The sequence below is a fragment of the Sarcophilus harrisii genome, chromosome 1 (assembly GCF_902635505.1).
Source record: "Sarcophilus harrisii chromosome 1, mSarHar1.11, whole genome shotgun sequence".
NCBI classification, from domain to species: Eukaryota; Metazoa; Chordata; class Mammalia; order Dasyuromorphia; family Dasyuridae; genus Sarcophilus; species Sarcophilus harrisii.
In genome coordinates, this window is record NC_045426.1 from 83,264,465 (window position 1) to 83,386,360 (window position 121,896).

General features: G+C 48.1%; 10 protein-coding genes across 22 annotated transcripts in view; 8 read left to right on the plus strand and 2 right to left on the minus strand.

Moving 5' to 3' along the window:
* The window catches only part of RASSF1 (Ras association domain family member 1), a 39,649-nt gene extending 28,147 nt beyond the window's left edge, over positions 1-11,502 (plus strand). The window contains exons 1-5 of one of the 3 annotated variants that reach the window (XM_031958736.1): positions 2,168-2,750; positions 8,700-8,804; positions 9,141-9,438; positions 9,647-9,762; positions 10,271-11,502. In XM_031958736.1, coding sequence (XP_031814596.1) covers positions 2,598-2,750; positions 8,700-8,804; positions 9,141-9,438; positions 9,647-9,762; positions 10,271-10,417 — 819 coding nt within the window. In that variant the 5' untranslated portion in view covers positions 2,168-2,597 and the 3' untranslated portion in view covers positions 10,418-11,502. Of the gene's footprint in view, positions 1-2,167; positions 2,751-2,865; positions 3,426-8,699; positions 8,805-9,140; positions 9,439-9,646; positions 9,763-10,270 lie in introns of those variants that run through there. The other 2 variants (XM_031958749.1, XM_003762311.4) reach the window with 2 other exon arrangements.
* A 4,846-nt stretch (positions 11,503-16,348) lies between these two features.
* Positions 16,349-25,260, plus strand: TUSC2 (tumor suppressor 2, mitochondrial calcium regulator). Its single transcript, XM_031958796.1, has 3 exons — positions 16,349-16,650; positions 22,464-22,584; positions 23,538-25,260. Exons 1-3 carry the CDS (start codon positions 16,481-16,483, stop codon positions 23,601-23,603), a joined length of 357 nt encoding a protein of 118 aa, XP_031814656.1. The 5' UTR covers positions 16,349-16,480; the 3' UTR covers positions 23,604-25,260.
* Positions 25,261-28,684: 3,424 nt separating this feature from the next.
* HYAL2 (hyaluronidase 2) lies at positions 28,685-38,299 on the plus strand. 4 transcript variants are annotated; one of them, XM_031958805.1, is made up of 4 exons: positions 28,685-28,981; positions 31,493-32,470; positions 33,208-33,297; positions 35,360-38,299. In XM_031958805.1, exons 2-4 carry the CDS (start codon positions 31,535-31,537, stop codon positions 35,762-35,764), a joined length of 1,431 nt encoding a protein of 476 aa, XP_031814665.1. In that variant the 5' UTR covers positions 28,685-28,981; positions 31,493-31,534; the 3' UTR covers positions 35,765-38,299. The 4 variants fall into 4 exon arrangements, with proteins under 4 accessions (XP_031814665.1, XP_031814662.1, XP_031814673.1 ...); XM_031958802.1 differs by having other exon boundaries at positions 31,496-32,470; XM_031958813.1 differs by lacking the exon at positions 28,685-28,981 and adding an exon at positions 30,455-30,750.
* A 21,132-nt stretch (positions 38,300-59,431) lies between these two features.
* On the plus strand, positions 59,432-62,468 carry LOC100916272 (hyaluronidase-1). Its single transcript, XM_003762308.4, has 3 exons — positions 59,432-60,651; positions 60,943-61,032; positions 61,758-62,468. The coding sequence occupies exons 1-3, from the start codon at positions 59,740-59,742 to the stop codon at positions 62,082-62,084; spliced, it is 1,329 nt and encodes a 442-aa protein (XP_003762356.1). The 5' UTR covers positions 59,432-59,739; the 3' UTR covers positions 62,085-62,468.
* Positions 62,469-63,407: 939 nt separating this feature from the next.
* On the plus strand, positions 63,408-69,197 carry LOC100916007 (hyaluronidase-1). Its single transcript, XM_012543481.3, has 4 exons — positions 63,408-63,936; positions 66,102-67,036; positions 67,696-67,785; positions 68,540-69,197. The coding sequence occupies exons 2-4, from the start codon at positions 66,131-66,133 to the stop codon at positions 68,852-68,854; spliced, it is 1,311 nt and encodes a 436-aa protein (XP_012398935.1). The 5' UTR covers positions 63,408-63,936; positions 66,102-66,130; the 3' UTR covers positions 68,855-69,197.
* A 2,370-nt stretch (positions 69,198-71,567) lies between these two features.
* On the plus strand, positions 71,568-76,150 carry NAA80 (N-alpha-acetyltransferase 80, NatH catalytic subunit). 2 transcript variants are annotated; one of them, XM_031958880.1, is made up of 2 exons: positions 71,568-71,651; positions 74,634-76,150. In XM_031958880.1, exon 2 carries the CDS (start codon positions 74,700-74,702, stop codon positions 75,456-75,458), a length of 759 nt encoding a protein of 252 aa, XP_031814740.1. In that variant the 5' UTR covers positions 71,568-71,651; positions 74,634-74,699; the 3' UTR covers positions 75,459-76,150. The 2 variants fall into 2 exon arrangements, with proteins under 2 accessions (XP_031814740.1, XP_003762354.2); XM_003762306.4 differs by lacking the exon at positions 71,568-71,651 and adding an exon at positions 72,474-72,554.
* Positions 71,581-81,606, plus strand: HYAL3 (hyaluronidase 3). 3 transcript variants are annotated; one of them, XM_031958872.1, is made up of 4 exons: positions 71,581-71,651; positions 76,441-77,348; positions 77,499-77,588; positions 80,505-81,606. In XM_031958872.1, exons 2-4 carry the CDS (start codon positions 76,464-76,466, stop codon positions 80,604-80,606), a joined length of 1,077 nt encoding a protein of 358 aa, XP_031814732.1. In that variant the 5' UTR covers positions 71,581-71,651; positions 76,441-76,463; the 3' UTR covers positions 80,607-81,606. The 3 variants fall into 3 exon arrangements, with proteins under 3 accessions (XP_031814732.1, XP_031814718.1, XP_012398943.1); XM_031958858.1 differs by having other exon boundaries at positions 80,539-81,606; XM_012543489.3 differs by lacking the exon at positions 71,581-71,651 and adding an exon at positions 72,471-72,554 and having other exon boundaries at positions 80,539-81,606.
* A 500-nt stretch (positions 81,607-82,106) lies between these two features.
* Positions 82,107-93,141, plus strand: IFRD2 (interferon related developmental regulator 2). Of its 2 annotated transcripts, none has more exons than XM_012543487.3 (12): positions 82,107-82,356; positions 88,175-88,291; positions 88,458-88,542; positions 88,857-88,981; positions 89,124-89,281; positions 89,884-89,934; positions 90,087-90,256; positions 90,753-90,858; positions 91,041-91,178; positions 91,788-91,916; positions 92,013-92,108; positions 92,349-93,141. In XM_012543487.3, the coding sequence occupies exons 1-12, from the start codon at positions 82,299-82,301 to the stop codon at positions 92,427-92,429; spliced, it is 1,314 nt and encodes a 437-aa protein (XP_012398941.1). In that variant the 5' UTR covers positions 82,107-82,298; the 3' UTR covers positions 92,430-93,141. The 2 variants fall into 2 exon arrangements, with proteins under 2 accessions (XP_012398941.1, XP_031814703.1); XM_031958843.1 differs by having other exon boundaries at positions 82,209-82,350.
* Positions 93,142-93,579: 438 nt separating this feature from the next.
* Positions 93,580-97,117, minus strand: LSMEM2 (leucine rich single-pass membrane protein 2). 2 transcript variants are annotated; one of them, XM_031958900.1, is made up of 4 exons: positions 96,861-97,117; positions 95,225-95,335; positions 94,957-95,148; positions 93,580-94,542 (listed from the first exon to the last, which is right to left on the minus strand). In XM_031958900.1, exons 2-4 carry the CDS (start codon positions 95,316-95,318, stop codon positions 94,409-94,411), a joined length of 420 nt encoding a protein of 139 aa, XP_031814760.1. In that variant the 5' UTR covers positions 95,319-95,335; positions 96,861-97,117; the 3' UTR covers positions 93,580-94,408. The 2 variants fall into 2 exon arrangements, with proteins under 2 accessions (XP_031814760.1, XP_031814757.1); XM_031958897.1 differs by having other exon boundaries at positions 96,866-97,115.
* Positions 97,118-100,926: 3,809 nt separating this feature from the next.
* SEMA3B (semaphorin 3B) lies at positions 100,927-121,073 on the minus strand. 3 transcript variants are annotated; one of them, XM_012543480.3, is made up of 18 exons: positions 120,681-121,073; positions 114,269-114,483; positions 112,849-113,006; positions 111,685-111,747; positions 111,156-111,275; positions 110,896-110,989; positions 110,400-110,519; positions 109,112-109,257; positions 108,720-108,837; positions 108,486-108,555; positions 108,197-108,341; positions 107,613-107,832; positions 105,975-106,066; positions 105,851-105,892; positions 104,983-105,140; positions 104,644-104,699; positions 104,270-104,409; positions 100,927-102,415 (listed from the first exon to the last, which is right to left on the minus strand). In XM_012543480.3, the coding sequence occupies exons 2-18, from the start codon at positions 114,360-114,362 to the stop codon at positions 101,954-101,956; spliced, it is 2,298 nt and encodes a 765-aa protein (XP_012398934.1). In that variant the 5' UTR covers positions 114,363-114,483; positions 120,681-121,073; the 3' UTR covers positions 100,927-101,953. The 3 variants fall into 3 exon arrangements, with proteins under 3 accessions (XP_012398934.1, XP_031814778.1, XP_031814769.1); XM_031958918.1 differs by having other exon boundaries at positions 108,197-108,338; positions 120,681-120,875; XM_031958909.1 differs by lacking the exon at positions 120,681-121,073 and adding an exon at positions 115,742-115,889.
* Between the last annotated feature and the right edge of the window lie 823 nt (positions 121,074-121,896).

Sequence of the window (121,896 nt, forward strand, 5' to 3'; positions counted from 1 at the left end):
AGACCTGGGTTCTGTATGCCCTTAAGAACATATAAAAGTTGAGGAAGTTGAATAATATTAGCCTCTAACATACCTTCCCACTGAAATGTGAAGAAATTTCAGGCAGGAATGGAACAATCAATTAAGAAATTGATCTTCATCTTAGACTCTGTTGTGTGTTTTAAGGAACTGAATGTAGTAGGAGAGAGAGAAGCAACTGGAATTTTCTCAAAGAAAAAAAGTGCAGTTTCAAGATGCTTATAGAAGTAAAATTCATAAGCCTCAGCTACTAGTTGGTGGTGGAAAGAATGGCAGAAAAAGATGACATCAGAAATTTTGGTAATGAGAGAATGCCACAGTGTCATTAACAGAAACCACCCCTGAGTCAGGATAATATTTTTAGAGCTGGAAAAGATCTTAAAGATCATTGATTCCATGCCCTTCCATTTACAGATGAGGAAATTAAGGCCCATTAAAAGAAAATGTCGTCTTGGTTTTAGTCCCAATGGTAGTAAATGGAATGAGATTTTATGAGGAAGGTAAGGAGTTCATTTCTGACCATGTTGGATTTGAAATGCCAGCAGGCCATTGAAATGAATTTGAACTATCAAAATGCAACTGGAATTAAGAAGAGATAGTCTGACAAGGAAAACAATTTAGGTGGTATATAGCTGCCTCCCATCTGGTAATTTATAGGAAGAAGATTCAGTCAAAAGCTAAGTTCGATTCCTTCCTGACACTACTCTCGTGACTTCCCGAGTCTCAGTTTATTCATGTGTATAATGGGGAAAGGAAGGTTTGGACTAAATGGTTTCTGAGGTTCTTTCTAGTCCTAAATCTGTGTATAATCTGGGCATTTCCAGACCAATCCAGGTTAAAATATGAGTGGAAGTCACAAGAGAAAATTCTTCATTCTCTTAACAAACATTAAGTACTTGTGTACAGAGTGTATTGGGTACACAGAAGGAAATATAAAATAAGGCTTTGATCGCTGTCCTTAGGGGGTAGCTAGGTAACACAGTGTATAGAGCACTGGCTTGAGATCAGGAAAATCTGAGTTCAAATATGACCTCAGAAACTTCTTAGCTGTGTGATTCTGAGCAAGTCATTTAACTCTTTTCATTTCCTCATCTGTAAAAATGAGCTGGAAAAGCATAAATGACTCCAAATAGGGTCACAAAGCCAGAGCATGCAACACATACCTAGAAGTTTGATCCAAGAGTTAGGAAATGGACCTATGAGTTCAATAAAGAACTCCCTGTGGGGCAGCTAGTTGGTGCAGTGGTTAGAGCACCAGCCCAGAAGTCAGGAAGACCCGAGTTCAAATTTGACTTCAGACACTGAACACTTTCTAACTATGTGACTCTGGACAAGTCACTTAACCCCAATTGCCTCAACAAAAACAAAACAAAACAAAAAAAACGTCTCAGAATTAGAAAGTAAGCAAGAAGGCACTTTCTCTGCACTTAATAGTCTTAGAGACTGGCCTGGAGGCACTGAGATTGATTTGGCTTCCAAGGTTTGTCTCAGGCAGATCTTCCAGACTGAGGTCAGCTTTCTAGTCACAAAGCCCTGGTCTCTCCTACAAGAAATTCGCAAAAGATGGTGTTGGGCATTGGCAGAGAGGGATCAGTTGAAAATTTAGGACTAAGAGAGTGTGTGAAAGCAGAGATGAAGCTTCCCTCAATCGTGCTGGAGGGGAAAGAACCATCACCTTGAGAGGCAAGAAAGGGTTTTTAATACTGTATCTGGCTTTGTAAACCTGCGTCTTAATTCCCTCGTCTATAGATGGAGATGAAAACACTTTATATATTTCAAAGTTTTATAGAAATGACATCTAGCGTTGGTATTAGGGTCCAGGTTAGCTTTGCTTTAAGACTAGATAGGCTGTTTGGCCCTGGGCATGTCCCTACTCTCTAGGTCTCAGTTTCCCCAAACCATCTGAGCAAGGGCACCGGTGGGTTGGGGGAGGTAAAGCTTCCGATTCTGATTCTGTAATTCTGAGAGCCAATTCTGGGTAGGGGCCTGGGCAAGGAGCCAGCTGGGGCGGGGGGCAGAGGCCAAGAGCCAGTTGCCTGGAGCGCCCCCGGGGTGACTCCGTGGCTAATCGCGCGGGTGCAAGCCGGAGCTCAGCCCCATTCCCAGCCCGCGGGCCTCCAGGAGGCATGCCAGGCCCTCAGACAGAGCGCGGCGCGCTCCGCCCCGATAGGGGAGCTGAGCTGAGCTGCCTGGGCGATGAAGTCAGCGGGAGTGGGGGGACCGGTCGGCAGCCACCGGAAAGGGGAGGGAGGGGGCGGAGCCCGCCTGAAGGGGGGACAGGGCGGAGCCCAGATGTGTCCCCCAATCGCCTTAGCTCTGGCCGTGCATTTCGCCAACGTTTCAATCCTAACGGCCGCCGCGGCTCGCTCTCGCTTGTGCGCACTCACAGACTAGCCCCAAGGCAGCCGGCTCGCCTCGTTGCCCCTCTGGTCCCGAACCCGAAGATCGCCGCCTGCTCACTCCCTCGTCCCTCTCTCCAAACCCGGTCCAGCTCCTGCGCCCCTTCCTCCTGCCGGCCCGGTACCCCCAGACTAGTGTCCGCTCCCTCTGGCTTGGGAGGGGTGAGTGGAAGGCGCGGGATGAGCGACACAGACGCCGGGACCCCAGCCTTCGAGATGACCTGGAGCAGCACCACCAGCAGCGGCTATTGTAGCCAGGAAGACTCGGACTCGGAGCTTGAGCAGTATTTCACGGCGCGCACCTCGCTGGTCCGCAAGCCCCGCCGGGACCAGGTGAAGACGGCTGCAGAGGCAGAACCAGGCGGGGGTGGGGGTGGGGGGGTGGAGCCGGCAGCTGAAGGGTTAAGGCCTGAGCAGCTCAAGGGAAATTCCTGCTGCTACACTTCTTCCCCTCCCCCTATCCTGCCTACCCCTTCCCAATTCCCGGATACTCCGCCCTCTGGAAGGGGAGGCGTCCCCTGTCACCCTCGCTTAGGCCCTGGCTGGGAAGAGAAACTGACCCTTCTCTGGGGCGCTCCGGGAGTGGGATGGAGTGGGGGCGGGCGGCCCAGTGAGCTAGAGAAGTGCCACGCAGGCCGGCCGGCGGGAGCGTCGGCGGCAACCCCGTGATTATTCACGCCGAGGAAATCCCCCCACACCTTCCAACTTCCCGGCCCAGCTGGGCTCTGGAGCCAGGCTGGAGCTCCGATGGATTCTCCTGCCTCCCCCAAAAGCCAGTGGTGGGGTCTCTCCAAATCCACGCAGCTTTCCCCCAGCCAGGGCTGCTGACGTCGCCCCTACCTTGCTGCACCCTTGGATCTTGGAGCACCTACTTTAAGGCCGCGTGGCAAGGACAGGCTGGAAGGGGCGGGTACCGCAGAAGGCAGGGATTGTAATACTTTTCTAGTGTTACTTTTTCTATAAACTCTTTCTACTGCTAGAAAACTCTTTTCTTCGAGTGTGTGACAGGTAGGTTCTTTGTGGTTGGCTCAAAGTCTCCGGTGGGCGGAGAACACCGAAGATGCAGTTTGTAAAACTTGCCAGTGCTTGATAAAGTCTGCCTTCCTGGGGATAAACAACCGATGTCTAATTTATGCATACTTAGCCAGTTCCTTCCCCCAAATCTGGAACTTCCTTGATCCAGTTGATAAAATATTCTTAGCCATAATCCCCATACTTTTCTGGAATTTCTCTCCTATTTGTATGTTTTGTTTAAGGGATTTGTTTATCCTGCTATTATCTGTTACAAACACCTTTCTTCTGTTCCCAGTTTATTGTTCCAGAGTCCTTAGCTCGTTAAGAATTGGATTTAAGGTAATCAGCTTGTGGATGACTCAGGTTAGCTGCTGGCAATGTGCAACCAGCCTCCTGAGGAAGTGGGAGGATCTGGTCCTAGCTACTAGAGAGGGGAGGTGACAGCTGAGGCGCGCTGGAGGATGACAAGGTTATGCATTTTTCTCAAGGTGAAAACCTGATTCCAGAGTTTTGTTGGGTGAGCTAACTTGGGTGATGTTTGGGAGCAGCTGCCCAGCCCTCTCCTGCCTGGACACCTAATGGTAGGTGTGAGAGACATAGATTTAGTGTGTCAGGAAACCTGGGTTCAGATCCTAACTTAACCTCTTACTCTCTGGCCCTCAGTTTTCTCATCAGGAAAAGAGGTTGAACTCCATGATCCCTAAGGTTCTTTTCAGCTTTAAATCTTTACACCTTTCATGGATATATGAAGAGAAGTGTCCATTAAAGAGACATATATGGAAGTAGGGAAAATCATCCTTAAAGATTAAAGGATGTTCTGCTATGATCAAGGCTGACAGCAATGACATTTTTTTTTTATCTTCGGGAAAAGAAGATGAGGGATGGGAGCAAGGAGCTGTGAGAGAGAAGGGAGGAAGAAGACAGAAAACTGAAACAAAAGGAAAGGCATGCTGAAGAGATTCTGAAGAGAATCTTGACTAAAAAAAAAAAAAAAAAAAACAAACTTAAGTTTTAGTTTTAGTGGGGTTTTTTTGTTTTTTGTTTTTTTAAGAAATCAACCAGAGATCAGGATCCACAGTTCTAGGCAGGAACAAATAGAAAAGCAGCCCCATAACCTGGGGGAGAGCTGGGGTGTTTACCACTCCTGAAACACAAGAACTTGAATGCCTTCTCTAGTCTGAGAAGAGTTGTTTGAAAACCAATCAACAAGAACTTTACTTTCTATATCAGCAAGCAGTAAGTGTCAACAGAGAAATAGCAAAGGCTAATAGCAGATAATCCTGGGAGAACATATCTTTAATCATCTAAAGATTTAGAACTGAAAGGAACCATAGGGATCATGGAGTTCAACCTTCTAATTTTACAGTTGGGGAAACTGAGGCCCAGAGAGTAAGTGGCTTAGTTAGGATTTGAACCCAGGTTTTCTGACACATTTTTGATATCATAGAGAAGTACACTTCTCCCAAAATAGCTTTTATAAATGGTTGTCTTGAATCAGGTCATTGTTTTGATCCAGTGTGGCGTTTCTTGACATCTCAAAAAGAGCTCTCTTTTTGATAGCTATTTGGGAAGACCCCAGTGTAAGAATCATAACCCCACTTGGTTATCAAGTAAGGATATCAAGCAAAGAATATCAGGGGAAACGCCCCTCCCTGCAATGTGTCCATGGAAGGCAGAGATGATACTACCTACCTTAGTGAGTTGTGAACTTTGGCAAACTAAGTCTCTTACTCAAAACTAATCTGGTGGATTATTATGGACTTTTATAAACTGAGTCTCTTACCCAAACTAATCTGGGCTTCTTCTGGTAGTCTTTTCTCCTCTAATCTTATCTGAATAGATTGGTATCCAACATTTCACTACCTAGGGAACGTGGGAGGGAATTTGTGAGTCAGAAGTGAGGAGCATAGAGGTGAAATTCAGTGTCAGACCAATAGAGACTATATTAACTGGCAACTCTGTGGATAGAATGCTGGCCCAGAGTCAGGAAGTTGACATCTGGCCTCAGAGCCTTACTAGCATTGTGAACCTGGGCAGGTCACTTGACCTCTGTTTCCTTCAAGTTTCCTAAACTGTAAAATTGATAACAATAATACCTCACAATAATTTACAAGGCTACTGTGATAGAATAAATTAATATATTCATAAATATATATATATAATAATATAATATATTCCTAGCATATAGTAGGATAAACACATCCTTATTCCTATCCTGTGTTCATCTAAAGATCATAAAGTATCTTAAAGTTACCCAGCAGCATTCACGTTTCCTGGAGGGAAAATGACTAAGCCATGGCCCTTTGTTGTTGTGAAGTGGCAGTGGATCCACAGAGTCAAACCTAGAATAAAATGAAGTCCATCTGGAGGGTGTTTGTTGTGGCTGTGGAATATTCCAGACCATAGCAGAGAGTTGGGGAAGTATTCCTAGGGAAGGGCACTATGGAAGACTGGATATGGGTCTCTCCTGAGACTTCCACATCCTTAGGTTAATTTTGTATAATGCTTTGAAAAAAAGGCTGTTGGAAATCTTTACCTTTCAAAACTCATTTAAGATTATCTCTAAACAAAAGGCCGTGTTTCCTATTCCCAGGGGTTAGCTAAATGGGGCAGGAATGGCCAGAATGGCCTGAAGAGTATGGCAGGAAGGTTTCTGCTGACTCTCTGAAGAAAGATAAATTAGTCTTTTCCCATCATGGCCTGGCTGATCTTTCTGTCTAAGAGAATTCTGGAGAAAGTTCCCTTTGTTCTATAAACAGGATGCTGCTGTCCATTGCCTTGTAGTCCTGTGCTCTAGGAAAGTTTGGCATTCTTCTATTGTGTCCTGCCCATCCTGCTTCCTGTCCCCACTTCCTTTGGTTCCACTCTTCCAATTGAGATCTTGGATCATGTGTCTCTCCCCTGGGCATAAGAACTACCCTGCCTGTCTTGCCTTAACTTTTGAAGACTCCAAGCACATGTTTCTCTAGACCTTAGCACAATGCCCTGTACATAGTTAGTGTTTAATAAATATTTATTGAGCTGAAATCTAAACCTCAGAGGAACCTTTCCCAGGTCCAAGAGCATTGAGTCAGCTCTTGATCCTTGGTGTTGCAACTTTCTGCCAACATAACTCTTTGGAGAGCATTGCATCTATCACATGAACTATTTCTTTGCTCCGTCCCTCTTTACCTTTTTTTCTTTAGGAGGGGAGGAGAAAGGGGGAGGAGAGAAGGCAATTGGAATGTTGACTTGCCCAGAGTTACTTCACTTTTCATTCTGTGCAGTCCCCAACCTGGATCACCATTTAGCTTTGCACAGAACGTCATCTCTCAAAGATGAAAAGTAGCCAGCTTTGTTTATGGTAAAAACCTAGCTTCACAAAAGGGCAAAATTTCTCAGTGGGGGTTCCACCTTTGTCCCTTTAACAGTCCTGAGGCCCTGATAAGCATTCTAATTTTCATCATCCCCAAGCTGTGCTGAGCCTTAGGAAAAATAAGAATGGGTATAAGCTGCTTACCCACTAAGTTCAAAGGACCCCTTCTTTCTCCCATCCCACTCCCACCCCAGAAAGATTCCAGCTGGTGCTGACCTAGAATTGTTGCACTGTAGTAGAGCTGTAGCTGTCTGACAGGATGGTTCAGTTTGACTTTTAGGGCTGATCATGAGATGGGAAAGGAAATGGTTTTTAAAATTCTCCCAGGATATAGCACTGGGCAGTGGTGACCTCAGCTTTCATTCCTGATCCCCCCCCATACCAGCCCCCCCACTATTCTCTCCAGTGTCTGATGTCAACAGGAAATAAGACTGATGCAATTGAGTGCAAGACCAAGTCAGTGCACATGCTCCAGCCCAGATCCCACCCTTCCTGCCTTGCAGGCTCCACCCTTCCCTCCTTTTCCCTCACCATGGAGTGGGAGCTTGGCAAAGAAAGTGTCCAGGATTGACTGTAGGGTATGGGGGAAGGGACGAGCTGAGATGGCAGGTGCCCAGGCCAATCTCCAATGTTAGATCGTGGGGGAGGTAGTTATGTCATCCAAGCCCAGGCCAGCCTGAAAACTCTTCCTTCATGTGTCCTGAATTCAAGGATTTGTCTTATTCTCAGAGCATTAGCTATTTGTGAAGTTTTAATGTGAAAAGAATTTGGTGTTGGTATCTTGGGGCATTCGTTGTCACTTCATAGATTTGGGTTTGGTATGTGAGAGTAAAACACTTTTCTTTTCTGGAGTTGGGTGGCGCTCCTGACACTTATGGCAAATTCAGCGGCTGGACTGGCCCGCCATCTCCAAGAACTTGATGCTTTGGGGTGTGGGAGTTGCCCTTCTCCTGCTCACCACAGTTGGTAAACCTTTCATTTTGTACCAACTTCGTCAGAGCCGACCTCACTGGTTTCCAAGGTTAATGATAGGGTAGTAACAACCTGCCACCTCTAAATGTCCTAATGAGTCAGGGCCCCCACCCTACTGCAAGGTTCTTTTCCCAGGAAAAGATGCAGAGTGGGCTCTGAATTTAACTGTGATCTCTTGGGACACACCCTGCCCCATCACTCCCCGGATCTTGCCTAGACGCTCACCACAGAGTCTGAGAAGCTCAGGACTGAACATAGGAGGGTGTGGAAGTGGGGAGTTAGGACACTAGGATTTAGGGAAGTAAGAAGTGGTTTTATTTCAGACCATTGACCCTTACTCCTTGGCTTTATGCCCTACATTATCTTCAGCTGAATTTGAATTTGGTCCAACCATTACAGCTTTCAATTGAGCAGTTGCTGCTCCTGCTGGATTCACTGTGTAATCTTTGTTATGCAGCCGTGTACTTCTGCCTCTCAGTCACACACCTACTTCCACCCTCTGTTTGGGCAAGAAAGGAGAGCCAATGAGGGGTAGGAAATATCTTGGGAAAATTGCACTGTTTCCATTGAAGCTCAGATATGAAGGGTGAGGATGTCGCCATAAATTATTGCTATATTGCTCAGGAAGGCCATAAAACCTGAACAGAGTCATCAAATACTAGCTTGCTTTGTGTATAACATAGTGCTGGATCCTGGGGTGGTATACACAGAACAGGGGAATTGATAAATCTGGCCACAATATTGAAAGTACAAGTTTCAATTCTCATTTTCAAGATTTGCTGTTACCTTTTTAGTAGTCCTAAAGTTAGAGAGTTAGAGCTACTCCAACCCTGTCATTTAACTCCCTGAAACTTAAAGTCAAACAGTGAGCACCAGAGGTAGGCTTCAAACCCAGTTCTTGTTACTTAATATCATGTATATGACAAAGTATTCTTCCCTAGGATGAGCCACTGGAGTGGGAGAAACCAGTCCTGTCTCAAACTGAGATTGAGCAGAAGATCAAGGAGTACAATAGCCAGATCAACAGTAACCTCTTCATGAGCCTGGTAAGCCCTGGAGTGGGGAGGAATTTAGACAAGGGCAGAGAGAGAGGTCTCTTCCTCCAGCCCGAGGTCACAAAACCTCATTTTGTTTTTCTTTTTTTTTTTTTTATTAAAGGCATTCATGCTTAAGTGATTTGCCTAGGGTCACACAGCTAATAAGTATCTGAAGCTGGATTTGAATTCAGGTTTTCTGACTCCTGGCAGGTGCTCTGTCCCCTGCATCATTGACCTGCCCCCATTTTATTTACTGAGTAAACAAGTATTTACTTAGTGCTTAGCTTGAACTCTCCTCTATGCACTCTGCAATATATCCTAGCATCCTATCTCTCCTTTCCCCAGAACAAGGACGGCTCCTATACTGGTTTCATCAAAGTACAGTTGAAACTTGTGCGTCCGGTGTCTGTGCCCGCTACCAAGAAGCCCCCTACCCTGCAGGATGCCAAACGAACCACTGGGAAGAATCAGGCCGTGAAGCGTCGTACCTCCTTTTACCTCCCCAAAGACACAGTCAAACACCTGCATGTGTTGTCACGAACACGGGCCCGAGAGGTCATTGAGGCGCTGCTCCGAAAGTTCCTGGTGGTGGATAACCCCCGGAAATTTGCCTTATTTGAGCGGGCAGAACGTCATGACCAAGGTAGACAACCACCCCAGCTCCCCTTTCTCTTCCCCTGATTCCTTTGCTGTATTTCCATTAACATCCCTTCCCAGAAGTGACTCATTTGCAGTGGGCTCTTCCTCACTGCACAAAAAGGCATGAGGGTGGGCTGGGTTGATGGGGTTTGATCCTTGATCTTTAGAGCCCTGGCTCATTTTAGAGACCCTTCTGTGATTGTGCCCTACAGTGTACCTGCGAAAGCTGTCGGATGACGAGCAGCCCTTGCGCTTAAGGCTGCTTGCAGGGCCCAGTGAAAAAGCTTTGAGTTTTGTCCTAAAGGAAAATGAGACTGGGGATGTCAATGTGAGTATCGATTCTGCTCGGTCACAGGTCTAGGGGTATCTTAGGCCTCATCCTGTGGTCTGTGGTGATGGAACCCAGACCATTTCCACACATCCGGGATCCCAAGGTCCATGATCATCACATTCCCTTGAGCTGAGATTTGGCTGGGGGCGGGGGGAGGAAGCATAGTGGGGGGAATGCCATAAAGTGGGACAAAGTAAGCTACAGCAAAAGCTGGGCTAAAAGGTGCTCCACACCTATCTGTGTGTGAAGACATCCATTTAAAAATGTGTATATTTGTGTGTGTGTATACACATATGTATATTTATTCATACATACACACTTATACACACAAACACATTAAAGTTTATTTTGGGATGGACCTGGCTTTCTGGAAGGATAGGGCTTCTTCTAGCCTTTGATATGAAACTTCCTCATGGCTGCATGAATTGGAAACAATTGGGCCTAGGGAGAAGTGTTAACGGGCTTCGATCATATGAACTCACTCCGTATTTATTGTTACCCTCAGTGGGATGCCTTCAGCATGCCCGAGTTACATAATTTCCTTCGGATCCTTCAACGGGAAGAAGAGGAACACGTGCGACAAATCCTCCAGAAGTATTCTCGTTGCCGCCAGAAGATGCAGGAAGCACTAGGAGCCCGCCCTTTGGGATGACGCCCCTCCCCATCTCCTTCTTGACCCGACTTGAGAGTCGGGTTGCTTAAAGGTTTCGAGAGGTCACCAGGCCGAATGGATGGGGGGTGGCGGGGGGGCAGCACCGAATGGATGTCATATGAATGTGTCGGGCCTGAGGAGTGAGTGTGTGTGGAGGCTTCCCAACTGAGGGGGAGCCAGCTAGGTGTGTGGGACATGGGATGTCCTTGATGTAGCATCGTGGCTGCTACTCTGGAATGACAGAGGCTGAAGAGCCCTCTTGTAAAATAGAGCTAGAACAGAAGAGCCCCTGGGGCTCATTGTGACACATCTGGGAGGGGGGCTGGGACAAGGGCTTAGAAAGGACAATCTTGGATTAGGCATTCTCTGTTCCCTCTGCCCACCACCCCCAGAAAGTCCCCTTAGCCGCGAGAATACCAAGGCGGCAGCTCTCGAGGAGAGCTTCCAGGCGGCCAACATCTGTATAGCTCAAGGTTGAGCTCGAGCATTGCTCTATGTTCTGTTGGCTTGCTTCAGAGACATTGTGCTGATCCACGCTGAACACAGCTGAGACACAGTCTCATTAGGGGTAAAATAGCTTCAGCTAAACACAGTGACTCGATGAGGTCCATTAGTTGTTATGATTTGTGGGACCAGCCCCACTGAAACAGAACAATTAGGAGCTCAAGATGTATAGGGACCCTTGGGTATACAGGAGTAAAATGGATTTGATTTCAGTGATCACCTTTGGAGATCGAATCCAGCAAGCACCTCCATTAGGAGGACAAGACTGCTGGCTGGAGGTGCAGTCATGGTGAATGGGGGGTTCAAAAGGATCCTAGATGGCAAAAAGGGCTTCATTATTGCTGCTAGGCTCTGAGGGAGTGGCCATTCACCCCAGGTGCTAACCAGAGTGAGGGGATTTCCCTCACAAGTATTTGTCATGATCTGTATGTTTCTTGATCTCAGCTGAGTGACTCCCAGGTGGAGATGATAGAATGTGTGGGACCTGTGGATGACTGCTGGGTGTGTCACAAAAAAAGGGCCTGGGGCCCAAGAGGAATCCTGTAATAATAAAGCTTGGGCCAATCATTCTGCCTTCACAATCTCTTTGTACTGGTATTCATTCCGCAAATATTTATGTAGTGCTTACTGTGTGTATGAATATTAGTAGTGCTGCTTCTTGAAATGTTTTATTGATGCTTCCCCTCACCTTTATATATACTGTCCCACTGCCACTGACCTCCACCCAATTTCCTTTGCAATAAAATAAGTATAATAGAGCAAAACTAAACCATATTTGGGCCATGTTGGAAAATGTATGATAATTCCACAGCTATAGTCCATTGCCTCTTCTAAGATTGACCAAAAGCAGTTGAGTGAGTGTCCCAGATACAGAGCTCAGATAAAGTATGGTGCCTTTTTCTTCATGGAACTGAAGTTCCTTTAGGGTTGCCTTGAATACAAATAATTTTATGACATTATATGGATATGTAAATATAGTATTATGTTGTAATCCTATAAGGAATGACTGAAAAAATGTTAGCATTTAAGCACTATGTGCCAAACACTGGAAATATAATAAATTCAAAATCAAGCCATAGTCTACCCTCAAGAAGTTTATTTTCAAATGAGGAAGACCATGAACTTAGGGTAGTAGTAGCCAGAGCAGGGAGATGATAGGGTCTGGGAAGTAGAGCATCCTGGTGTATGGAACAGTAGGGCTGTCAATTTATTTGACCCTTCTAATGATGGTGATGGAGGGGAGAGTCACACAGCAGGAAAGTAGAAAATCACCAGGTTTGGATTTTCTTCCAGGAGCTAGAAAAGACTTAATCGGGGGTGCAGAACTTCTGGCCCACAAAATCATTTGCTAAACCAACCACAAGCTACAATAAGCTGAAAGCTAGCTACAATAACCTACTGCTTGGAAGATCTCTAACACAGCACAGTACCTGGCACATAAAAGTCCTTAATAAAAATGTTAAAATTCATTCAAGTAAAAACAGGGATTCAACAACTGATTGGCTATGTTAAATAAGTATAAATACTTTGAATGTGAAAGATAATGAGTCCCTCTTGGGCTTATTGAGTTTGTGATGCCCCGGAGACTGCTAGTCTGAAATGTTCAGTGTGCAGTAGGTGATGCAGAGCTGGAGCTCAGGACAGACTAGGATTAGATACATAAATTTGGGAGTCATATAAATAGTAATGATAATTAAGCTCTTAGGAATTGATCAGATCATCAAATGAGAGAAGGGAAGTAAATAATAGAGAACTCTGGAACTCCAGGGAGAAGGTAACCAACCAACAGCTGAATTGAAGGCTCTATCCCAGGCAGAAAAACTGATCTTTTTTTCCTGTTGCCATAAGTAGAACTCATCTAAAAAATCCAGTGTGGGACAAGAGTAGGGGAATCCTTAATATTGTAGCTGGCATGTCTAGCATCCAGGAGGGAGCAGAGATTAATACACTCCAGCCAGATGCAGATACTTCAAACAGCTTCCAAGAATCAGACCTCTAGCAGCAAAGAAAACTGCCTATGATGGAGTAGAGAGCTGGCTCTGGCAGTTAAGACAGTTGAGCTAAGGAGAGGTGTATACTCAGGGAAGCCCAGCTGAGCCATCTAGTAGAGATGCTATCCCTTGGGAGATGCTTTATGGGGACCCCAAAAAAGAGATGAAATCAATAACCAACAGCACCAGAGAAGTGAGTCATTTGGACCAAATATGTCCCCCATATGTGTTCCTTAATACCACTGTCTCTTTAGTTTGGGCCCATTCTTCTCATGGGTAAACTCTGTATTTATGGGAAAATGTGCCCCAGGTTTATGGGGTTTCTGTTCTTACTAAACATTTTTTGGTAAATGTCATTGCTTTAAGCTAATCTTATCTATTGATGGGAAGAGGGTGCTCCACAGTCAAAATTCCCTGCTGCTGTGCAGAGTCTACTCCTTGCATGTGGGGGTTGTTACAGCTCCCTGAGGAGTAGCCCAGAGTGGGAGTGAAATAGTTACCCTGGGGGCATAATAGGGGGTTGTGAATAACAATGTGTTTTTGTTTAAACAAATAGAAATATTTCACTAATCCAAGCCTGTCTTCGGTATCTGATCAACTTTGTAAGCTTGTTCAGAGTGCAACAGAATTGTGGCCTTTTGCCTAAATGAACAATTATTCTAACATAATGTGTTATACTAAGAATTGAAACTGAAACTCTATTAATGAAAACCAAAACAACCCTAACAGCTAAGCTTTATAGTCTGAGAAGAAAAAAAAAAAACAACATATAAAATTCTACTCCTAAAAGAGAAAAAATAAAAAGGTCATCATGGCTATCCAGACATTTAAAATGTAAGCTTTTAAAACCCAAAAATTATTTATCTAGAAAATTCTTATTAAATTTGGAGACATAATTTTCTAATCTTTAAAAATCTTCCAAATCTTAGAAGAGTTTCAGTGAGTTTTGAACTTATTTCTTAAAAGTATAAAAATGCAATATTTTCTGATTAGTTTCTGAGAACTACTTAACTCAAGACAGAGATTTCCTTGCCTAATTTCAACAAAAACCTTTCACAATTGGTGAGTGGGATTGAAAAATGACTATCATGATTTACTAAGTGTTGGCAATGATACAAAACTTCCACATCTTATTTAGCTATAACCATCATGAATATCAAGTGTGGAAGTAAATTGGTCATTAAAAAATAGTCTTTTGAATCACTATCAAACAAACTGTTAAATCAAGATTTTCAAAAATAAGGAAACATTTAATCACATTGCTCACTAGAAATTATTATAATTAATGTGTTTTTATAATTATATTGTTCATTTAATCTTTATTTAAAATGTCTCTAAAATGTTTATTTTGAGGGATGTTTTATATATATGTGTGTGTGTGTGTGTATGTATGATGAGGTCCTTGGTAGCTAGGTGGGCACTGACGAGGGCCTGAATTATAACATACAATCTGGAAGTCCTGATCCTCCAAGAAGGGAGGAGCACTGATAGGCTCATTAGTGGATCTTTTGTTCTTAAGTTCCTTGCACTGACAAAATCATCCTAATCCAAGTTTACTATATCCCAGGCCAAGTTATGATGTTAAACCCTGGATGTTAAACCTTTATTTCTCCTATAAAAGAACATATCTGTACCTCGCTAACTAGCTAATTCCTTTTTGGGGTTAGTCTGCTTAAACATCACAATAGCTAATGTCCTTAGTGTTGAGGTTACTGTGTGATATCAGACTATCCCAAAATGATGGGGGGGGGGGATTCCTCCCAAGTATATTGGGGCTACAGGAGGGTGTCATGGATTGTTTCAAAAGAACGTAGCCTTAGACCTCCTTCAAATCAAGGGGTAAAGACTTGATTATTTTGCTAATAATGGGCTGAATCTATAAGTTTTTAGCAAGGAGTCATTTGGACCAAATGTGGTTCCTGTCCGTGTTCCTTAATACCGATTCTAGTTTGGGCCCATTCTTTTCATGGGTAATCTGTGTATTTATGGGAAACTGTGCCCCAGGTTTATAGGCTTTATTTGTTCAAACAACTAGAAATACGTGTGTGGGCCACACACACAGTAATAAATTACACAAGACGCTTTCAAATTCAGGCCCCCTGATTTCAAACCTAGCATCACACCCTACTCTTGTCCAGGCTGGAGTTTCTTTCCAAGTTGCTCTGGATGCTTCCATCAATTCTCTAGCAATTAACAAGGGGCCTAGGATGCCAGGAAGGTGTGACAAGTGAGGGGATCATGGTAGGCACCCCAAGAGAGACCTGCATGTAACTTGTAAATAAGCCATTGACTATTGGAGGGGCGCACTCAAAACCGATCACAAAACCTAATCCAAAAAGCCAGCAGTTCTGGACCTTTACACCATAGTCCCGTGATTAGAACGAGAAGAGAGAAAGCCTTCGTTTTAACATGCGGAAATCTAGGTCCTCACAGTTTAACAGACGTGTCCAAGATGCCAAAGACCAAACTACTCCTAATAACCATTAATTATCGTTACCGTCCTTGTCATCGCCAGACGGTAACAGAAGTAACTACAACTTAGAGCATTTTAAGCCTTGCAAAGGGCGATACAAGGTATCTCGTTTGCGTTACAAGGTATCTCGTTTGCGTTACAAGGTATCTCGTTTGATTGTTACAACTCTGGGGGCCAAGTGCTATTAGTATCTACTAAAACCTAAAGCAGACTCAAGTTACCCGATGTGCCTTGGGCCCCCCACACAGAAGTAAATTACAGAGGGCACTTTCAGATTCAGGCCCCTCCCCCTCCCCCCTCTCCCTCTTCCTTCCCCTCCCCCCGGTTCCAAATCTAGCACCACACTCCTACTCTTGTCCTGGCTGGACGAGTTCCTCTGGATGCTTCAATCAATTCTCTAATTTTAATGCCAACTTCCAAAGCCCAGTCCTGGGCCCTGGAGGGGGTAAGGGGGCGAGTATAGCCTCAAGCATCTTACAGTCTAAGAAGGAGACACAAATAGATGTGATGCACTGCTAAGCCCATTAAAGAAGGGGGACGTTAGGGGCAGCTCAGTGGCGCAGTGGGTAGAACACCCGCCCTGAAGTCGGGAGGACCTGAGTTCAAATCTAACCTCAGAAACTTAACACTTCCTATTTCCGGACACACACACCCCAACCTGGATTCTTAGGGATTGTAGTGCCCCGAAACGCAGACAATCCTGCTTCTGACAGCAGGCGGGCAGGTGAGTATCTCCTGGGCACGCTTGAAGTCGCCCCAGAGCCAAGGCTAGGAATGCTGGGACTTGAAGTTCACCTCGCTCTAACGCGAGCGCAGCATACTGGGACGTGAAGTCTTTCGGAAGCACCGAGGTTTGCAGTCGCAGGGAACGCCGGGATCCTTGCTATCCGAGGACCATCATTGGCCGCGGCTCTCGGCCTGACAGCTATCATTGCCAATAGATGAGCGAGGGCGGAGCAGAGCCGTTTGAGGCGGCACAGGAAGTGGAGCTACTTCCGTTCGGTCCTCTCGGAATCGGTCCGTCAGCGGGAGCTGGGCCGACTGTTGGAGGGCGCTGGGAGGCGCGGGGCTCCGCGATGTTCCGCGGGCCCTAACATGGGCACCAGCGGCTCCAAAGGCCGGGGGCTGTGGCCCTTCTCGGCGCCAGCGGCGGCCACGGGGCCGGGAGGCAGCCCCGAGCTCTCGGACGCGGCCCGAGCCCAGCACGCCCTGGCTCGGGCTCGGGGCTTCCGCACCGCGCCGCCCTTCGTGTTCACCCGTCGAGGGTAAGGGCAGGGGGGGGGGGCGGCGGCCTCCGGACTTAGCTGCAGCTAAGGGAGGCGGGCGGGCAGGGACGGGCACCCCCCGGCGCAGCCGTCGGGCCTCGGTCACGGGGCTTGGTTTTCACATCTTGGCCTAGGGAGGAGAAGGGAAGAATCGCGGGCCTCTGCGTCCGACTGTCGGGAAAAGGCTCTGGCGCCTGGCGGCCGAGTCCCCACCTCGGGCGCTGGTTTCCGCGGCTTGTTTGGGGGAAGAAGGGGGCGGGGAGATCGAACCTTGGGCTCTGGGTAACGGTTTCTTTGAGAACGGAGGCCCGGAGAGGAGTAGTGTGGCCCTTGCTCGGTGGCCGGGGCTTCCCGGGGCGTTCCCAAGAAGGATCCATGGTTGTAAGCTGGAGTCGGGACCCGAGTTCGAATTGTGGCTCGGTTATCTGCCACGTGCGTGGCCTTGGACAAATCACTTTCTCTGAGAGTTCCGGAGACTAGGAGCTGGAACACGTGTGGTCAGGGGGGCATAACCAGAGAACGGCGGCAGAGAAGCACTATGGTTGGAGGGGCGGTTGTATTTTAACCTAAAGTCATGACAGCTATTGAGCGAGGGGGTGACACAGCCAAGCCTATTTTAGGAATATTAATTTGGCAGCGCTGGGTAAGATGAACTGGAGAAGGGAGAGGCCAGAAGCAGAGAGAACATTAAGGGAATGTTCCATTTGTCCGGGCCACCGGTCTGCAAACTTTGTTGATTCCTATTGGTAAATTTTTGAGATGTCTCCCTATATATGTAACATTTTAATTATACGTGTACTACTGATCTAATAATTGTACATTATAAAACTTAAAACAAAAATTGAAGATAACGCGGTGAGAGAAAGATGAAATAGTATGAGATTCTGGAGTTTGGGAGGATGGTATGATCTGACATATCGATAGGATAATCGCTTTGACAGCTCTAGACTTGAGATGAATTGGGAACCTATTGCAGTCCAGGCAGATGAGGAAAGTCGGAACTAGTGTGGTGGCTGCAAGAGAAAGGGACAGGTGAGAAAGGTAAATAGAAATCACAAGATTTGGCAACTATTTTAGATGTATGATGTGAATAGGAGTGAGAAGCTGAATGACAGCAATTTCCAGATCTGCGGGACTAGGAAGTTTGGAGAAAAGGGTTTGAGGAGAAAGATAAGGCCTGTTTTGGACTTTGCATTTCAGATAACTGTGGGCAATTACTGATGTGGTAATGCAATTCGGGAAAGTGATCAGATCTGGATATATCACCAAATGAATGTAGAGGGAGAACCGATAGGGAATTATCTTCAGAGGGCATGACCAAGGAGCAGTTAGACCAGGAAAAGAACCAAGAAAGATCGGTTTCACTCCGCTCCAGAGAAGAGATACTGTCCAAGAAGAGGCGATAGTCAGTGGTGTTAAATGCTGTAGAGGCAGACAGCAAGAAGGATCAAGATTGAGAGATGGCCATTAGACTTGCCATTTGTGAAGTCTTTGATAACTTTGAAGAGAATAGTTTCAGTAGATTGAAGAATCGAGGATAAAAAGGAATTTGAGAATCTGGGAGATTGAAAAGATGGTGATTGCTCATTCTTCCCTATCAGCTAGTGCAAACCATACCAGATTAAAATATAATTGAGAAATGTGTAACAAGATAGAAATACAGTTACAACATAGTGGTTTTGGCCTAGAGTAGTCCATATCTGTTTTTGAGTTTGGCATCACTTCCTTGAACAAAAATAGGGAAATTTGAAAGAGAAAAGGGAATAATATAATGGCCGCTTACCTACTGGCCCAAAATCTAGAGTAGGGAACCAAACGAGAGGCACCTGCCATAGCCTTGAGGTGAATTATTCTAAAGAGTAGAGTATGAGTATGCTAAAAGTTTGGGAAGGGGTGATATTCAGCAGTATCTTTGAAAGTGCTGGGGTCTAAGTAATATAATAAATAATCCCCTTTGAGTTCTTTCCCTCATAGAAGGAAACCAATTGGAAGCTTGTATAGTTTTGGAAAACCAGGGGTCAGCCCACAGAAGGGCAGAGTGGAGAAATGTTAAATCTCTATGGATAGAAATAAGATAGTGTAGTTCAAAGCCCTATAATTTACTATACCGGGAAAGGTAAAATATTAAGGTAATGCTACAATATCTTGGTGTTTGGGGGATCTTCCTTTGGTTTTTGCTTATTTGCTATTTTTAATTAGCATCGTTTATTTTTCTCTTCCCTCCCCTTGGGGGGAAAAAACTAAAGGAAAAAAAAAACTCGTAACAATTAGTGGATACAGTGCAAATAACTAGATTTGTCTTGTGCAAAAAAAAAAAAAGTATTTCTTCTGCATCTTAAGTCTCACTTTTTCTTTTTCTTTTTTTTGCTGAGGCAATTGATTAAGTGACTTGCCCAGGGTCACACAGCTAGGAAGTGTTAAGTATCTGAGAGCAGAGGAGTCTCACTTTTCAATCTGGAAGTGAGTACCATTCTTTAGCAGTCCAGGAAATATGATTGGTCATTGTATTGATCAGAGTTCTTAAGTCTTTCAAAGGTATATGCATCAATAATGTTATTAAATAAAGTATTCTCCTAGTGCCACCTTCTACTTTGGAGACCTGAGCAAGACCAAGATGAAAATAATAAATCTTTGGATGGAAAGAAAGGAATGGTGAAAAGGTGTTGCGGGAGTAAAATAGAAAGAGCTTTACAAATAATTGCATAGGTATAGTAAGGCAGAAGAAAGCAAAAGATGACAACTTGTAAACCTGAGTGACTTGAAAGATGGTAGTGTCTTCATCAGAAAGAGGGGAGTTTGTAGGGGGTAAAATGGGATTAAGAAGATGGATAATGATTTCTGTTTTAACTTTGTGTTGAGTATAAGTTACTGATGAGTCATTAAAGTAGACATAAACATGGAACAGTTGGCTTCTTTGCAGGACTGGAGGTTCTTCTCTCCCCCCCCCCCCCCTATCTTTCTTTCCCCCCCCCCCCCCCCCTTTTGAGCATTCTTTTTTCTTAAAAACAACACCATCCTTCCCATCCCTGTAATCCACAACTTAAGTCATCATTCATTCTTTTTTCCTTCACTCTTCTCCCTTCTACCCTCAAATGCCAAGTCTTCAGTATTCTACCTCATCAACCTGTGTTACATCCATCCCTATCTTTACAATCACAGAGCAGCCACTTCAGTTCAGGCCCTCTTCACCTTTCAACTTAGGGTACGCAAAAACTTCCTGATCTTTCCTGCTTCTGTCTCTTTTCAATTTATATTTCATACTGTTGGTAAAATACTCTTCCTGAAGACACAAGTATGATCATGTCATCCCTCCTCTGTCCACCCCACCCCCCCCAAAAAAAAAAAATCTTCAGTGGTTTTCTATTGCCTCTATGATAAAATTCAGATTCTTCACCCTGGCTTTTAAGGTCTTCCATAGTCTGACCTTCTGCTTCCCCACTTATATAATTCCCCTTAATTTCCTCTACATTCCAGCCAAACTGGCCTGCTAATTTTCCCCCGCCTTCAACATTTCCATCTCCAGCCTCCATGCTTTTGTCCAAGTGGTTTCTGTTTGTCTGTAGTGCTTGTCCTCATTACTTTTACCTCTTGGGATTCCTAATTTCCGCAAGACAAGTTCAGGTGCCACTTCCTTCAAGAGGCCTTTACTGATTTCTTCCAAAGTTGTTTTTGCGCTCCTGCCTTTTTGCATTATTTTGTATTGACTTTGTACTCTTATTTTCATGGTTATCTGTCTCCCCCCTCCTACCCTTTTCTCTCCTTTGTCTCCTAAGATTGCAACTCTTTTGACTTTATAGCTCTAGTTCCTGACACTGCATATTCAACATAGTAGGTACTTAGCTAGTAAATGTTTGTTGAATTGAGATGAAATGTACCTTCATATATTGAAAGAGATAGTGTGTGTTTGAATGTGTGTGAGAGACAGAGACAGAAGCGCTCAGGACAGAGCTTTAGAAGGCACCCACACATTTTAGCCAGTAGTTGGATAAAGATCCAGCAAAGGAAACTGAGAAGAACCAGTCAGATAGGAGAATCCGAACAGAGAGGTATAATAGCCAAAAGGATAGTATTCAGGAAGAGGTGATCAGCAGTATCAAAAACTGCAAAAAGTTAAGGTCAGTGAATACTGAGAAAGGGCCATAGGATTTGGCAGTTGGGTTAGTTGATAACCTTGGAGAAAGTTTCAATTGAGTGTTACATAGGAAAGAAACAGACAAGCACAAAAGGCTTTGGCAGCTGGGAGAACTGAAAAGCCTCCTGAATAGGTGAAGAAAGTAAAAAAATAATCCAAGATTTAGGAGAACAAGTGGCTTGGGGGAGCAGAATCAGATGTGACTTTTTTTTTTTAAAAGACAAAAATCCTGGGTATGCTTATGGACTGTCAAGAACCGGACAAAAGAGAAGAAATTGAAAATAAGGAATGATTCCAGAGACTAGCTAGCTCCTTTTGGAGACTGGGAAGAGGGTGGAAAGTAAAGATTTGGCCTTAGCCAGGAGATGAGAATGGGGTATGATATTTGTTACTGTTGTAGTCATTTCAGTCATATCTTTAATGCTTCATGACCTCACTTGAGGTTTTCTTGGCAAAGACAGCAGAAGTGGGTTCCCATTTTCCCCTAACCCATCTTATTGATGAAGAACTGAGGCAGACAGGTATGACTTGCCCAGAGTCACACAACTAATAAGTGTCTGAGATCAGATTTGAACCCACGAAGATAAATCTTCCTGACTTCAGGGCTGGAGCACAGGGCTGACTCCCCTACCAGACTTCAGTTCCCCTCAAAGCTGGTAGGGCTGTCGATGGTTTGGGGAAATTATGAAGATATCTATCTCTCACCTTCCCATTGCCCAGTTTTCTGAAGATAGATAACATGCTTAAGTCCTTCAAAGAAGGCTAGTTAGGAATTTGGGGGAGTCATGTGACTCTAAGTCTGGTAAGTAGGATTGATCCTTTTTTTCTCCATATGACAGAAAGAGAGTAGTCACTCAGGACTGACACTGTGACTCTGGCACTAAAGAAAAGCTATGATTTGGGTCCTTTTTAGCAGGATATTTTGAGGTCAAGCAATAATGTCAGATATGAGCCTTTCTGGTATCATTTAGGCCTGACCTGGAAAGTTTTTGTGGGTAGAGACTTGCTGTCCTGAGGCCCAGGACTGGAGTCATTTTCATTAGTATCTAATTTAGGGGATAGGATAGGAAATGCCATGGTCCTGAGACCTCTAGGTGCCTGCCAACAAATTCTGTTGGTACAGGCTTCCTGCCATTTTAGACCAGACTTCAAGACACTGGCTATACCAGCTGTTCCTTCTGAGGCAAAATGCAGGAAGCCTGGACTGCTGGCAGCGGCTGCTTGTAGCCCCCCAGGCCTGGGCACAGAACCTGGCAATTCTGTGATCTGGGAGCTCAGAGTGGGAGCCTCAGGCAATTCAGCAGGCATCTCCTCTCCCTAATTGGGGCCCCCAAGGCTTCCACTCACTGGCTTCCCTCCTGCCTCGTGTTCTACCAGAGCCTTCGCCTTTGATCATGAGGACTTCTTATCTCTGTGACCTTAGGTGTCTTTGGGAAACTCTCCAGGCCACACTTTGGGTCAGACAATAAATGTGTTAAACTTTGTGCAGGCCCTGGGCTGAGGGCTGGAAATTTTTTTTAAAAGGCAAAAGACTGTCCTGTCTTTGAGCTCCTAGTCTAATGAAGCGTTCTGTACATGGTTTATACTTATTTGGGGGATGTGGGGCAGGCTATGCTCCCTGAACTTTGGTTCAGTTAGGGGAGCCGCGATCTTGATGGCACTTTGTCCTCTGCCCCTGCAGTTCCATGTATTATGATGAAGATGGTGACCTGGCCCACGAGTTCTATGAGGAAACAATTGTCACCAAGAATGGGCGGAAGCGTGCCAAGCTGAGGAGGGTGCAGAAGAACCTGATCCCTCAGGTGAGGGAGAGCAAGAGAGACAGGGCCCTTCTCCAGCCTCCACTCTCATTCCCTTGGGTCATCATAGTCCACTGGGGATTAGCCCTCCCCCCCTCCCCAAATAAACTGAAGCTCAGGAGAACTCCATTCTCCTGGACCAAATCTGCTTTGATCATTACTTCTGAAAGGCCGACCTGGAAGTGCAGTGCTTCTTGTGATAGTGTCTCCAAGGAGGAGATAAACTGAAAGGGCCTTCATTTGACCTTATTCTACCTCTTTCTTAGCTGAGGCTACCATGAAGTCTGGTAAAGGACTAGAGGGTCCCCATATCTCCACATTAGCAGTCATTCACATAATGCTTATGGACTGAGACGTAGGGACAGGAATAGCAAGGTCAGCCTGGGAAGACTCACTGGAAGCCAGGATAGAATAGAATCAAACTTTAGGCTGGGTCTGTCATTCCCTCCACAAACATTTATGAAAAGCTTTCTATGAGCAATTATAGACTTGGGGATTAGTAAGATCATTGGAGTATCCATCTAAATAATTGTAACCCAAATTAAGTATAAAAAGTAAAAAAAGTATAAAAAGGCATTTAAAAGGAGCTTAAAGCACTTTGGTATTAGATAAAAGAGAAATCAGTTGCAATAACTGACATTTCTATGGACTTTTAAGAATGACCAAAGTACTTTATGTACATTCTCAACTTTGAGTTTTCCAGCAGGCCTGTAAGGTTGTGGCATTTATCCCCCTTTTAAACAGGAGAAAAACAGGGTTTTCCTAAATATTAATTTAGCCACTAAATATTAAAGCTGATCTTTGAACCTGGGTCTTCCTGGCTCTCTGATCAGGATGTTACATGGCTTCAAGAGTGTGGGGAGGAAGGGCTGGCAGGAGACTTCAGGAGAGAACCTTAGGGCCTGAGATAGGAAGACTTCTTGGGCAGGGCCTAACAGTATCAATTTTATTTTCAGGGTATCGTGAGGCTAGATCACCCTCGCCTCCACGTGGATTTCCCGGTGATCATCTGTGAGATGTGAGCCCTGCAGCCCCTTCCTGCTCACACCCCAAATCTGTGGGGTGGTGGGTATGGACATCGGGGTAGGAGGAGGGGCAGCAGGGCCAGAAAGAGGCCTTGGCTGTGAAAAACTCCCTAATTCCTTGGCAGGGCACACCAAGCTGCTGAACCCACAAGTTCAAAGTGTGGGTTCTGATGAGAGGTGCCTGGGTTAACACAGCAGCCCCAGAATGAATTCCACCTGACAGGGCCCTCTTGTGGGCCATATTTTTTCATCTGCAAGCCAAGGGGTGGGAATGCTGGGTGCCCAGTTCTGTTTCTTCCACAGTACTGGGTGATGTCAGTTTGAGGGAGGTTTGGGACAAAGGATGCTTGGCTTGGTTCACTTCAGTAGGTATTTTTTCCAAGATCTGAGTGCCTGGGTAAAGGAAGGGGGTAGGTTACTCAGTTTCTCTTCCTAAACTCCAAAGCCCATTCCACCCTCCAAAATCCAGAGGAGTGTCAGAAAATAAAAGCTGGGTGAAAGCTCAGGCCAGGAATTTCAGGGTACAATTTCCTTCCTTCTGACCTCAACCACCCCCTAACACCTTCCCGCTCCAGTTTCCTTGTAGCATGCACCTCTCCCTCTGCCCAGCTTGGGAGAAGGGGCAGGAGAGGCCTGGGGCTTGATCACTGTCAGGGAGACAAGGGGACACAGCACTTTATGAGCAGGGTCTCCTCTTTTCCTGGTCCTTCCCCTTGTGTCCCCAGGGACTGTGGGGCTCCCCTTGTGTCCCACAGGGAGCTTTGCTATGCACAAGCAGGACCCTCTTTTCTCCTTCCCCTCACATTTCTGAGCATTTCAGCCATTTGCTACCTCGATTCCTTCCACCCCCGAGGGAGGCTGGTCTCAACGAATCTCACAACCCCCCCTGATCCCTGCTCTGCTCCCAGCTCTCAATTAGTTCAGCCTGCTGGAACTGAAGGGGATTGGAAGACCCCCTGTCTAGGGTGAGTGTCACTTCCTACACTGATCCTCTCCCTCCTCCCCACACTTGGTTCCTGAGGGTCTGGTTGAAAAAGGGCAGCAGATATACTTGGAAACCCTAAAATTGGGAGAAAAGCATAAACCCCAAGGCTATGGGGGAGAGCCCTGCTGGGCTGCTAGAAAAGCCTTTTTGGTTCTCACACCAACCCTTAGGAGAAAGGGGGGACTTTCCACACACTATACTTGATGTGCCCATCAGCTCTGGAGTGCACAATTACAACCCCCATTACACACACACACACACAGTTAAAATAAGCAATTCTGCCCACCTGGCAAACTTACCCATATCTTTAGTGCCCTGGCCCCTCTCACCTGGTACTGTGCTGGTCCAATCTCTCCCCCAGGCTGCTCATCTCCTGCTAGTGGGCATGGGCGGGATAGGGAGACCACAGAAGGGAGACTTACAATGTGAAGGTTTGTAAATAGTCTTATCTATGTCCATGATATTGTTGAAGCAGAAATTCAGTCTGTTTACTTTTTAGGGTTACTTTTTAAAATTCCTTTCTGTGCAAAATGTGCTTTTTTGTGTGAATGTGAAGAGAGACAGTCTGGGGCAGAGGTGATAACAGTGGGGGAAGGGCTAGTTGCTCTTTCTCCCAGCCCAGGCTGGTGTGCCCTTTTGTTCAGTTTAAATAAATTTATTTGTAGATGATCCCAATGAGTGAGCCATTTATTGGGAATGGGAATCTTTGAGACTGTCCACTGGGGTAGAGGACATGTTCTATCTTGTATCAACCGCCTTCTCTTCTCCCTCTCTGAGGAGCCAACTTTGTGCACGGGTGCTGTGGAACTTGAGCCTGGGCCCCTAGAACCCCCCCCCCCCCCCCCCCCCCAAAAAAAAAAAAGCCAAGGGTGTCGTCACTGGTTGGTTGGCCCTCCCTCTTATTCCCCTCAGGTAGGGGAGTTGGTGGCAGCTGCTCCCCCAGCTTTCTGGCAGTAGAGGGCAGCATCTCCACGGCCAGAAGAGTTTCCTTTTTGGTCCAGAAAGGGTTGGGGGGGGGGGGGGGGGGGGAGGGGACTGGACCTTCTGGTCATGTTTGAGGACAATTTTTCAGAAGATAGTGCTCTGAAATCCATATTTTTATGTAATAGTTATCAATTCTGTAAAATGAAATGCTTTGGAAAAGTTAGAGCTAATTGTTAATGTGCCTTACAGTATCAAACATTGCTGACTGAAGGGGATTCCCATCCTGCTTCAGAAATCAGCTATGTGGTCCTGGGCACATCATTTCTCTGAGCCTCAGACCAAGGTTAGCAGACAGTGACCTTTGAATCTTGTAATTCGTAAAAAGGAGGCTCTGGATTTTTCTCGCTTTCAGAAATGGACTTTTAAAAATTAAAAACTTGAATTTGGTTTGTCCAGGGAAATGCTTTTTCCAGAATGATCTGTGGGTGAAAACAGGATTTTATTTTTATCAGCGATTGACTCATCTGGTGTCTTGTGCTCCCTATCCCACAAGTATGAGACCTTGGGCCAAACAGAACTGAGTGCCAGACTGGGCAGAACAGAACACGAGAGCTCCTCTTTCTAAAGTGTACCCAGCCCCAGAAACAAACTGAGGTGAGGTGAGCAGAAAGAGGAGCTTGGACAGATCCGCTGTCCTCTGATTTTTACTTTTTCAGCTGGGAATGGAAGTTTCTTCAGGACTCTGCTTAGCAGCCCAGGCCTTTCCCAATCCCAATTACCGTCTCCTACCACTTACCCCACCGAGCTTCAGTCCAGGCTGGAACTGCTCTTTACCTTAATCTAAGAAAGCTATCCTGCAACTGTCTGGGGGGGAGGGGAGGAGGGTGTAGAGCACAGCTCTGCTGTAGATTTGGATGGGGGGGGTGGGGAAGGGAGTCACATGACATCAGTGAATTAGCTGGGGACAGAGAAGGGGTTCATGGTCTTGTGTTGGGGAAATGTGGTGGAATCCGGGACTGATTCTGGTTGTGGAGGGTCAGAAGGTCCCCATAGCTTCTCTCTCTGTTCCTAATTGTAGCCGTGGTACCCCCAGGCTTCTCGGGAATCCAGATACCCTCCTTCCCAGCCCAGAGTCCTCTGGATTCCAGGGGGATTTCTCATGCCGGGCTTAGAAGAAATTATAAAAGATTTGGGGGAGGGGGCTGACTCCTGCCCCTCCTACCAAACCCTCACCTAGGTTACTGCCAGTCATCCATGCCAGCCACTACCCCTCCCCAAGGTTGAACAGGAACTCCCAGCCCTGGGATGGGGCTGCTTCATCTGATCCCCAGAGTTGGGAACAATGAGGGTCGAAGCCAACACTTCCCTCGTTCCCAGTGGCCTGAGCTCACTTCCTTCCTCCTTCAAGCCCTCAGAGGGAGCCTCCCTAGCCTGACCAGGGGCCCCCTGCTTGGCTCAGCTTTTCCCTTTCTCCTCCTCCCATTCCTTGGGGGCTCTTTTTGATCAGGTAGTTGAGGATTCTAGACCTTCCTGGTTCATCTCATTGTTCCGGTTAATTCTCTCCCTCTGCATGCAAGTCCTCAAATCCTGCTCATAGCACTGGGAAAGGATTTCAGGGACATGTCCTCACAGCATTTTAGAATTTAGAAGGAAAGGACCTTAAGAGATTATCTAGTCAGAATCCTGTAGGCCTCCTGTTATTGGAAGAATGGCCAGGGAGCCAAGAATTAAGTATCCCCAGATATCCAGAATCCGGGGAAGAGGATGAGCTCCCTGGATTATTTGGTATGGGGGGAGAAATCCATTAGTCAACAAGTATTGATCATTAGCCACCAACAAACACTGCATTCCTGGATGAACTTCGAGTAGCCTCAAAGCAAGAAAAAAGGCCTCCTTTCCCCAGTGCCCTAATATTTGCAGTTTAGCTAGCTAGCCAGTCAAATAGTTGGCCTCGGTGGCCCCTGCTGCTGCATACCCCTCAGAGCAGAAAGGGGGACAGTGGTTAGGGAGTGTGGAAGATAAAATGGGGCTAGATAAAAGCGGCCATTTCTAATTACCCACCCTACTCCAGACACTGGCTTGTGACAGTAATATGCACATTACACCAGTAACCGATGAACATACATCCACAGATTCCAAGGAATTGAGAGCTGTAAGAAATCTAAGGAAATATTCAGACTAATCCTCTTTTAGAGATGAGGATTTTTAAGAGCCAAAGATGTTGAGATTTGCTGAAATTCACACAAATAAGTGGCAGTGCCAGGATTCAATCCCAAAGTGATTTCCAATACTGCAATCTTGCCACTACAACACATGTAGAAAGAAATATTTGCATTGGATTACTTGCTGTCTAGAGGAGGGAAGGAGAAAAATTTGGAACACAAGGTTTTGCAAGGGTGAATGTTGAAAACTATCTGCATGTATTCTGAAAATAAAAAGCTATCAAATTTTTAAAACAAAATTTATGCACACATGCATATATGAGAATATGAAAATATATATATTCTTGGCTCGGAAGGCTTTGGGTGGAATTTCTCTGCTGTTAGTGGAAAAAACCTGACTCAGCTCGTGGAAGTTCCTTCTCTTGCCCTCCACCTCTTCCCCCCTCCCCCCCCCCACCTTCCTGCCTCTTCCCTCCACACCCTCCACCCTAACAGATAAAGCTTTCTTCCTCAGTGCCCAGCCTAATCCCTCTCAAGCTCGTCTCCCATTTCAACTCCTTCAGTGGCCAGAGCCAGTAGCCTGGCACTGTCCCTGGCATGGGCTTAGTTATTGAGCTGAATGCCGGAACAGTCTTCTCCTTATTCATTTTCACTTTTGACTGGGGTGTCTCATGGTCAAAAGGTCATGGGGGAGATGGAGATGTCTGAAGCAGCTTCTCCCCTATCTTCTGTCCACTTCCTGCCCCAATACCTTCTCCCAGGTGATTCTCCCTTCACAGGTCAAGTCCTCTAATTCCCTGATCCCGTTTGGGATTTTTAGACTCCCAGAGGCTAAGGGTATTTATGGAAAGGGAGGAGGAGGTTCAACCCAAGATGGGCCCCTAGGGAAATGCATGGACTGGGGATGCCGGAGGCAAGTTGGGAGAGATTCTGGCCTCTTCCTGCCCACCCACCCGCCTCTGGTCATAGGTCTTTTCCTCTTGGAGGGGCAGCAGGAAATGAGGAAAGGGAGGGGATGGGACTTCAGCAGGAACACCAGGCACTAAGGACCAAGCACTAGAGAGGCAGGAGGCAGCTAGAGCCAGTGATCCTAGGCATTCGGAGGAGTGCAGGGGGAACAAAAGGTCGATAACGGGCTTTGGCCTTCTGAATGATGTGGAAAAGCAGAAAGAAATTGTTCCTGGGGTCCTGAGAACAGTGAAGGGATCAGGAGTAGGATCAGGCAGAAGAGAACATCCATTTCTTTGTCCTGGCCCCGGTTACCCAAGCCACAAGCATTAACGGAGAACCAGGTCCCAAAACAGGTGAGCCCAGCCCATTATGTTGCTGGGGGTTTGGGTGTGCATGACTCTGGGTGGAGGGAGTGCTGAAAAGTGCAAGTGATGTCGGTGTGGTGGGGGAACCTGGCAGGCTGAACAACTAGGGTCCCCATTTCTACCCAGAGGCGGATGGCTTGAGTCTCCCAGATTTGGGGAGAACACCACAGAGGGAACTGTATTTAATGGGGGGGGGAAGGGAGGGGAGAACCTATTTTGCGATCCTTTGTCTAGGAATAAAGCAACATTTGGGCTTTGGACGCCTTGAACAGAAAGGAAAGTCTCCCTGCCTATGGGTGAATAGTTAGAATGGGGGGGGGGGAAGTTTCTAGCAAGGGTAAGTGGGTGTGATTGACAAGTATTAGAAAGGGGAGTGGGGTTCTGGGGCCCTAGAGCTGGTGAAGCAGCTTTTTGAACAGTTAAGCCAGCCGGAGGTTGGGAGGACTGGAACTTCCTGCGGGATTTCTCTCAGGTTTCCTGCCCCATTTCAGGGAGCTCAGCAAGGTCTGTTGGCCTCCCCTTTGTTTGAAGCCTGGAGGCCCATCCCCAAGCTGACAGTTTAGCCATGTCGGTATCCCCCCACCCCAACAGTAGTCATGAGGGGAGGAACAGGCTCCTAAGAGGAAATGGGGCCTGCCCTCTGGACCTCAGTTTTCTCCTTTGAGCAGGGAATTGGGGATAATACCCTCTACCCCAGTAGCTCCTCTCCCTTTTCCCTTGCTAATCCCACCCTCCCCCAGCTCGGGGACCAGGTGGCCACCAGCCTCCTCCCCCAGCCCAGTCAGGCATTCCCTGGACAGAGGCCTGTTGTCTTAGCAACGAAGGCTTTCAGTCAAAGCCCCAGCCCCCGGGGGGAGTCTGTGGGGCCCTCTGGGAGGAAGGGACCAAGCTGTTACCCACCCTCCCTCCCCTCCATCCCCCAAAGTGCTTTAAGATGCGGTGAGGGCCTGAGGGCATCTAGGCAAAGATCCCACCTGGCACGATCGGATGGGGCCTGGGGTTCAGGGATCAGCCAGGGTTTAAACACCAGGGTCGAGTCCTCTGGGGCATACGGGGGCTAGGGGAGGAGGGACCCGGGCCAGCTGCCGGGACGGGGTTATTGGTGGATCTGTAACCCTGGGGCCCCAGGAGGCCAGGCCAGTGCCCAGCAGCTGAAAACTGCCCTCTTCTCTAGGAAAGGGGGAGATCAGCCCCAGGGCATTGTTCCCGGGGAGGAGAAGAGAGATCACGGAAGGTCCGGGATGCACCGGCTTATCGCCTCTATCTGCGCTCCCACCCCCGCCCTCGCCTCTACTCGCACCCTTTTCCGTGCTTAGTTTCTGCCTGTCTCTTTAAAGCGATAGAAGCGCCTGGGCAGGAGCCGGGCCATACCATTTGCTTCCCGGAGGAGGGGGAGACGGAGTTAAGACTCCCCACTCCGCGGAGGGGCGGTCGGGGGACGCCTTGCCCCACGAAGCATTTTCACGTTCCGAAGTGAGAAGAAGTGCCTTTCCTTCCAGGAAACCGGGGAGGTTCCTCGACAATGGTCTTTTCCCAACTTGGCAGCCCCCAAAATCCTTCCCCACCTGGCTCCCTGCAGACTGCCCTGGGCCCGCCCTCCCTCTGATCTTTTAAAGGGGCCGCGCCGGGCCGAGGGGGTGGGGCCGTGGGAGGAAAAGTTGGATCGTTTGCGAACAACCGAGTGCGGGCTCGGGGGTCCGGGGCTTGAGGCTTTGGGTGCCGGTGACCATGGGGGTGGCTCGGGCCCTCGCTGCGAGGTGAGTAAGTGCCGGGCGAAGGTCCCCAGATTCTCCCGGGGGATCTGCGCCCCCAGCCTTGGCACCGGTGCCGGCCGCCCCTCGCGCCCGCCGCGGGAGCCTGGCCCGCTCCCGGTTCCCAGCCGGGGCCAGGCGGGCGCGGGACCCACGTGCGGCTGGGGGCGGGGGACTAGGGACCAAGCCGCCAACAAAGGGGGCTTGTTCTGCCGCGAGGGGCCCCGGGCGGGGAAGGGGGGAGCCGGAGCACACGGGCCCGAGAGGGGAGCTGGGGCGGCCGTAGCCGTGGCCTTGGCCGTGGCCGAGTCAGCATTCCGGGAGCGCTGGCTGGAAGGGAGCCCTACCCTGCCCTGCCCTGCCCCAGCCCAGCCGGCAGCCGCTCCCCACCGTGGGAGGTCCGGATTGCTCCGGCCGGGACTCTCTCCTGGCCGGTCTCGGAGCTGCCTTTGTTCTTCCCTGGAGCAGCTGAGGCTGAGCGGTTTGCAAAGAAAGAGTTGGTAGATTGGGGTTGCAAGGGACCCGAGCCTCGTGAAACAGAGGCCCGTCCAATCTCTCCATCGTACACGGACGGAAAGTGATTCGAGGTACCCTAACCAGAGAGTTGAGGGACTTCGTAATAGACAAAATTGGAACGGGCTTTAAAAGTCCTGTATAACTAACTCGGGGTGGGAAGGAATGGAAACTGCCTTGGGACACTTCAGAGCTTCCCCGGAGACCGCTAATCCCCTCCTCTCCCACTTCCTAGCAGGTCCTGAGCCAGCCCTGCAGCTTGCAACAAGAGCCCCCCATGATGTGGGCAGCGGCCCAGACGGCCCTGGCCCTGACCCTCCTGGTGTCGCTGGTCTCGGCGGGGCCCAGAATCGAAGAGCCAAAGCCTACCGCCCCACCCATCTTTACCCGGCGCCCCTTCCTGGTGGCTTGGAACGCCCCAACCCAGGATTGCAAGCCAAGATTCAAGGTAGAGCTAGACTTCTCCGTCTTTGATATTCAGGCGTCACCCAACGAAGGGTGGGTGGACCAGAATCTCACCATTTTCTATCGAAATCGCCTGGGCTACTACCCTTACCATGACTCGCACCTGCGACCGGTCCATGGGGGTGTGCCTCAGAATAGTAGCCTGATCGACCACCTGGAGCGCTTGCCGGAAGGGGTCCGACACTACATCAGGTCACCCGACCGAGAAGGTCTGGCCGTCATTGACTGGGAGGACTGGCGCCCAGTCTGGATCAGAAACTGGCAGAGCAAGGATGTGTACCGCAAGGTCTCCCGCCAACTCGTCAGTTCCCGACACCCCACCTGGACCCCGGAGCAGGTGGGCAAGCAGGCCCAATACGAGTTCGAGTTCGCTGCCCGGCAGTTCATGCTGGAGACCCTGCGATGGGCAAAGGAAACTCGACCCCGCCAGCTCTGGGGGTTCTACCTCTTCCCTGACTGTTACAACCACGACTACGTGCAGAATTGGTCCAGCTACACAGGCCGCTGCCCAGATGTTGAGGTCTCGAGAAATGACCAGCTGGCCTGGCTCTGGGCAGAGAGCAGTGCCCTCTACCCTTCCATTTACCTGGACCCCATGCTAAAGTCCTCCTCCAATGGTCGGAAGTTTGTGCGCTACCGTGTGGGGGAAGCCCTGAGGGTGGCCCGGGAGCACCACGCCGACTACTCCCTCCCAGTCTTCGTCTATACACGCCCCACCTATACCCAGAGCTTCACAGGGCTCAGCGAGGTAACCCAGCTTCCAGCTGGGAGAGCAGGGCTGGGGGGGTGGCGGTGGGCTTAGCCACGGAGGAAGCCACAGGTCGGGGATGCTTCAGACCTTGGAACAGAGGGATCCGTTAGACCTGCAAGGCCGAACTCTTCGTTTTACAGATGGGGAGAGCGAGGCCCTGAAGGGAGGTGGGATCATAGAGACTTGTAGAAGTAAAGGACTTTAGAAACCATTGGCCAGCTCCCACACTTTACAACTAACAGTGAAGGGGGGAGGATTTGAGCTTAGCAAGGGGAGCTGGCTGTCTCCAGGAGGCCAAACTAAGCCTAGGATTTGGTGGCTCCCAGGACAGGAGCCTGCCCACACTGGCTCCACAGCCCTCAGGCCCCATTGCCCAAGGAAGGAGGTCTTCTGGGTTTGCAGAGAGTCTTGCTAATGTCCCTGCCTTAGAATTTCAAGAGTGGGAAGTTGATTAAGCCCCTTGTAGGAGGGGGTACCTGGCAGAAATTTTTCTTTTCTCCCTTCCTCATATACCCCAAAGCGTCTGGAGAGGATAGAGAGCCGGCCTGGACTTGTCTGACATGGGCTATTCTCTCTGCCTCTGATCTGAAGCTTGAAACCCTGCCCAGACAAGCCTGAAGAGACAGGCAGAGGTTCCAGGAGGTAGAAGAAAGAAAGGGAGCAGCCCCTCTGTTTGTCTCACCCCACCCGTCCCCCTCGCCTGCAGTTCTGACCTGTCCTATTTCTTTTCCTAGATGGACCTCATCTCCACTATTGGGGAGAGTGCAGCTCTAGGAGCAGCTGGAATCATCATCTGGGGAGATGCAGATTATACCAAGGGCCCGGTAAGTGGAGCCATGGGGCATAAGGGTCTAGGTATGGACTGGCCTGACCAAAAATCCTACCTTCCCCCAAGAAAGGAGGAAGGTATTTAATATAAGGGGAAACTGAGATTCAACGAGAGGAAGGGACTTGCCCACTGGGTTTAGTCACAACCCAGTGACTAAATGGCAAACCTAAGATTCAAATCTAGGTTTCCTGATTCAATCTAAAGCTCTTTTCGTAGTCTGAAAGAGAAAAGCCATGTACCAAAAAAAACCTAAACGAAATAAAATAAAAACCACATCCCATAGACAAACAAGCCTTGGCTGGGATGCAAGGGCAGTATAATTGCCCACACAGTCAAGAAAGGCTTCTCAGAAGTTGAGCTGCAGTCCTAAGTCAGAAAATAGGAAGAAGGACAGGAACTTTGTTCCCGTCATCGTTGGGATGTTGAAATTAGCAGAGAATGGCAGTGCTGGGAGGGGCATAGATTCACCAGGTTTTGAAGATGGAAGGGACCGTCTAGCCCAAGCAACAGAAACCATGCTCAGAAAATGAGCCCCCCGCCCCTTACACCACATAGGACAGCCCCTCCGAGCCCTCCAGGGATGTGTCACCCACTCCTTCCCAAGATATCTCATTCCTCTAAGGGAGAGGTGGGGATGGTAGTTGTTTTCTAACATCAAGTCTAAATTTGACTTGTTTTCTAGGGCCAAACCAAACAAATCAGAGCTCTATAAGTGCTTAAAGATAAAGTATCAAAAGCAAAGGGGTTCTTAGAGTGCAAAAGGTAGATCAGAGCCAGGAGGCCCCTTAGAATGTAAAGGAAGAATGTTATTGCTGGGAGGGCTCTTAGACTGTCAGAACTGGGAAGGACTTTAGAATTAGGAGCAGGATTCGGTGAAGCCCTAAAATCCAAACTATTTCTTTTACAGAGGGCAAACTAAGGCTGAGAAATTCATATTAAGTTCCATGTCCCATCCCTGGCTTAGTAGTTAGTTCCATGATCTCCCCACAAACATACCCCTTTTTATTGCCTTTTGCTCCCTGTTCTCCCCCATTTTTCCCTGAACTTGCATTTAAAGGAAAGGGGAAATGTGTCTTTGTTCCAGCAGCTGCTCCTAGCGTCTCTCCCCACCCCTCCGCCTGTCTTGAGTGCCTCCCCAGCCAGGAAAGGGGTGGGGATGGGAGCCTGGAGGAATAAGATCCGGCCTCAGAATCCCTACCCCCCTCACCATTGTCCCTCTTTCTGGGGCGATTGAGTACATACACAACAGAGCACAGGGCAGACTCTTAGAAAGCTGCCTACAAACAAAGAGTCCAAGGAAAGGGGTCCTAGCAGAGGCAATTTCCCTCGCTGCCTACTCCCAGTCCTGCAGCCAGCTTTGAGACAAATGGGTTTCTTTCCCCACTTTTCATTGGAGGGTGGGGGATTTGGCTGTAACCTCCCATGCCCCCACCCATCTATGCCTAATTCCCTGCGTAGTTGGTATTTTCTCTAAGACCTCACACAAGGATCCCACAAAGATCAGCCGAGGCCCAAACCCACGTTCAACCTGTCAGGCTCCCATTGGTCAGAGCCTCCTTTGGGGCTCTGGAGACCCTTGCCCCTAAAGAGCTTTGTCTGATGCAGAAAGCAGGAAGATCCAAGAGAGACTGAAATAGATGAGAGACTTTGGGAGGGAAGGTTCTGCTTTCCCAGGTCCTGTAGGACTATCCCAGGAAAGAGGAGGTGGTGGGGTCCAAGTTGGGGCTTGCAGGGAGGGAGGGGCTCCAGCATGGAGCATGGGGTGTTCATTCCAAGTCTTAAGAACCACACTTAACAGAGGTACAGATGAGGAGGTGGGAGGTGGCTCGACGCTCATGAGGATGCTCAGAGAGAGTCACTCCATGTGGCTCCCAGCTCCCCATGGAGAAAGGCCACAAGGTCTGATGGGAAGGGGGATAAGTCTGGGACCAGAATTCAAATCCTGACTCAAGTCCAAACTTAGCTGGATGGCCTGATCCAGTCATTTCCTTCTCTCAAGTGCGTGGTGACGGTGAGAAATGAATGCCTTACCCTGACCTGCTCTACCTTCCCTTCAGGAAACCTGCCAGAAAATCAAGGAGTACCTGGAAAGCCGCTTGGCCCCTTACGTGGTGAACGTCTCGGAGGCTGCTTTCCGCTGCAGTGAGGACCTGTGCCACGGGCACGGGCGCTGCCAGCGACGGCTGCCCAACTCCAATGCCTTCCTGCACCTGAACCCCCGGAGCTTTCGCCTTCGTCCTGCTCAGAGCCCCAAGGAGCCCCTCTTCCGGGCTGAGGGCGAGTTCAGCCAGGCTGACCTGGCCCAGCTCCAGGATAACTTCCATTGCCAGTGCTACCAGGGCTGGCATGGGGAGAGCTGCCAGCACAGCCGCAAAGCCCCAAACAGGGGCTCCGCCAGTGGCCCATCGGGCCTAGTAGCCCTGCTGGCCCTGGGCCTCTTGGTCCTCCTCCGACTGCCGTAGGTAGCTATGGCTGGGGCTTCCACAAAGGAGCCAGTGATTTTAGATTGGTGTAGGGTCCCTGCCCAGGAGCCTGTAGCTGATGTAGTTGGGCTTAGGGGAGAGGAATAGCCCCCATTTGGCAACACTCATCCCCAGCCATGCTTTACATATCCCTCACAGGGGTAGGGCCAGGAGCAGAGTGGGGTGTGGAGGGGGAGTAGCCTTCAACCCTTTGCCTATGTTTCCCCCTGTTTTAAGGGGGGGGATGTTGAGAAGAGAGTTTGTATGAATTGCTGCTGGGTGTCTTCCCGTCCTAGGGGAGGGGCTGTTAGTGGAGAATAGGGATGGGGGGCACGGCAGGGCCGTAGAGAGCCCCCTGCCCCTCTCCTCTCTATATTTTGTTATTGTTATTATTATTATTATTATTATTATTGGGATATTTTGTAAATTAAACAGAAAAACAAACAACTCTATGTAGAAATGTGAATGGAGTGCACTGGGGAGGAGCGGGCAGGGTTAGTGAGCAGGCCCTCGGTGCTCTCCGGGCCCAGAGCCAATCTTGGGGCTAATTGAGCCCTTCCCACCAGAAGGAAAGACCTGACATCTGGGACTCCACATTTGGTGGGATGGAGGATGGGGAAGCAAGATGGCAGCCCCCAAACAGCATGGGCTCAGCTGAATGAGATGCCCAGAAGACCCTGTCTCGCTTTCTGCTTAAAGTGCTGCCAGGGATAGACACCATCCAGAACAGAGGGGTACTTTACCTCTCTCCACCTTTTAATGAGCCGCTGCTTCAGGCACTTAGTGGTTGCTCCCCTTCCTCGATGATTGCTGCCCTGTAAGGGCTCAGCTCCTACCCACCCACCTTGTGGTACTCCCAAGACCAAGGAGGGGCTTGTGGAGTGTGGGCAGGGTTGGTGGGCTGGAGGTGGAGGAAATAGAATGTGACAGTGGGGGGGGGGGTCTGTGAAGAGGGGGCTCAGCATGGCTCCGGGCTTGGGGCCAGCCTTCCTCAGTGCTGTTTTTCCCATGGGCACGTTGCCCAGCTCTATGTTTCTCGACCCTCTGCTTACATCCTTCACTGGGGTGCTCCCCCAACCCTCCACCTGCCAGGGGAGGGAGAAGGGGCCGGATCCATCTTTCTGCCCTACAGCAGAGGGAAAATGCCATGCTGGCCGGTTAATTCTGGCCCTTGCACCTCTGGTCTCTGCCATACCTGAGGCTGGCTCAGACACGGGCCCCGGGGAAATCCCTTGTTTCCTAGGTGGGGTCCTAAGGAGGCCTGGTTGGGCACCGGGCTGGCCCGGGCACACAGCAAGCAGTGGCAAAGACAATACTGGGAGCAGGATCCCATCCTGGTGCAGGGCCTTCTCCCCTTCCCCTGTCCCGCCACACACCTGGCTGGGCTTCCTGACCACAGCCTCCGGCCAGCCCTTCGCCACACTGGTTTCCGGTGGTGTGTCCCATGAGCCTCAACCCTGAGCCCTCTAGTGGGCAGTCTGCTCGCTGCCCGAGCTTAGGGTTGGTTTTCCAAAGCCAGAGCTCATCTGTTTCAGCATTTCTGAGTGATCTGGGTGTCCCCAAGGTCACAGCTACATTGAATCATATCAAGATGTTTTAATTTCTAAAACGGTGTATACCCAAAAGCTAGAATCCACATAAAATCCCACGATTCCCCTTTGGGGGTTTCTGAGACCCCCCCCAATCTTCCAAACCTCTCTTCAATTTTCTCCCCCATTTTTGCCACAAGATGGGCACCCCTAGAGTTCTTCCTCACCCACCTCCCCAGTGACATAGTGAAGCCAGCCCATAAAGGTTCCTGGGTCTGCAAAATGCGAGGAACTGTGCCGGAGGGGGTGTCCCCCTCCCCCCCCATATTTGGCCGGAGGAGGGGGCAGAGCCCTAGCTTCTGGCCTGGCCACAGCACAAGAATCAGTCCCTTTCCTGAGAGGAGGGTGGGGTAGGAAGGCCTGGAGATGTGGGGTTAAAGGTTGAACCTGTCTCAGACATTAGCTGTACAAATGCCCTAGGCCCTGGTTCTTCAGCTGAGGGCTCGGAAGAATAAGACTGAATCCCTCTGGGGCTGTTCTCATCTCTAACCTGGGAGGGGAGCTGTCAGCTCTGGCTTCTTGGGCTTCGGGTCAGGAACATCTCCAGATATCGGAGCACAGGGATCAAGTGGGAAAAGCATGGCCTTCCTCCCAGGAACGGGCAGCAGCTGGTGGGTATGGCCCGGTGCCGGCCAAGAAGTCTGGGGAACAGGACCACGGCAGCGGAGACCTGCGCAAGTGGGTCTTGTACCCAACAAGTGGGGCAGGGGCTTCCCTCTGAACCATGAGTCGCTGCTAGGGAATAGCACTTATATTACCCGCTGCACATCGGACACGGCTGAGACGTTTATAAATATCTGGTCCTCCCCACAGATGATTGGGGCCATTGTGACCCCTATTCTACTGTATAAGGAGAAGATTCTCTGTTCTAACTGCCTCCAGCCATTAGCTGATCTTCCCCCACCTCTCTTTTTTTAAATAAAGCTTTTTATTTTCAAAACATTCACGGATAATTTGACAGCACTGATCCTTGCAATCTTGTGGTTCATATTTTCTCCCTCCCCCCCCCCCTCCAGATGGCAAGCAGCCTACTTTTTTTTTTTATGGCAGGGTTAAGTGACTTGTTCAAGGTCACACAGCTAGAAAGTATCTGAAGTTAGATTTGAACCCCGATCCCAGTGCTCTAGCTGGCCCTGTTACCTAGCTCTTCTACTAATTCTTCAAGCTTCTTGGATGGCAAAACTCTTGACCATGGAGTGAAGAGAATGGTGACCCTTGAATCAGAAGACTAAGATTTGAGGTTCAGAACTGTCACAACCTTTGTAATCATAGGCAAATCCTCTAACCTCTCTGCCATAGTCCAAACCTCTTCTCCCCCCAGATTCCCTGCAATACCTCCCGCACACACCAAGAGTGTACCGGTAAATATTTAACAACTGACTCTCTGAAAATGCCCCTTCCACTCATACCAGAGAAGGCTGATCAATATTTAACAACTGACATTCCGAAATGCCCCACCAGGGTGAGCTGGTCAGTGTTTAACAACTGGCTCTCCAAAAATGCCTGCAATACCCTCCCTTCCATACCAGGGATATGCTAGTAAATGTTTGAACAATCAGCTTTCTGAACATGCCCGCTACATTTTTCAGTTCAATCTACATTTTGCCATTTTCTCCACCACTTTTAAGTCTTGACAATCAACAATGACAATGATTTGTAGCATTTGCCAGTTACTAAGAAGTACAATGCTTACACTGAAGATTTAATGATCAGGTTCTTTAGGACCTCTTCCCTCCTCCCTCTTAGCAGAAGACTTGGCCTCCCACTGTTATTCAGAAAACAAAGACCATTGACTAGAAGCTTTTCTCTTCCTCAGCTCCAAAACATTCCTTTCTGTAATCACTCTTCTCCCTTCCTTTAATGCCCCATCTGAGAAAAAGATGACTCTTTCTAAGGGCACTCACCACCCAGCCTCCTTTAGGAACAAATCAGTGGAGCAGCATCTAGTAAATGCTCACAATGTGCCCAGCACTGTGCTAAGTGGTAAGGTAACAGAAAATAAACTACCTCTAGACTCAAGGAATTTGCATTCTAATAAAATAAATCAACATTTCTAGTGGAGATTGGGAAGATGAAAGGATGTTTTATTCGGAGGATATGGAAACAGGGAATAAAGGAGAGAGGTTGATAGTCAGATATTGAGAAGATTTGGATGGATGGATAGATAGATGGCTGCATAGGATGTGAAGCTGAAATGTGGTCCGATGGGCTAGTTTCTAGATGAATTTGTAGTCCTAATTCAGAAGATTTCTAGTGGTTTCATTTATCCACACTCAGCCTCATTATGCAGGGTTGATGCCTAAGATGGGAGCTCCAAAAATGAGAGTACTAATAATCCAAAGTATGGATGGAGATGTAGGAAAGGGGCCAGGTGTCAAGCCCTATGTAGAGGGGACCAGTCCAGAGAGGAAGGAACTCAGCAAAAACCTTAGCAGGCAGATGGCAAGACAGATGGTTGACTAGATGAGATGTGAAGCTGCAGCATCACTGGAACACTTCCCCTTTGGTCACTCCTTTACCAGAACCTACAAAGTCCCCTCCAAGGGGTCTCCCTGAAAGCTTACACTCATATTTAATATTCCTTTGAGCCAGCATCTATCAAAAAATCTCTGGCTTGAGTCCCCATTAGGTGTGTTCTCTCTCAAGCCAAACCATATGTGACATTTAAATAATCAATAAAAATCTTTTGATAAGTCACAGTGGTAAGAGAAATAACTAGGAAAAATCCGCTTCCTTCCTGGATATTCTTTCCTCATTTGGCTTCTGTCACACAGATCTCCCTTGGTTCTCCTCTATGGCTGACCATCCCTTTATAATTAATTTTGTGGGATCATTCTCCATTTCCCACCTACTAATCATGAATGCTTTCCAGAGCTCTATCTTGGGCCCTTCCTTCTCTGTCTTGAAGTTTCTTTTGGTGATTTCATCTTTTCCCATGGATTCAATTTGCAGTGTTATATGGGGGGATCCTGAAGTCTATATGTAGAAATAGCGGTAGGGTTAGTGTTGGCAGAAAGGGAGGACAAAACAAAAAAAATGGCTAACTATACCTTGCCTCTCCAAGTGTGATAAATAAAGCTCCCAGGAATAATTGTCAGGAAATATCCAGGAGCACATTAAGAAGTGAAAAGAATATTATCACCTGAATATAAAGAATAGAACAAATTCAAAAAGTAACAGTTGAGACAGAAGAGAGTTTAAGTGACCAACTTGACACCTAAGAGCTTCTCTTTTAAAAAAAAAAAAATATATATATATATATATATATATATATTATAGCTTTTTACTTACAAAGTATATATGCATGGGTAATTTTACAGCGTTGGCAATTGCCAAACCTTTTGTTCCAACTTTTTCCCTCCTTCTCTCCACCCTTTCCCCCAGATGGCAGGTTGACCAATATATGTTAAATATGTTAAAGTAGAAATTAAATACAATATATGTATACACGTCCAAACAGTTATTTTGCTGTATAAAAAGAGTCAGACTTTGAAATAGTGTACAAATAACCTGTGAATGAAATCAAAAATGCAGGCGGACAAAAATAGAGGGATTGGGAATTCATGTTCATAGTCATCTCCCAGAGTTCTTTTGCTAAGAGCTTTTCTTAGTTTGATTTATAAAAGCACTGACATGACTCCTGAGGCTTGGAACTAAAAGAACGATAATTGGGGGGTGGAGGGGGGGGCGGCATATAGATGTAGTTCAGCAGAGAGCAGCTCATCCCAGACACTAGAAGATAACTAGAAGATAACAATGAAGTGGAAATACTAGACTAGTAAGAACTGCCTCAAACTGCCTGAAAGAGAAAGCAGCATGGAGCCCAAGAAGATGACATCAGTAGTACCTCATACAAGGGATTAGGAGCATCCAAGACAGAGCAGTGCCGGCAAGGAGCACTGGGAGAGAAATGTTTCAGGAGAAACATTGCCTTATAGACATGAGTTAATTGACTTCTCGTGTTCCCTGGCCACATGTATTTCCAGAAATTCCCCCATCCCTCTAGTGGGAGAGTGTAGACATGTGCATGGGGCTTTGGATTAATGTGTCTCTGCTTGATGTAGTAAAAGGAGTATTGGTGGGAGTTTGTGAACTGTGGTTTAGAATGGATTCTGACCCACAATCATGCATTCAATCTCAGGGCAGCTTTTAGGGGAAAGTTATCATTGAAGAGGCCCTAGGTTCTCTATATTTCTGGCCCTATTCTCTCACCCAGACTCCTACACTGCAAGATCAACTGCCTACTGCACATTTGGAAATGCTATCCCAACCTCAACGAGGTGTCCAAAATAGAACTCATTATATCTGCCTTCAAAAGCCACCCTTCCTACATTTCCTATTTCTGTTTCGGGCCCAACTCATCCTACCAGTGACCCATATAGCACAGCTGCTGTCCTTAGTCCCTCAACACCTCTTTCCTGCTCTATTCTTCCACTACCCTCCTAATTTATCTTCTTCACTTTCTTCCCTCTCTAAACTATCCTCCACACAGCTGCCACACACATATTCCTTTTAAATTTTGTTTTGTCTTAAATTTATATGTATTTTTCCATTATATATGAAAATAATTTTAAATATTTTTTGAGTTCCAAATTCCCTCCCTCCCTCTCACTTCCCCCTTGAAAATGCAAGCAATCTGATACAGATTATAGATGTGTAACCATGTAAAACATATTTCCACATTAGCCATGTTCTAAAAGACAAGACACCCTTCCCCCCAAAACAAAAAAAAATAAAGTTTAAAAAAGTAGGTTTAGCTCCGCATTCAGACTCTATCATTTTTTTCTCTGAAGGTGGATAGCATTTTTCGTCATAAATCCTTTGAATTTAACTGTCTTGCTAAGAATAGCTGTCATTCACAGTTGATTCAACATATAATATTGCTGTTACTGTGTACAATGTTTTCCTGGTTCTGCTCACTTCACTTTGCATGAGTTCACATAAGCCTTCCCAGGTTTTTCTGAATCCATCCCGCTCATCATTTTTTATAGCACAATATTATTCCACTGTAATCATATACCACAGCCTGTTCAGCCATTCTCCAATTAATGGATATCCTATCTTTCCAATTTTTTGATACCACAAAAAGAGCTGCTATAAGCATTTTTAATATGTATAGTCTTTTTCCTTTGAGATACAGACCTAGTGGTATATTGCTGGGTCAAAGGATATGCACAGATTTATAGTTCTTTGGACATTGTTCTCCAAAATAGTTGGATCACCAAGACAATTTCAGTAGACTTGGGATGGAAATGGTATTTGCATTCGGAGAGAGAACTATGGAGGCTGCAAAGTGTGAGGAAGCAAAGTATTTTCTCCTCTTTTTTTGTTGTTTGTTTTTTTTCTTTCTTGTGGTTTTTCCCTTTTGTTCTGATTTTTCTTTCACAACATGATTAGTATGGAATATGATTGTACATTTATAACCTATATTCAACTGCTTGTTGTCTTGGGGAGGGGGCAGGTAAGAGAAGGAGGGAGAAAAAATTTGGAACACAAATCTTACAAAAATGAATGTTGAAAACTATTTTTACAAGTCTTTGGAAAAATAGAATAGTATTGAAGAAAAAAAAAAATGTTGAATCAGTTCAAACTCCACCAACAGTGCATTAGTGTCTCAATTTTTTCCACATTCCTCTTAATCTTTCTAATCTATCATATTAGCCAATCCAATAGGTATGGAGTGTTGCCTCAGAGATGTTTTAATTTGCATTTTCAATGGCTACACATATTCCTAAAATATGTCTGACCGTGTCACTTTCCCACTCAGGAATCCTCAATGATTCCCATTACCTCTAGAATAAAAAGAAAACTTCACAGCCTATCACTTATTCTCCTCATCTCTTCCCAGCCCCACAATCCAGCTCCAACCTAGATTTCCAAACTTGTTTTACATAATTTGCCTTCACGAACTCTATTTTTTCAACCAAACTGGCCAATTGTCTGTTCCATAATTGACATTCCATCCCCTATCTCTTCTCTCCTTATCTGTGTACCAGCTATTCCACATTCCTGGACTCTCTTACTGTTTTCTGTCTCTTAAAATTTCTGCATTCCTTCAACGATAAACTCTCTTTAAGTCCTCTCCTTCCCCCTTACCCCCCATGAAAGCAAAGAGATGGAACTCATGAGTTTGAACACTTAAGGGAGCTGGGGTGGGGGCCATCAGAGAAGAAGGCAGTTCGCTCTCTGGAAATAGAAATGGAAGAAAGGAAATGTCTAGCATATATTTTTGGACATCATTAATGAGCAAATTTGTTTTGCTTCACTATGCATATTTGTTTAAAAATGTTTTGTTTTTCTTTTAAAGAAGGATTAGGAAATAGAAAATAATGTAGAAAAAAGAAAGAAAGAAGGAAAGAAAGGGAGAAGAAAAGGAAGGAAGGAAGGGAAAAAGGGAGGACAAAAGGAAGGGAAGGAAGGGAGGGAGAGAAGGAAGGAAAGAAGGAAGAGATAAAGGGAAAGTAAAAGAAAGGGAGAAAGGAAGGGAAGGAGGAAGAAAGGGAACAGGGAAGGAAAGAAGAAACAGAAAGAAGGAGGGGAAAAGGAAGGGAGAAAGGGAGGGAAGGAAGAGAGAGAGAGAAGGAAGGAAGGAAGAATGGGGGAGAGAAAGGAAGGGAGAAAGAGAGGGGGGAAAAGGTGAGAGGATGGAAGGAAAGAAGGAAAGAAGAGAAAGAGGGAGAGGGAGAGGGAAAGAATGGGAGAAAGAGAGGGAAGGAAGTTTGGTAGCTAGTCTAATATCCATCTTCTCCCACACACATTCCTTCAGAGCTTCCCAAACACTGAGTTAGCGCTGGTGATGCATCTGTCAACTTCATCATCAACATGGACACCCCTGGAAAATACAGTGCCAAGGTAGAACTTATTCACAACATTCAAAACTTCATCATTTTGCTGTAACCAGTGGTTCCATATATGGATGATACAGTGCTGACTTATTGCTGATGGCTTATTTTTTAAGAAGGAAGAGAGCAAGGGAGTGAAGGAAGGAAGGAAGAGAGGAAGAGAAGGAGAGAGAGGGAAAGAAAGGCGCTAGTGAATTTAGGAGACAGCATCTGCTTCAGTCTCTTGTCTCCACAGCAGCCCTCAGAGCCAAGGAGTTACAATTATATCAAAACAAAGTCTGTCTCTCCTTAACTTCCATCCATTATTCTTAGTTCTGCTCTCTGGAGCCTAATCAGAAGGCAACAAGGTGGGTAACAAGCATTTATTAAGCTCTCCCAATATGCCCAGCACTGTGCTAAGTTGGTCAGTTGTAGTCCTTTCTCTAAAAGGACCAAAATGACATCGCTGTGATAGAGTCAAACAGCAGATCAGACCCACATGAGCTCGGAATGCTCTGCCTCGGGGTGGACACAGAGAGTCCCCATGAAGATTTGGGCCAGGTTCTCTAACTGCACATCCTACATCTCTTCTGATTGTTGTTTCCAGATGGTTATGCATTCAACGCAGCCTCTGAAACTGAGATGCAACAAAGTATGGTTCTATTCTTTGCTGAAAACACAGGGGCTCCATCAGCTAGCGCAGTATCATCCACATGTGGAACTGTTGGTTACAGCAAAGGATGGAGTTTGAATGTTGTAGATAAGTTCTTTGACCTTGGTATTGTACTTTCCAGGAATGTCCACATTGATGATGACAGATGCAGCGTCAGAGCTAACTCAATATTTGGGAGGCTCTGAAGGAAACTGTGGGAGAGGACGGATTTTAGACTAACTACAGAACTAAAGGTCTGCAGAGCTGTTGCGCTGACCTCATTGTCATATGCCTGTGAAACCTGGACAGTATATCAACACCAAACTGGATCGCTTCCATTTGAATTGTCTTTTTTTTTTTTTTTTTTTTTTTTTTTTTTTTACAAAACAGAGCTACATTTACTATGTTGTTAATTGTCTAGACAAAAGAAAGTAATGGAAAAATGTCAATAATACAGATCTCATTACATTCATTTTCTCCAAAAACCCACCCCTCTTTTTTTTTTTTTTTTTGCTGAAGCAATTGGGGTTAAGTGACTTGTCCAAGGTCACACAGCCAGGAAGTGTTAAGTGTCTGAGGCCAGATTTGAACTCAGGTCCTCCTGACTTCAGGGCTGGGCACCTACTGCCCCCCCCCTTTCTATGCATACATATTTATACAATTATCTTCCTGCACAAGAAAAATCCATTTGAATTGTCTTAAGAAGATTCTGAAGATCACCTGGATCCTTTCTCAAACCAAACTACCAAGCATTCCAACTCTACTACAGAGAACACAACTCCATTGGGCTGGCCACATTGTTCAAAAGCCAAATGTACACTTGCCAAAAGGACTATCCATGGAAGACTCACATAAGGTAAGTGCTCACAAGGTGAGCAGAAAAAGGGACATAAGGACACTCTCAGGGTCTCACTTAAGAACTTTAGAACTGCTTGTGAGGCAGGGGAGACGTTGGTACAGGGCTGCCCAACATGGCACCCCTTCATCAGAGAAGGTGATGTGCTCTATGAGCAAAGCAGAATTGAAGTATTTCAGAAGAAGCTCAAAAAGTTAGAGAATATACCCCAAATGTTCATAGAGACTGTGCCAAATGCTGAGGTTATAAATGCAAGCAACAAGAAAGATATTCCCTGCCCTCAAGGAACTTTCATTTTAAAAAAGGAATTTGAACTTGTGAAATGTACAGAGAAGTCCAAGGAGTTAATAGCTCAGCTGGGAGGGGGATGAAACATGGCCAGCTTGGACCTATCCCCAAAATGAAGGCCCTGGAAGGATTTCACCACTGGGAGAAGAGGGCCAGCTTAATGGAGGGATTTTCCAGTATAATAAATGTCCGGGACACTGAGGGATATTCCAGGAAGGCAACTCAATCATACTGGCAAAGTCCTAAGAGTCTAAAGCCCGGCTGGGAGGGGAACAAGGAACCCCAATCCTAGGGGTCTTCACATAGAGATTGAAAAATTATTTGTATGGTCCAGAGGAAGGTTCACTTAGGTGGAATCGGACAGGATGCCTTCTGAGATGTTAGCATCCCAGATTCACTCAGCTTGACCCTTCTTTCTTTCATTTGACTCCTTTTGAGTAATTTGCTCTCTGTCTCCTATTGAGCTACTAAGAAGGATGGAAGCATCTAGGGCCAACTGGGGCAGCAGCAGAAAAGAACAGAAGAGCTCTGAGGTACAGAAGAGAAAGAGAGGAAGAAAATCCTCTAGTTGGAGAAAACTAGATCCTACAGTCCAAATTACAGAGCCTTCCAAAGTTAGACAGAGGAGCTTATCATACTAAATGCAGGAGGCTCTAGTGAGCCAAGGAAAGTTTTTGAACAGGAAATTAAGGTTAGGGTCTGACAGGGAGAAAGTGACAGAGAACATTAGTTTCCTGGTACTGCCTGTTAGTCACTCAATCCTGATCCTGGCCCTCCGTTTTCCCAGAATGACCACAGACAATGATGCCCTTTTCTGGTTCCTTCCTTTCCTGGCAGACATACATGCTTGTGTCCCTGGAACTAGGACATCACTTGGATCCGGTATTGTTCTCATCACCTGTCACCCAGTCCCAGAGCTCTTCCTGAACTGTTCTGGTTGGGTCGTCTCTGTGATCCCCTCACGTTATGCCTTGTGTTATGGGTTTGTTTTTTTTTCTTTCTGTTGTTTTTTAATAGTATTTTTTCTCCAATTATAGGTCAAGATGATTTTTGTCATTCATTTAAAAAAATTTTTAATAATAACCTTTTTTTTCAAAATATATGCAAAGATAGTTTTCAACATTCATCCTTGCGAAACCTTGTGTTCCAAATTTTTCTCCCTCCCTTCCTCCTCAGCTCCCTTCCCTAAAGAGCAAGTAATCTAATGTAGATTAAATATGTGATATTCTTCTAAACACTTTCACATTTGTCATGTTTATCACTCACTTTTACAAAATTTTCTCCTTCCCTCCTCCCCTCCCCTCCTCTCTTTCTAAAATAGCAGCCATTTTGATATAGGCTAGACATGTGCTAACACATAGGAAAAATTTCTGTATTAGTCATTTGTGAAATAAGAAACAAATCAAAAGAAAAAAACAGAAAAAAGAATAAAGTAAGTGCAAAGGCATGCTTTTATCTACATTCAGAGTCCATCAGTCTTTTATCTGGATGAGGTTTGCATTTTTCTTCATACAAGTACAAAGGATTGTCTTGATCATTGTGTCCTGAGAAGAGCTGGGTCATTCATAGTTGATCATCACCTAATGTTGCTGATACTGTGAACAATGTTTTTCTGGTTCTGCTCATTTCATTTTGCCATAGTTCATACAAGTCTTTCTAAGTTTTTCTGAAATCTACTTCTTCAGCATTTCTTTTTGCACAATAATATTCATATATTGCAGTTTGTTCAACCATTCTCCAATTGATGAGCATCCCCTCAATTTCTAAAATTTTGCTACCACAATATGGGCTGCTATTAATATTTTTGTACATGTGGGTTGTTTCCCGTTTTTATGATCTCTTTGGGATACAGACGCAGAAGAGATACTGCTGGATCAAAGGGCATGCACATAACAACCATTTGAGCACAATTCCAAATTGCTCTCCAGAATAGTTGAGTCAGTTTGTAACTTCACCAATAGTGTATTAGGGTCCCAGTGTTCCCATACCCTCTCTAATATTTTTTTTCTTGTTTGTTGTATTATTTAATTTGATTGTTGTAAGGTGGTACCTCAGAGTTGTTTCAATTTGCATTTCTCCAATCAAAAGTGATTTAGAGCACTTTTTCATATACCTATAATTAGCTTTAATTTCTCTATCTAAAAACTATCTGTTCATATCCTCTGACCTTTTATCAATTGGGAGATAGATTGATCTCTTATAAATTCTGTTCTCCACATATTTGAAAAATGAGGCCTTTATCAGAGACTCTTGGTGTAAAGATTGTTTCAAAACTTTCTGCTTTCCTTCTGATGAAGTCAATGGTAGAATTGGGGTGGGAGATTCCCCTCTGCTCACAGGTGCAGGTCCTATGCAAAAGAATTTGCAAACCCCAAATCTGTGTGGCAGAAAGGGATTTATTGGCACTGAGAAGAGAATATCTTCACCAATGGGCAAAAGTCCCTGCAGGACAGCTTGCTAAGACAGCTTCCTTAGTAAGCATAATCCTGTTTAGTATTTCTGCAAAGATTCGGGGTTCAGAGTTGTCTTTTATTAGCTGTCTGAGGCTTTGGCTTCAATTCAAAATTGAATGATATTCATTCAATGTTGTCAATACCCTTGATCTCAAATCAAAAAGAGATTACTTATCTTGGGAGTTGGAGCTATTGGGAGTGGTTCTGGACTAATCTTCAACTCAATAGAGGGTACTACCAAGTTCCTAGTCATGACCTCCAACTGAATGAGACCACTTAACTGCCCTGAAGAGTGGGACTTTTTCAGGGGAGAATTTGGACAGTTTCAGGATTTACCCCCATCACGTCTAATCTTGGTTTCATGGTATCTCTTAGAAGAAGCAAGTGCCTTGTTAGCCCCTACATGTGGACCTCATTTATATTTCAAACTACCTTTTTCTTTTGCTTGGCTAACTATTGTTAGGACGCTTCCCTCAGAAGAATACTAAGTGGAGGGGATGTGAGAAAACTAGGACACTAATACATTGTTAGTAGAGTTGTGAAATGACCCAACCATTCTGAAGAGCAATTTGGAATTATACTCACAGCCCTATAAACCTGTGCATATCCTTTGATCTAGCAATGTCATTACTGGGTTTGTATCCAAAAGAAATCATAAAAGAGAGAAAAAGATCCATAAGTGCAAAAATATTTATAGCAGCTCTTTTTGTAATGGCGAGATACTGGAAACTGAGTGGATGCCCATCAGTTGGGGAATGGCTTTATATGTTAGGGTATATGAATATAATGAAACATTGTTTTATAAAAAATGATGAGCAGGCTGACTTCAAAAAATCCTGGAAAGACTTACATGAACTGATACTGAGTGAAGCAAGTAGAACCAAGAGAACATTGTGCACAGTAACAAAATTATGTGATGATCAATTGTCGTGGAGTTGCCTATTCTCAACAATGTGGTGATTTAAGACAATTCTAATAGATTTGTGATAGAAGGTGCCATCGACATCCAGAGAGGGAACTATGGATGTAATGTTTGAACTAGCTTTCTGGAGGACCTTGGGATCAGCCTGAGTCCTTGATCTTAGTGGAGAAGAGATGAAGGCAGGAGCCACCACGAGGCTGGTCAAAAATGGAATGTCCCTCTTCCAGTCCTTCTTAGCCCTTATATAACTTATTGTAATTACATCATTACAGTATACTAATTATGTGTGAACTGGACAACCATTACATCACCATACTAAGTATTAAGTATATGTGAACTAGAGAACCATCATCTCATCAATTCCACTGGAGTTAACACCTTGTTTCAAGTATACTTCTCCAGAGTTCCAGCTCTCTACATATAGAGACTGAATGCAGAGCAGAGCATAGTATTTTTACCTTTTTTGTTTGTTTGCTTTTTTCTTTCTCATGATATTTTCACTTTATGGTCTGATTTTTCTTGTACAACGTAACAAATATGGAAGTATATTCAAAAGAATTACAAATTTAAAAATGAATACCAAGTCCTTACCTGTGCCTCAGCTGTCCTTTATTTTAATTACTTGTTACAGATACCCATTGAATCCCAAACCCTTATCTTTCCATCCTTCATGACTGGGTTCAAACCCATCTTTTCCAGTAAGTCCTTGACCATTTCAGCTATTAGGAATGAGTCTAGTATTTGAAGCTGTGGGACCTGGCTTCAAATTCTGTCTCTGCCACTTACTACTTATTGAGCTTGGGCCATCTCTGTGATTTTGTGGTCTGATGAGCTACTAAGAAGAGGAGAAATACGTAGGGCCAGAAGAGCTGGGAATAAACTGGGGCAACAGTAGAGAAGAATAGAAGGGATCTGAGACATAAAAACCAAAAGAGGAAGAAAATTCACCATTAGGAAAAGACTAGAACCCTAGGGGTCTATTTTCTCATAGGGTCCAAATTACAGAGGCTGAAGCTCTTGGAATACTAAATGCAGGAGGCTCTAGTGAGCCAAAGAAAGGTTTGAACAGGAAATTTAGATAGGTCTGACAAGGAGAGAGTGACAGAAAGGTGTGTTATTCACTCAATCCTGATCCCGGCCCTCTGTTTTCCTAGAATGACCAAAGACAATGCTGCCCTTTTCTGGTTCTTTCCCTTCCTGGCCGACACACATGCTTGTGTCCCTGGAACAAGGACATCATATGCATCCAAAGTTGATCTCATCATCAGGGCAAGGGCCTTGTCAGCCCCCCCCCCCACACACACACAGACCCTCTGAGTCTTTTCTGAAAGGCAGAAAATTTAGGATTACAAATAAGAATCTCTACCCATCAAAAGTGCTTATAATCCATCAGGGGGAAAAATATATTCCAAACTACCCATTTTTTACTTGTTAACTATTATTAAGAACTTGCCCCCAGAAGAATACTAAGTCCTTGTCCACTATCTCTGCAGCCTTTCATTATAGTTACTTTTTACTATTACCCTCTGAGTCCCAAATTTATATCTTTCCATCCTTCAAAACCTGGGTCCAAACCCACCTTTTCTAGTCAGTCCTTTTTGACCATTTCAGCTTACAAGAATGAGTACAGTATTTGAAATCTGGCTTCAAAGATTTGAAATCTGCCACTTACTACCTTTATGAGTTTGGACCATCTCTGTGGTTTGATGAACTACCAAGAAGAATGGAAACATCCAGGGTCAGTTGGGTTGGGAATGAGTTGAGGAATCAGTAGAAAAAGACAGAAGGATTTTGATCAAGAAAGACTCTGAGGGGCCTGGAAAGAATCGGTTTCCCAATTTTTGAAAATAAGGGGATTAGCCTAGATAGGCTCTGGGATCCCATGATCTTGTGATCCTTTCTTTAAACTTCCAAAGTAAAACTTAATTGTCATTTATTTGGTCTGGAATTGTTTTGTTTTTCTAGACATATTGTTAAATCTCTAACTGAATTGTAAACTCCTAGGCAGCAGGAATCCTACAGATTTTTTTTTTCTGATTTCATGTAAAGCCAATTTTTAACATTCATTTTTTTTTAAAATTTTGAGTTCCAATTTCTTTCTCTCCCTTCCACTTTTCCCCCTTCCTTGAGAAGTCAAACAATTTTATGTAGAATCAGTCAAGCAGAACATTTCCATATTAGCTTGTGTTGTGAAAGAAAACACAGACCCCCCCCAAAAAAAAAACCCAAAATAAAGTTTTTAAAAAGTATGCTTCAATCTGTATTCATATTTCATCAGTTCTTTCTCAGAAGATGGATAGCATTTTTTAGCATGAATTCTTTGGAATTATCTTGGAACATTGTGGTTTTTTGTTGCTTGTTTATTTTTTTTTATTGTTTTTATAACACTTTTTAAAAATTCCACACTATCCTTTGTAACAAAGCATAAAGAAGAGATGAGGGAAAAAAACAACTTCAGCCAAACAAAACTAAGTAATCAGCCAAGTCTCAAAATGCCTAGGCATTCTTCCTCCCCCCAGCCTTTTTTTTTTTTTTTTTTTTTTTGCTCTTTTTAAAAGAATTTATTTAGCATTTTATTTTCCTAAGTTACATATAAAATCAATTTTTAATATTCATTTTTAAAACTTTAAGTTCCAGATTCTTTCCCTTTATCCCTTCTTACCTGCCCCCTCTTTATTGAAAATACAGTCTATTCAATATAGATTATACATGAGGGGTCATGCAAAACATTTGCATTATAATCATGTGAAAGATACCACAGACAACAACAACAAAAAAAAACCTTAAGAAAAATAAAGGGTTTTTTTTATTTGTTTGTTTGGTTTTTTTAGAGTATGCTTCAATCTACATTCAAACATTATCAGTTCCTTCTCTGAGTATGTATAGCATTTTTCATCATAAGACCTTCAAAGTTGTCTTGGATCATTGTATGTATATATATATATATATATATATTTTTTTTTGCTGAGGCAATTGAGGTTAAGTGACTTGCCCAGGGTCATGCAGCTAGAACATGTTAAGTGTCTGAGACCACATTTGAACTCAGGTCCTCCTGACTTCAAGGCTGGTGCTTTATCCACTGTGCCACCTAGGATCATTGTATTGCTGAGAATGGTTATGTCATTCACAGCTTATCATCTTACAATATTGCTGTTACTTTGTTCACAGTATATTTCACTTTGCATTGTTCATAGAAATCTTTCCAGATTTTCCTGAGAACATCCTGCTCATCATTTCCTATCACACAATGTATTCCATCATAATTACATACAACTATTCATTTAGCCATTCTCCATTTGATAATCATATTCTTAGTTTCCAGTTCCTTGCCCCTAGGAAAGAGCTGTTATAAACATTTTTTTTTGTGTATCATATATGTCCTATCCTTTTTTTTTTTTTTTTTTTTTTAATCCCTTTTAGGATACAGGCCTAGTAGTAGTATTACTACCATGGCTTTAATAGCCTTTGGGCATAGTTCCAAATTGCTCTATAGAATGGTTGAATTGTTGAGGTTAGGAACCGAATGTTGAGGTGTAGACCACATGTTGAGGTCTACATTTGGGGTACCTAAATGAAATTAGGGTTTAGTTAAGGTCTAGTGGCAGGTTTGGGGTTCAGGGAGTCAACCCTGTTCCCCTGCAACCCCCTTAGATTCGGCGCAAGGATACGGCGGTATATGAGGTCTAGAAGCGGCGCAGATTCCCAATAAAAGCATTTATTGGCCCAGAGAGCTAGATTAATAAAAGAGGTTTATTATTGAGTTTAGAAGTAGGAGATAGGTGAAGGTAGAGATAAAGAGGGCACTGGACAGAGGGTCCAGTGGACAGAGGGTCCTCACATGGCGACCATGTTTGGAATCTCTGCAAAGAGGGGTTCCCAGCGTGGTCCTTTTAAGTCGGAGACTTAGCTCGAGGGGCTTTGGGGTGTAGCCCCAGAGTTGGCTCAGATCCAGGTGGGACTGGGACAGGTGCGGACCTTCTATTGGAATTTAAAGGGACCAGGATTTGTGAGTCAAAGGGTAATTTACATTAGCTAGGGGAGTTGGGAATCAAAGATTGGAATCTTTCCCGCATCAGAATCAGTTCACAACTGTGCTAACAGTATATTAATGTTTCATTTTTCCTACATTTTCTCCAACATTTGTCATTTTCCTTTTTTGTCCTATTAGCTAACCTAATATGTATTCTTATGATTTCCCTTTTCTCTTTACCTTTTTATGCCTCTCCAGACTCTGATATTTGAACATCAAACTTTCTATTCAACTCAGGTCTTTTCATCAGAATGTTTAAAAATCCTTTATTTCATTGAATGTATATTTTCCCCCCTGATGGATTATAAGCACTTTTGATGGGTAGAGATTCTTATTTGTAATCCTAAATCTTCTGCCTTTCAGAATATTATATTTCAAAACCTCCAGTTCTTTAATGTAAAAACTACTGAATCCTGTATTATCTTGACTGTAATTCCACAATACTTAAATTGTTTCTTTCTGACTGCTTGCAGTATTTTCTCTTTGATTTGGGAGTTCTGGAATTTGGCTATACTATTCCTAGGAGTTTCATTTTGAGATTTCTTTCATTTCTTTCCATTTCTATTTTGCCTTCTGGTTCCAGAATATCAGGGCAATTTTCCATGATAATTTCTTGAAAGATGGTGTCTATACTCTTTATTTATTTATTTATTGAGCATGGCTTTCAGGTAATTCAATAATTTTTACATTCTCTCTCCTGCATCTATTTTCCAGGTCAATTGTTTTTCCAATGAGATATCACATTGTCTTCTAGTTTTTATGTACTTTTAAAATTGTTTTTATTGTATTGTTTGTTTTATTGTTTCTTTGTTGTTTTTCATTTACTTTTTTATTGTTTTATTGTTTTTTAATGTTTATTGTTTCTCATAAAGTCATTACCTTCCATTTGCTCAATTCTAATTTTTAAGGAATTATTGCCTTCAGGAGGCTCTTGTATCTCTTTTTTCATGTGATCAATTCTATTTTTAAAAGGGTTGTTTTCTTTAGTGGAATTCCCCCTCCCCCTCACAATTTGGCTAATTCTTCTTTTAAATGCATTCTTCTCCTCATTGGCTTTTTGTGCTTTCTTTAACATTTGACCTAGTTGGAATTTTTTTTAAAGTATTGTTTTCTTCAGTATTTTTTTTTTTTTTTTTGCATCTCCTTTACCAAATTGTTGACTTGTTTTTCGTGATATCCTTGTTTCACTCTCATTTATCTTCCCAATTTTTCTTCTATCTCTCTTACTTGATTTTCAAAATCCTTTTAAAATTCTTGCATGGCCTGAGGCCAATTAATATTTTTCTTGAAACTTTCAATGTAGGAGATTTGACTTAATTATCTTTTGAGTGAATGCTTTGATCTTACTTGTCACCTAGTAACTTTCTATGGTCAGAACAGTTTTCTGTTGTTTGCTCATTTTTCCAGTCTACTTCTTGACTTTTAACTCTTTTTAAAAGTGGGGTTCTGCTTCCAGGGTGAAGGGAACAATGCCTCACGCTTCAGGGTTTTTGGACAGCTGTTTTCAGAGATAATTTAGAAATTTGTATGTTTTCAACTTACAAGGATGAATGATCTAGGGAGAATATTTACTACTCTTCTGGCCTGTGACCACAAGCACTCTTTTTTGCACTGGAGCTAAGAAGGGTTCCCAAGCCACTGTGGCTGCAAGCTCTGGTGTACTAGCACTCTTTGCCTTCAAGACTGCCACCCAGGACTGTGACCTGTCTTCAAATATGGATAAAGCAATAGAGTCCTGCCTCAGTGTTAGCAAAGAGATCCCTATAATCTCCATATGACAAGGTTTGTTTATTTTTTCCTGTTTTTTTTTTTTTTTGACCTGAGAACTCCAGAAGCCACTGCTGCTGCTGTTGATTCAGTGGCTCCTAAGGCCCACTCTGGTTTTGCTGGGCCTGGGATTGTGCTGGACTGTGTTCCACTCTCACCCTAGTAAAAAGACCTTTCTTGCCAAACTTCTAAGTAGTGCTGGGCTGGAAAATCATTTCACTCCATCTTTTTTCGTGGATTCTGATGCTCTGAAATTTATTTAAAGATACTTGAAGGGATTTGGAAGAGAGCTCAAATAAGTCCCTGCCTTTATTCTCCCGTTTTTACTGTTTCTCTAATCTTGGATCATTGTATTGCTGAGGATAGCTAAGTCATTGGTGGTTGTTAGTTACAATGTTGCTGTTACTGTATATAATGTTATTCTGATTCTACTCATTTCACTTTGCATCACTTCTCATACATCTTCCCAGATTTTTCTAAAATCATCTACTAGCAGAAATTCAATAAGAGATACAGGATGGTTTAATGGAAAAAATCTGGCCCTGTAAGTCTGAAGTGAGCTTGGGGTGGGGGAAGGAAGAGAATGAAGAATATGCCTTGGACTCTCTGATAGAGAGTCCTCTCAGAGGGCTCTCTGATATGGAGGTCATGATTTCTAAAGCACTTTGTAAACCTCAAAAAGTGCCAAAGATATATAAAACTATTATTCTTAGTCAATGTTCCTCCATCTCAGTCTTTACCACTAACTTATCATGTGACATCTAGAATCAAAGACTTTAAGACAGGAATAGGCCTTTAAGACCATCTGGACTAATAATATAACCCCTTCAATTAATATATGGGGAAACTGAGGCTAGGAGATCTCGCAGGTCTGTCCAAGGCTTCATAAGTAGTTACTTAGCTAAAGGAGAAACAGAATTTGACTTCATATTTTTCTGTCCTTCCCCCCTCAATCAAATGGGGAAGGGGGGATGGTCAGCTGATCTGGGAAAGTCCCATTAGTTTTGCCAAACTATTTCTTCTTCCCTATCTTTCAAACGATACAACTGGGTAGTCTCCTACCTCCTTATCTCTGTGATCTTTTTCTGACCCTACAGCTGCCTCCTGATTAAGCCCTGAGCTGAAATGATTTTCACTATCCTTGTTGCACACTTCTGTTGAAAGAGAGAGAAAAGAAGGAGGAAGAGGAGGAGGAAGAAGAGGAGGAGGAGGAGGGGGAGGAGAAGAAGGAGGAGGGGGAGGAGGAGGAGGGGAAAGAGGAGGGGGAGGGGGAGGAAGAGGAAGAGGGAAGAGGCAGAGACCAAGACAGAGGGAAAGGAGAAAGGGGGGAGAGACAGACAGAAAGACAGACAGAAGCAGAAAGGCAGAGACAGAATGGGAGACAAAGAGAAACAGAAAGAGAAAGAAACAGAGTGCGTGGTCACCAGAGGTGTGGGGGATGGAGATTCTAGAAAATCAGTTTTCCATTGAGAAAGTGTTCTTTTCTTCCACTGCCCCCACAATGCCCAAGACTTCCTCACTTTGGAAAGAAGAGAAGGAAGGAAGTGATTAGAGCTGTGGGCCTGGAATCAGGAAGACCAAAATTTAATCAGACACTGACTAGCAATGTGACCTTGGGCAGTCACTTAACCTGTTTTGCTTCAGATTCTTCATCTGGAAAAATGAGGATAATAATAGCATCTACTTCCCAGGGTTTTTGGCAAGATCAGATAATATTTGTAAAGTACCTGACATATAGGCCATCATGGGGTCATCATTATTGATAAGGATTAGTAGTGTAGGTGCTTTCACTGACAGGAAAAAAAAAAAAAAAAGCTATCATTCTGTGCTCTGTTTTAGGTATAAGTCTGTCAGAAATAATTCTGTTAATTTAACATTACCCTGAATTCAAACATCTCTAGTTCAGAGAAATGTCCAAACTGACACTGATCTCCCTGCCTCATGTAACATACCCTTAGACATCTCTCTACCGCAAGACAATTTGAGGTAACATTTATAGCAGGAGTTCTTAATGTGGACTCCGTTTGGTTGGTTGTTTTTATTTGTATTTTTTTTTTTGGATGGTTTTAAAAAAATATTTTGACATCTATATTTGAACATAATTAATATCCTTTGGAGTTCAATGTCTTTTATTTTATTCCTATAAAAACATTCTTCTGAGAAGGGGTCGATATTTTTCAACAGATATTGCCCAAAGGGCTCTTCTCCATGAAGGTCTTAATCCCTTCTGAACGGAAAAGAAGCTTCTGCCCTTAATGTGCTATAGAGCTTCATTTGGGGGTGGGGGGGAGGGCACAGATCCTAACCTGTCTAACTTAAGTTGGCAAATCCATTGATTTGGAACTCTCGGTTCTCAACAATTGCTGTGGACTTTGGAGTTCTAGCTTTAAGAGGAAAGATAGATGAGGTCAGCCACATTTCCATTTCCGTGAGAGAAGTTGGCAGTCTCCATTATGTCCCTATCTTCAGTTTACTGGTACTCTGGGAAGTTTGGGGAAGTTTCCCTTTGGGTGAGGTCCAGGACTCCCTATCTTGGTTGAGCTGAGTTATCTCACTTCCAATGAGAGAGCTCCTTCACTTTATATTTCAGATATATATTCTTCAATGTATATCTATCTTCTCCAAATTCTGTTTTGCTACTGATTTGGATAAATGAGTTCTTTGCAACTTGCTATATGTGTTCATTGTAGAACTGGTATTTGGTGGGAAAGGGTTTAAGCCTTGGATATAAAGCCTGGAGTCCCAATGAACATGACAAACAATACTTAAGGGAGCAGATAGATATCATTCTAGCCCAATACCCATTCTCTCTGAGGAGAGCAGAGTGGTTTTTAGCTTCAACTTCTTATTTCCTCTCTTACAAGAAATAAAATTTCCCTTGAAGAAGAGTCAGGAAAAATGAGGCTAGAGATGTTTATTCTGGTTCCCTCTGAGCTACTAGAGAAGGCCATGCAATATATAGGGGGTAGCTATCCCAACCAATGGGACATCTTCAACTCACTGGAAATGAGGCATTTTGTATTCAAAGCTTGGTTAGCACCTTTAATTCACATTCCTTGGTCTTTAGCTTATGGTCTTGATTCTTTTCCCACTTTCCTAAAGGAAAAAATCTAGAAAGGATGGTTGACAATGTTGAGAAATGAGGATGAGATCCCCGGGCTAGTGTGCGGGTTCTTGCAAAAGAAGTCACAGTCCCAAATGCAGGCAAGGTTTCTGGCAAAAAATTGGTTTATTACACTGAGAAAACAACTTTTCAGCAGGGTCTTCCAAGAGGAATGTTAGCAAAGGTAGGTTTTTAGCAAAGATGGGTTTACACTAAGAAGAAACAACTTCTCAGTGGGCCAGATCCTGTTAGGATTTTTAGCAAAGATTTGGGGTTCAAGCTTTGATTATATTAGGTTTTTATGGCCCGAGACTGGGGAGCAATCTCCAGATGAATTTAAGGGACTACTTTTCAATTCAATAAAGGGTGGTGATTATGCCCCAGGTCAAGATCTCCAATTGAATTGTAGGGAGATCTCCATGGGAGTTTCCCCTAGGAACAGGAGGGTGGGGCCCCTCCCAGAGGCCAAGAAGGTTGAGCTTTAGGGGTTTCTTTAACCCAGGTCCACCCCCCAAAGATCAGGGGGATACAGTTTAAATCAACTAGAAAAATGTTTCTTAATTCTTTAAGCTAAATTAAAAAGGTTTTCAACAAGTTTTCACATATTATACAAGTTCCTCTTTTCCTCCTTAGACATCTGTTTCCTCATCTGTAAAATAAATTAGGGGGTTAATGACCCCACACCCAGGAAAACCTAGGGATCCAAAAGTAGAATTCTAGTGGGGAGGAAGGAGAATTCTCTGAATTTGGATGAGAAATACATTTTGTCATTATTTTCACTAACTTCTAGTTTCCTTTTTTTGGTTTGTTTTGTTGGAAGGAATGGGGTTAAATGACTTGTCCAGAGTACTACAGCTTGTAAGCACTTAAGGTCACATTTGAATTCAGATCCTACGGACTCCGGGGCTGGGCCTCTAGCCACTGAACTACTCAGCTGAACCACCCTAGTTACCTTTGTAATCCTGGGTACTAGATGTTATGAGTTTACAAATAGAATTCTGAGAAGTACCTCATCACACACTGCCCCAGGGGGACACATTAAACAAAACTGGATTTGGATAAATGATTTTTATGGTCCCTTTATCTTCCCGTGGTAAATCTTGTGATCTGATAGTTGAAAGGCCAGCAGGTGCTTCAGGGCTTCTCTGTGCCCAGAGAGCCCACTCTGTACTGACTGTTTCTCTTTTTCTGATCTTGGGAGTTAGCAAGGGAGGAAGTGAGGACTGAGGTTGGGGAAGACATCAGGCCAGGTGACAACTCACTTGAAGAGTTCAGAGCAAACTAGAACAGTGACCTGGAACCGGCAGTGCTTGCTTTGATGGATGAAGAGTGGGAGGGATTTGTGCTTGAGAATGGGCAGGTCCTCGAAGGCTCTGCATAAAGCTTGCTGTCAATTGAAAACAAAGGCAGAAGGCTGAAGAATCAAGCTGAGTGCCCGCTTAACTTGCCCTCCTAGTGAGTCGAGTCAGGGGGAATTGGTCCCACCTGCACATCATGGCTCTGAATACCTTCTCCGTGGGGCTACATCTATATGCTCTCCTGCTGTGTCTGCCCACGCCAGGCCAGAGCATTGTGGCTCCTGTGGTCCCCGATGTCCCCTTTGCTGCCATCTGGAATGTTGGCACCAATTTCTGCCAGAAAAAATTTCAAATCAACATTGATCTGGAAACCTTTGATATCGTGGCCAACCCGGGTCAGGCCTTCAAGGGGCCAGACATGACCATCTTCTACAGCAATCAGCTGGGCCTTTACCCTTTCTACACATCTGACGGGCAGCCTGTTAATGGAGGCCTGCCACAGAATGCCAGCCTCGATGCTCACCTGGCCAGGGCTCGCCAGGATATCTTGGCCTCTATGCCCACACTAGATTTCCGGGGCCTGGCAGTCATTGACTGGGAGTCCTGGCGCCCGGTGTGGGCTCGCAATGGGGGATCCAAGAACATTTACCGGGAACGCTCTCGGGAAATGATCAGGGCACAGCACCCGGACTGGTATTCTTGGTGGGTGGAGAGGAAAGCCATAGAGCAGTATGAGAGGGCGGCCAAAGCCTTCATGCTGGACACCTTGAAGTTGGGAGTGTCCTTGAAGCCCGAGGGGCTCTGGGGCTATTATGATTTCCCAGATTGCTATAATTACAACTTCCAGAGCCCCAACTATACAGGTCAGTGTTTACCTGGAATTGAGGACCAGAATGACGGCCTTCAGTGGATGTGGGAGGAAAGCCGTGCCCTCTATCCCAGCATCTACCTGTCCCCAAAGCTGGCAGGCAACGGGCATAGCCTGCTTTATGTCCGCTCGAGAGTCCGAGAGGCCTTCCGAGTAGCAGGTAGAACCAGGAGTTCTCACCGACACATCCTGCCTTATGCTCAGATATTTTATGAGAACACCGATCGCTTCCTGTCTTTGGTAAGTGTCTTTACAACTTCCTCCAGCCAATCAATCCATCCCTCTAAGGCTAAATGTGGGGTCCAGTATGGAGACATCAGAGCCCCATTGTCACTGACAGGTACCCCAGCCTTGGACTGAGATGCCTGGGAATACTAGATTTTATTTATTACCTTCTCACTCCCATGAAGCCCTGTAAGTAATGTTGGTGTGATCTGCTAATTTCACCCTGATCCAGGACTTCATGGCAGCTCTGCTCCCCCATCCCTACTGACCCCGTAATCCCCTCAGCTCTGGGTTTGTTTTCTGCAGGAGGACCTGGAGAGGAGCATTGGAGAGAGTGCAGCCCAGGGAACAGATGGAATCGTGCTGTGGATCGGCTGGTCGAACTACAACAGCAAAGTGAGGAAAGCCTGAGGCTTGGGAGGAGGGGCCTTAAAACAAGGCCTGGGGACTGATATCTAGGGGAACGATCAATGGAAACAAGAAGGCATTTTCAACTCTGCCCCAAATCATTGGATTGTTTATGGATACTAGGCATCCAGGGAAGGCGAGGGGGGGTGGGGGGAGTGTGAAAGGGGATGTTGGGGGGGGGTAATGTTCCCTCAATACTGGACCTTTATCGGTCTGTCATTGAGGCCTGATATTCCTCCATTAGAACTCCAAGTTAAGGGGCAAAGATCTATTTCGATGCTGAGAGGCAGCTAATTTGGAAAGGAATTTAGCCAAGAGCTAGAAGCAAGAAGATAATTTTATTGGAAAGAGAAACAAAGATCAGATTCAGTAGTTTTATGACTTAAAGGTACAATTGAAAACTGGTGTGTGTGTGTGGGGGGGGGGGGGGGGGGGGATTGAAGAGTATTGAATAGAGGTGGAGAGCTCCCATCATTGAATTCTATGGCTTCTTGAAGAGTACCGATTAGAGGTGGAGCAGATCCCATGATTGAATTCTATGGCTTACTGATCAATAGATGGTCCTCTGGTAGCCATTTGTTTGTGACATTCCCAAGGCTGGGTAACCTTAGGGTTTCTCAGAAATTGCATCATTCCCCTAGAAGGTCCATTTCATCATCTCTAAATCTACTCAGATAACATTGGCACTGAGACCATCCTCTCTTTGTTCACAGAAATCGTGCCAGGCTATCAAGGATTACATGGACACCACCTTGGGCCCCTTCCTCCTGAATGTGACTAGCAGTGCCCGCCTCTGTAGCCAGGCTCTGTGCTCAGGACATGGACGCTGTTCCCGCCGCCCAGATCATCCCCAAGCCTTCCTCTTCCTCAACCCATCCAGCTTCTCTCTTCGGCACCAGCCAACCAGTGGGCGTCTGGGAGTAGAGGGCATCTTGACAAATGAAGCCAGAGCCAGGATGGCCACTGAGTTTGAATGCCGATGCTACACAGGCTGGAATGGAGAACGATGCGAGTTCCAGGATGACTCTCCCTCTCCTTAATGTAGTAACTAACATCAGCAGGGTGAGATTGATGTAATAGGACTCTGTCCCCCTGATCTTTGGGGGGGTGGGGTAGGGATGGGCCTAGGTTAGAAAAACCCTGAATCTCAACTCCTCCTGGCCTCTGGGAAAATTCCTAAAATGATCCCCACCCTTCTACCTGGTTCCCATGGGAAAATCCCACCTCGAATCTGGGAATCAGTTTGGCCTGGAAAACAATAGCCTCCCTTTATTGATTTGGAAACTAGTCACCCTAACCCTAAACCATAGAAAGCTACATAAAATCAAAACTCTGTACCCCAAACTCTGCTATCTTCCTAATCAGGAAGGGGCCCATTGAGAGAGCTGCTCAGTGAAAATAAAGATATTTTTACCAAACCTTGCCTGGAGACTGGGACTGCAAATTCGTAAAACCTTCAACATTGGCCTGGGGACCCCCAATGATGTTAGGGTATCTCACTCCTCAACAAGAGGAAGTCAATGACATATAGAATTACAATCGTAGATACATGTGATCCCACTTATAGATGCAAACACTAATAATCAATCAAATTTGTATGGCATGCTAGGCACTCTAGAAATAAAGGAAAAGCGAGATTCCCTACCCTCCCGGAGCTGGAAACAGACCGGGATAGTCCAGGAGTTTAAACCTTTTTCCCATATAGTTTCTATTTCAAAACTGGGCACAAGAAGCTCAGTAAATACTGCACTTTCTAAATGAATGAATGAATGCACATGTAAAGTTAGCCAGAACTAACCAAATTTACATCTGGTCACTGCTGTACGAAAGCATCCTCACATCACTTCTAACACACTCGCATATACACACGTGACAGACAGGAGGCAAAGAAGGCAGATCCGGGAGCGGAGTAATGCCTAGAGGTGGCCGGTCCCACCTGAGGGGTCACACAGTGGGCTCAGGGAGAGCTGGTTAGTGGTTCGGACTCTGGGTACGGAAATCTTTTCAGTGGAAAACCCTGCCGCACCCCACCCCCACCCAGCAGTCCCGCAAGCACAGTCACCCACTTAGTCAATGACACGGCACAGTCATGCTCACAGATCCATCCTGGGAATGGGGGAAGGGCCTCCCCATCTCCCTTGTCCCCCACCCATCTACTCTCAGGGCATTTTCTCAGCCCTTGGTGCTTCGAGCCACAAGAAAACTAACGAAAACTAACCAAAATGCCGAAGGACTAGTACTTTCTTTGTCTTGGCGTGGTAGCTGCGACCCCAAATCCGAGCGTCCAGGGTGGGACAGATGGAAGGGCTAGATTTGAGTTCAGGCTAATCCCAACCTGCCTCTCCTCTCCTCTCCCGCTTGGACACCGAGATGTTGTCCCTCCACTCCCAGCCCCCACTGGGAGCAGTGTGCTGTGCTGACTGCCCCGAGGGGAGGACGGGGCCCCTCTCCTTTCCCTATCCTCCCATTGGAAACAGGTGTGTGCTTGCCTCCTCGGAGGGAAGGAGCCCCGGGCCCTTCCACCCCGTAATCGGGAACACAGGTTTGTGCTGGCCTCCCCAGGGGTGGGGAGGACAGTTCTGGACTTCCTCCTCCTCCGGCGGTGGGGGAAAGAACCGGTCACTCAAAGGTCTTCACTTCTCCCGCCGGGCCGGCGTCTACTCGGGTCCGGGCTTCCAGTTTGGCCTCGGGGCAGAGAGCTGGCCTTTGTGGGGGTGGAGGGAGGGAGAGGCGGAAAGCTTTAAAGTCTGGGCCAAGGAAGGAACAGTTCCCTGCCCCGACTACTAGCCCCAGGGTTTCTGTAAAGGTTTCCACGGGAATCAGCCGCTTCTCTTTCATCCCGAGGCTGCTGGCCCCGTAAAGCATTACGGGAGGGGGACCTGCACAGTGGCGGTAAGTTTTCGGATCTCCACGTCGGCCACAGCTCATTCTCCTGTCCTATCTCGTCTCCGCAGCCTTATTCTCCCATTTCCCCACCCCTAAAGTCTCCCTTATTTCCCTATTCTTCCAATCCCATCATTTAAGCCTGTCACTTCACTCCCCTGTCCCAGCATCCTCCTGGATTCTCCTTGCTCTTTCTGCTCCGCTTCCCTCCTCCTCTGGACGCCTGCCTTTCGTAATCTCGGAACCCCATTCTTTTCCCTAAAGCACAGCTCTAACCATGTCACGTCCACTTCTATTCCATAAAATCCAGTAACTCCTCATTATGACTTCCTTTTCCAGGATTAAATATTCAGTTCTTTGCCCTTTATAACCCGGCCCCTTTCTGTCATTCCAGGCTTCTTACATTTTATTTACCCCTCCGTGAATTCTACAGTCCGGTCGCTTACTATTCCTTACATAGTCCATCTCCCATCTCCATGCTTTGAGGTTTGCTATCTCTTGTCACCCTTCTCCTGGCTTCCCTCAAATTCCTTCCGATCCCTATTGCTTTCACCCCCCACTTCTCACTTGCTAATAATGCCTTCCATCATTTATTGTCTTCCATCCACTATTCTGTATATATCCAGTACATATACCCAGTACATTCCTGATTGTTGTATGTTGTTCTTGGGTCCCGGTATGCTATGTCCCCCATTAGAATGTGAATTAGAAGGCAATGATCTAGTTTTTGTCTTTCTTTGTGTCCTAAGCTCTTACCACAATGCCTGGTGCATAGTAGGGTTTTTTCTTTTAATTGTTGTTCAATCATGTCTGACTCTTGGGGATCTCATTTGTAGTTTTTTTGGAAGAGACACTGGAATAATTTACCATGTCCTCCTCCAGTTTATTTTACAGATGAGGAAATTGAGGTAAACAGGGTTAAGTGACTTGCTTGGAGTCACATAGCTAGTATGTGCCTGAAGCTGAATTTGAATTCAAGTCTTTTTGACTCCAGAGTTGGCACATTGTACTACCTAGTACATGGTACCATTACATCACCAAACTAAGTATATATATGAACTAAAGAACCATAATCTCATCAATTCCATTGAATTAACACCTTGTTTCTTTTTCTTTCTTTTTTTTTTTTATTTAATAGCCTTTTATTTACAGGATATATACATGGGTAACTTTACAGCATTAACAACTGCCAAACCTCTTGTTCCAATTTTTCACCTCTTACCCCCCCACCCCCTCCCCTAGATGGCAGGATGACCAGTAGATGTTAAATGTATTAAAATATAAATTAGATACACAATAAGTATACCTGACCAAAACGGAATTAACACCTTGTTTCAAGTATACTTCTCCAGAGTTCTGGCCCTCTACACTTATTGACCATCCCCCAGCCTTCCTCTTCACCTGTTCTCTTAACTCTCCTTTTTATTCCCTAGTACTTCCATTCTATGGGCCCCCCAAATTCCTATCTCATCCACTGGTGCTCCAACCCTCTTTTCCCCAATTCAATCCTGTTTTTCATCCTCCTGTCCTCTTATTTCTTTTATTCGTGTCTCTGTATTTTCTTGCTTTTTGACCCCATTCTCCTATCTCCCTGTTCCCCAGTCCCTGCAATCTTGAGCCCACTGGTCTGTTTCCCTGCCTCTCTACCCTATCTTCCCCATTTCTCTCTCTCTCTCTCTCTCTCTCTCTCTCTCTCTCTCTCTCTCTCTTACCTTTTACCAGCCAAGGCAAGGGCAGAGCCAAAGAGAGTCACCTCTATACTTAACCCCCCAAATGGCTTGACTTTGTGGTATTTTAGCCTCTTCTTTTCCAAATTTAGGCTTGATTAGACAAATCCCCAGTGGCTTGATTAGATAGATATGGTATTAATGGGTTGCCCATTCTAGTTACTGCCTAATCCCAGAGTTTCCCTCACAAACTGTGCTCTAGTGACTGTTTAATCTGGGAGTTCTGGAGTCACCTGTTGGTTGACCTTGCCATGGTATCTGATCCTAGGACATCCAATCTCTGAAATAGTGAATGTTTAACCTGAGAGTCTGATTTTGTGTGTGTGTGTGTGTGTGTGTATGTGTGTGTGTGTGTGTGTGTGTGTGTGTTTATAAGTATGAGCTCACTTCTTGGTTCTGAAAGCAGAAATTAAAACCAACTCACCAGCCACTGTCCTGTCACAACAGAATCTGAGCTACTGATTCCATTATGCACCATGGCTCCAGGAGGCTTCATGTTTTTCATCTGTGCCCTTTTGCTGATCTATCCAGACCAAACTCGGGGTTCAGGGGGCCCTGTGCTGCCCAACGTCCCCTTTGTTGCCATCTGGAATGCCAACACCTATTTGTGCCAACAGAAATTTCAGGTGAACATCAGCCTGGACACCTTCCATGTAATAGCCAACCCAAACCAGGTCTTCAAGGGACCAAACATGACCATCTTCTATAGCAATGAGCTGGGCATTTACCCATGGTATACACCCACTGGGCAGCCCATCAATGGGGGCTTGCCTCAGAATGCCAGTTTTGGTGCCCACCTGGCCAAGTCCTATAAAGACATCATGACCACTTTGCCTGAACCTGACTTCAAGGGGGTTGTAGTCATTGATTGGGAAGAATGGCGCCCTATTTGGACCATGAATTGGGACTCAAAGAAAATATACCAGGAGCATTCTCTAGATTTGGTAAGAGAAAAGCACCCAGACTGGTGCCCATGCCACGTAGAGAAGGTGGCTAAGAAAAAATTTGAGGAGGCTGCCCGGCAATGGATGGTTGGTACCTTACAGCTGGGGAAGTTCCTGCGACCCAGGGGACTTTGGGGCTACTATGGTTTCCCAGATTGCTACAATTACAACTTCCAGCAGCCCAACTACACAGGGGAATGCCATCAAAAGATCCAGGTCTTGAATGATCAGTTATCTTGGATGTGGGAGCAGAGCCGAACCCTCTACCCTAGCATCTACCTTCCCCCGGAGCTGGCCAAAACAGGGAAGTCACTGCTATTTGTCCGTGGGAGGCTACACGAGGCCTTCCGAGTGGAAGAGAGGACTTCAAATCCTGGCCGGCCCATCTTGCCCTACGTGCAGATTTTTTATGGGAAGACAGATCGTTTTCTGCCCTTGGTGAGCACCTCCCTTTAGTCCCTTCTCCTCCTAAGCTTCCATTCTGTTTTGACTAGAGTCAGACCAGGCGTAGCTCAAAGCCTTTGCCCATACTCTGAGTGCCAAGCTAGACCCAGGGCCTTCCCCAGGGTTGCCCATTCCTACCTTGAGTCTTCTGGGGATGGTTTTCTTTCTTAGTGTCAGCCCAGATTTCAAGGAACTGGGGGATTCTCTTTCCCACTTTGTAGGAGATCACTCCCCCGACACCTGACATACTCATTGGTGGGCAGCTCCCTGCCCCACTGAAGCATTGTGGTATAGTTGAAAATGTTTGATGCACAGTCAGAAGCCCTGGGTTTGAATCCTGCCTCTGATACTTGCTAGCTGAGTGACCTTGGACAGGACACTTAATAGTTTATTTTCCTGCTAAATGAGCATGATAGATCTTTACAGTGTTTACAGGGGAGATCTGTTGGGAAGAAAGCACTTTGTAAACCTTAAACTAGAGGAAATGCAAACTATTATGTTGAACCCTTCCTCCACTGTTAGGAGTAGTCCCTTCAGGTTTGAGGAGGATGGCATGTCCCTTTGTCCCTTCATGCATTGGGGGAGGGGTAAGATGTTAATACTCTCACAAAGGCATTTTCCATTCCCCTCTCCATTTCTCCCCCCTTCCCCAGGAGGAGTTGGAGAATACCATTGGGGAGAGTTTGGCCCAGGGGACAGATGGCATTGTGGTATGGCTGAGTGGAGAACATGAGCACACCAAGGTGAGTGGGACCTGGGAGAGGCCAGAGGACTCAGAGTCACATGTAGACAATGGACTAGCAGAAATGCACATTATAAAAGAGAGGAAGAGGCATTACCCAATTGGGTATGCAATGAAAAAATTTTTGAAAACCAGAAAATTAAAAAACTCCAATTAAATATCAAAATAGAAATCCTAAAAATCAAGGAAAAGATTAACAAAATTGAAAGCAAAAGAACCCATTGGATTAATAAATAAAATTTCCTGCTTATAAAAAATACCCAGTTTTTAATTTTTAAACTGGTAATTTTTTTGATACTGGTAATTTGGTTTTGTATTAAGTACAAAACCAAATTACCAGTATCAAAAATGAAAATGATAAATTCATAACCTATGAAGAAATAAAAGACATTATTATATTTCCTGATGCCAGGAGAAGCTAATGTGGGCACTATTCCTAGGGGTGCCCAGATGAAGCTGGCCCTGAGCCTTTCTGATGCCAGGCAAAGCTATCAAGCGCTCTGTTCGTTCTGGTGCATTTAAGGCTGGGTCTGAGAATTTCTGATGCCTCTGGAGATGCCCAGATGAGGCTGAGGCTGAGCCTTACTGATGTCAGGCAAAATTAATGTGGGCTCTGTTCTTAGGGGTGTCCAGATGAGATCAGCCTTGAACCTCCCTGGTGCCTCTCATTGTACCCATGCAAAACTAGTGTAGAAAATGTTCCTGGAGGTGCCTGGGTGAGTCTAGTACTAAGGCTGTCTGCTTTCTGCCCCCAGGAATCCTGCCAGGCCATTAAGGATTATGTGGACACCACCCTTGGACCCTTCATTCTGAATGTAACCAGCAGTGCCCACCTCTGCAGTGAGGCGCTGTGCTCAGGGAATGGCAGATGTGCCCGCCGACAATATCACCCCCAGGCCTTCCTTTTCCTCAGCCCAGACAGCTTTTCTATTCATCGACAGCCAGACACTGGGCACTTGATCCTGCAAGGTTTCTTGGCAGACGAAGCCTTGACCAAGATAAAAACAGAATTTAAGTGTCGCTGCTATCCAGGCTGGTTTGGGGAGCGCTGTGAGAAGGGCAGCCCTTGACTCCTCTAAAGAAATATTGGCTTGCATGGGAAGAAGAGAAGAGCTGAAAGGGTCTCTTGATGCTCTCCTTTGCAGTCCTGGTCTAAACCTGGTGGGAGACAGCTTCCCCTCTATAACTGTTCTGTCACTGCCTCCCGCCCTTCAGTGATTATCACTCTGCTGTGTGATCTTAAATAACTTATTCCATCTTTCTGAATGTTGCTTCTCCATGAAAGGGAGGTAACAGGACTTTAGTGGGGTGTTTGGAGGAAAATGCTTTATAAATCACTGTAAAAAGGAGAACAATGTTATTCCATGGAACATTATTATAAATTACATTGGGGGGAAAGTCTCTCATACTTCATGATGGTTTTGTCTCTGGGTCAGACTTTTCCTATTGGGGTAAAAGGCTGGGAAGGAGAATAGACCATTGTCAGGGGCTATTGGGATGAAAGGTTGCCTGGGATAGTGAACTTCTTGTATCCTGCTTTTTAGAGTTCCCAAGCTGGGGTAACAAAATGTACCATGCTTTCTAGAGTCCCCATGCCAGGGTGATTAAAATATTGCGTTCTGCTTTCTAGAACCTCCAAGTTGGGGTGGTTAAAACTTACCACCTTAGTGGAAAAGTGATGAGGCAGGACTCCTGAGGATGATGGAAATATGGAGTTCATTTATTCCCAGTTCTTTCCCCGTTGTATACCTTCATATCCTTATGTAGACAAAACAACACTGGGCATGTGCTAAGTATACACTGCACGTGGGATCACATAAACAACTTGCTATTGTACATAATTTGCCACTGGTATCACTTTGATTCAATCATAACACAGGTTGTCACCACCCTGACTTCTCAGAAAGGTCAAGAGCCCTGAGGAGAGATGGGGAGCCAAACCAGACATTGTTAGCGGGTTCCCTCTGGGTTGAAGGGTCTTATACCTCACCCAGAGTTCCCCCACTGTCTGTGACCCTCTAGATGCACTTATATGCAAATATTTCTATTCAGTGACAAAAATCAATAATTTTATTCACCTATGCAATTCTTTGCTGAATATCAAAAAGAAATGAACAATTGAAGACAGCAATTTCTCCCAGGATCATTTTTAACTGAACTCCACTGAACAAGATGAGAATGATTTTTCTTTCTTTTCCTTTAATTATTTTATTTTTCCAAATATGTGCAAAGATGGTTTACAACATTCACCTTTGCAAAACCTCATGTTACAAATTTTTCTCCCTCCCCTCCTTCTACCTTCCCAAGATAGCAAGCAATCTGATATAGGTTAAAAGAATACAATTCTTTTAAAGATTTTCATATTTGTCATGCTGAGGAAAAAAAAAAAAACATATGCAAACAACAAAAAAGGTGAAAATACTTGTGTCTCCATAGTCCTCTGAATGCAGATGGCTCTTTCCATCACAAGTCTATTGAAACTAATTTGAATCACTTCATTGTTGAAAAGAACCAAGTCTATTACAGTTGTTCATCACGTTATCTTGTCGCTGTGTACAATGTTCACTTCACTTAGCATCAGTTTCTGTAAATCTTTCCAGGATTTTTTGATATCAGCTTGTTCATCATGAAAATGATAAAGAGATGATCAGGGAAGAAAGCTATTGAGCTTAAGAATCTGAGTTCCCTTTTCCTTCCAGGTGAGTTTCTTTGTCATCAAGCCCAGAGCTTCAGGGGTGCTGAGAGTGATCCTTTATCTCCAGATCCAGAGAGAGCAGTCAATACACAGTGACTCCAATTCCATGGAGGGCTCAGAAATTAATAATGTTGCTCTATACACACATATGTCCGGATAACAGCTGGTGTTCCTAGAACTCGAAGATATGTATTTTATTTTGTGTGAGGAAGAAAATAACTTATTTGCCTAAATTCAGAGAAGTAATAAAATCTAGGGTGAAATTGGAACCCAGATCTTGTGACTCCAGTGCACCAAATTACTGCCAATTGCCAATCATTATGGGCACACACTAGGGCATAAACTCATTGGAGGAAGGTCAGCCAATTAATGTTAAGTGCCTTCAGTGTGCCAGCAGCTGATCCTTTTAAACTCTAAAACTTGGGATTTTCTGTAGCCCCCGGGGTGTAGACTTTTATGTGTGTGCTCGAGTTAACCCTGGGCTTAAAGGATTCCTTTTGTTTTTACATTCCTTTCACATCTGAGTATTTTTCTCCTCTCTTTCCCCCAGGAGCCATCTTTTAAAGTAAGGAATAAAGAAAGGAAAAAAAAAAATCATTCGGCAAAACTAGCAAAGACATGAGCCCATTCTGATAGCGTATGCTGCGTTCTGTCCCCATATCCTCCCCTTCTGCAAAAAAAAGGGGGGAGGCAGTTTTTTTTTTTTTAACCTCTTCAGGACCCAACAGGATTGTTCTAATTAGTGTATGGATTTATACAGAAGGGCAAGCCATCACTGAGAGCCGGCCTGGGAATTGGGAAACCCTCCTTGCAGTGACAAGTGTTAGCTGTCGCGAGCCTAGGAAAGTCACTCCGCACTGAGGTAGGGCACGTCACGCACAGACTGGTGCGGGGTGCACACACACTAATGCAGGGTACGTGCTCACACACGTGCGCACTCACCAGACCGGGCACGGCCTCGTGAAGCGGGCTCCACCCCCAGCGGCCCGCTGCCCAATCGGGCCCGGCCCGAGGCAAAGGACCAGGATCCCCCCAGGGCGGTGGCGTGCGGCAGCTGCTGTATGTCCTCCTCACCGCTGGGGGGGGAGCGCGGGGCCGGCAGCAGCGGAGCACGGATCCCGGTCCGGGAAGCTTCGGCAGCCGCGGAAGAGCCAGAAGCTGGGGAGCAACATGTTAGTATCACGCCCCACCCCCCCTCCCCCCGCTCCCCTCTTGCTTCCCCCCCAAGTCTGACTTCACCGCTTGCATGCTGGTCCCGTGTCTGTGCGTCCGGCCGCTCGCCGTCCCCTCGAGTCTGGCTGGGAATCCTCCCCCACTGCTGTCCATGTGTCCTGCTGCACCCCCTCCCCTGCTGTCCCTGTGTCTGTCTGCCCGCCGTCCCCTGGCGTCGGGCCGGGCGCCCTCCCTCCCTTTCTCTCCAGGTGTCCTGCTGGGCCTCCTCTCTTCCTGTCCGCTGCCCGCCGTCCCCTCCAGTCGGGCTGGGCACCCTCCCTCCCCTTCTGTCCAGGTGTCCGGCTGGGCGCCCTTCCCTCTTATTCGTGTGTGCGTCTGGGCACTGTCTGTCAGCAGGGCCTTGTCGTGGGGTCCCTCACTATTAGAAGGGACCCTGAGAGCTTCCCTACAATAGAGCGTCTTTCCTTCAGGGAAGTCCCGGCCCAGATTCCCCGTTTTATAAAGGGGGAAACTGAAGTATAGTAGGATTAGAAGAGGTGCTGGGTACTATTTCATAGGGAAGACCAACACCCCTTTCCCTCCCTGCTCCCTCACCCCCAAATCTTATCCAGGTTTTGATAGGAACTTGTAGGGGAGGGGGGAAGAAGAGGGAGATTAGTCAGAAGCAGGACAGGCATAATTGTTTCTTAGCACCCCCACTTCCACCTCCAGAACTGCAGGGGTTAAGTGTGCCTGGGTTACCCCCATCCCCTGTGGGGACAGGAAACAGATGAAGCTTCCTTCTTCAAGAAAGGGTTCAAACTGAGCAGAGGAGCAGGCACTGGGCAACGGGCAGGGTAGCCCCCTTTTTCTTCCTTTGGATCTCTTCCTTCCCTTGGTTTGACTCCTTTTCTGCAAAGAGGGTAGGTATATAAGAAGGTGCTGTGGGGGAGCAGAGGAGGGGATAGTAGTCGTTTATTGTGGAAGGAGCTGTGAGCTAGGAGTCTGGAGGCTTGGTTTAAGGTTCCAGCTCAGCTATGAACTGACCCTTCATATGTGAACTGGTTTAAGTCATCCCCCCCTGGGCCTCAGTTTTCCCATCTGTAAAATGGGAGTGTTGAAAGGGCCAATTTCTAGAATCTGTTTTATCTCTGATGTTCAGTGGTTCTTTGAACTTAGAAATTCTGAAACTGGGTTCATTGTTGTGATGTGATCTATGGTGTGGGGTTTGTCACCAAATGATGGAAGGTATCATAAATTGAGGTTCGGTCTGGTGAAGAATTCACAATGGCCATTCTCTTTGGTAAAAGATTTATTTAGAGAAGAGGTTACAGACAAAATGAAGGGATACAGTAGACACTGGGAATGTTAAATATGAAATGGAGTGGGACAGCACATGAAAGACAAGTTCCTTAGTGAACTCACAATTACCCAGTAGAAAGGGAACACCCCTCGAGGTTGGGGCTGGCAGGCTAAGAAAGGCACTTAGCACTGGAGAAATGGGGTTGAGAAGCATAGTGGAGTTAGGGGAAATATCATAGAGCATGGGGTGGATGGGATAAAGAGAAAGACACCATGAAACAGAGACAGAGCCTGATGTAGTGGACTGAGCCAAAGGAAGAGAGCAAAGCCATGGGCCATAAATTATTTTATAGGAAAAATTTAGCCTCCGGGTCTTAACTTAACTTGGATTTCTAACTGGATTACCTTTAGAGGGTGAGACCAAGGAACTAAATTGATCTCTATTATCAGAGCCTTCTTCCTGCTTGCCTGACCATTAATTTTTATCAATTCTTCTGCTAACCACATTGAAGACTTCATCAGTTGATCTAGTGGTTTGATAAGGAGTGTGAACAGACCTTTCTGTGGGAGTTCTCACATTAACCATCTTCCTCCTGGGTTGTAGATTTCTAGACTAGGGAGGAGGCAGAGGAAATTGATTTTCTTTTCCTCCTACTCCCAGACCTTGAGTCAAGGGAGTCATGATTTGGGAGGCCTTGATGGAGGAGAGCCAACCGTTGGGACCCAGCCTGTGTGGGGAGGAAACATGAGTCCTTATCTGTGTAGCTCTGCAATCCTCTGGAGAAAAGCAGAAGTCAGCTGGAAGATGAGCCATGCTTTGCCCCTCAGAAGAGAAGAGGCTAGGCTTCTGTTCCAGCTTTCCCCCAACCCCTCCTCCCAATCGGCCTAAGGGGCCCTGACCTACCTAATCTGTCTCCCCTTCACTTGGGACCTCCACTTTTCTGAGAGGCCTGGTTTCCCTCTTGATAGAGGTTAGCAGAGGCTTGAGATTCTTGTATCCAGTGTCCATTTTCTCCTTCCTTCCTCCTATGGGCTGAAGCAGGGGTGGGGAAGGAGGATTTGAGGATTTCTATTTAGAGCTTGGGGAATCTGTCCCCATTGTTGGTAACAGCTGGTCCAAGAGAAGGGTTTCCTCTTCTCTAACAAAACCAGCGGAATAACAAATAATCCCAAACCCACAGAAAATCTAAAAATAGCTTTGATTTTGGTCTTTGGAGGAGCTTATAGGAGACTAGTATCAGTTTTCCTTCCCTGAACTGAGTTCATACTGGGGGGGAAAAAAAAGCTACACTAGAGACCCAGCAGAGACCAGACCATAAAAGGATTGGTTGAAGGAAGGAGGGGGGTGGGTATTTTCCACGGACTAGAGAACTGGGGAATCCTGGAAGAAGCCTTGGTAAGATCTCTATCTTCAACTATATGAAGGGTTGGCCACAGAAAAAAAGATTAATTTCTCGATCCCATGAGGGCAGAATTGAAAGCCTCTGGGGGGTTGGGAAGTTGCAGATTTAGGTATAATTTAATAAAGACCAAACTTCCTAGCGATAGCTCTCCAGGAGCTCTCCCAGTTAGTGAAAGATTCTGTCTGGGATGCTGCAGAGGGCAGTCTTGTTAGGGTGGATTCGTAATAGATGATCCTTGAGATATCATCAAGTTCTGACTCTCTGGGATCTGTGAAGTCAGCTCTGGATACTCCACAGGAGGAGAATGGAGGATCGGTCGTAGACCTCGAGGGAAAGCCGCAGTAGTTCCCGACCAGCAGCTGGATGATGGCCTCTTTGGCCCCGTTGGCTACAAGCCCTGGCCTCGAAGAACTGACCCTGGAGCCCGCCCACCTGCGTCCAGAGCTCCTGGATGCCTGTGCTGATCTCATCAACCAGGAGTGGCCCCGGAGTCGAGCCTCACGCCTGCACTCTCTGGGACAGTCCTCTGATGCCTTTCCCCTATGCCTGGCCCTGCTGGGGCCACCTCCTGCCCCTGGGGCCTTGCCCATGGTCCTGGGCCATTCCCGCCTCTCCAGAGTCGTTGCCCACGATCACAGCCTATTGGTTGAAACAGTGGTTGTGGCCCGGGCCCTTCGTGGTCAGGGGTTTGGCCGACGCCTCATGGAGGCCACTGAGGCCTTTGCCAAGGCCCGGGGCTTTCGTCGGCTGCACCTGACCACCCACGACAAGCAGCATTTCTATGCACACTTGGGTTATGAGCCTGGGGAGCCAGTGCAAGGCATCACCTTCCGTAGCTCACTGTCTGCTGCTATCCTCCAGGCCTTCACCCAGCCTGCCAACCTCCCAGAACTTAAAGCCCCCAGCCCCTGCAGGGAGACTATGGGGACCTCCTCTACTTCTAACTCCCACGCTAGGTCCCATCTGTCCCCTGCACCACCACCACCCCCTCCTCCTTTACCTGCTCCCCTTCTCAGCTCCCCAGCGCTCTCCCCCATAGACTCCCCTGAACAGAGCCTTGTGGAGACCCCATACAGGGACATCCGGGGTCGCCCCATATTTTGGATGACAAAGGAGATCTGATGGTGTTGACTTCATGGCCTTTCAGCTGAGTTCAGAAGGAAGGCCAGAGTGCAGGGAAGGGATTGTAAAGAATGATCTGGGGAGATCTGCCCTGAAATCTCCAGTGCCTGAAGCCTGCTTTCTTGGGGGTACTGACTACCCTGCTGTCAGTGCTGCTCCCCCCCAGTGAGGGCAGAAGATGGGATATCAGCCAGCCCTAGCCCATTTTTCTTTGGCATTTCTTTTTTGGGGAAGGGGAAGAGCTAGGGGGTGCCTATCTCAGAGTGCCAAAAACCCACCCAGCAGAGAAAGTGAAGGCTGATAGGCCACCAGAGGTCTGTAGCACTTTAAGGTTTACAAAACACCTCCCCACAATGCTCCTGTGAGGGAGGTTCTGCACATTTGTATTATTGTCCCCATTGCTTAAGGGGGAAACTGAGTCCTAGAGTGGCAAAGCTGGGATTCCATCCCAGGCTTCTCTTTCCCAATCCCAGCTCTCTGTGATACCTCAGACACTGTCCTAGTTGTCTTGCGGATTCTAAACTCAGTGACTGTGTTGTATCTGAACTGCGGACAGAAGTCTGTATGCAGTAGTAGGTGCTCAATAAGTGTTCATTATTCCATTGTTCAGCAGCATGACTGGCCCTGGAAATGCTGGGCCTGTGTGTGTGTGTGACAGCAGTAAATAAAGCAGCCCCATCATGGGGACCACATGGCTCTCCTTTGTATTTATTTCTCCTTATTCACCTCTTCTTCTGGCTTCAATCCTCCAGCATTCTCCTTGCCCTTTCCAGGAGGCTTAGTTTAACCATCAGCCTTTTTTGGTCCACCCACAGGTTCAGTGAGAGGGATGGAAGGGAAGCTCAGTGAGGATGGGAGTTGGGAAGGCTGTGTGTGTGCGCGCGTGTGTGTGTTTGTGTGTGTGAGAGAGACTATGATCCTTCCTCATATCCAGAACTCTTGTGCTTCTGCCCCTCACTCCAATCTCCTCTTTCCCCTACAGGTCTCTCCTTGCTGGGCCCAACTATGAATGGGGCCTGCTCTCTGGTGGCTTGGGCCACCCTATGTCTGGTGGGGGGGTGGGCCACCTCGTGGCATCTGGGCCGCCCCTTCACTGCAGTGTGGAACGTGCCCACAGCCCGATGCCAAACCCACTTTGGCCAGCCCCTGCCCTTGGAGGCCTTTGGCATCGTGTACAACCAGGCCCAGCATTTCCAGGGCCAGAACGTTACCATCTTCTACAAGAACCAGTTTGGCCTTTACCCCTACCTTGGGCCAACAGGGGTCATCCACCACGGAGGTGTCCCCCAAGCTGTTCCCCTGCAGAAGCACCTCACCTTGGTTGCCAGCCAGATTTCTGGCCTCATGCATAAGGGCTTCAGAGGCTTAGCTGTGCTTGACTGGGAAGAGTGGCACCCACTCTGGAACCGGAACTGGGGGCGCCACAGGATCTATCGAGAGGCGTCTCGGGCCTGGGTCCACCAGCAGTGGCCGGATCTGCCTCCTAAGCAGCAGCGTCTAGAAGCTCGGGCTACCTTTGAGAGGGCTGCTCGGGCACTGATGGAGGATACCCTGAGGCTGGGGCAGGCACTTCGTCCCAGGGGGCTGTGGGGCTTCTATCGATTCCCTTTGTGCCGAAGCCCCTGGCCAGGCAGGCACAATTACACGGGGAAGTGCCAGAAGGCAGACAAGACCTACAATGACCAACTGCGCTGGCTTTGGGAAGCCTCTAGTGCTCTCTTCCCCAGCATCTACCTCCCACCAGGCTTGCCTCAAGTCTATCGAAAGGGCTATGCACGACATCGGCTGGAAGAGGCTTTCCGAGTGGCCCAGTTTGCACATCCACGTGTTCTGCCCGTGCTGGCCTATACCCGCCTCACTCACCTTGGCTCTGGGCGTTTTCTGTCCCAGGTGAGCTTTTGATCCGAGGGGAGGACTAGTCCCAATCTTCAGGGAGCTTTCAGAGGCCCTGGTCTGAGGAGGGAACAGGGGGAAGGGGGGACAAAGGTTTGGCCAGAGCCAAGAGACAAGGGTGGCTGAGCAACATCTCTCCCTTCCCAGAATGACCTGGTTCAGACCATTGGAGTAAGTGTAGCCCTGGGGGCAGAAGGCATCGTCCTCTGGGGTAACCTCTCTTTTTCCAGTTCTGGGGTAAGTGCTTCTTCTCTGTATTCTCTCAGAATTTCCATTTCTATTCTTAGTGCCCTAGCCTCAAAGGCCAGATCTAGGATCCTAGATTTATTTATTTATTTAAATATTTAATTTTTTTCCAATCGCATGTAAAGGTAGTTTTCAACATTCATTTTTTAAAATAAGATTTTGAGTTTCACATTTTTCTTCCTTCTCTTCCCCCTTCTCCAGGACAATAAGCAATCTGATTTAGGCTGTACATGTATAATCATATTAAACATTTCCACATTAGTCATGTTGTGAAAGAAGAATTGGAACAAAGGGAATTTTTTTTTTTTAAATTGAAAATAGTACGCTTCAATCTACACTCAAAATCCCCATCCCTTGCTTTGGATGTGGATAGCATTTTCCATCTCGGGTGCTGGGAATTGTCTTGGATCACTATTGCTGAGAAATAAGTCTATCATAGTTGATCATCACACAATGTTACTGTTACCATTGCTGAGAAGAACTAAGTCTATCATAGTTGATCACCACAGTGTTACTGTGTACAATGTTCTATTACTGTTACTGCGTACAATGTTCTGTTACTGTTACTGTGTACAATGTTCTGTTGCCATTACCATGTATAATGTTCTCTTGGTTCGGCTTCTTTCCCTCAGTATAGGTAGAAGCTTCGATTTAGAGCTGGAAGCAATTTTTGTTTGCAGCCATCTAGGCTAATTCCTTCAGGTTAGCGCTGAGGAAGTGAAAGCCTGAAGGGGTAACTGCTGAATGTTACTGAGGTTGTGAGTGGGAGAATTGGAATTTAAACTTGGTCTTTAATTCCAAATCCCATTCTCTTTCCTCTGTACCATACTCCTGAGGAAATCTAGGTCTCCTACTAATAACTGGGTAACACTGGCTAATGCACTTCCCTTTATAATCCCTGATTTTCTCCTGTTCTATCTTAACACATGAGTTGAATTAGATGGTCACTGAGATCCATTCCAATAATTGATGTTCTATTGTTTCTTCCCATTCTAAGACTAGGAGGACTATTATCTAATCATGAATAAAGGGTGTAGGAGAGAAGGGCCAAGATGGTCCTAGTACTAAGCATCCAGAGTCTCAGTTCTGTTTGGGATAATGTCTCCCTTTTCTTCTTCTTCTTTTTAAAATTTATAATAATAGCTTTTTATTTTTCAAAATACATGCAAAGATAGTTTTCAACATTCACTCTTGCAAAACCTTAGGTTCCAAATTTTTCTCCCTTCCTCTCCCCACCTCCTTCCCTAGGCAGCAAGTCATTCAATATAGTTTCAACATATGCAAACATATTTAAACTTCTAAACATATTTCCACATTTATCTTGCTGCACAAGAAAAATCAGATCAAAAGGGGAAAAAATGAGAACGAAAAAAACAAGCAAGCAAACAAGTGAAAATACTATGTTTTACTTTACATTCAGTCCCCATAGTCTCTCTCTGAATGCAGATGGCTCTCTCCATCACAAGACTATTGGAATTGGCCCTAATCACCTTACTGTTGAAAGAGCCAAGTCTATCACAATTGATCATACTATAATGTTGTTTCTGTGTGTAGTGCATTGTTGTTTCTGTTCAGTTCACTTAACATTAGTTTACGTAAGTCTTTCTAGGCCTTTCTGAAATCATCCTGCTGATCATTTCTTTCTTTTCTTTTCTTTTTTTTTTTTTTTTTGCTGAGGCAATTGGGGTTAAGTGACTTGTCCAGGGTCACACAGTTAAGAAATGGTAAGTGTCTGAGGTCAGATTTGAACTCAGGTCCTCCTGACTTCAGGGCTGGTGCTCTATCCACTGCACTACCCAGCTGCTCCCGATCGTTTTTTTTTTTTTAAATAACATTTTATCTTTACAAATACATGCAAAGATAGTTTTCAACATTCACCTTTGCAAACTCTTGTGCTCCAAATTTTTCTCCTTCTCTCCTTTCCCTCCCCACTCCCCAAGATAGCAAACAATCTAACATAGGTTAAATATGTGCAATTCTTCTAAATATGTTTTCACATTTGTCATATTGTGCAAGAAAAGTCAGATGAAAAAGAAAAAAACAAGCAAATAAACATCAACAAAAGGTAAAAGAAAAATACTATGATTTGATTCACCTTCCATCTCTATAGTATTCTCTCTGGTTGTAGATGGCATTTTCTATCACAAGTCTATTAGAATTGTCTTGAATCACCACATTGCTAAAAAGAGCCAACTACATCATAGTTGATCATCATAAAATCTTGTTACTGTGTACAATATTATCTTGGTTCTGCTCACTTCAGTTAGCATCAGTTCATGTAAGGATTGGCTTTATTCTTGATCTTCTCATCAAACAAGGCCATTAATTCTTTTCTGCCTCAGTTCTTATCCAGCCTTTAATTATTTTTTTATTATAGCTTTTTATTGACAGAACATATGCAAGGGTAAGTTTTGCAACATTGTCCCTTGCACTCATTTCTGTTCCAACTTTTCCCTTCCCTCCCCTAGATGGCAGGCAGTCTCTTACATGTTAAACATGTTAAAGTATATCTTAGATACAATATATGTGTGCACATCCCCCCAATCGCTTCTTATAGAACAATAGTATTTCATTACAATCATATACCATAACTTATTCAGCCATTCCCCAACAGATGAGCACCACTCACTTTCCAGTTTCTTGCCACTAACTACTAAAAGGGCTGCCACAAACATTTTTACAACTTTTCCCTGTTTGGGAAGCAGACCTGGTAGAGACACTGTCAGATCAAAGGGTATGCAGTTTTATAGCTCTTTGGGCATAGTTCCAAATTACTCTCCAGAATGGTTGGATCAGTTCACAACTCCACTAACAATGTATTCATGTCCCAGTTTTCCCATATCCTCTCCAAAGTTTATCATTATCTTTTCCTGTTATGATGTCTCCTTCCTTTCTTTTTCTCTGAAGGATGAAGGATTTTTCTTTAATCTCCCATCCTCAGGAGCAGTGCAGGCTTCTCCAGAGCTATCTGTCAACCATCTTGGGCCCCTACTTAAGCAATGTAACTAAGGCTGCCCAGGTCTGCAGCCAGCAATTATGTCACGGCAATGGGCGCTGTGCCCGACGGGTACCCAGCAATGATGACGTCTTCTTACATTTGGAACCAACACTGGGAGCCATCAAGGAAGACCCTGCCAAATGGAACCATTTCCGATGTCTCTGTTACCCAGGCTGGAAAGGCTCCACCTGCAAATTTCCTGTACCTGGCACAGAATGAAGGGGGTAACTTTGAGCCCTATCCCCATCGGGACTCCTGATTGCGGCCACCTGTATCAGTCTTTGCCTTCTGAGCTTCTTTAAATTGTTCCCACTGGCCTCTCATTCTCCCCGACACCAAACAGATTGGTTGAGGTGGCTTTTCCGCCTGTTTCCTAATGCTCCCCCTCTGCCACGAAGCCTAGTAATATTCCCCACCTTTCTCTGCTGTGCCAGAAAGCACTGGATTTGGGAACTGAATTTTTGATTTTGAACAAATTTCTTCCTTTCCCCAATGCCTCATATTTCTCATCCTTTTAAGAGAACTGGAGTTAGAGCTGGTGCATACCTCAGAAATAAAAATCCTAATTTTACAGATAAAGAGACTGAGGCTCAGAGAGGGGAAAGAATTAAAGTCACATCTAGTTTTTCAGCAATATTGGAACCCAGGTCCTCTGATTCCAAATGGAACTTGCACCGCAAAATGAGGGATTGAACCAAATGACCTACAAGGTTCCTTCCAGCTTTTAAATCCTTAAAAAAGTGTAATATTTGGGTTAGGGTTTAAAATGTCCCTACCCTCTGGCTTCTGGCTGACTCTCACGGGCAGCTGCATCCTAGCTAGCGTACCTGTGGCCTTGAGTCACCTTCCGTGAACTTTGCACCCCTGCATTCAAGGCCCACGACCTGGGAACTGGTCCACCCGGGGGGTCAGGAGGTGGTTCTGAACACCTACCCAAATGCTAGTTCCCGTGCCCCGGTGACTTTCATTCCACTCTTGGGCTGGGCCATAAAATCTTGTCTTTCCCCGCTCTCCGCGTGTGCTGGCTGATTTTGTCCGCCGGCCCAAGCCAAGAGTTCCAGCTCTGACGTCCAGCGAGTCAGTTTTTTGTGTCTTTCTGTCTCTTTTCTCAAAAGAATAATGTTTTCACTATCTAATTCAGAGGATTGTCAGGGGAAACCACCCGGCAAACTTTTGTAAAGTCTGTAAACTTGAAGGTGCTGCGAAAAGAGTTATTCGTGAGGACCAGTCCGCGCAGACACGCGGGGCTCCCTGTCACTCAGCAGTTTAAGAGTTAATTTAGGGCTGGGGCTGGGGCATTGTGGTCTTTTTAGTTCGTGGGTCGCCTCGGGTCTCCATTTCCCCCTGGGGCGGGACTCCACTTCCCGAGAAGCTCTGCTGCTTCGCGGGACAGGCAGAGCACCGCGCGGACTCCTGTGGAGCTTGTGGTTCGCATCCCTCCGGAGGCCGGCAGGAATCATCGGGGCGGGGAACCTGGGGGACTCGGTATCCCAGCGGCCCTAGCGGTTCGGGCGGGACGGGGAAAGAGGAGGGACCAGCCAGGGGAGCTGAGCGAAGATGGTGGCGCGCGTGGCGTGCTGCCCCCGGCCTCTGCCTGTCTTTTCGCGGCGCGCGCTGGCGCTGGCGCCCAGGAGCGCGAATTCCGACGCGAGTCCCCGCCGGCTCTGACCCCGCGCCCCCGCGCGCCGCTTGCCTGGCCCGGCATGCCCCGCGCCCGCAAGGGACACGCGCTCCGGAGGGGAGGACAGCGCCGAGGTGGGGGTGAGTGCGAGGGTCCGGGGGCGGAGCCTGGGAGCGGGGGGCGGAGCGTGAGGATGGGGCGGGGCTTGGGGAAGGGTCGCGGGGGGAGGGGTCTCAGGGCGCATAACTTAACGAAAGGAGCTGGGGACAGAATGAGGAGGGGGCGGAAGAATCTAGGGGCTTGAGCGGGCTGAGGGGATGAGGGACTGGGGAGGGGCACAGTGGGATGAGGACTGCGGGAGTTTGGGGGGTCTGGAGGGCAGGGCCACAGCGTGGTGAGAACAGGGCTGAGGGGAGGGTTTGGGGTCTGGAGGGCAGGGCCACAGCGTGGTGAGAACAGGGCTGAGGGCAGGGTTTGGGGGTCTGGAGGGCAGGGCCACAGCGGGGTGAGAACAGGGCTGAGGGGAGGGTTTGGGGGGTCTGGAGGGCAGGGCCACAGCGGGGTGAGAACAGGGCTGAGGGGGGTTTGGGGGCCTGGAGGGCAGGGCCAGGCGGGTGAGAACAGGGCTGAGGGGGGGTTTAGGGTCTGGAGGGCAGGCCGGCGGGGTGAGGCAGGGCTGAGGGCAGGGTTTGGGGGTCTGGAGGCAGGGCCACAGCGTGGTGAGAACAGGGCTGAGGGGAGGGTTTGGGGGCTCTGGAGGGCAGGGCCACAGCGTGGTGAGAACAGGGCTGGGGGAGGGTTGGGGGGTCTGGAGGGCAGGGCCACAGCGTGGTGAGAACAGGGCTGAGGGAGGGTTTGGGGCTCTGGAGGGCAGGGCCACAGCGTGGTGAGAACAGGGCTGGGGGAGGGTTTGGGGGTCTGGAGGGCAGGGCCACAGCGGGTGAGAACAGGGCTGAGGGCAGGGTTTGGGGTCTGAGGGAGGGCCACAGCGGGGTGAGAACAGGGCTGGGGGGAGGGTTTGGGGGCTCTGGAGGGGCAGGGCCGCCAAGGGAGAACAGGGCGAGGGAGGGTTTGGGGCTCTGAGGGCAGGCCACAGGTGGTGAGAACAGGGCTGAGGGGAGGGTTTGGGGGTCTGAGGCAGGGCCAGGCGTGGGAGAACAGGGCTGAGGGGAGGTTTGGGGGTCTGGAGGGCAGGGCCACAGCGTGGGTGAGAACAGGGCTGGGGGAGGTTGGGGGAGGGTCTGGAGGGCAGAGCCACAGCGTGGTGAGAACAGGGCTGAGGGGAGGGTTTGGGGGTCTGAGGCAGGGCCACAGCGGGGTGAGAACAGGGTTGGGGGGAGGGTTTGGGGGGTCTGGAGGGCAGGGCCACAGCGTGGTGAGAACAGGGCTGGGGGGAGGGTTGGGGGGGGTCTGGAGGGCAGGGCCACAGCGTGGTGAGAACAGGGCTAGGGGGAGGGTTTGGGGGGCTCTGGAGGGCAGGGCCACAGTATGGTGAGAACAGGGCTGAGGGGAGGGTTTGGGGCATCTGGAGGACAGGGCCACAGTATGGTGAGAGGATAGGCACAGTATGAGCAGGGCAGGGGTGGGTGAGGGGCTTAGGGAGGTCTAGAGGATTATGAGACGAGGCACAGCATGCTCAAGACAGGGGTGGTGTGGTCAGTTTAGGGTCCAGATCTCTGTGAATATGTTCAGGATAGAGATGACTTAAGAGGGCTTGGGGAAGGGGGGGGTGTCTAGACCAGCACTTCTTAAGCTTTTTCTACTGAACAAACAACCCCTTTTTCACCTGAAAAACATTTACGCAGGACCCTGGGGTATATAAGTATATAAAATAGATTTACAAATCAAATATGGACTGATAATAAACCATCATTTCACACCCCCACATTCACTTATAAGATCCCATATGGGGTCCCACCCCACAGTTGAAAAAACTGGGGTTTAGAAGTTGGGGTCTCTGGGATCCTCTGGGCAAGTGTGAGAGGGCTGTGCAAAGGAGGGGTGACAGCCTGGTGTCATAGGTGTGTGAAGGGGAGGGAGGATCTCAGAAGGGGTTGGAGGCTCAGGCTCTTGGGATGAATAGAGAGGAACTAGCTAGGACTTTGTCCAGGAGTGAGAACTGAGCGAGGCAGACAGCCCAGGGGCCCCTGTGAAGCCACGTGGAACCCCCAGATCTTCCTTGGAGTCACCGGTCCGTGGGCTTCCGCAGGGGAGCAGGTAGCCCTCCCTTCCCTGCTCTCTCCTTTTTTGTCTACCCCTCCTCCTCTCCAAAGGTATCATGTAGCTTCTCAGTTCTAGGCTTCTGGGCACATGCCCATGGAAAACAGAGCCACGTGGATACTGAACTTCAGCCTTTTTTCTGGGCCTGGTGCAGAGGAAGAACGCGTGGCCTGGGAGGCAGGACACCTGGGGACTTGCAGGTCGTGTCTCAGGAGATGTCAGAACTGGGCTTGAAGGGCAGACTCTCCTAACATTCCCTGCCTTCTTTTTTTTTCTGGTCATTCCTACCCAGGTCACTTTGGCCCTCAGCACTTGACCTTTTAATAACAACCTTAAAAGGTTTACAAAGGCTCACCACAGCCGTGGGAAGTAAGGGGTTATCCCCATTTTACAAATGAGGAAACTGACGTTTAGAGAGAGGAAGTCACACGTCAGCTAGTGAGTGTTGGAGCCCTTCTTTTCATTATGATTACACAGTTGGTAAATGGCAAAATTAAGTCTTGGACTCTGATCTTTTGAATTACGTTTTCTTTCTTATCCAAGTCCCTTCCCGCTTGCTGGGAAACTTGCTAGACCAGGTCTGCCTCTGGAGTACAGTGTTGGCTCCCTGGCCTTCAACGATCCCTAATCCTTTCAGGGGTGGGGCCCAGGAAGCAGATCCCTGGTTGATAGAGAAGGAAAGTGGGAGCCTTTGTGGCAGGTGTCTGGGAGCAGGTCCTGGAAGCTTTGCTTCTTTCCTCCTAGGCTATGTCAGAGAGCCAGCAAGGCGTCTGCCTACCTTATCGTGTTTGCTGGAAAGCCTGTGAAATGTGATAATTAGGACTCTTGGCAGTCCAGGTACCGCCCCAACCCTTCACTTTTCCGAGGTGAGGTCCAGACCCTGGTGACTGCATATATGGGCAACCTAACTGCATGGGGAAACAGGCTCTGGACAGGGAAGGTCCAGGGTCACACAGGTGGTCACAGTCAGGATTCTCCCAAGTCAGTATTCTCACTATATTCTGCCTTTGGGCAACAGGAGAAAGTAAATCTCTACATACTAGGAGGAAGGTGCTGGTTTCTGGAGTCCCTCTTCCTTGGCACATGGCTTTCCTTTGCTTTGATTCATGGCCTGATCATCTTCTGTTGACTCCCCAAATCCCCAGAGATGGGATTAAAACTCCTCGAGGAAGGAGAGGTGCAATTCTCGCTCAGGGTTCCGAGCCTGGGCCAGATCCCAGGAGAAGCTGGTGTCCCTTTGGGGTGAGGCTGGCCTCCTCCTTTCTAAGACTCCTCTCGGCTTACACAGAGCTGGGAGTCTTCTCATTTTCTACTGGTGATCCTCCATGGTGAGACCGAATGTCAGCCTGCCCAGCAGAGCCCACACGTGGGCTGCCTCCCGGTGCTGTCCCAGAGGTTGGGGAGGTCCTTGGGCTGAAGCTTCCTCAGGGCAGGAGCGGATATGCTGGACTCTCTGGGACTCGGGGAGCTCTTCCAGGCCTTGTTCATTCTGTTGACTGACATCAGAGAATGTTTGCTCAGCCCCAAACTTGTGGGTCACACCCAGTATGTACAGGACAGGTCCGTTGGCCCCGTGGGGCTTTAAGGAAGCTGTGGTATACCAGAAGATGGCAGCAAGTACCACCCAGCTCCACATCCAAGGGCTTCTAGGGAATGTCAGGTGGCCGACTCTGGGGATCCGGTGTGATTGTTCACTATGTCAGCCTGCCCTTACCCTAGCTTCAGAGCATAATCTGATACCCCCAGAGGCATCTGGGCTCTAATAGCCCCTGAAAACCAACCTGTATGTGTGTGGGGTGTCTGAAAGGTGGGCAGAGGGGACTGAGACTCGGGAGCTGCTGCGGAGAAAGGCTGGCAGAACAAAGGAGTCGTTACCCTGGCCGGGCTGAGCCTGAACATGCCCCGATGACCACAGTTCTCTAGAATCACACAGCAAGGGGGGCTGGCAAACAGGCCTCGCTTCCTCCTCTGAGCTGGCAAGCCTGGCCTTCCACCCATGCTGGGACGTTCCTCCTCCCTGGATCTTTGCCGTGATTTGCTCCCCCTCCTAGGGAAGGAAATGGGTGTGACCACATTAGGTCCTGGAGCCCAGAGACTGGGGCCTTGGGGCAGTTAGGGCTAGCTGAACCCCTCATCCTGGATGAGGGCGTCTGTCACTTCCAACAAAGAATGGTTAGTCGCTTGAATCCCTTAGCTGGCATTCGTATGGCACGCGAGGTTTTCAAAGCATTTTACACACAATTATCTCATATGTTCCAAGTGCCCTCCCATTGCTACTCTGCCCTTTCTGTTTCTGCTCAGAGCTTCAGTTTCACTTTTTCAGGTGACAAGGAAAAGGACTTGAGGTGAAAGTTGCATATTGAGCAGAGGGCAGATCTATACATAGGTCACTAGCTATGGAGATCGGGGTGGAGAATAGGACCTGAGGCCCTTAGCAAGGGTGACCGTTTAAGACATTGTAGACAACCTGCCCCATTTCTCCCATCACTCTTAAATACCAAGTGAATGGTTGTCCCTTAGCAGAGCTTCTTAGATTTTTCCCATTTGAGATGGCTTTTTCATCTGAGAAATGTTTACATGACTCTGAGTATATAGGTATATAAAACAGGCATACAAATCAAATGTTTATTGATAATAAATAATAATGTCATGAACCCCTCTCCCCCATTCAGTTACACAACCCCATATGGAGTCATGAACCACAGTTTTAAGAAGCTGGATATTAGAGAAGGCCGGCTTCAGAGAGAGTGATCAGGAGGAAATCCCTACCTTTTGTTGTATGAGCTTTTGGTACTTGTCCCAGAGGAGGAAGCATCTACTTCCATGACACTCTGGTGGGACAGGCGCTGGGCATGAGCTTTCACATAGAAGGAGAAGAGGTAGTGAATAGTATATTGGCCACAGTATATGTGGCCAGACAGGCCACAAGGCATCGTACTATGATGTCAGTGTTGAGTTAGAGACCTCTCCCCAACGTCAGTATTCCCCCAGTAGCCTACTGTGGATCTGTTTCATTGAATCGATGTCATTTCCTCTTTATCCGTTTATATGTTGACCTTGTATCTTCTCTTGGAGCAACAAGTTTCATAAATGCACCACGAGCTGCATTGGAGTAGGACATTGCCAAATTTGAAAAATGTAGGTATTCTAACCAAGACACAGGGCAGAGGTGTTCCTTTGGATTTGATTTCTCCTAGTTGGCACCGGTTCTCAGCCATTAATGGCCACATATTCCAGAAACGCTCTTCCCTGAGCCATGGTTTTTGGGGGTCTCTCTGGTTTTTTGGAAGGATGCATAGTGACACTGAATACATTGGGTTCCCAGGTGAGAAATCCTGCTTAGCAGCTGGGACTCTGGTTGTGTTTGCGACTTGAAACAGCTTTTGTTCTACTGGTTTTCTTCTGTCCCAAAGAAGAGCTGGCAAGTTCTCTTTGGGCCAGGATGGCATCATCCCATTGGTTGGAGGATGTCAGGAAGGGTAAAATTCAAAGCCCACAAGAGCCTTTCCTATCACAGCATCCTAGGTCTTGTGGGGTCCTGAATGAACTGGCTGTGGAAACGGGCAGGTCTGAAGCGCAGTTGGGAGAGGCACTTCTGTGCAGTTTGGGCATGGGATTCTCCTCTCTGGGCCTCAGTTTGCTCATCTGTAAAATGAGGGGGTTGAGCTGTATGGGTCTTCTTATAGCTCTCAATCTGAGAGCCCCTGAGCTGACCTTCCCCATTTTGCCCCTTCCCAGGAGCTCGGAACAGCACCCAGGCCGACTCTCCCTCCAGTGACGATGAAGCGACGAGTGAAGTGTTGAGTCATTACAGCAGTACAAGTGAAGGGGCTAGCATTGCCGAGGAGAGCCTAGGTAAGGGGCTGAGAGCGGAGGAGGGCCAGGCTGCCTTTGGGGTGGCCAGGAGGTCGCTCAGCATAGGGCGGGAGAGATGCAGTGTTGTTCCCCTCTCCCCAGCACCCTTTCTGAGGGGCTGGGACCATGAAGGGGAACTGATGGGTTCCTGGGGTGGGGTCCGCAGGCAACGAAGTAGTCGATGAACAGGCCCAACAAGAAGAGCTGGAGGAGAAGCTCAAGGAGCGTATCGACGATGTGGCCGACAAGAGGTACTTGTCTGTGTGGGGAGGACGATGGCACCCCTCCCCCCTCCTGCCCCTTTTCTCTTTGGAAGCCGAGATGGCGGCCCCATCCATCTCTGTGGGAGGGTCTCGGCCTTAGTGGCTGGATGCCCTGGTGCGCTCTCGGCTTGAGGTTGGCTTCCATGCTTGTGTTCAGTGCCCCAGCCTTTGTACATCCCCAGCAACACCCTTGGGGTCCAACTCGGGTTTCTGGCTGCCTCTGTGTCCTTCAGTCTGGGTGGCCCCCAGAGCCTCGAGGGTGATGCGACCTGTGCCCGACCTTCGGTCTCGTTTTCCTCCAGTGCCAAGACCAGGCAGGGTGCTTTGGAGAGCCTGCGCCTGGCATTCTCCTCCCGGGTGCTCCTGGACTTCCTGCTGGAGCGGCGCCTCACCCTCACTGACTCCCTTGAAAAGTGCCTTAAGAAAGGTTTGACTTGCCCAGCCCCTCTTGCCTCTGAGTGAGGCCGGCCTGGGGGTGAGGGGGGTCTGTGGGAGGCAGGGCTTCAGGCGGCAGCCTTCTCCTGAGGCCCGTGGGCTCTCGCTCAGGTGGTCGACAACCTCCTTTGCAGGGAAAGGAGAGGAACAGTCTCTTGCTGCAACTGTGCTGACCCTCCTATGCCTTCAGCTGGGTTCGGGGCCGGAAGGAGAGGAGCTCTTCCGGAGCCTGCGGCCCCTGCTTGTCAGCATCCTCACCGATACCTCTGCCAACCTTGGAGCACGGCACAGTGTGAGCATCTCCTGTTCGCCCCAGGGCTCCCCTCCTCCCTCTGGGCCTGTGCAGCTTAGGGACCGTCATCTTTGGGTGACAGCTAACCAAACCTCATCTTTTCTAGGGGAGCAAACTTAGGCTCCCAGGGCTTGGCTAGGGGAGCAGGGCACGGCAGAGAAGAAGAGAAGCCCAGGATTCTCGGTTGGCCTGCAGCCTCTGGCTCATTTTTAAAATTCCTTTTTATTATGATGGAGTTGCCCAACGTCCATGGACTTAGACAAAAAACAGAAAAAGCATTATAAGATGCTCCGACTTCCTGAGTGTTTTTTCAACCTATCCTGTTGGTTCTCCTCTGGCCCACCCTGGAAGGCACTGACTGATGTGTAGGGACAGAAGGAGGATGCTGGGAAGCTCTGAGGCCCGGGGCTGCAGTTAAGAATTGGCCCAGACGGGGCCCTGTTGTCCCAGGGTCATGAGTCTTTAGTGAGGCCATGAGTATAACCCCCTCATTTTACAGATGAGGAAACTAAGGCTGAGAGCTGAAGTGACTTCTCTGTGGCCAGGGGTCTGAGGCCTGGGTTATTGAGAGAGTCTGACCCCTGCCCTGCTCTCCCCCGCAGTGTGCCTCAGCCCTTGGGATGTGCTGTTACATCGCTGCTGCCGACGTGGAGGTGAGTGCCCAGAGCGGCTGGACGGCCCTGGCCGTTTCCCTGGTGCCCCCAGCAGGTGTGACCAGCCGGCCAACCTCTGGCTCAGACAGGTGTGATGGAACCGGCCTCCCACAGAGGCGCCTATGACACCTGGCCGACCTCTCTTCCCCCAGGACCTCATCTCCTGTCTAGCCTGCCTTGAGGGCATCTTCACTGGGGCTTGTAGGGAGGAGTCCTCCTCAGCCCTGGCACCCCTCCAAGCCCTGCATTGCTGTGCCCTCCAGGCCTGGGCCTTACTCCTCACAATCTGCCCCGGCACCCACATCAACAGGGTTCTGGACAGGTATGTGGGGCAGTGGGGAGGAGGAGGGAGAGCAAGGGGGAAAAGCCCGCTTGTCCTCCTCCCCATCCCTGATGGTGTCCCTAACCCTTTTATACCCTTGGGCCTGGGTCCTGCCCCAACAGGAGGGCAGGACCCTACTGTAAATAGAATGAGTTACTAAAGGTGGCAGTGCTTCTAAGTGGAACATTTTAGATTTGAAACTAGGTTTTCTGAGGCCACATACAGTGCTCTTTCCATTAAAATACATTGCCTAGATTCACTCTCCTGCAGGGAAATAGAGCAAGATATAGCTGCCATTTTCTTTAGTTGCTTAGCAGAAGGAGAGGGAGTGATCTCAGAAGGGATGGAGATTTCCAGACACTGGCAGGGAGGAGTCATGAGGTTAAGCAGAACCCATCCACTTGCCTCTTCCCCCGAATTCCTGTAATTTTGCCCGTCCCGGGGGTGAGGGAAGCCGTTAGTGTTTACTCACCTGGTGCCCCCTACCCTTGCACAGCCAGCTGCCCCTGCTGCCCCAGCTCCTCTCCAGCGACAGCGTTCACCTTCGCATCGCAGCAGGGGAGACGATCGCCTTGCTCTTTGAGTTGGGCCGAGACCTGGAGGTACCCAGAGCAGCGGGTGGGAGAGGACCTCGTGCTGGGACCAAGAGGGGAAGTTGGGGCCTGTGGTTGGGGGCTGGGATCACCTGGGGAGCGTGGGGCCCCCTCTGTGGCGTGAGGTGGGATGGGGCGGGTAGAGAAAGCAGACCTGCCCCAAGCCTCCCTGTCCAACGCTTCTTCCACAGGAGGACTTCCTGTATGAGGACACCGATAGCCTGTGCAGCACCCTCCGAGCCCTGGCCACCGACAGCAACAAATACCGGGCCAAGGCCGATCGCCGGAAACAGCGCTCCATCTTCCGGGATGTGCTGCACTTCATTGAGGTGGGGAGCTCCTCGGACCCACGTGCACACACAGAGCCCGCATGGAGCCAGGGATGGTGGTCATCACACCACGTTTTCCCTCCTCTCCCTGGTTTTTAGAATCAGGGTCTGGCGTGGGGGCCTGGATTCAGCTCCGCCTGCCGGGACTTGAGTCCTTGAGCCCACTCACAGCCAGTACTGAATAATCACCAGCACTGTTCTAGGTGCTGGTGCAGTGGTCCCCTCCCTCTGGATCCCCCTGCCACTGTACGGTCTGCTGCCCTAAGATGCCAAGGGGCTTGTGGGCCCTCCCAGGTCTCTGCTTTCTGCCCTTGTGGGGAGGCTCCTTGGGCCATCTTGTGTGTCCAGGCCCCTTCACTGTCGGCACGGAGGGACATTAATGTGGATTAACACCTCTGGCTGCCCTGGGTTTGTCTCTTGCAAGAGAGAAGGCCTGGGGAAGGCTTGGTTTCTGCCCCCCAGCCTAGTAGAGGAGGGAAGCATAAACCTGACCGTTATTCCGTGAGCTCAGTGGGGACGACCTCAGCCCCCCTCCTTCACTAGCATAGAGAAAGGGCTGAGAATTGATTCCTGGGGATTAACAGCCTTTCCCTTGGTTGTGTTTGCCAGACTGGAGAGTGTCAGGAAGAGACAATCAAGTTTGGGCTGGAATGTATGTATGTGGACAGCTGGGTCCGACGCCGGACATATGCAGCATTTAAGGAGACCTTGGGCTCTGGGGTCCTCCACCATCTCCAGGTACTGTCCTGGGATCTTCCCTGCCCGATCCTCCCTCCCCCATCTCCCAAAGGCCTGGTGCTCCATTGGTTCACGTTGCCCCCTTGGTTCTCCCAGAACAATGAACTTCTTCGAGACATCTTTGACTTGGGGCCAGTGCTAGTGCTGGACGCTGCGGCCATGAAAGCCAGCAAGATTTCCCGCTTTGAGAAGGTTTGTGGCGGCCCTGACCTCCCCATTGACTCATTTTAATTCCGTCTCCCACCCACCTGTGCCATCTTTTTGTTTGGCCTATTTGACCAGAGGGCCAATGGGTTGGGACGAGGGGCAGGACCTCTTAGAACTTCCCCCTCTCAGGGAGACCTACCATGCTCATCCCTCTTGGGCCAAGTTCGGGCTCATATGGAAAGCACCCCCAGCTTGCCCCTAATCGGCCTCTCCTCTGTTTTCCAGCACCTCTACAATTCAGCTGCCTTCAAAGCCCGGACGAAAGCGCGTAGTCGTGTACGGGATAAGCGCGCCGATGTGCTCTGAGTGCCAGGCCCCCCCTGGCCCTGGGGCTGGGTGAGGAGGCTACTCCCATCCCAGTTTTTATACAGAAGAACAATGTCACAACACTTTACATCTTGTGGCCTGGCTCCCTGAGGGCCTGCGCTTTATTTTTTTAATGACAAAACCAAATAAAGGTGTCAGGGTGGGAGGGCTTCCGGGAGCAGGGCTGCCCTAGTCTCCCTCCGACCCCCTGCCCTCAGCTCCCCTTTCCTCCAGCCCTCTTCCTTCAGTCCCATCTCTCCTGCTGGGCCAGGGTTTGATTTGGGCCGTGGGAAGATCGATTACCTTCTGTGCCTGACTGTTCTCAGGGGGTGAGGTACTGATGTCACAATGATGTCAAGGAAGGAGAGAATGCAGATTCCCAGACTGAGGAGGGGTGGGGAGAATCGTCTCTCCGTCTCCTCTGGCTGCTCTTCCCCCTGGATTGACCAACCACTCGGTCTCCTTAGGAGAGAGAGCTGGATGACGTAACCGGAGGGGTCCCGTCACCTGGAGTGGCCCCTCCTCAGGCTGGGACGCTCCTCCTCTTCCTCCTCCAGTCCATAACACATACTCAGTATGGCCTCCACCCTCCCACACCTTGGCTATGCTGGAGCGGGAGGGAAGCAGGGAAGGGGGCTTTCTGGAATGTACGTATGTGTTGATTTTATAAGAAGATTAATTTTAGAGATAATTAAATGAGAGCATACCTTGGCTTCCGTCTTTTGCCTCAGTTGTACTCTTCTGCACCTACCCCAGGTTGGCCCTTTGGACCCACCTGGGCAGGAGGGAAGAAGCGGAGGTGGTTCCCCAGCCTTCGTTCCTGACTGTGTAAGGGGAGAAGGTTGCAGGGCAGATTGTTGCTTTCCCCCCATAGAGCCCCTGGCTACCCAGGGAGCAAGTGCTTTTAGGGTGACCTCAGAATGGTGTGACCAGGCCAGGCTTTGGGCTGGGGCTGGGGACACCTCCCTTTCCCTTCCACAAACTGGGCCATATTTGTATGGTTTCCCTCGCCCTAGCATCTCTGTGAGGCTGCTTCTCACTTTCTACCCCTGTCAGGCTCCTGCTGTAGCAGAGCCGTTGGCCTGAGGTAGTAGGTCCTGTCTAGGAACCCTCAGCTCCTCAGGGAGATCTCCGTCTCCCCCTGCGGCCGAGCCTCTGCAGGGTGGCTCAGAGCACGTGTCTGGTCCATGGAGGGAGGGCAGAGCAGCTATTTTGGGAAGGCCTCAGACAGAGACTTGAGCTCCCGCTATCTGTGGGATGCAGACAGTGGGAGCGGTGAGTGGCGGCCTGGCCAGGAGGTGTTGACAGGAGGAGAGGCTGCGAGGGGGGGGCAGGGAGGCTTCCTCTCTCCCTTTTCAGATGCTTCATTGCCTCTAGAAACATGCTGTCCCTATTACTTGGGCCCTTGAACAGGAGCTTTGACCTAGGGCCCAGCGACCCCTGATCCCCAGCTTCCTCGCCTTTACTAGACAGGGCAACCTTAGTGGCCTGGCATGGCGGCTGAAGTCTTGGACTAGGGAGTTGGGAGACACTCTGGCCCTCCCCTTCCTTTCATGTTTCACCCTATATGGGGCTTTCCTCACAACTGGCTTTAAATCTTAGGCCTCAAACCCAGTGACTAATAAAAGGCAAGCCACCCGTGCCTCAGTTTCCCCAAGGCAGATGGTAATATTTGCATGATCTATGTGTGGTGGGCAACTTGAGAATCCTGCGGGGGGCTGGGAGCTCTCTCGCCTTTCTCTCCGACTGTGTTGGTTTGATAGGCTACGGGATCCGCTCATAGGTAAGTGAGGACAAGCTTAAGACTGAGCCATTTATTGATATAAAAAATGTACCGTAGAAAGAAACATAAATGGGGAGGGTGCGGTTGGGCACATAATTACGGGCCGCAGGGGTCGCCTGCCACCGTCCTTGAGCACTGGCAGAGGGTCCCTGGCCGGAGCCTGGGGCAGAGGAGGCCACCAAGGTCAGCTCCCCGCTCAGCTGAGGCCCCGAGCGTCGCTGCCGTTGAGCCGTCGCCACTGGTTGAGGCTGGCCAGCCGGAGCTTGAGCAGCGTCTCCTCCTGCACCTGGAGCGTGTGGGCTAGGACCCGCAGGGACTCGCTTTGCAGCACTGAGACAGGTGGGAGAGAGAAGCCCGCGCTCCTGGGGTTCCACCAGGGCCACCCTCTCCCTCCTGCCCCGCCTGTGGTCATCCATGGGAATAACTGGATTATCCCAGCCTAATCCGGCTTCCTGAAACCACCCAGCTGGCGTGTAGAACCTCGAAGCCCGGGAATTGATAAAAGGGCAGAGCCTTGCTGTCAGGAGACCTCAGCTGCGAACCATCTGCCATTTTTTACTAGCTGGGGACTCGTGGCTCTCCGGACCTCTGAGCAGAGCAGAAAAGGTTCCTCTCCCCATCCCCCAAAAAGATTTATTAACTTGGGGACTCTTTGCTGTTGGACTCTTTTCTCAAGCAGGTAACTGAGAGGGGAGTGTCGGCAATGACCCTGTTTGACCCTCCCTTTCCCCCTGACCCTGGTACCGCTCAGGTAGACAGCCAGGATGGCAAGGGCAAGGCAGGTGAGGATGAGCAGCGCCAGCAGCAATAAGAAGGCCCCGCGCCCGTGGGCTGGGTTGCAGCCAGCCTGGACACAGAGGGAGGGGGGCAGTACGCCCAGGAGTTCTTCCCATTGCTGAGAGGTCGGGTCATCGGACAGGTGGGGATGCAGGGATGCTGGAGGAGACAGAGGTGTGACGTTACCCTTACTCCCTTTCTTTGCCCACATTTTAGAGAGAAATCGTGGCCATACCTCCGTTGTGCAGGTCACTGATGGACTCCACAGGGTGCAGGCTGACCTCAGTGAGGTGGCTGGGTGGAATGGTCCCAGTGCTCGGGCTCACCATAATGGGCAGGATGGCATCTGTGAGGGAAAGAGCTGCTGGGCTGAGCACCTGAAGTAGGAGGCCTCCCCTACTCCCCCAACCCTGGGGACACTGTTCTTTCCCTCAGCACAGGCCTTGGATCTGGGTAGAAAGTCATCCCGTCAGTCTTCTCCCCACCCACCAGCGCCGGGTCATTGGAGTCCAAGAGAATTTCACACGTATTCTCAGAGCCAGTGCCCTAGATCCAGTCCCCTTCCCCTTGTCCTGCCCTTAAGTCCACAGGACTAGTTTTGGTTTCCCTCCCTCCCTCCCCCCTCATCCCCGGTCTCCCCAGCCTGCACCCACTCTGATTCCCCAGTCAGGCTAGGACAGAACCACTGAGTGTTACATTTGTGCAGCCTGTATACTGATGGGAGATTTGGAGGAAAGAAGGAAGACCTGCATGTGGGAGCCCCAATCTGCTCTCTGAGCAGACATTGCACCTGAGCTCAGGGAGTTCCTACTGGACTCCTTCCTCTGCCATCTCCCAATCTGAGGGAAAACCAGACCTCCTGGGTGCACAGGCTTGGGCAGCCCCTCACCCAGGGAAGAGGGAACTGTCAGGGGCAGCTAAGCATGAAGGGCTTCTGGAGGTGACAGTATACTTGGTTATGCTGTACAAGGAAGTCTCAGCGTCAGCCCTCAAGGATGTCAGGAAACTAATTCAGACCTGGACCGCAGCTTCTGGAGTCTTAAAGGCCTTGTATCTCAGATACAAGGACACAGTCACCCGGGAGGCCAGGAAGTGAGCAGTGATGGGAAGGAGTGAGGAGCTCCCAGGGCACAGATGAAGATGTTAGGGTCCACATAGGGGATGCAGCCAGGGCTCCTTGTGCCCCGTGGATCTGACCTACCTGGAGCAGCTTAGGAGAGAGCCAAAGCCACAGCTATCTTACTGTCCCAGACTCATGCCTCTGCCCGCCTCCTGCAGCCTTAGCTTCCTCCCACTGGGACCGGAACCCATGGCTGTTCCAGAAGCATACAGCTGCCCAGGTTGCTGCCTCCACGCTTAAACCCTCCCGCCCCTGGTCCTGTCTTGGCAGGCAGATGACCCATCTCCCAAGCGTCGTCCCTTTGCAGAAAGAACATAGGTACAGTAGGGCAGGGATGCCATGTCCCGGGGTACCTTCTCTCCAACGTGATGGGCCAGATGGGGAATTATGGTGAGAAAGCCAGGTGTCTTGGGGAAAAGCTGTCCCTGTCTCCTCAGAAAGGTTGGACTGGGGGAATCCGTGGTAGATAGGATGCCCCATGCTTGGTGGGAGAGCCAAGGTCAGCTTGGCTCATAGTGACAAAGAAAGGGGGGCTCCTACTCTATGCTTTCTCCCCCAGTTCCTGGAGCCAAGCACCATCTAAAACAGCCCATCTTCACTTCTTAGATGTCAGCGAGGAGAATCCATTTGAATTCTTCCCAGTTCAACTTGGGCATTGAGAAGTCTCCCCAGCCCTGTACCTTCCACTCCTAAGGCTCTGGGATCCCCATCTAGTTCTACCTGCCCAGCTCCCCACCCACCACCCACCTACCTTACCTTCTCGGGCCTCCCCAGGCATGGTCAGGTGTGGTGGTCAGGGGGGTTGGAGCCAGATGGGTAGTGCCCTGGGCAAGGGGGAGGAGTAGAGGCAGCAGCCAGCACCTCTCACAACTCCTGTCCAGGCCACTGGCTTCCCAAAGCACGTTTGCCCAGTCTAGAAATAGTCCTGAGCTCAGCCTAGAGGGGGTTATATTTAGAGGAGGCGGGACTAAGTAGGGTAGGAGAAGAGGGGGTGAGAGCAATCAGAAGTCCCAGGAAAGGCAATGGGGCCCAAGCATTCTGGCGTGGGAGCGCGACTGGTATCATAATTGAGAGCTGGAAAGGAACCGGGAGGTCATCTAATAGGCCCCCTCATCTTACAGCCCCGGACACAGAAGAGCAGAGAAGGGAGGCACTTGTCCAAAACCAGCTAGTTAGGAAGCGGCAGAGCTGGGATCCATACTGGGGCCTCGTTCCAAGCCCATTCCTGTGTTACACCATATTACTTCTCTGCTCCCGCTCAAGGTGGTGGTGGTGGGGGGGTGCATTCTGTTTCTGAATGTCCCTGTTTATTTTTGGTGCAGTTCAAGCGAAGGGCAGCTAATGGTGATCTGCTCTTTGCCCAGCCAGAGGGTCCTGGGATACCCCAGAAATGTTCTAAGAGGAGCTGGCCCCCAGCTTCCCAGCTGACCGGACTCAGGGGGTGTCACAGAAGCCACTGTGCTGCACTTCCTCCAAGCTCCACACGATCATTCACATATTCTCATGGACCCCACACATGGCTAACACTTATATAGCCTTTTACAAAGCACTTAGATACATATGGTCTCATTTGATCCTCACAACAACCCTGGAAGGTAGGTACTATTAATCCCCATTTTAGATATAAGGAAACTGAGGTCGAGAATGGTTAGAACATTATCCAGAGTTTTTGAGGCAAGATTAGAATCCAGGTTTTCTCAATTCCAAATCTGGGGATTGTACCACCTAGCTTACCTCAAGAGATCTTAGCAATCGCCTAGTCCAACCCCCCTGATTTTTTATAAATGCAGAAACTGAGGTTGGAAGAGATTATGACTTGTTCAAGCAGCAGAGTCAGAATTTGAACTGAGGGCTCCTGGTTGTATAGATTCAAAAGTTCTGAACCCATTTCTATGTTGAAGACTCCTTTGCTAAAACTCTTTATCAGAATGAATTTTTTTGGGGGGGGGGTAAAATAAATGGGATTAAGTTTGGGGGAGTAAAACAATTGGGGTTAAATGACTTATGCAGGGTCACACAGCTAATAAATAATAATAAATTACATCTAATAATAATAAATATCTGAGACCGGACTTGCTTAGAATGTTTTTAAATGGATAAAATAAAATACACTGGACTAGAAAAGAAATCAAAGGTTAGTGTGAAAATGAAGGCATCCATTTTTTTTCCATTCAAATTATAGGCCTCCTGTAATCCATCCACAGATTTATTGGGTGCCCCTTCTCTGCAGTCTCTCCATTCCATTTGGCTTATGCTGTAAGTCCTGAAGAAGATAAAATGGCCAGAGATGCGCGCTTCTGCTTCTGTGCCCATTCCCACAGTGTCTTCCCCCTCCCACAGCCCTGCAAGCTAAAGTTCTACCCAGCAGCCAGGCCCGGGGACCTTGTTCAGCATCCTCTGGGCGTCTATGTGGATAACCTGCTCCCCTATGAGTCACAACTGGGAACCAACCAGGGGTTTATGGGAAGAGACATAAAACCATAGCATTAACAGAACATTAGAAGCGAGTGACAAGGAAGAGATACCAAATGCAGGGTGTGTGTGAGTGTGTGAACATCATGCTCACACACATGCACACCCACCTGTAGAAACCTCAGGGTAGTACAGTGTTGGATGTATTGCAATAATGTTGCACACCCACACATACATTCAAGCAACTATGTACATTATATACTTTTCACACAGATACAATGTAACACCTGTGCTTTTACCTGGGACAACCAGCACTGATATTTCTCAAAGGCCTTACGAGGTTGCAAAAGGGATATTATACCAAGAACTAAAGACATCCATAGATGTGTCCACACTTGTACATATTATTGCACAGCCTCTTCTCATAAAATCCTACAATGTCACGGCTTGGAGGCAACTTAATCTTGCCCAAGTCCTTCGTCGTTTGGAGTGGGAAATGGGCCCAGAGAGCCAAAGGGAATTGTTTCTAGTCGTACGGACAGCAAGGGCTGATCTGCAGCTAAAGTTCAGGTCTCCTAACTTCCGCCTCCCCATTTCCACCTCAGCAGCTTTGGGGAAAGAGATGGTTGGGAAAGACTGGGTCCCCTACACACTGGGAAGGATTAAGTCATATAAAGATATTTATATAATATGTACAAACACATTTCTATATCTATATAATCACAGCTAGATCCCAATGAATGCAAACAGGGAATCCCCTGAAGTGGCAGGCATTTGAATGTGTTATTTGAAGCCATAATTTTGTATAAATTATTATATACATAATATATGATTGCATTGCATATTATATGATATATTATTTAAGATATATAATCTAAGATATCTACATATATAATATGTGCATGATATATAATTATATATTATATAAAATTTTTATTCTATACATTATAACACACTATAATATATATTAGTACAATATATATTATTATAATTATGTCTAGTAATTTACTTCAGCTCAGTGAAACAAGTGGTGACAACACAAGTAACAGGACTACTTCAGGGGAATGCCACTCTTACCAATTGGGGACCTGGGAATAAGCAGGTGTGGGAGCTCACACACATGTAGACACACCTATACCCACCTAGCACCTTGCTATGTATGTCACACGCATGCATGTATGTCGCAAGAGATGGGGCCTATGAATACCCCTCCCACAACCCCCCCATACAGGTGAACACCTGGTCGTATGATAATAGCTAGTATTTATGAAGCTCTTGAAGGGGCACAGAGACAGTGCTGGCCAAGGGGTGATAGGGAGCTGGTGCTGTGGTCAGGAAGGCTTGGCTTCAAGTGGCTCTGACACAAAGTAGTTATGTGACCAGGGGCAACAGTAACAGGTTCTAGGTGACTCTCTGAGATACAGTTGCAGAGAAGGTGCTAACTTGTATTAATAAAGTAAGTTTAGTCATCTCTACATTAATAAAATAACAGGCTTAATCTGTGTCATTTAAGGTTTGCAAAGTGCTTTTCATAAGTATGTATGTAGTGGGCACATGCAAACATATAACACTTTACTCAAAGCCAGGACCACACACGATGGGGGAGGAAAAAGGGAAAGGACTAAAATCTGCTTTAACACACATCCTTCCTCCCGGGACAAAGACCCAGCTTCTAGCTTTGGGCATGGGGCTCTTTGGAATGGTCTTCGGAGGTACATGAGGCAATGGATTTCACCACTTTGAAGTTGAGGGGGAACCTAATTCTTCCCTTTCTCTCTGCCCCCAAACCTGCTACCAAAGATCAGACTAGACTAGACTCCAACAACTTTGGTCCAATTCCCCATGCCCTCTCACACCCCAAGGATGGAGTTGTGAGAGTCAGAGCTAATAGGCTGTCTCCTTCATCACTCCCAGAAGTGAGTGACGCTGCAAAGTCTGAACCACAGTTCCCGCCTCGACCTGGGGTCTTCAGTCCACATACATACTGCTGTCCCTTGTCCATACACATGCAGATGCCATACATACACCCCCTGTCCATACACATACAGATGCTGTACCAATGTGTGACAATTCCATTGGGTGTTGGCACGGACCTTTCCGCAGCTCTGTCTCACTCACATCCAATTCACACTCAAGTCACGATGTCACCTGAGCCTTCGAGAATGAAGGCTGAACAATAGCAAAAAACAACACAACAACAACAACACCTACTGGTTAGTTTTCTGAAAAAAGGGAGAGCAAACCAAGGATCATTGACCACATTAGTGAATTTGGCCAACTTATTAGACTTGTAGAATATTAAGAATAGGTCCCCAATGAATCTCCAAAGCTAGGGAAAGGGAAAGTGGACATTTGGATTTACAAGGACTCTTCCTATATTATCTACACACACATATGCACACATATAATAATAATAATAATATATTGCATTTATACAGCTCTTTATACTTTCCAAAGTACTTTCACATCTGTTAGTTCCCTCGATCCTCACAACAGCCCTGTGAGGTAGGCAGGGCAGAAATTATCACCATTTTACACAAAAGGAAATTGAGGCACAGAAACAGGAAGGGACTAACCCCCAGATCACATGGTGAATTTGCGGCAGAATTGGAATCCTGAACAAGGCTCTCTCCCCTATAGCCCACTGCCTTCTCATGTACATATACATACACACACAGAGACGCACAAACATATACACACAGTTACACGTGTGATCCCCATAATTCTTTGTGGTCCCTGGCGCAGTGGGGCAGCACTCCCTTCTGCCTAATCACCTGCTGTATTAACTTTGTACATTCTCTCCATTTCCCATTCCTGCCCCATAATTCCTCCAAATCTCCTGTTCTCTCCTCTGTCTTTCTAGGGGACCTCTAGCCTTAGAGGGAAAATTCTCACTCCGCCATATGTTTTACTTAATCCTTAAGAGATGGTAGTTTTTGGTCTCTCAAGGCTGGGGAATGCATCTCCCATTCTCTCAAACTCCCCCTCCCCCAATGACCTGGAACTGATTGTCTAGTCCTGGGACACTGGGGTGATTGGCTAGTGAGCCTTCCCAAGCCCCAGGCACTGCTAGCTCTGTCTGCTGGACCCAGACTTAACAAGCAGGAAAAGAGGCGCCAAGGGAGGGGATGCATATAACCTCAGACCACCAGCAGGCCTCCCAGTCCCATCCCTGGCCCCTCTTGGGGTTACATTCATTGGTTACGGTCTGTTAATAAATATATCAGTGGTTGTATCCCCGGCTCTGGGCCCCCAAGGCAGGGAGATTGAAAGGGGACCCCCTGCCCCATTAAAAGGCCAGTCTCTCTCTCCTGGGGCCCCTTCTCCACATCAAGGGGTTGAAAAGGACCCCAGTTAGGCAAGAAGCAGGACACCCAGCTTGGTCCCTTGGCCCCTCAATCCCCACTGATGTCTGGGGAAAAGGTGGCGGGGTCACCATCGGGCTGCACTTCGAGGTCCCCGATCGGCCCGAGGAGGGTCTGGGGGATGGGTCCGGCGATTCCTTCCTTTCCTCTTCTCTTCAAGATGTTTCCACTTGTGTCCCTTTGACCGAGACCCCAGGGCTGAAGGCAAATGGGGCTCCTTGGCGTTACTCCAAGATGGGGGGCACATAGGACCACCGCCACTCCTCCCAGGTGCCTCTACCAACTGCAGGAAGTCTCGGTACCAGAGCTTCTGGCTAGCAGGGGACCCTGCCCCCATTCCCTGGGCCTGCTCGACCCTCGTCAGCTGCTCGGCTTGGTGGGCAGCTACTACACTCAGGATGAGCCGCCGGAGGGGCTGTGTGAAGCCATGCTCGGTAGCATGGCAATGGTAGAGCCCGCTGTCCTGTGGGCTCAGGCTAAGAAGGAGCAGGCCCCGGTCTGTCTGGATCACCCGGTCATCCAAGTGCACCTGGGAATCAGAGGTTATCACTTAGAATGTAGAATGGTAGAGAGAGAAAGGCCCTTCAAATAAACAAGACAGAACGTGTAGAATCTTTACTAGGAACCACAATCAGCATTGTAATGATAACAGCTAACATTCACAAGGTCTTTTAGGATTTACATAGGGTTTTGCTTATAAGATCTCATTTGACCCTCATAACAACTCTGTGAGGCATGTCCCATTTTACAGATATGAAACTTGAGGCTCAGAGAGGCTGAGATTTTCCTGTATCACATTGCTTCTAAATGGAAAGGTTCTTGAAGATAAAAGATCCTTAAAACATAGAATATCAGACCTGGAAGGGTCCTTTGTTAATCAATGAAAAATAATTTATTTTGGTGTGGCAATTGGGGCTAAGTGACTTGTCTAGGGTCACACAGCTAGCTAAATGTCTGAGGTCACATTTGAACTCAGGTCCTCTGGACTTAGGGCCAGTTTGCACCATCCCCAAGGAATATCTCTTAAGCTCCTACTATGAAGCAAATGCTAAGTGCTGGAGATAGAAAAAGAAAAAATGAAGCAATCTCTTCTCTCTATTCAGGAGAGACAAGGACATCTATTAATATACCCAGAATAAGTACAAAACAAATCCAGGAGAGGAAGGGAAGGCGCTAATGTTTAAGGGGAATCAGGAAGGACTTTATATAGAAGTTGGTACTATTATCTTGATGTGAACAAGGCAGGAACTTGTTAAATGCTTTCCAACTATTGTCTCATTTGATCCTCACAATAACCTTGGGAGGCAAGTGCTATTACTATTCTCATTTTACATTTTAAGAAACTGGGGTTAAGTGACTTGTTCAGGATCACACAGTTATTAAGTATTTGAGGCTGGGTTTGAACTCAGGTCTGTTTAATTACACTCGCAGAACTCTATTCACTGTGCCACCTAGCCACCCAGAGGGAAGAGAGAGTATGTGTCTTAGGAGCAGGGGCTGTTTTATTCTTTATACTTATATACCCAGCAAGGCACATAGTAGGTGCTTGATAATTATCTGTGCATAGATTGAGTCTAGGAAGCAGAAGTAAGAAGGGAGAGCACTCCAGACTTGGGAGATAGCAAAAAGGTAACCAGACAAGAGAAGTTTTGTGTGTGCAGGAAAGATAGAAGGCCAGTAGAGACCAGAGGCAAGGCATCAATTAAGATTTCTAGGCAAGTGGTGAAGAGGGGCCAAACCTAGATCGTGGTTATGAGGAGAGTTGGATGCAGAACTGTTGTACAGCCAGAAACAACAGATTTGTCAAATGATTAGATTTGTGAGTTAATAGAGAGGAAAAAAGAACGCCAAGGCTATGACACTCGGAGAATAAAAACTACAAAGGTGACTCCAACAGAAATAGGTAAGTCTGAAAGAAGGGGGAGTTCTAGGGGAAGCTTAGAGTGAGAGTTGATTTTGAGACTTCTAGTTTGCTATGTCCAAGAGGCAATCAGTGATGGAAGACTGAAATTCAGGGAGAACGACTGGGGCTGGATGTCTAGATTTGAATCATCTGTATAGAGCTGTTAATTAAGCTCAGAGAAGCTGATGAAAACTGAATGAGACAGAGACAGTGAGAGACAATGAAGCAGAGACAGAAGAGGATCCAGGATAAAATCTTGTCATCCACCTGCAGGTAGGGGTAGGATATGGATAGTAGACATTTCCAGCACTGTAGACTACATCAAATGGGCCCTTAGAGATCACCTGGCCCACCTCCCCAGTTTTAAAGAGAAACAGGCCCCCAAAGGGAAAGAGAATTGTCCAAGTTCATGCATGTCAGGACAGGGATGGAGTATCACCCAAGAGAATAATACCAGAGCTGATATGGGGGGATGCTTACCTGGCTTCGGAGACTATCACTTGTCCGCTGGTAGGTCCAGAGAACCTGGGCCTGCAGGGACTTGGGCTGACATTCAAGGAAGATGCTGCTGCCTTCAACCCCAAACAGCTTCTTCTCCAGCAGTGTTTGGCGTGGGGGATCTAGTGAAGGGCATACAAGGGGTTCAGCCATGGCTTGGATCAGGGGAATTTGGTGAGGTTCTGGATTGGGATGGCCATGGCGGGGAGCGGGGGGCAATTGACTATGGGGATAAGTTGTCCAGTACAAGGCCTACACCATTAGAAGCTTCCTCATTCATAGTGAAGGACTTAAGGACTTTCTCTTTAGGGTCTGAGGAACTGGGGGAGAAGAAAATTGACCTAAAGGTCACTCACCCCCAGAACAGAGTATGTTGGGGTCTCCATTCCGAACATCCTGGCGACGATACCTCCTAAGGTGAAAGCAGAGGTTGAGTAAGATTCCACTTGTCCCCAAGCCCCCTCCTCCATAGCTACAGAACTGAAGGTAAGTGGGACCCACACCTCGGCCCCTTGGTTTCTATCTCCCCACACCCTCAGCTCCCTCACCAACTTGGTATTTATGGTCAGGAGTCTCTGGTTTTCAGGTCACCAGCCCCTTGATTTCCATCTCCTCAGCCCTCCATCCCACATATCCCCAATCCCTCGCATCTCATCTCCTCCCCAGCTTCCAGCCCTTCTCTCTTGACCTCACACCTCTTGGTATTGGGCAGGTAGCGGGTGCAGGAAGCCCCATCCCAGGCACAGTAGGGATCTCGGGCCAGGCAGCACTCAGCACAGGCACGGCCATAGGCGGCACAACGATGCAGGGGCAGCTGGGAAATAGAGCTCTGGGAGGCCACATAAAGCTGGTGCTGGGATTCAGAAAAGGGAACGAGAGGGACAGAACATCATTATTGGCGTCAACACAAGCCCATCCCAACTGTATGGGAAATGGGCCCAGGGAGAGGAAGAAGCTGACCTGAGCTCCCATGGCAAGTTAGTGGAAGGAGGGAGTCAGGAAACCTGGATTCTATCACCATGAGCAAGTCCTTTCATTTTGGCAAGCCTTGGTTTGCCCTTCTGGGAATTGGGGATGATACTGGGCTTTCCATACTTTGCAAGGCTCTTGTGGGTTTTAAATGAAATAAAAAACAGAGCATGTTGGGTGGTTCAGTAGCTAGAACACCAGACCAGGAGGTGGGAAGGCCTAAATTCCAATATGGACTCAGATACTTTCTAATTGTGGGACCAGGGCAAGGCATTTAACCTGTTTGTCTCATCTGTAAAATGAGCTGGAGAAGGAAATGGCAAACTCCTTTATCAAGAAAGCCCCCAAAGGGGTCAAGAAGAATTGTACACAATTGAAAAATAACTGAATGATACATTTAAAGTACACAATTACTCCCCCTCTTCCTTCTCTTCCTTCTGTACTATTGATAACCACCCTCAGGAAATCTAGCTTCCAGTATTGGCAGTAACAGACACAGACCCTCTGATGGTGCCTGGTAGCAATGAGGCTAGCACTGAAGAGCCAGCCCCTGGGAAGCCCTGGGGATGCCTCTTCCCTGCCCCGGACACTCACCCTCTTGGAAGAGATCTGCATGTTGGTAATGGCCGCAGCATTCTGCAAGGGAAAGATACTGAGGTCAGGGCCGAGTGGGGGCCTGGCTAAGCAAGGCTTTGCTGCGTGGGCACTGTGTTCTCACCTCAAACACCTGTAGCTCCTCGAGCAGAAGCCCCTCTGTGCTCTGCCAGCTGTCCTTGGGTACTGAGATCACCTTGAGGACTGTGCCAATGTCTGTGAGAGAGAGGTGGAAATCTGGGGCTGAGGACCCCTAGTGGAAGTGGGGAAAGAGATAACCCCCTTCCTATCATCTTTGTCTACTGAACTCTTTCTCTATAAGTGGGAGCCAGGGCTTTCTCTTCAACTTATCATCCCTGGGTGTTGCCTCGAGCCTCGAGAGGTTCCAGGAGCTAATCAGGGCTACATAGACTATAGGTATCAGAGGCAGACCTCGAGCCCAGATCAGGGAGGTTGCCTCTTTGGCCATTATGCCAGATTGCCTCACACATATCACTTAGTAAGTTGTTGCTGAATCAAATTGATTGGATGCAATGGAAATGAGTTGGACTGGACTGGATCGAATTGAATGGGGGAGGGGAAGCCCCCCCCCCCTTCAGCTGAGTCTCAGTTATGTCAAACCTTTGAACATCAGGAGATGAGACCACTAACCCAATTTCCCCTTACTATGTCCCCAATTTACAGAGTGAGAAACTGAAGCTCAGAAAAAGAAAGTTTCTCTGAAGTCTTCAAGATAAATCCATTCTTTTGACACTTAAATTTTGTATTTTATAGTTACTTTTAGCTCTCAGTGTGTGTATTTGTGTGTGTGTGTGTGTGTGTGTGAGAAAGAAACAGAGACACACAGAAATAGAGAGAGACAAAAAGAGACACAGACAGACAGACAAAGAAACAGAGGCCGAGAGAGAGACAGAGAGAAGAGAGAGATACAGAGACACACATACAGAGAGGAGAGAGGCAGAGAGACCGAGAGAAGAGAGACAGACAGAAAGACCCACATGCGCACAAACACACACACACACACACGCACACGCGCACACACACGGAGATACCAGGAAGGTACCAGGTTATGTCCTCCTCTAAGTACTAACATTGTAGTCATGAAGATCTGAATTCAAATTCAGCTTCAGCCACTTGATAGCTGTGTGACTGACCAAGTTACTAGAACCTGTTTGCCTCAGTTTTCTCAACTGTAAAATAGGTGTAATGACAGCGCCTCCCTCCCAGAGCTGTTGTGAGGATTAAATTGAGATGTGATTTGTAAGGGGTTGAACACCTTACACATAGTAGGCTATGGCACATAGTAGGAGCTTAAGAAATGCTTATTCCCATGCCACTTCAGGGTGGCCTGGAGGAGTCAGGAAAGGCAGCACTGGGGAGGTGAGGTTGGGGGTGGCGGTGGACAGAAGCCCAGCATGGACCACACTGGCTGAATGGCAGGGGCATGTGGGTGGCCAGAGGGACAGAAGTCTGCAGAGAGCAGGTGTGACCACAAGAGGGAGGCTTTGAATACTGGAAGAGAATTCTAAAGCTGCTCTAATGGACAGAACAAGTTCTGCCTTAAAACTAAGATACCCAAGTTTCTATCCCAGATTTAGCAATCACTCTCTGTGAGATCTTAAGTCAGTCCCTTTTCCTTGTTTTCCCCTCTTTTTAGGAAAGGATTGGATTTGATTCCCAAGACTTTTTTTTTTTTTTTTTTTTTTTGATCTATAGCATCAGTGGTCCTGCAAGAAGTGCGATATTCAGGAGGAACTCTGACCTGTGCCAATGAACAGGACATCGTAATGGCCATCAGTCGCAGCCACGCGGTCAGCGACAATCTGCATGAAGGTGTAGTCGGTGCCAGTCCTGAGGAAGATGGGGCGCCCACCCACAGGCAGGATGGGGTTGTACATGAGGGGGTGGTTTCGGGCAAACTGGATGACATCGTCTGGGAAATCCTTGGTGGAGCCGAAGGTGCCGAAGGTCTTGCTGGGACACTGGGGAGGCAAAAAGGCCGTGTGGGCGAGGGAAGCGATGTGGCAAACAACCACCCCAACTTTGGGGTCTCTGGTCTAAGGGGAAACAAGAGCCTGATCTCAAGAAGACCCTGCTCAGAAGGGGACATCTTTGGGAGCCCCTGGTCCAAGTGAAAAGACGGTTTTGCCCACTGAGACCTCTTCATTTGAGGGGAGAAACAAACCCTGCCCAGGGGCAGACTTAAAGTCTCCAGGAGAAGGTGCATTCTGACCAGGGCCAGAGGGAGCGTAGAAAACAGAGTTATGCGAAGAGCTGGGGCAGTAAGTGAGGAACATCTAGTCTGTCTTGCTTTGTCCTCCTTTCCCCCTTGGAGGTGAGACGTACCATTCCTGGCCGGGGATAGGGTACCCGGCCCTGGTAGGACACCCACTGATAGTTGGGTCCCTCTTTGTGGGCAAAAGGACCCAAGAAGGCACGCCGGACATCATTCATGCTGTACACACAGACGGCCGAGCCTTGGAACACACTGCTGTTGGGGGGCAACGGAGGACTCAGGTTAGGTGTGTGTATATGTATATAAGTGTGTGTGTGAGACGCTCCCACCTTACCCAAGCTGCCCCTCAAACTTAGTCCTGCTTCCTCTCCCTCTCATTTCCCCAGCCAAGGCTCTGACCTGGAGGTAGAGAAAACAGCGTAGAGAAGGGGGCTCCTTCGATCCTTTGTGGGGAGCAGGAACACATCACCTGTTCAAGATACGAGTCAGTGAGCTCTTGAGCCCCAGACTCCAGGACCAGAGCAGCAGACCCTGCTCCTGGCCAGAACCAGGACCCTCCAGCCCAGTTCCTAGAGCTAGAGCTAGACCTCCCCTCTCCCTGGGCCCAGCTCTAACCCAGTCCCAAGCACTCACGAAGCTCATCGAAGACTGTGTCGCTTGCCCCATCCACCCCAGGCACCGAACACACCAGCCGGGCCTTTAGGAACGTGGTCCACTTGTTCACCAAACTCCGTTGTCCTCCAATGTCATTCTGCAGGGGCAGAAAGGGAATGAGGGGTCACTGGTACCCCGACCTCCTTGGCCCATGTGACCCAAAGTCTTGCTGATTCCTCATGAGATGGCTGGCCAGATGGACCTGTCCGGGTCTAGGTGAGTGTGACTGTATATGACGACTGGTCCCCAAGTCTGGTGGGCACAAGGGAGGGTGTCTGGATTTCTATTTGTGAGCATGAGTGGGGTGCGTTTGTGTTTATGTGAAGGAATGGGGGGTAGCGACGTGTGTGTGTATGCAAAAAGGCACTCACTCTGCAGATCTGGCCAATGCGGGACACGGACACCCTGCCCAGGCCTGGGTTCCCCTCCACGGCCACCTCCCGAAAGAAGAAGTAGATTTTGTCATCATCGGGATTCTCACTCTCCGGGATCCAGAAAACCTTCACAAATTTGGGCTCTGGGCCCCGAGGGAGGGGTCCAGTAAGTATCCTGGAGACTCCCCCTCTCATCTTCCCAGGGGATCCCCACCCCTCTACCCCCACCTCAGCAATCTCTGTCCCCCAACTGCATCCTTTCTCTCCTTGCAACAGAGGAGGCTGCAAAGCAAGGGCTGGACACTAGGAGGCAGCAGCAGCCCAAGGCTCAGCCCATGGCTGATCTCATCCCTTTCCATTTTGGCATTAATTCCCTCCTCCCTCCCCCCCCTTCCCCCACGCGGTCCTTTCCCCCCTTCCTGAACAGGGACAGTTCTACAATCAGCCCTCCTGTGCCTCATATTCTATGCTCTCCAGATCTCCCTTCTCAAACACTTTGCTATTTGTGTTTGAAGGTCCCTCCCAGAGTCCTAAGGGAGGTAAAGTAGGGATCATTGTTCCCATTTTATAGATGAGGGACCAGGGAAAGTAAGGGAGCAGCTATTTAAAAAAGGGCCAGATTGGCTCTGGACCCCAGGTTTCCTGCTTCCCAGGCCAGGGTTCTTTCCAGTGAGAAATGTGTGTTTTGGGGCCCCTGGGAAGGCTGGAGGTGGAATAGGGACTGAGGAACTTGAGCTCCGGGGCCTGAGCAAGGCCATAGGGAGGGTAGAAACAGAGGAAAACAGAGGCTGGAGGCTTGGAATGGGAGGGGATGGGGAGGAACAGGGCCACTGGGATAAGTGACAGGGATATCCCTCCCCAGGCTCGGCCACAATAATGACAAGTAGCCTTCATTCTCATTGTGGTCACTCTGTAAGGCAGGTACTGGGAATGTCTCCATTTCTCAGATGAGCAAACTAAGGCCTAGGAAAAGGGCCATGATTTGAATTTGGACCTCCTTACTCTTGGCCCACTCTGTTTTGTAGAGCCCTCTCATGCTAGTCACTCAAGACCCTCCCCGCTGATTTTTTCTACTTTTGTCCTGTTTCTTCTTTCATAACATGTCTTACGTGTTTGCACATCTATAACCTGTATCAGATTGTTTGCCTTTTTAGAGAGGGTGGGAAAAATTTTGGAATTCAACCTTTTAAAAAAATTGAATGTTGAAAATTCTCTTTATGTGATTGGGGGGGAAATGCTATTTTTATTAAAAAACAAACAAACAAACAAAAAAAACAACCCTCACCATTAAGCCATCGAGAATCATGTTGCTCTGTTCGGAGGTTGGGGCGCCGGCCAAGACTCCGGAAGATGGTAAAGTCTCGGCCCATGAGGTCTGTGGCTACTCCAGAGTAAAGTTCCTGCCCTGAGTGTGGGAGAGTAGACAGGGGAAGATAGAGGAAGGGATGCCATTGTTTGTGGAAAGCTTGGCAGGTATTGGAGCCATCGAGGGTATCAGTAGAAGTTCGGGGATGGGTTCCCAGGGGATAAGAAAACCCGAGGAAGTTTTAAAAGGCTGTAGGAGCCAGGAAAGGTCTCTGGGAGACCACAGGGAATGAGGAGGGATGAAAATTGCCAAGAGGCCCAGAGTGTATTATGGAATGAGCTCAGACAATCCAGGGGATCCTAACCCCCCCCCAAGTCTTTCCCCCTTTCCTCTTCCCCTCTTTAGCCAGTGTGAGCCACAGTGAGTGGGAGTGCTCCAGGGGGATACCAGGATATCTCAGAAGCTCAAGCCTTACCCACAAGCACCGAGGCTGCCCGGTGTTTAGGATCATAGGGGCTCTTCCCTTTTCCGTCTTCTAGGCTGTTCAGATCCAGTTTCAGCATTGGCTCCTGGAGTGAATGGGGGAGATGGTTCAGAAGCGTCTCCTGCCCTAGCCCCACTTTGGGACCTTGTCCAAGTTGAGGGATGAAGGGAAGCAGCTGCCCCCTCAGGCCAGGGTGTGCTCTGGCTTCTCCACCCTTTGCCCCCTTCCCTTTTTCCACGCCTGAGCCTCACCTCTATCCGGTACCCAACCTCCAGGAAGCCACAGACTGGGTGAAAAGCCCCCGTCCCACAGACGTACAAATGAGTTCGGTTATAAGGATGAAGCAGTTTCACAAAATTCACGCACTCAGCCTGGACAGGAGGCAAGACAGAGATAAGACATTGAGCACGAGGTCTTCCTCTCCTCCACCTCCAGCCCCAAAGTGGACAAGTCTGAGCTCAGTCTCTTCAAATTTCATAGATGAAGAAACTGAGACCCAGAGAGAGAAATGGTCATATAGAGTAGCTCACTTGAAATCTTCTAAGGGTGGGGTTTGGGGCTCACCCACCCCTGACCCTATAATGTCTGATTTTATTCCATTAAACTCCAAGGGATGAGGCCAGGCTGAGTCCCAAACTTGTCTCAAGGTAGACAGACCAGGGCACTCTCCCGGCCCCTGGCTGCTCAGTCTCCTTCTTTGGACACACCAGGAGACATTGAGACCCTTCTCCTCCTCTCCCCTCCTCATCCCCCAAGGGCCGGAGCCAACTGGTCACTCACACTGATATCCTTGCCAGCCCAGTTGCATTCTTCTCGCCACTCCACAGGCGCCGGCCAGGCCAGCTAAGCAGGGATGGGGGAGGGAAAGAAGAGAAACAAGAGGGGGTCATCAGAGGGTGCCCTTTGTCTCAGAGCTAGAACTTGGGGATTGGGGGCTGGGCTGGGGGAGAATTGGGAGAGAGAAAGAGCATACAACTCTGGAATGGAGTGATAGTATTGCTGAAGGAAGTGAATGCATCTTCCAGGATATGAAACAGTCTTTTTTTGGGGGGGCGGGGGGTCTCCAGGGGAATTTTCCCAGAGGGGGATTATTATCTCTGCAGAGAATATTTCTTCTGGGAGAATATCAATTGGGAGGGGAGGGAGTGTTTCTCTAGATCGGAGTGTGTGAGAGGTGCTAGGTTTGGGTAAGTTATCTCCCCTCTTTGTGGGGGGGATATTTCGGAAGAACTTGTATCTAACTTAGCAGATGTGGAGGCGGGGAGACTGTGGAAATCAGTCACTGAGAGCAGAGAATATGTGTCCTGGGGGACACATCTTTGAGGGAACTATTTCTGGGGAGAAAGTCTCCTGTCATTTGTATGTGTTGGTGAAGGGGAGGGTTTCTTTTGGGTGGAGAGAGATGTTGTCTCCTGTGGAGATGTCTCTGTAGAGAATGTGTCTCCAAGGGCTTAACTTTGGAGGGGATATCTATGGGTAGAAAGAGACACGGTTTCTCCCTGTAGGAATATCTAAGGGGGCTGCCTTTTCAGAGGGACATCTATGGGAGGAAAGCAGGAATATCTCTCCTGAAGGATATTTTTGGGAGAGAGGGTTGGTTTCTAAAAAAAAAAATTTAGGAAATCCTTTTTTTTATTAACACAGGGAAGCTCCCTGCTAACAGGTGGGTGGGACAGGTCCTGCATGGCCTGGGAGGAAGGAAAAGGAGGCTGGAACAGATGCTCTCTGTTTCTATATCCAACTCAGCGATCCTACACCCTCTTCCAGGGGATACGTCTCCGCAGTTCGGCTGTATCTCTTGGTGGGAGAAGCCAACAGGAGGAAGGATGGGATCTCTCTGGGCAGAATGTGTCCTTAGGGGATCCCTGATTCTAGGGGCAGAGAATAAGTCTCCCATCTCTAGAGGGGGACGCTTTCTTGGATCGTAACTATGTCTCCAGGTACCTTCTTGTCCTGTTTGCTGATGTTATCCAGGCTGAGGGAGGCCACTTGGTTCTGGGCACCCACAAACAGCCTTCCACGCTCCTCATCCAGCAGAAGAGCCTCATAGCAGCAGGTGCGAGGCAGAGAGAAGGTGCGAAGACCATGCCGGGCCCTGAGCTCTGCCGGGGAACATGAGGAAGGATTTGAAGATATAGAAAGTAGGGGATACTCAGAGCCTTTGGATCTGGTGATTTCCCGAGGTCAGGTTTCCTTCTTCCTGACTGCTCTGGAGCCTAGAAACCTGGACAGCTGGGGTTTGATTCCAGACTGGAGGGGGGAGTGCTTTGCTTTTTGGATGGCCTCAGTCCCCATTCCCTTGAGCCTCAGTTCTCCCTCACCCAGGTCTTTTTGTACACAGGATCACTGCATCCCCTGGAGGGAGTGGGTATGACACAGGATCCAATATCTTTCTTTGCACAGTCATAGGATCAAATAACCCACAACTGGCTGCCAGGCCTTGGATGGGCAGGAGCTGCTTCTGAAGTAGTCTGTAGGGACTGGCCTGAGGAGCACTGAATCCATCCTTCTTCCAAGGAGAGGGCCAGAACTGTTTTTCCCACACCTTCCCTCTTCCCAAGGGTGTATGTATATGGTGATGATGGGGATCCTAGGCTGGGGCTGAGGCCTCCAGGGAAACCAGCCGCCAGACACCGCTGCCTAGCAACCTGTGGCCCGACCCCTGCCTCAGGACTGGCTGCCTCCTGAGTTCTCAGGGCCCTAGTGGGTGGGAAATCTTGGGAAGAATAGGGGAACACCCCTTCAGTCATCTGAGAGCCATGGACAGACTGCTCTCATCTCTGTCCCTGGAATAGCTGGGGAAGGGGTTCAGAGGCAGGGCAGAGGCCAGCAAGAGTTAATTTGAGGCCCTACAACAAAAGAGGGGGCCCAAGAGGGTTCTCTTTTAGCATAAACCCAAAGGGAGCTCCCAGTCCTTCCCAGAGATGTCCCCCAGCCTGGGCTGAGGACCCTGTATCCTCCTCTCCCACTACAGCACTGGGAAATCTCCCAAATGCTGGCCCCTCCTGCCCCTTCCCACGGGGCCAGTCGCCCTGCTGCGCCTCCAAGTATGTGCACTCAGATACACGTGCATGTGGCCACTGAAGCACCGGCGGGGCACGTACAGTCTGTGAAACCCATGTGTGATGTGTGTGGCAGCAGGTAACGCACGCAGGGCACTTCCATTCACAATCCTTGACAGTCACACACTCACCGAGCAGGGAGATGCCGGGTGCTACTTGCACTCAGAAATAATCACAGTTGTATTTACATTGGGAAGCACAATTATACAGACCCGCACTCGCAGCCACACACTGAAGCAGTCGCACACACACCAACACATTTCCAGGCCCGGGCTGGCGATCCCCCCGCCAGTGCTCCCTACCTTGGAAGGAGAGTCGCAGCCGAGGGGGGCTGTTGGCCGGGCCCCCATCCGCCCCCAGCACCAGGGCCCAGAACAGGGCCAGGCCCGGGAGCATGGTGAGGGAGATCAGGCAGGTCTTGGCCCGGCGGGGTCCCAGGGAAGCGGAGATGGCAACAAACCCAGTGGGGAGGAAGGAGAAGCTCTCCCAGTCGGTCTGTGGACTCTGACCTCTGGATCTAGAAAAGAAGGAAAGAGTCAAGGAGGGAGGGAGGAGGGAGGGAAGGGAAGGAAAAAGGAAGGAACCAAAGGAGAGAAAAGACCGGGTGAGAGGGAGAAGGAGAATAAAGAGAGAAGAGAGGGAGAAAGCGTGAGCATGTGAGTCCCAGGGGATCAGATTACAGCCGGTTTGGGCACTGGGGCAAATACAGCCACATTCCTGTTGGCTTAGCCCCTTCTTCTGAGGGACACTCACACTCACTCACACACACACACACTCACACACACACACGCGCGCGTGCGTGCATGCTTGCTGCCACAGAAAGGGCACACATGCATCCACCAACATCTCCCTCTGTACAAATGCAGGTAAATAGATACTGTGCGTTCACAGAGATGCATGCATCTGAGTCCATCCCTACATTCAGGTTAGTGGGGCAGGCAGGGGGAGAGGAGGAGATCCTGGGAGTGACCCCCAGATACTCTTTAGCCTCCTCTGAGGGCTCATTGGGTTTGGAGGGGCTTCCTGCCCCTGCATCCCTTCTGCCACCAATGGCACTTAGCTCCAGGAGAGGAGAGAAGGTCTTCCCTGTGCGATCGTGCGCGTTTGCCTTTCCACATATGTTCACATATGAGCAGGGATGGGGGGGTGACAGCCCGGTGATAGGCCCGGACTCCCCTTGATTGTCACATAAATACTAGCAGAGGAACTGAGGGTGTCCATTTGGACAAAAGAAGGCTCAGTGCAGAAGGGCATAGTAGCTGTCTTCAAATATTTGAAGAGGGATTAGATCTGCTCTGTTTAACCCCCCGGGGACAATAGCGATGGGAGGCGGAAACCCAGGCAAATTCAGGCAGGATGTCAGGAAGCATCTCCCAGCTGTTAGAACTGAACAAAGGGGAGACCCGTTGCTCCCAGGGGAAACAAACTCCAGAGGTTTCCCGGAGGATGCTGGAGGGCCACTTGTTGGGGGATGTTGCAGGGGAGACTGGCTGGGGTGAGAAGGTCACCGAGAAACCTCCTCAGTCCAAAATTCTGTGCTTCTGATGCCTTTAAGGGTATGTCTATACACTCACAAAGGGGTGTGTATGTGTGTACATGTGTGTTAGGGTACGCTCTGTATGGCCGTGAGTGTCTGAAAAGAGGGATGTACCCAGGAATCTCCGAGGAGCCCCATCACTTTCCTGGGCCCAAATGTCCCCATCAAAGGGAGGCTGGGAACTTGGGATAGATAAGACTTTTACCAAACTCATTTTCCAGAAAGAAGAGACAAGCACCTGCCAGGAACTGGAATAGAATGTCAGTGTCCGGTCTTTCAGTCGGGCAGGGGCATTAGTCACCTCCCTTTCGGTTGGCCCCACGTCTCCCTTCCAGAGTCAATGACCCTCGATGAGTCTCCCCTTCCTATTCTCTCTTTTAAAAGGGACAGAGGGAGAGGGGGAGGTCAGTGCTTGGAGCCAAATAGCAACTCTCTTACGTCACCAACCAGGCTCATAATGGCTTAGGACATTGAAGTGAAGTGGAGGGCAGTCATTAGTGTGTGTGTCTGCCCTTTCTGTGCCTGTGTCCTCTCTGGACACAGATTCAGCACTGGATTCTCCTATCCACAGTATGGAGAGAGAGGGAATGACTGAGTGTTCGGCTCATTGAGTCATCCTTCCTTCAATGAGCTCTCACTGAACCCTTGCCTCCTACTGAGTGCCCTTGCCTTCCCTGAGCCTTATTCCCTTCGCCAAGACCTTCATTCCCCCCCCCCCCACCACCACGCCCACACTGAGTCCTTCATCCCTTCTCCCATCCCCATCCCGGATGCCTGGGCTGCCCTCTCTGATACCCAGCAGTGAGACATGGGAAACCGGAAACATTATCAACTGCTCCTTTGAATCAAGAACTGCTCCCCCTGCATCCTGCCAGGCCATCCTCCATGGACAACAGAGTGGGGGAGAAAGAAGCCGGGCCTGGGAATCCAGAGCTCGGGTCCCAATCCTGCCTTTGCCAGGAACTAGCTTGTTGAGTGTGAACCTGGAGGCTTTGCTTTTTTCCCATATCACAGCATCTATAGCCACAAGGACTCATGTTCAGCTCCTTCCCCTTTTAGATGGCCATTCTCTAGATCCACATCTTCTTTCCCCAAGCCCTTCACTAGGCACCCCCCCCCTAACATTTATTCCCTTGTTATGGATTCGTGGGGTATGACTCCCACCTATGGATGCAGCTCAGTTTTTCCCTCAAACTTCCCTCCTAGGATTCGCCTGGGGCCGGCACAGCACCGCTGTGTACCTCAGCACCTCGGCCTAACAGGGAGGGGCTGCGTTGGGCAGTGCCCACCCAGATGCCAAGGCCTCCTCCTTAGTAGCCCTGGCCATGGCCTGCCAGCAGCAAGAGCCAAAGTGGAGAGCAATGGCAAGTGAGCAGCACCTGGGGCCGGGGCTAGTCCTTCCTGGGCACCCAGAGGAAAGCTTTAGGTAACTTCCATCCCCCAACTACCCTGTGCTTAGGGATGTCTCCACCAGCTACCCGGTGACTCAGGCTGGAAACCCTGGCACCATCTTTGATGCTTCCAGCTCCCTTACCCCTTAGAATCAATCATCAGTCACAAGAACTGCCATTTTTGCTTTTGCAAACACTCTCTGCTTTGTAGTTAGTTCCCTCTGTTCTTAAACCAAACAGCTCACGACAGTGAAGTGTGAAGTAGCTCCCCATTGCCAAAGAAAAGCAGAAGTCCTTACCCTGGCGTTCAAGGCCCCACCTTTCCAGTTTTGGCTTATGTTACCCCCCTCCCCTCCCTTTATCACTAGTCATTCCCTAGTCATTCCCCAATCTTGTCCTGCTCTAACCTCATCCCTCATGCTTAGAATGTTCATAGGAACACAAGACCTAGAAATGGAAATTCAGAAGTCACTTGGTCAACTCTCCCCATTTTGTGGATGAGGAAATTGAGGCTCGTAGAAGTGAAATAACTGGCCCAAGTAAACAGATAATAAAGCTGCCTGTGACTCCCAGGTCAGCACCTTTTGCACCACACCCTCACTCTGACATCAGGGACAACGAAAACCCTTTTCTTCCTTCAAGGAAGGAATCTCGCTCGCTCTGTACAGCTGGCCTTCCTCAACCTCTGCTGCTCGAGCCTCATTATGCTTTGCCAAATAACAACTGGCTCCCTCCCATCTTGCTCAGTTTTTTGTGCTTGTTCCTCTCCCTTCTTTCCCTCCTTCATTCGATTGGAAGCTCCTTGAGAGCAGGTAGTGGGTTCTATCCCTGAAATTGTTTAGTAGATGTTTTTTAATTCAATCTCCACCCATTGAGCAAATGAGTGTGACCCCCTGGAGAGGCTCCCCTCCCTGGGCCCAGGGGGCTGTGCCTGGCCTTAGACGCTCTCTTGCTTGGGATTTGGAGGGGAGGGATGGAGCAGCCTGGCCTAGTCTGAAATCCAGAACACTGGACGATTTTTGGGAACAGAAAAGGCTACTCAGTGCGAGGACCTCTTGCTGGGACCCAGGCTTCCCTCTCTGCCTGCCTAACTGGTCTCAAAAAGGGCTGGGGGGTAGGAGATGGAGGGGGAGAAGAAGAGGAAGGGAACAAGCACCTCTGTAGCACCTACTATGTGTCAGGCACTGCACTGGGCACTTTGTTACAGATGTTATCTCATCTATCTTCACTTCAACTCTTGGAGGTAGGACCAGTGATTGATTACTCCCGACCCCAAGGATCTACCCACCCTTCTCTAGCTCCCTCTATCCATCCAGGAAAGAATTCCATCTGGGTATAACAGAATGTAAACACTAGAAAGTACCTGCCAGGTTGTCTAGCCCAACTCCCTCCCACTTTATAGATAATGAAACCGAGGCCCAAAGAAAAGTCACTTGATCATACAGCTAAGAAGTAAGAGTCTGGGTTCAAATACATCCCTATGGAAAGTTTTGACTCCAAGTCTAGAATCCTTTCCCCCTAGCATTTCTCACCCCTGGCACAGAGGATAGAGTGTTGGGCCTGGAGTCAAGGAGCAAATCTAGCCTCAGCCTAGCTGTGTGAATCTAGGCAAGTCACTTAACCCTGTTTGCCTCAGTGTACTTATCTGCAAAATGAGGCGGGGAAGAAAACAGCAAACAACTTCATTATTTTTGTCAAGAAAATTCCAGATGAGGTCACAAATAGACAGACATGACCGAAAAATGGTTAAGCACACAGGTCAGAGAGGGTCATTGCCTTGCCCGTGGTCACACAGCTACCAATTCAACGCAATTTAACAAACCCCTATTAAGGGTCTTGGCTAGGCAAGGCCTGTGGCTAAAAATACAAAAATGGTGTTGGAGGCCGGAACTCAGGTTTCTTTCAGTCTTTCTGCAGTAGCTGGGTCAAGGGTACAAGTGGATTAACTAAACTGAAGTAGGGCCCTTGGGACTGTGCTAATTCTTAAATCTAGGATTTGGCTTTTTAGTGCTCTTAGCTTCCAGTCTACCCCCTTCCCCCAACCCCCCTCAAGGTTCCAGGCTTCCTCAGAGATCAGGACATTTTAAGCTCTTTCCTAAGGCTGTGCTGTGGCCTTCTCCAAGGTTGAGGCCCTCTCCCAATTTGAGGCTAATCCCTCCCCCATCTCCCCCAAAAGAGCAGGGAGGGCTCCTTGGCAGTGGGGAGCATGGGGTGGGGAGGGTTGAAGGAATATGGATGGCCCCAGGCCAAGCCTGCCTCCTCCAGTGCTCAGTGCCTCCTGGCTGGGGGGGCTGCAAGGATTAGCCAGAGTGAGCCTGGGGAGCCAGGGCTGCTCAGGCATACAAGTTATCAAGTGCAGTTTCTTGGGTGGCTAGATCGGGTGACAGGCAGGCTGCTGGGAGCTGACTGGGGAGGGCGGTCCTGAGCTTGGGAGGAAAGCTGGGTCAGCCGACAGTCACCCTGGAGACGGGTGGGGCTGTGGCCTGGGCACTTCTCAGGAACATGGCATGGGTGCAGGGCACCCAGCACAGGGCAGGGCGGCTCTGCCGTGGGGCTTGATTCCAGGGAGGCAGGAGCCCAAAGTGACAGCTCTTCGGGCTAACCCCTCTCAACCTCCTCCCCTCAAAGCTGGCAGCAGCTCTGTTTTCATCTCACACCAGTCCTCCCTGAGCCAGCCTCCCAATTATGGAGTGAAAACAGTCAATGATTTGGAGTCAGAGGGTTTGAGTTCAAATCTATACCTCGAAACTTATCTGTCCAGTCTCCATTTCTTTTTGAAATGGAGAGTTAAACTAAATAACTTTCAGGGTCCCCTCCAACTTCAAATCTATGCTCCTGTGAATGTACCCTCCAGGCCTCTTATGCCCATAATCTGAGCCGCCACAGACCCACCACTGCTTTCTCTCTTAGGTCTCCGTTAGAATATTTCACAGCTTTCTCTTTCTTTAGTCCTTTTTAACTATGCCCCTTTCTCCTAGTGCACAGACCCCCTCCTCTCATTCTTTTTCTCCTTTTTTCCTCTAGCCCCCTTCTCCCTTGGCTCCCTCCTCTCTTTCCCAAACCTTTCACAAGCTCCTCTGGTAACTCCCTTCCTGGGGTGCCCTCTCCCATAACTCCTTCATATCCTTCACTCCTCTCTCCAAGAGAATCCCCCAATGTTGTCCTCCCCATGGCTCCCCGGGGCACTTAGCCTACTCTCTGCTCACAACCTTCACCTACCCACAAACCCCTCCTCCATACAGCCCTCTTAAAGCCTTCTTCATTTTAACCCCCTCCTCTCTCCGCATATGACCCTTTCCCCAGGTCACAGCCTTTACAACCCCATTACAGCTTTACAATCTCCTCTCCTCTCTCCGCCCTCCTTCCCGAAACTCCGTGCTGAGGTAAGGATGTTCCAGGAGGGGTGGCCACGGGGTGGAGATGAGGGGGCAAGGCTATATGCTCGTGAGCTCCGGGTCACTGAGCCCTGCAGACGTAAACAAGCCTCTGTGCACCCCCACCCCACCCCATTCCACGGCTCTCTTCTGGCTTCTCCGAACCCTGTGGGCTCCCCTCCCTTCTGCTCAACCAAGTTGGCCCTGCTCTCCCACAGAGGACCCCGGAGGCTGAGCAGCGGGCCGGCCACCTGACGCCCCCCCTCCCCCGCCCGTCCCGGGACCCGACCGAGAGAGGCACGGACTCGGGGATCTAAAGGCTACAGGCACTGCCAGTCTCGGGGCTCCGGGTTCCACTTGGCAGTAAGGGGTCTCGAGAACCCCTGCTTCCCCGGCTCGCGCTCCTCCTCACCTGCCCCCCTTTCCTGAAGCCCCGATGGGGAGGGGCGGGGTCCGCACTTCTAGCCCTGGCCCCAGCCGGGCTAGTGCCCTGCTCGGGCTCCGGCTGGTACTCCGGCTCCGGCTCCGGCTCCAGCGCCTGTGCGCGCCTCGGTAGGTAGGTCGGTCCGTGGCGGTGACAGGGCAGCCCAGAGGAGGCGGCCGGAGGCGGGGAGCAGGGAGGGGGGAGAGGAGGAGGGGGGAGGGCGGGACCTCGAGCCCGACTCTAGGGCGGGGGAGTGTGGGGGGTGCTCCCAGCGAACTCCGGCCAGGGCCAGAGCCACGAGGCCAGGGAACCGGGAAGGCGGCCCGTGCCGGAGGAGTGCGGCCGTGGGGAGGACACGCACACGCACACACACACGCACACGCACACGTATGCAGTCAGCTACACAGGCACAGCCCGACACATAAATCGACCTGAATCTTTGGACCCAAGCAGGGCGGGACGGACGAGTTCCACGCGGATACACATTTAGAGCCGCGCACACAAGTGGGCTGTAGGGAGGAAGCCTGGAACGCCAAGTCGGCTACTGACTGACGGATTGAGTGCTGGGTGATTCCCAGAATTCCCTTCCCCTCAATTCTCCGGACACACCCCTACCTGGAGTCCCGACCAGTCCTAAATCTAAAAGAACTACTCATCCATGGATGTACCGATATCCATAAGGCTCACACACAAACACACAACTACACATAACTATAGGCTATGACTTCAGCAAAACTTCACAAAACTTGCACCTGTGCTCAACTCTATAGTAAATGTCCCAGTACAATCCGTAGTCACCCAGAAATACTTAGGGAGCACAACTGTGACTATGGAGGCTCAGTGTGTGTGCCCACTGTACGCCCATCTCTTGGAAGCCCTGATTCCTTATCTCTAATGTGCCCACAGACATTGAACCTTCCCCAGAGGAATTCTGGGGGCCATGGGCGGAGATCTGGGTAGAGGTGGGGAGAGAGGTCCCTTCTCAGGAGGCGCCCTCTCTCCAGGGCTACAATGGTAATTTTTTTTTTTTTAAACAACTGGCTCTTTGGGAGAGAGCCCTGACTGTAACATGAAACCCTTTTAAGTTTTTGTTGTTGTTCAGTCCTTTTGGTCGTGTCCAACTTTTTGTGACCCCATTTGGAGTTTTCTTGGCAAAAGATACTGGAGTGGTTTGCCATTTCCCTCACCAGTTCATTTTACAGAT

Bases quoted from the DNA above. Each gene is read 5' to 3' on its own strand.
- LOC100916272 (XM_003762308.4), top strand. From the start codon at position 59,740: ATGGCTCTGAATACCTTCTCCGTGGGGCTACATCTATATGCTCTCCTG. The intron at 60,652-60,942 runs GTAAGTGTCTTT...TGTTTTCTGCAG, and splicing joins CCGATCGCTTCCTGTCTTTG to GAGGACCTGGAGAGGAGCAT. The intron at 61,033-61,757 runs GTGAGGAAAGCC...CTTTGTTCACAG, and splicing joins GGTCGAACTACAACAGCAAA to AAATCGTGCCAGGCTATCAA.
- NAA80 (XM_031958880.1), top strand. From the start codon at position 74,700: ATGATGGCCTCTTTGGCCCCGTTGGCTACAAGCCCTGGCCTCGAAGAA.
- IFRD2 (XM_012543487.3), top strand. From the start codon at position 82,299: ATGCCCCGCGCCCGCAAGGGACACGCGCTCCGGAGGGGAGGACAGCGC. The intron at 89,935-90,086 runs GTGAGTGCCCAG...CTCTTCCCCCAG, and splicing joins TCGCTGCTGCCGACGTGGAG to GACCTCATCTCCTGTCTAGC. The intron at 90,257-90,752 runs GTATGTGGGGCA...ACCCTTGCACAG, and splicing joins ATCAACAGGGTTCTGGACAG to CCAGCTGCCCCTGCTGCCCC.
- LOC100916007 (XM_012543481.3), top strand. From the start codon at position 66,131: ATGGCTCCAGGAGGCTTCATGTTTTTCATCTGTGCCCTTTTGCTGATC. The intron at 67,037-67,695 runs GTGAGCACCTCC...CCCCTTCCCCAG, and splicing joins CAGATCGTTTTCTGCCCTTG to GAGGAGTTGGAGAATACCAT. The intron at 67,786-68,539 runs GTGAGTGGGACC...TTCTGCCCCCAG, and splicing joins GAGAACATGAGCACACCAAG to GAATCCTGCCAGGCCATTAA.
- SEMA3B (XM_012543480.3), bottom strand. From the start codon at position 114,362: ATGCTCCCGGGCCTGGCCCTGTTCTGGGCCCTGGTGCTGGGGGCGGAT. The intron at 105,893-105,974 runs GTGAGAACACAG...TTTCCCTTGCAG, and splicing joins AGGAGCTACAGGTGTTTGAG to AATGCTGCGGCCATTACCAA. The intron at 104,410-104,643 runs GTGAGTGACCTT...GCCCTTCACTAG, and splicing joins CAACATACTCTGTTCTGGGG to ATCCCCCACGCCAAACACTG.
- HYAL3 (XM_031958858.1), top strand. From the start codon at position 76,464: ATGAATGGGGCCTGCTCTCTGGTGGCTTGGGCCACCCTATGTCTGGTG. The intron at 77,349-77,498 runs GTGAGCTTTTGA...CTCCCTTCCCAG, and splicing joins CTGGGCGTTTTCTGTCCCAG to AATGACCTGGTTCAGACCAT. The intron at 77,589-80,538 runs GTAAGTGCTTCT...TCCCATCCTCAG, and splicing joins TCTCTTTTTCCAGTTCTGGG to GAGCAGTGCAGGCTTCTCCA.
- TUSC2 (XM_031958796.1), top strand. From the start codon at position 16,481: ATGGGCACCAGCGGCTCCAAAGGCCGGGGGCTGTGGCCCTTCTCGGCG. The intron at 16,651-22,463 runs GTAAGGGCAGGG...CTGCCCCTGCAG, and splicing joins TTCGTGTTCACCCGTCGAGG to TTCCATGTATTATGATGAAG. The intron at 22,585-23,537 runs GTGAGGGAGAGC...TTTTATTTTCAG, and splicing joins AGAAGAACCTGATCCCTCAG to GGTATCGTGAGGCTAGATCA.
- LSMEM2 (XM_031958897.1), bottom strand. From the start codon at position 96,887: ATGCCTGGGGAGGCCCGAGAAG. The intron at 95,149-95,224 runs GTATGGCCACGA...TGTCTCCTCCAG, and splicing joins CAGTGACCTGCACAACGGAG to CATCCCTGCATCCCCACCTG. The intron at 94,543-94,956 runs GTACCAGGGTCA...CACCTGTCTCAG, and splicing joins CCTGGCTGTCTACCTGAGCG to TGCTGCAAAGCGAGTCCCTG.
- HYAL2 (XM_031958805.1), top strand. From the start codon at position 31,535: ATGATGTGGGCAGCGGCCCAGACGGCCCTGGCCCTGACCCTCCTGGTG. The intron at 32,471-33,207 runs GTAACCCAGCTT...TTCTTTTCCTAG, and splicing joins GCTTCACAGGGCTCAGCGAG to ATGGACCTCATCTCCACTAT. The intron at 33,298-35,359 runs GTAAGTGGAGCC...CCTTCCCTTCAG, and splicing joins CAGATTATACCAAGGGCCCG to GAAACCTGCCAGAAAATCAA.